General features: G+C 54.2%; 6 protein-coding genes across 20 annotated transcripts in view; 4 read left to right on the forward strand and 2 right to left on the reverse strand.

Annotated features, from left to right (window-relative positions):
- The first annotated feature begins 4,075 nt into the window (after positions 1 to 4,075).
- NAPA (NSF attachment protein alpha) lies at positions 4,076 to 29,654 on the forward strand. Its single transcript, XM_060083481.1, has 11 exons — positions 4,076 to 4,305; positions 15,028 to 15,107; positions 18,089 to 18,205; positions 23,239 to 23,285; positions 24,729 to 24,806; positions 25,001 to 25,056; positions 25,144 to 25,228; positions 26,085 to 26,189; positions 27,370 to 27,438; positions 27,878 to 27,928; positions 28,886 to 29,654. The coding sequence occupies exons 1-11, from the start codon at positions 4,187 to 4,189 to the stop codon at positions 28,985 to 28,987; spliced, it is 909 nt and encodes a 302-aa protein (XP_059939464.1). The 5' UTR covers positions 4,076 to 4,186; the 3' UTR covers positions 28,988 to 29,654.
- A 2,614-nt stretch (positions 29,655 to 32,268) lies between these two features.
- KPTN (kaptin, actin binding protein) lies at positions 32,269 to 39,316 on the forward strand. The gene is made up of 12 exons (XM_060083797.1): positions 32,269 to 32,553; positions 32,952 to 33,034; positions 33,138 to 33,222; positions 33,317 to 33,371; positions 34,583 to 34,658; positions 34,780 to 34,853; positions 35,067 to 35,176; positions 35,275 to 35,352; positions 36,146 to 36,221; positions 36,965 to 37,100; positions 37,187 to 37,369; positions 39,090 to 39,316. The coding sequence occupies exons 1-12, from the start codon at positions 32,331 to 32,333 to the stop codon at positions 39,216 to 39,218; spliced, it is 1,308 nt and encodes a 435-aa protein (XP_059939780.1). The 5' UTR covers positions 32,269 to 32,330; the 3' UTR covers positions 39,219 to 39,316.
- A 6,667-nt stretch (positions 39,317 to 45,983) lies between these two features.
- On the forward strand, positions 45,984 to 72,096 carry SLC8A2 (solute carrier family 8 member A2). Of its 2 annotated transcripts, XM_060083732.1 has the most exons (9): positions 45,984 to 46,661; positions 51,422 to 52,086; positions 57,922 to 58,344; positions 62,915 to 63,018; positions 63,167 to 63,184; positions 64,556 to 64,680; positions 64,984 to 65,083; positions 69,697 to 69,975; positions 71,720 to 72,096. In XM_060083732.1, the coding sequence occupies exons 1-9, from the start codon at positions 45,984 to 45,986 to the stop codon at positions 72,094 to 72,096; spliced, it is 2,769 nt and encodes a 922-aa protein (XP_059939715.1). The 2 variants fall into 2 exon arrangements, with proteins under 2 accessions (XP_059939715.1, XP_059939716.1); XM_060083733.1 differs by lacking the exon at positions 63,167 to 63,184.
- A 13,523-nt stretch (positions 72,097 to 85,619) lies between these two features.
- On the forward strand, positions 85,620 to 98,796 carry MEIS3 (Meis homeobox 3). 11 transcript variants are annotated; one of them, XM_060083675.1, is made up of 14 exons: positions 85,621 to 86,173; positions 87,592 to 87,654; positions 87,944 to 88,125; positions 88,348 to 88,507; positions 88,604 to 88,654; positions 90,119 to 90,169; positions 90,401 to 90,499; positions 93,528 to 93,639; positions 93,826 to 93,974; positions 94,915 to 94,991; positions 95,230 to 95,288; positions 95,395 to 95,478; positions 95,827 to 95,896; positions 98,331 to 98,796. In XM_060083675.1, exons 1-13 carry the CDS (start codon positions 86,162 to 86,164, stop codon positions 95,874 to 95,876), a joined length of 1,149 nt encoding a protein of 382 aa, XP_059939658.1. In that variant the 5' UTR covers positions 85,621 to 86,161; the 3' UTR covers positions 95,877 to 95,896; positions 98,331 to 98,796. The 11 variants fall into 11 exon arrangements, with proteins under 11 accessions (XP_059939651.1, XP_059939653.1, XP_059939658.1 ...); XM_060083672.1 differs by having other exon boundaries at positions 85,622 to 86,173; positions 90,350 to 90,499; XM_060083671.1 differs by having other exon boundaries at positions 85,623 to 86,173; positions 90,350 to 90,499; positions 95,392 to 95,478.
- A 5,440-nt stretch (positions 98,797 to 104,236) lies between these two features.
- DHX34 (DExH-box helicase 34) lies at positions 104,237 to 130,873 on the reverse strand. Of its 4 annotated transcripts, none has more exons than XM_060083574.1 (17): positions 130,824 to 130,873; positions 126,970 to 127,943; positions 124,248 to 124,559; positions 122,744 to 122,998; positions 119,960 to 120,062; positions 118,787 to 119,004; positions 116,114 to 116,288; positions 114,579 to 114,772; positions 113,764 to 113,865; positions 111,959 to 112,201; positions 111,525 to 111,698; positions 111,050 to 111,167; positions 109,722 to 109,846; positions 107,095 to 107,376; positions 105,890 to 106,066; positions 105,537 to 105,675; positions 104,237 to 104,808 (listed from the first exon to the last, which is right to left on the reverse strand). In XM_060083574.1, exons 2-17 carry the CDS (start codon positions 127,672 to 127,674, stop codon positions 104,675 to 104,677), a joined length of 3,456 nt encoding a protein of 1,151 aa, XP_059939557.1. In that variant the 5' UTR covers positions 127,675 to 127,943; positions 130,824 to 130,873; the 3' UTR covers positions 104,237 to 104,674. The 4 variants fall into 4 exon arrangements, with proteins under 4 accessions (XP_059939557.1, XP_059939558.1, XP_059939559.1 ...); XM_060083575.1 differs by lacking the exon at positions 130,824 to 130,873 and adding an exon at positions 130,669 to 130,775; XM_060083576.1 differs by lacking the exon at positions 130,824 to 130,873 and adding an exon at positions 129,561 to 129,583.
- Positions 130,874 to 132,431: 1,558 nt separating this feature from the next.
- Positions 132,432 to 138,267, reverse strand: part of C5AR2 (complement C5a receptor 2) — a 7,753-nt gene continuing 1,917 nt past the window's right edge. Inside the window, exon 2 of the mRNA XM_060083997.1 lies at positions 132,432 to 135,434. Coding sequence (XP_059939980.1) covers positions 134,406 to 135,434 — 1,029 coding nt within the window. The 3' untranslated portion in view covers positions 132,432 to 134,405. The remainder of the gene's footprint in view (positions 135,435 to 138,267) is intronic.

Consider the following 138,267-nt stretch of genomic DNA (forward strand, 5'->3'; position numbering starts at 1 on the left):
TAACTGAGATGAGGAAGAGGGACACATCAGAGGATTGATGGCTTAAAGGCGTGACTGTGTCTGTAACCGTGTGCTGCCTTCGGAGGGACTGGCTAGGGGAGCAGGGCAAACGGTGGTGTCAGGAGGCTTCACAGAAGGGCCAGGTTTCAGCTCAGGACATCTGACAAGACGGGGAGGGAGGAGGAGCAGGGGAGGAAGTTGAGTTGGAAGCGGTGCGGGCGCTGTGGTTGGGGAAAGGACTCTGGCATCAGATGAACCAGAATTTACAGCCTGGCTCTTTTTCCTTCTTTGCCACCTTGGGCAAGTCATTTTCCCTGTTTGAGTCTCAGTTTTCTCATTCTGTAACTGGGATGGAAAACGCCTTCCCCCATATATCTGGTTTGTTTGTTTTTAATGTCCTTTAACTTTTTTTTTTTTTTTTTTTTTTTTGCTGTGTCGGGTCTTCGTTTCTGTGCGATTGCTTTCTCTAGTTGCGGCGAGCGGGGGCCACTCTTCATCGCAGTGCGCGGGCCTCTCACCGTCACGGCCTCCCGTTCCGGAGCACAAGCTCCAGATGCGCAGGCTCAGTAGTTGTGGCTCACGGGCCTAGTTGCTCCGCGGCATGTGGGATCTTCCCAGACCAGGGTTCGAACCCGTGTCCCCTGCATTGACAGGCAGATTCTCAACCACTGTGCCACCAGGGAAGCCTTGATGAGAGAAATGTAAATCGGAGATTGGCAGGTGCCCCGTATGAGCTGAGCACTCATGCTGTTGCTGTCACCGTGTGGGTCCCACCCTCCATAACAAGTGAAGCCCGATGACACTGGAAATGAAAGTCTCTGGCTTCATGGTCGGGTGGTGTATTAGTTATCTTTTGCTGCGTAAGAAATTAAGCTGAAACTTAACGGCTCTAAACAAATGGAAACTTTTACAATAGTGCTGCTTAGAGGGGCAGGGAACCCAAAGTGTTTGTGGTTATCCAAACTCACCCCCATCTTATCTGCGGTCAGAATACAGTGGCAACCACAAGTGGGTGGTCCAGAAGAATTTCTGAATGTAAGAAGAGAGTTGGGCAAAGGTTTCTTGTGAATTACCTCCCCCCAGCCAAACTCCACCCCCAGAAAACCCCAAATTATCTGCATCGTAATCATCTAGGGGTCCTGTAAAAAATGCAAATTCCTGTACCCCACCACAGACTTTCCTAATCTGAATCATTGGAGGTAGGGCCCTGGAACTTAAATTTTTTAAAGCAACTTTCTTAGAAGACTAGTTTTTAGATATGCATAAAAATTGGGAAGATGGTATAGAGAATTTCCATATACCCCACACTCAGTTTCCCCTATTATTATCTTACATTAGTATGGTACATTTGTTACCATTAATGAACCAATATTGCTATATTATGATTAACTAAAGTCCATCCTTCATTCAGATTTCATTAGTTTTTACCTCATGTCCCTCTTCTGTGCCAGGGTCCTCCCAGGACACCACATTACATTTAGTTGTCACATCTCCTTAGGCTCCTCATGGCTGTGACAGTTTCCCAGACTTTCCTTGTTTTTGATGACAGTTATGAGAAGTCGTGGTCAGGTATTTTGGAGAATGTGCCTCAGCTGGGGTTTGTCTTATGTTTCTTATGATCAGAGGGGGAGGAAGACCACAGAAGTGAAGTGCCACTGTCGTCACATGGTATTAAGGGTGCACAGTATCAGTGTGACTTGTCACTGTTGACGTTAACCTCCACCACCTGGCTGACAATGTTTGTCATGTTTCTACGCTGTAAACTTAGTCCCCGCCCCCAATACTGTCATCTGTGGAAGGAAGTCACTGTGCACAGTTCATGCGTAAGGTGTGAAGAGTCATGCTTCAACTTCTTGAGGGCAGAAGAGCCACATAAATTATTTGGAATTGTGCGCGGCCATTTATTTATTTGTTCAGTCATTCATTTATATCAGCATGGGCTCACGGAGATTTTAATAGACTGGGTTATTATCCAGTGCTACTTTGTTGCTCAGATTGTTCCAGCTTTGACTATTGGGAGCTCTTTCAGTTGGCTCCTGTGTCTCTTTGACATACTCCATTTGTGTGTGTGTGTGTGTGTGTGTGTGTATGAGAGAGAGAGACAACGAGATGGAGGCTGAGAGACTTCTGTTCTGGAACTACAAGATACTCTAAGCACATCCTGTATAATTTCCTGCCCAGTCCTAGAACCAGCCATTTATGCAAGGAGCCCTGGTTACTTTTATTGGAGAACAGTGTTAAAAACTAAGATCTGGGCACTAGGTGTGTTTGAACCTGAATTTTTAACACAGTCTCACCAGTTATTTCTTAATGAAACCAGAGTTAGAGAACCTCTGCTCTCAGTTTTGACTCCCGTCGCTCAAGTATCAGCATACCTCAGAGGTACTGCAGGTCCGGTTCCAGACCACCACAATAAGGCCAATCATAGGAGTTTTGTTTGTTTCTTTCCCAGTGCCCATAAGTTATGTTTACACTATACTATAGTCTATTCAGTGTGGAGTATCATTATGTGTAAAAAAAAAAAAAAAAAAAAAAAAAAGTCGGGCTTTCCTGGTGGCTTAGTGGTTGAGAGTCCGCCTGCCGATTCAGGGGACACGGGTTCGTGCCCCAGTCCGGGAAGATCCCACATGCCGCGGAGCGGCTGGGGCCGTGAGCCATGGCCGCTGAGCCTGCGCGTCCGGAGCCTGTGCTCCGCAACAGGAGAGCCCACAACAGTGAGAGGCCCGCGTACCACACACACACCCACACAAAAGTACATATCTTAATTTAAGAATACTTTATTGCAGACTTCCCTGGTGGCGCAGTAATTAAGAATCCGCCTGCCAATGCAGGGGACACAGGCTCGAGCCCTGGTCCAGGAAGCTCCCACATGCCGCGGAGCAACTAAGCTCATGCGTCCCAACTACTGAGCCTGCGCTCTAGAGCCCGCAAGCCACAAATACTGAGCCCGCGTGCCACAACTACTGAAGCCCGCGAGCCTAGAGCCCATGCCCCGCAATAAGAGAAGCCACTGCGATTAGAAGCCCACGCACCACAACAAAGAGTAGCCCCCACTCGCCACAACTAGAGAAAGTTCGCGCTGCAATGAAGACCCAAAGCAGCCAAAAATAAATAAATAAATAAAAGAAAAAAGAGAAAAAAGTCTTCAAGTATATGGAAACTAAATAACACTCTTCTAAAATAACTCATGGGTCAAAGAAAAAAAATGAAATTATAAAAAAAACTGCTAAAAAATGCTAACCATCATCTGAGCCTTTAACCAGTCGTAACAGTAACATCAAAGATCACCGATCACAGGTCACCCTAACAAATATAGTAATAAAAAACTTTAAAGTATTGCAAGAATTACCAAAACCTGACAGTGAGACATCAAGTGAGCCGACGCTGTTTGGGAAATGGCGTAGCTTGGACAGAGTTACTCAACACAAGGTTGCCACAAACCTTCAGTTTGTAAAAGCCATAATTTCTGCGAAAAGCAAGAAAGCAAAGCACGATAAAATGATGTTCGCCTACTTCACTGGCCTTCCGAAACCAATTTCAGCATAGGTCGACAGAGGGCGCAGGAAAAGGGATACCATTTTCCGTCTTACCACTTACGCCTTTCGAAGTGAAGGAGAACGTCAGGAGGTAAAGAGCGAAGGCGGGGACTAAACTCGGCGCAGGGGAACTGTCAAACCCCAGGCGTGGATTGGCCGTGTCTTCCGGCATGGACCTGTCACGTGAGGATCAACGGTCAACTGACTACGGTCCAAATTCCGCCGGGAAGTGCAGACGGAGCCAAGGGCTGATGTTGATTGGTGGAGGAAGATCCAGCAAGCTAGCACCTCAAGGCGGGTCCTTGGCGGTGAGGACTTCGATTGGCTTATGCTGGGTCACGTGGTCTGTCCTGGTAGCACCAGGAAGAGAGTAGGGTGCCGTACGCGGATGCATACGCATGCGTTAAAGCATCGGGTCGCCAATTGGAGGCCGTGACTCACGGGGCGGCGTGCGGCCGTGGGCGAGGGCGTGGCCGACGGGGCGCGCGCCGCGCTACGACGCCTCTGGTTGGCCGGTGAGAATCACGTGGTTCTGGGCCGCAGGAGGCGCGCGCCGGTGCGACGTCAGCGGAGACCACTAAGCTCACCTGACCTGTGTACTGCGGCCCGGCCGCAGCTGAGTCCTCCGAGGGCCCGGGTCGGGCGGTTTGATGAGTACCTTTGCGGCCGCCATGGACAACTCCGGGAAGGAAGCGGAGGCGATGGCGCTGCTGGCCGAGGCGGAGCGCAAAGTGAAGAACTCACAGTCCTTCTTCTCGGGCTTATTTGGGTAAGAACCGCGCCGAGGGGTCCGGCCGGGACCTAGACTGAGAGGACAGAGGAGTCATAGACTGGGGTGGCGATAGAGACGAAGGGCTCGAGCCTAGAGGACGGGGGGGGGGGCGGGATTACGTGACATGGTCTAAGGCAGCAGAGGTGACACCGGCCGAGGGCCAGGGTGCCCGGGTTGTGGCATTGGCAGAATAGTTTGAGGAGAGTCTGTCCAAGATGGTAGAAGGGCCCTGGGCTGAGGACACCCAGGCCGAGGCGACACCATCTGGAGGCAGGAAGGGGACCCAGGCTGAAGGTGGGCCAAGGGGCTGGAGGAGAACCTGGGCCCGAGGGAGTATGGTCTCAGGCTTTGAAGGGGACCTGGCCTGCGGGGACTGAGGGAGCCTGGGAGGGCAACCAGGTCAAGAAGCCTTTTGGAGCTCTAGGAGAACCTATTTGAAGGATCCCAGACGGCCGTCTTGGGTCCCTGGGACTGAGGACCCCTGCCCGTGGGCTTCACCTTTCCAAGCCCTGGGGCGGTGGATTTGTGTGAACGCAGGCTCAGGACTCAGGGCTAAGGTGATCCTGGGAGTGATGAGCCCAAGTCTGAGATGTGTGAGGTGTCTGGGATGGATATGGCCTTGGTCACGGGTGAGTAGTGTAAGGGGACCTGACACCCTGAGTTCTGAGCAGAGGAATCCCTGGGGTGATGGAGTTACAGCTTCTGAAGAAGCCTGGACTGGGAGGCTGGAGACTAAGGTGGGATGAGGCTTGATTTGGGAACTGGAGGGATAAAAGGGAGAGATGAGTGAGATGAGAAAACCAAAAGGGGCCGAAGGCCTGCTGTGTGATCCTTGAGTAAGGATTGGGTGGGCATTGTGAGTAGGATGAGAGTGGCGTGCCCAGGATACCGCTGAAGGGGTCTGGGAGACAGAACCAACACCTGCAGTGTGGCAGACATTTCACATAAAGTTCATGTCGGCTCGTAAAAGTCGTTTGGCTGGCCATCCTTTGAGGAATTTTAGTGGCTTAGGAGTATCAAAAGCCCTGGTTTGAAGTGGTCTCTGCCATTTCATGACCTTGGGTAAGCTGTTTAATTTCCCTGTTACAGGGGGGGCTTAGTGAAGTCTGTCTCAGGTGTTTGTTACTAGTATTGAATAAGAATGCGAGTAAAGTGCTTAGAATTGAGCCTGGGATGTGGTTATCACTCTGAGAGTGCTAGCTACCATCATTGTGACTTCCAGGAAGGAAACAGGTGTGGAGCCTGTACGGGGCTGGTGGGGATCAAGGTAGGGGTCTGATGGGAGAAGTGGGGATGGGGGGTCAGAGCAGGGAGAAACAGTGTGATGAGAGAGGAGCTGAAAGAGGTTGGGAAGGGAACTCCGGGCCGTGGGGACTTAATAGGGTGAGGGGAGGGGGCTTGAGGCCCCGGGTGGAGGGAGAAGAAGGCCGCGGAGGACTGAGGAGGGTTGTGTTGCTCATCGGCCTGGGAGGAGAGCTGCAGCGGGCCGGGTGAGCTTGTAGTGAGCTAGGGGGAACCGTGAGGAGGGGGCCGCCTGGAGCCTGGCAGCAGAGACAGGCAGAGGTTGGGGAGGGCTGTGAGGCAGGGAGAGTCGTCCAGAAGGCTGGGGAAGGGGCTTGCGGGGAGGACCAGGGATTGGGAGAGATGGTGTTAGGAGGTTGGTAAGAAATGAAGTAGGGGAGGGTTCTTTCCAGGAAAGGAGATGGGAGCCGCTCGTTGTTATTTGAGGGTGGATTATGTTTAGTGAAAGAACTTGAGTAACCTGGCTGAGAATTGCCTGGTGTGGAGAAACATCCGGGGCTGATGGCCTGTATTGATTAGGTGAGAAATGTTTTATTTTGGAGGCTAAGAGTGGGGAGAGGGTATATGTGTGTCTGCTTCCTTCACAAGGGGAGAAATTCAAGTGCAGTGTTCTGGGGTGGGGCTAAGAGCTCAGTTTTCGGTAATGGTTTTCCTGGGTGGCTTTTGGTGTCTGGTCCCTTTGGACTGAGGGTTGGTGTACTGTTGGGCCGTGCTTGGAGGGAGCAGCTGAGTGAGACCCTGAAACACCTGCCACCTGGTTGGGAAGAAGATGAACACTTGCTGAAACACTAGTAAAGCAGAATTGTCAAATGTGACTAAGGGCTGGATTCTGTCGTTTGTGGGAGGTTCCTGACCTGACAGGAAGCTGCATGAGCTGAAGGGAGGTTCTGGTGAGGTGTGAGCTGGGCCCCAAGGAACCCTAGGTCATGCTAAGCGAGTGGGAGCTGGGGAAGGTGTTCTAGGCAGAGAGAATTGTGTGAACAGAGGTCTAGTGTGAGGGGAGGTTCTGCCCGAAATGATGGGGAACCAAGATCTAAAGGGAACAGGGATGACTCCCCAGAGGAGAGACCTCCATCTGGGAGGATGAACAGGAGTTCCAGGGGTACCCTCTGGCGGGGGAGCACTGCTTCAGGCAGAGGAGACAGTTTGAGCAAGGCCCAGATGAAGGTTTAATGCAGGGGGTTCCGTGTTAGCCCATAAAGGTAGAATGGGCAGAAGGGGGTGAGACTGAACAAGAACCAGGCCCATTCCTGGAGGGTCTTCTGACAAAGGGCTTGGATTTGAGGAGGTGTTGGAGAGTATTGAGGATTTTAACGGGGGCCTGTCTTAGTCTGTTTGGGCTGCTGTAACAAAATACCTTAGGCTCGGTGGCTGATAACCAACAGAAATTTATTTCTCACGGTTCTGGAGGCTGAGAAGTTCAAGATTATGGTGCTGACAGATTTGGTGTCTGATGAAGACCTGCTTCCTCATAGACAGCTATCGTTTCACTGTGTTCTCAAATTGTGGAAAGGGCGGTGGAAGGGGTGAACTAGTTCTCTGGGGTCTCTTTTATAAGGGCACTCATCCCAATCATGAGGGCTCCACCCTCATGACCTGATCACCTCACAAAGGCCCCATCTCCTCATACCATCACCTTGGAGGTTAAGGTTTCAACACATGAATTTTGGTGGGGGACCCAAATATTCAATCCATAGTAGGACTAGTGCTGGAGGGTTCCCATCTGCCTTGTAGAAAGGACTGCAGCAACTGGTGTTGGGGAGAGTGAAGACAGTGACAGTAATAATAGCTGATAACGTTTATTAAGTGCTCACTCTGAGTCTGAGTCCGGCCTGGGCCAGGCGCTTTACCTGAGTCCTCACATGTTGTCCTCACGACATCCCCGTGGAGGTGGACAAATGGGGGCTTAGAGATGTTGGTATATTTGCCCAGTCCTCTGGTGAGTGGGAGATCGCGTTCACACACAGGCCTGTCTGATCCCAAAGCCCTCTTGCTGCCACACGAAATTTCTTCTTGATGCTCGGGCCCATTTCTGGGCACTCCGTTTAGGGAAGATGTTGGCAAACTAACTAGGCGTCTTAGGGAGCTTCCTTCCTCTGGTTCCCCCATCTTCCCCACCCACGTGGCAGTTTTCTCCAAACATCTGAAAGAAAAAGCAGGTGCATTCATCCCAGACCCTTCAGCTCCAAGAGCGGTTGCCATGGTGCAAGGCTAGCACACAGGACAGGGATGCAGACGGAGACCGAGACCTGTCTGACCAGAGCCGGAGGGGCCAGCCCGAGAGGACTTGCCTCATGGGCGGGAACCATTCCTGACCCCTTCCCTCTGGAGCCAGGGTTGCTGGGGTTCAGCGTTTCACACCCCCCTGTGGCTTCCAAAGACTGGAGGGGGGAGTGTCGGGGCTCAGCTTGTCCCTCTTGCTCCTCCTTCCCCTTTCAGGAACCTCAGCGATGACGGCAGCCCAAACTGAGAGGTCTCTGCTCATGTCAGAAGGGCCAAGGCAGGTTGCTCCCGCCTGGGATCGGGGGCAGCCCCGTCACCTTGGCTGTTAAGGCCTTCTTTGCTCTTCGTTGTTTCTGGGCTGCCAGACACTAGGGGGCTTTGGTGCACCAGCAGCCTGGGAGGGAGGCTGTACCAGCCGGCTCGCAGATCCCAGCTGCTTCTGTACCTCCCTCCCCTCCTCAGCTCCCCAGCCGGGCTCAGGAGATGGGAGAGCAGCCCAGACTTCTGCTCTGGAAGCAGAAAGGTGGCGATTTCCCAAAGACGATGCAGTTGTGGAAAAGGAGAGGGGAGATGCAAGATGCGCCTTTTCTTCCTTCCTGCTGCCTGTCTCCCGAGGGATCCAGACTTCTTGCCGTACCCCTGCGGGATTGTGCAGATTCCAAACGGTAGTTCTGTTCCCAGTGCTTTTCCTCGTCCCTGACATCTCCCCCGTGACCCCTTCCCCCAAATCCAAAATAAAAACAACTTTCCACTCAGATACCAGTGTGTTTAGCAAGTTTTTTCTTCTGTGAACTGAAGATCATAGTAACACCTACTTCGTAGGATTGTCCTAAAGAGAGAATGAGGTGACGCACGTGAAGCGCTGCGAGCCCGGTGCCTGACCATGGTGAGGGCTTGTCAAGTGCTTACTTTTACCAACAGTATTAGTATTAGGTATTGTGATTGGAAGTTGAGCCCGAGGCGCTGGAGGACTAGAGGTAACGGGGTGCTTTCTGTGCACAAACAGCAGCCTGCAGATCACATGTTGACACGGTTCCTGCTTGAACCACTCTTGGGCACCAGCAACCCCTGGGAGCCCTGGAGGCTGGCTTTCCTGAGGCACAGATTGCGGCCAAGGTCCTCCGGGTAGGTGTCCCCCATCCAGGACCCCCCCGGGCCCTCGGCTGAGGAGTGCCGGCTTCCAGACCACCCTCCACCTGCAGAGCACGCAGGACCCCGGGGTGCCGGTGAGCTGGGCACCGAGATGACTCGCTGTCCCTTGCCAGCTGCCAAGATCCACAACTTCAAACTCAGCCTCTCTTGCCCGGGCTCAGAGTGGAGGCTTTCCTGAGGGGACACAAGGCTTCCAAGGAAGCCAGCCGTCATCTCACCGCAGTCTGAGGGTTCTGCCTCTCTCTTTTTTTTTTTTTTTTTTTTCGTTTTTGTTTTTGTTTTTTTTTTTTTGCGGTACGCGGGCCTCTCACTGCTGTGGCCTCTCCCGTTGCGGAGCACAGGCTCCGGACGCGCAGGCTCAGCGGCCATGGCTCACGGGCCCAGCCGCTCCACGGCATGTGGGATCTTCCCAGACCAGGGCACGAACCCACGTCCCCTGCATTGGCAGGCAGACTCCCAACTACTGCGCCACCAGGGAAGCCCCGATTCTGCCTCTCTTGATGGATGGGACCCTGCTGTCTGCTCACACAGAGGTTTCGACACTCCTGTTTGGAGTGGGGCTACTGAGAGGCAAGGGTCTTTTCGAAACATCTTTTAAGAATAGGAACCAGGCTTCCCTGGTGGCGCAGTGGTTGAAAGTCCGCCTGCTGATGCAGGGGACATGGGTTCGTGCCCCGGTCCGGGAGGATCCCACATGCCACGGAGCGGCAGGGCCCGTGAACCATGGCCACTGAGCCTGCACGTCCGGAGCCTGTGGTCCGCGGCGGGAGAGGCCACGACAGTGAGAGACCCACGTACCGCAAAAAAAAAAAGAATAGGAACCATTGGGCGCTCTGGCTGAGATGAAGGAATCCTGTTGGGTTGCAGAGGGCATCCGTATAAGAACCACAGGAAGGCCTGCTGGTCCATGTGGCAGGCGTGGCCTCTGCCTTTGAGCTCACGGGCAGGAGGGCGATGTCCCGGGAACCAGCCCCATCAGTGTGGTGTGTAGGGGGTGGGGTAGGTGGGAGGCCCCCGGCTCTGTGGAAGCCAGGGGAGGGGCGCCACTTAGCTAATCTGGAGGTAAGGCGATGAAGCCCACACTGAGATGCGAAAGGAGAACATTTCCAGCACCTGCACTCTCCGCCCGCCTGAAGCGAGTGATGCTCTCTTTGGCTGAGCACCTGCTGTGTGGCAGGCGCTCTCCTGGCTGCTGCCCGCAGGGGCAGGGGGTGTTCCTCGTGCCTCCAGCAGGCCTGCCGGCTGTGGCGTCTGATCCCCACTTACAGCTGAGGAAGCAGAGGCTGGGGCGCCACGAGCCAGCACTGGAATCCAGGCCTGGCTGACTGGGGTCCTCGATTTTTCCACCCACCCCGAGCGACTCTAGAATCCCATTGCCGGGTGGCCGGCAGCCCTTGGGGTGTATTTCTCCTCCTTCATATAATAGCAACTGTTCGAGCACCTGCTCCAGGCCTCATTGTGCTGTGTGCCAGGTACTGCACCTTCTCATCCTCACGAGGACGCCTCCCAGGTCAGGCTCATTGTCTCTGTGTTACAGATAAAGAAACCAAGGCTCAGGGATCACTAGCCCAAGGCCACACAGCTAGCAAAGTGCCCAAGGCTGACTTCAGCCCAGGTCTCTCGGCCCCCAAGTGCATTCTCTCTCTCCCCATTGGGCAGCATCTTCCTGGCAGCATCGGCTTGGGCCAGCCCCTTCACCACTGTGAGCCCCAGCTTCCTCCTCTGTACGCCAGGGTCATACCTAGAGGGTGACTGTGAGGTTCTCTGTGCTGCTTCAGGTGGCACCTGGCAGGCCGCTGTAATGAGTCGTGAGGATGCACAGCAAAGGAGAGGAGGTCGGGGCTGGACCAGCCCTTGGGTCCATTCTTCCCCACCCAGGGCGTGGACGGAGAATCAGGGCGGGGACCTTCAGGCTGAAGAGGGGGCTGAGGGCAGGTGTCTATGGCACCGCAGAAGGACAGGGGTTTAGGGAGTGTCGGGGACCTAACATGGGAGTTAATCCACCTGCCTTGCCTTCTGAGGCCCTCAGGAGACTGCAGGTTGGGTGGGGGGCTTGTTTCTGGGAGCCGGGAAGTGCCCAGGAGATGGAGAAAGGAAGGAGGGAGGCTGAGACTCTGCCCTGCAGAACCCCTGGCCCGGGTCCCACCGGGCTATCTGTGCATGCCTGGCACCGCACCCTTCCCTCCTCCATATGACAGCCGCTGGAGGATGGTGGCTGTGCCTGGGAGACCTGAGACTGCTTCCTCCGCCTTGCGGAGGGGAGAAAGCAAAGCTGAGTGGGGTAATTATAGACAGCCCTGCACCAGCCCAGCCCAAACCAGTTGCCTCTATTCCTGGTGTGGCTCGGAGCTGTGTGATGGGAAGGGCAGAGCAGAGGCAGCTTGGGGGGATCAGTGTGGGGAGGGACAGTCAGCTGTCACAGGGGCTGCCACCTGGGCTCTTCAGAAGATGCAGGGCCAGCTAGCCCCTCTGGCCCTTGTGCAGGGGTCCGAGGGAGGCCTGGTTTCTTTCCCTCAGTGAGTTTGTGGGGTTTGTTGGGGAGGCCACTCTTAGATAAGTGACATGAAGTGACCTGACCAAGGAGAGAAATCCTGTCGTAAACCATGCAGGTTTATCACACGGGGAGACAGCTTGGAAAAGCAGAGGAACTGGGCTCTTCTTCCTTCTGCCCATTCTTTCCTTGCAGAACGCTCCTTATTATAAGGCCTAAACCCTTCTCCTGGCTTCCAGCGTGGGGTCCCCCGTCCACCTCTCCAGCCTCAGTGCCTGCCACTCCCTGGACCATAGCCATCCTGGTCCCCTTCTCTTCCTTGAACTGGCCAAGTTTGTTTCTGTCTCAGGGCCTTTGCGCATGCTGTGACTGCTGCCTAGAATGTGCTTCCCGCTTCACATGGATGGCTCCTTAGTCATCTTTGGGGCCTAAGCTTAAATCTCACATAGTCACAGCAGCTTCCCCTGACCTGCCCATTCAGAGAAGCCCCTCGTCCCCCAGTCCCTCTGCAGTTGTCTTGCTGATGTCCTGTTTACTGAGGGTCAGGTCCTTCTCCTTTGTTTGCTGCTGTTATCTGCAGTGCCTGGCACATAACAAATGCTCAGATATTTGCTCCCCAGTTGAATAAATGGCTATGTGAATGGCTTCTGCTTCAGGATTTGCCAGGGACCTGAGCCATATTACTTTCCCCTTTGATGACTCCACTTTCATCTCTAAAGCAAGAGGCTGGAGCTCCAGAGATTCTCCTGTCATCGCCTGGTCATGGGAGTGGCCAGGACCCGAGCTTTGAGGGGAAGGAGAAGGCAGGCCTGGAGGCCTGAGCAGATGTTAATCCCTCTGGCTTTTCCACCCGCAGTTAGAATCAGTGAGCCAGCATGGGGTTGGCCCAGCTTAGTCTGGGATCATAGGATTTCAGCCCAGCAGCTGACAGGCCTTGTTTTCTGAGTCCACCCCGTCCCACTGAGCCGAGGCTGACTCTGCTCATTGTTACCACCCGGCTGTGGGCCTCTCCGTGGGGGGACGGGCCATTCCTGCTCCTCCGGGAACCTGAGCTTTTTCAGAGAATGTCTGGGTCTGGAGAGGATTTAGTTGTACCCACGAGGAAGGGAAGGAGGAGCCAGGGGATCCGTGGGGCGGGCATATCTGTGGTTCGGCCTGTGAATGCACCTGACTCCTTTCAGAGAACCTTCCAGAGAAGATCCCCCAGGGGGTTTTGTAGCCTGGCCCCCAGGGACCCTTCTGAAATCTCTTCTGCCCAAAGCTTATGAAAGTCCCTCACCTCTCCAGGGCCGGGAGTGGGTTCTGAGGAAGTCACTCCGAACAGGGGCCCCAGGCCCAAGGCGTCTTGTGCAGCTGTGGTGGGAAGATGGGGGAACCCAGCAGGGTGAGTGTGGGAAGTGTGCATCACCACATCCCTCAGGGCTGCTTCCTGGGGACAGCAGAGGGTGGGTGCAGAGTCAGCACAGCCCCAGAAGGCAGAGGGGAGACTTTTCATCTAAAGAAGCTTACCTGGTGCGATTTGGATTCAGGAAGCCGGGATTCCAGTCCCAGCCACCCTGCCAGCCCGCCCTGGGGGTATTGCCTTCCCAAGTTACCTGACATGGGACAAGTCACTGGTGGCTGCTTCCCAAGAGGTCAGTCTAGGTCAGCTTTTTCCCTCCCAGACTCGCTTGATCATCTGAATCATCTGAGGCCATTGTTACAAATCTTGATTGCAGGCCCCACCCAGACCTGCTGAGTGAGATCTCCAGGGAGGGTGGCTCCGGGGCTCTGGTTTGATTATTATAACAAACATCTGATGTGCACCCAAAGCATGGGCAAGCTGGCCCTACCTCACCAGCAGTGCAGAGGGCAGGGGTGCTCCCCATACTGTGTCCAGAATTACATCGGAGGCCCTCACCCTCTGTGACTGGTGTCGGCGAGGTTCCAGGGTCGCTTGACACAGGGCTGAGGGGTAGGACAGTGAAGATGATTTATTTGTGTGGCTTTATTTTTTGGGGGGGGATGGGGGGCCAGTGAGCACCCTCACAGCTTGCGGGATCTTAGTTCCCCAACCTGGGTTGAACCTGGGCCCTGGCAGTGAAAGCACCGAGTCCTAACCACTGGACTGCCAGGGAATTCCCATTATTTTGCCATTTTAAATAATCTTGTGCTGAACACCCTCGTAGCTTCTCTGCTTAGTTTCTTTCTTTGTTTTTTCTTTTTTTTTTTAGTTTATTTATATATTTTTATTTTTGGCTGCGTTGGGTCTTTGTTGCTGCGCGCGGGCTTCTCACTGCAGTGGCTTCTCTTCGTTGCGGAGCACGGGCTCTAGGTGTGCAGGCTCAGTAGTTGTGGCGCACGGGCTTAGTTGCTCCGCGGCATGTGGGATCTTCCCGGACCAGGGCTCGAACCTGTGTCCCCTGCATTGGCAGGCGGATTCTTAACTACTGTACCACCAGGGAAGTCCCTCTGCTTAGTTTCTTAGGATAAATTGCTAAGAATGTAATTCATTGCTGGATCACAAAACCCAATGTAAATGCTAATATTTAAAAAATATATATATATTTTCTTGAATAGGTAAAATATGCAGACGATTTTAAAATCCAGACAGTACTAACAAGGGATATGAGTCTGTCTCCCACACCTGGCACCCAGTTCTACAGACCCCACCTTAGAGAAAAATACACACACAAAAAATACTTTTTGTGTGTGTATTTTTCCAGAAATCTTCTATGTTTACATGTATGTTTCTGTTCTCACCCTCTTTTTCTGTTTTGTTTTAACACAAATGGGAACTTTCAGTGTACATATTTAAAAACAGTATTTCTTCATATGTCTGTATTATTATATGTCTGCCTAGTCGTGAATTGGCAGCAACACGCTTTTAGGGTTGAGACGTCTTCATAGGACAGCTGCAGTGTGCAAGGGACAGGGTTAGGGCACTGAGGAAAGGACAAGGTGTCCAAGGATGGACTCTTCCCCCAGAGTGCTTTGCAGTCTCGTGGGGAAAAGGGATTTGCAGAGAGCCTGGGATCCAGTGGTCAGCACCGAGCATCTGAGCAGGAAGTGGAGGAGACTGTCAGAGGCAGGGCCCCTGGGGGTGGTTGGGAAGGGCCCCCCCACCGCAATGAGGGTCCAGCCCAGACCTGCCCAGCAAGGGCCTAGCCAGCCTTTGCTTGGGGGCTGGGGGCCACCGACTCCATCTCCCTTGAGCCCAGGCAGAGGCCTGAGCTGTAGCTGGACTTGGGAAGCTGGCTTCACGGGGACATGCTGGGGCTGGGGCTGGGGCCACCATCCAGCGGCAATGTAAGGACACATCTCCACTGTCGCTGGGGCAGAAGGCTTGCTTTTCCCTTTTTGTTTTTGGGCCTCACTGTGCAGCATGTGGAATCTTAGTTCCCTGACCAGGGATCGAACCAGTGCCCCCTGTATTGGAAGCTCAGTCTTAATTAACCGCCAGACCCCCAGGGAAGTCCTGGCTTGCTTTCTCTTTGATACCAGATTAGATCTTTTTCTTACCTGTTTTTCCTTTCCTTTTTCCCACCTGTTTTTCCTTTCCTTTTTCCCAGAGGCTCATCCAAAATAGAGGAAGCATGTGAAATCTACGCCAGAGCAGCAAACATGTTCAAGATGGCCAAAAACTGGAGTGGTATGTGATCCCTGCTAGAGCGCCTCCATGGCTCTTTCTCCTCTTTCCCCTCAGCTTCCAGTCCCAGAGGCCTGGCTGAGGCCTCAGCCTTGCAGCTCCCCCACCAATGCCATCTCCAGCTTTACAAACCCACTGGCCTGCCATCTGGTCATTCCGAGCCCACTGGGTTATTTTACAACTTGGGTCACAGGGCCTTGGAATGAGAACTTAGAGGATAAGGATAAATAGATTATTGAATTCAGATAGACCCATGTAGATGATGAGCTCTCTGAGGGGTTTCTCCTTAAATTCAGAATTTCAGGTTTCCAACAAGGACCTACTATGTAGCACAGGGAACTATATTCAATATCTTGTAATAACCTATAATGGAAAAGCATCGGAAAAAAGAATATATATATGTAAAATTGAATCACTGTGCTGTATACCTGAAACTAACACAATATTGTAAATCACCTATACTATTACTAAAAAAAGAAAGACAGAATCTCAGGTTTCCCTGGAAGCAGTTCCCTAATACTTCCATCATAGTCTGAATTCTGGGCTTGGGATCATTCAGGTGGTTCCAATAATAACATTCATCACGGCTCCATTTATTGAGCACTCTCCTAAGCACCAAGCTTGCATTATTTAACTGAATCATCACAGCAACACCATGAGGGTCAGTACCATTAACATCCCCATTTCACAGATTTGGAAACTGAGGCTTGGCCCAGCCCTTTGCCCAACACGCCACGACTAGTGAGTGACTGAGGCAGAATTCAGAAACCAGAACTCTGACTCTGGAGCTGGAGGGCTTAACCTGCCCCATGTGGCTTCCTGACCTTTGGAGCCAGAGTGCCTTGGATCTGTGTCACAGCTCAGGCTGGCCATGTTACCCCAGGGAGGTTACCTGGCCTCTCCAAAACTGTTTCCTCCTTAGCACGGCAACAGGGAAAGGAACGGTCCTGACCCTGCGGGGCTGTCCTGTGGGTTCATGGAGATCAGTCGTCCCCACGCAGGGCAGTCAGCACAGCACAGTGGCAGCTGCGAGCTCCATTTCCCACTCCTATTAGCAGCACCCCTCCCTCTAGAGTGGGAGGGGAAGCCCTTAGAGGACTCCAGTCAACAGACTGGCAGACTGCAGGAGCACTTACAAGGTCCCCAGCCATCTGTGTGCTCTCACTCCAGTTGGGGCAAGACAGACACACACACAGACAGTATCATAGTATACTGGAAGAGCCTCTTCCCGGAAGAGGGCATCCCAGGTCACGTGCCTCCTGAGACGCTCACAGGCTGTGTTGGTGGGCGGAGTGGCCCTTCTGACTTGGCCAGGAGGGGTATGGTCAGACCCTGGCAAGGCTGGAGCTTGGGCGGCGTCCACCAAGGAGAGGTGGGTGGGCAGGGAGGGGCTCTTTTTTTAATCTTTTGGCCGCAGCACCGTGCGGTGTGCGGGATCTCAGTTCCCAGACCAGGGATTGAACCTGTGCCCCCTGCAGTGGAAGCGCAGAGTCTTAACCACTGGACTGCCAGGAAAGTCCGGGGAGGAGCTCCTGGAGGTCCAAGGGGCCGAAGATCTGTTTGGGAGCTACCTGCAGGCCTGGAAGAGAGGTTCAAAAAGCCAGTGCTCGAGCCCTTTGGGGGCTGACTTCATAACATGGCTTCAAACATCAGGAAGATTGGATCAAGAATATCAAGCAAAGACAGGGTTGAAAGTTCCAGGGAGGAACTTTCTGACTACAAAGGAAATGAAACCTGGGATGGGGCTGTGGAGGCACAGGGCAAAATGGACTATCGTTTTCTGAGAATATTTTTGGTGTCCTGAAAATTAGAAGAGCTTTTTCCTAAGCTTTCACAGCATGTATTGTGCCTAGAGCCAGATCCTATGTGTATTTTTATATGCTCCTAAGGTACCAATACCATTAGAGAAAGAATATTTATTTTTCAATCGCATAGATGGTGCTTCTCTCCTAAAATTTGTCACCTCCCTCCTTCCCCCAAATACTCAAACAAAAGTCTTAGTCCTTTTTTTTTTTTAACTTTTCTCCCAATGATACTACTTTTCTGGAAATTCTGCACTCAAGTTTGGAGCCCTTAAAAACAAGAAAGAAATCATACATGGTGAAAACCTGGGTGGCTTTGTCTAGCCTCCTGCTCTAAAGGTACAGGATGGGGGCCAGGCCCTCTTGTCCTCTTCCAGCTCAGGAATTCTGTGACTCGGACTCAGCTGGAGGAGGATGAAGGGCAGGGGGCTCAGGACTGAGCTGGCGTTGGCCACTGGAGCTCCCAGTTAGCACAGCCCCTACCCCTTGAGGAGGAGGGGTCCCGCTGTCTCCCACAGGTCAGATAGATTAGGAGCCAGAGACGTGGGAACAGGATGGCTTGGGGCACCTGGAAGGTGGCAGTTCGCAGCTGAGTACAGGACAGCCTGGGCTTCAGGTGTGGTCTCCGCCTCGCTGCACCCATGCGCATTGGTCCCCATGCTCTCAAGTTCGTAGCATCTCCATCCTGTTTCCCGTTCTGGACGTGAAGCCCTGGGGGAGTGGACCTCGTGAGGCCTCCTTGCCACTCAACCTGCCGCGACTCTGGACGAGGGACCCGCATGTGGATGGAGGCAGGGGAGCCGGGGAGTTAGATTGGAAGGGCTGGGGGCCGTGCGGGGAGACTTCAGGCTTGGAAGGGGAGAGGCAGTGGGGGATCTGGGGTAGCTGCATCCTGATCGCCACTCTCTTCCCCAGCACCCCTGAGCAGCCCCATCCCACGGTTCAGCCAGCACTCTGCTGGGGATGCTGTTTCCAGGCTCCCCTGGGCCAGGGATGCGGGCAGCAGCTCCGGGTCAGGAGGCCCGAGGTCTAGGCCTGCACCTCGGCTCACCCCGGCCAGGCTCTTCCTCTCTCGGGGACTCTGTCTGCCCCTGGAGAGCTCGACCACCTCCCCGGGCCCTGTCTGAGCGACCTAAAGTGTGGAGCCCCCCCTAAGACGGGGATCCCCCTTTTCTGTTCCAGCTGCCGGAAACGCCTTCTGCCAGGCAGCCCAGCTGCACCTGCAGCTCCAGAGCAAGCACGACGCGGCCACCTGCTTTGTGGACGCCGGCAACGCGTTCAAGAAAGCCGACCCCCAAGGTGAGGGCCTCTGTGGGCCACTGGAGCTGGCAGCCCAGAGCGCCAGCTGAGCCCCAACCCAGAGAAGGCCTCAGGTTTCCGGCCCAAGGTAGTAGGCAACAGGCTGGCCTGGAGGCGCTGGCGCTCTCACTTCAGCGTTGGCTCCCTTCTGGCGGCGTTTGCATCCCGCTCCGAGCCTCCGCCTCCCCTTCTGCTCTGTGCCTGCAGCTGATGGCTCCCCTCCCCTGCTGGAGCCTGCGAGCATTTGGGAGTGGGAGTTACATTTCAGACCCACCGCATGCCAAGGAGAGAGGAAAGTCTGTTCTGTTGTCAGAATTAACATGCGAGCGGGGGTGGGAGGGGGTTCAGAGACCAGCCAGGTAGGAGTTGCTGCCGAAAAAGGAGCGGAAATTATCCTAACCTGGCTTCCCTACCCCTTGCGGGTGGGGGATGGGGTCAGAGAGAACCGATCCCAGAGATGTAGCTACAGAGAACAAGTTCCTTAAAATGAGGGCGTGCTGGGGACAGAAGCCCAGTTTGGGACTAACTCACTGTGAGGAAACCGTTTTTGTCCCCTGGGCTCATCCTGAAGTAGAAGCGCAACCCAGTGGGTACCAGACTTCTGGATTTCGTGGAGCTGGAATTTTATTTTATTTTTTTGCGGTACGCGGGCCTCTCACTGCTGTGGCCTCTCCCGTTGCGGAGCACAGGCTCCGGACGCGCAGGCTCAGCGGCCATGGCTCACGGCCCCAGCCGCTCCGCGGCATGTGGGATCTTCCCAGACCGGGGCACGAACCCGTGTCCCCTGCATCGGCAGGCAGACTCTCAACCACTGCACCACCAGGGAAGCCCGGAATTTTATTTTTTAATCATGGTGCCAGACATCGGTTGCCAACTTTTAATTTTAAGAAGCTCATTTTTTTTAAATGACCATGTACTATCACTATTCACTCATAAGAGAATGGGAAATATATGAATATTAATTTTTTTTTAAAGAAAGGAGATGCATCACCTTGGAATAAAGGCCTATCCTTCCCGAGAGGGCAGTTGGCAGCAGTGCCCGGGGGTCTCTCCAAGGATCTGTGAGCACTGGTTCACACACCAGCGCTGGGGAATTGGTGGCAGATTCGTTATCGCCATCAGGACATCTAGTTCCCAGTGGAGGATTTGACGTCTGTGTGGACCAAGTAGCTGTTCTCTGTTCCCAGACTTGACAGGTGGCTCCTATGCAGCCGGGTGTCTCACACGTGTGAGCTCAGGCTCAGCAAGAACCAAGGGGAGGCCTTGTGACTGGGTGGGCCGTCGTCGCTCTGCACAAAGCCAAGTGCGCCTGGCTGGCAGCGCTGGGCCACGGCAGGCCATGTGGTGATGTGATGATGACCCGGGGTGACCTTGGGTTTGTTTTCAGCTTGAATCACCCAGGGAAGTCTGTGCGTCCCCCGCAGAGGGCCCCCACCCCCAGCCTGCCTCCTCTCTGGGGAACTGGTCGACCTGCAGATGCTGCCCTAGCATCTGTGATGTTCAGCTGCTGCTCCAGAGTGACTGGAAGGACAGATGTCTGGGGCGGGAGCTGAGGCCAGGCTTCATGGCACGTGCACAGCGCCACTTGCTCTTCAAACAAGCCCCCGCGCTTCCGGGGGACAGGCCCCACCTGGCACCGTGATGTCGCGTCCTTCCCCAGCTTTTGACCTGAGCCTTTTCAGCTAGCAGCGATGCTCTGCAGGGTGTGTGGGGGGTGCTAGGGCCCGGGTCAGGGGTGTGGCCCGGTGCCTGGCCTCCGGAAGCGTGGAGGGTGGCTGAGGCGTCGGTGGGAAGTCAGTAGTGGTTAGGTGTGGTGACGTGCCCATCTTGGGGCTCAGAGGCCAACTTGGTTTCTCTAGGGATCAGATCAGCGAGCCTGGCTCTCTGCCCTGGATGCTGAGGGTGGGAAGGGGTGGATCTGGTACTGGCGGCGGCTCTCAGGGAACAGGAGGCACTGTGGCTCAGGGGAGAGCCTAGTGTGGGCAGAGCCGGGAGCGGTGTCGGAGCGGCCGCGTCCCGGCACCACCGCATCTCGACTGCCCACCCCAGTCAAGGAGGATGGGGCTCACTGTGGTCTCTGAGGCCCGGGGGAGCCTGCTCCCCTGTGACCTCGGGGAGACACCTAATCTTTTGGGTCTCCATTTCCTGGTCTGGTAAAGCAGAGACCACACGTGAGATAAAGCACAGACGTGCCCAGCACGGCCCCTGGCGTGTGATAAACGTCCGGTGAGGGGCAGCCCTCGGCTCCCATCAGATGGGAGCCTGGCCTGGACACCCCCTGCCTCCCCCCCTGGCCGCTTGCCTTGTGAAGCAGAGCCGGAGGGCCCATGTGGATCACTGCCCGGCTTCCCCAAGCAGGTGGCCAGCTCCCTGGGGCCTCGCTGCTTGCCTCACCTGCCTCAGAGGCCTCGCCCTGTGTCAGCACTTCGTACAGGAGTCCTGGAAACGCCCCCCTCTCCACCACCGACAGGCAGCTGAGCCTGTGCCTGGGACTGCCAGGGCGGAAGGAAGCGATCGGGCGCCTGTCACCGCTCTCCCTCTGCGCGTCTTCCCTGAGTGTGGGCCGAGGGTGGCCTGCTGCCCTCCTTGGTGGCTGAGGGTAGAGGCGGGAGGCGATGACCGCAGCTGTCATTGGTTCCCGGCCACTGCCAGCCGCTATGGGTAGACTCAGGCCAGGGAGGCCTCTTACCCTGCTCGCCTGATAGCTGGGCCCAGGGGTGTGTGTGTGCACACCCATGCACCCAGGGCAGGGCAGTGCCCAGACCCCCGCTTGCCCTCCCCCGTGTGCTCCCCCAACCTCACTGCCAGCCTCACTGGGTACCTGCTGTGTACCAGACACGTGGTGTCTTCCTTCTACCCATTCCGCTTCTTCGTAGGGTTCTGCGATTTGCCCCCTTGTACTGAGGAGACCTGTCTCCCTAAGCCAGCGCCTTCCCCTCTCTGGGCCTCAGCCCTCCCCGCCCACCTTCTGGGGCTGGATCATTCCCAGAGCCCCTTTCTGGCTCCCGGTTTCTGCAGGTGGCTGGTCGGGGGCTGGTGTGCCAGGGTGCGCGGGCTGTTCGTTCCCGGGGTCTTGGTGACCGGAGATAAGCTGGTTGTAGCCAGTATGTCAGCAGGTAATCCTCTAGTGCTCTGGCTGGGGTGGCAGCTGGCAGCCTGCCGCTTTCAGGGACAGCTGTCCTGGAGCGAGGAGACTCAGCCTTGTGAATCCACGCTGCTGCCTGTGGGTAAGCCTTCTTCCCCTACTGCCACCGCAAGGGCCGTCTTGCTGACTACACTCCAGGCCAGTGCCAGCAGGCCCGGGGCGGCCGCTGCAGGGGAGCCCGTCCTGCCAGGGGAGCTTCCGGCCTCTCCTCCTCCAGGGCTGCTAACCTCACCCAGGCACCCTTTGCCACTCTGCCTGTAGCTGGCTGCTCGTGTGCCCCTTCGTTCCAGGAGAGGGAGTCTGTGAGTCGTTTGCAGGGGGGACCTGCTGGCCGCATCCCCACCCCCCACCCCCCACCCCCGGCTGGAGAATGGAGCAGGGTGGGGTGTACACAGCTCACGCACTGCAGCCGTAACCCCGGTTCCTTCTCCTTACCACTGGGTTGCCAGCTCATCAGTTACTTCCAGAAATGCTCCGTCACAAAACCTGTGTGTCTGTGTGGAAGTAACACTGCTTCAGGCCCTATTTGTTGGTGGTGTTCTCTCCCTTCTCTCCTTCTCTGCCCCGTTTTGCTTTCTTTCCCTCTTCTCTACTGCCTCAGGCTTCCCCCATCAGCCTCAGAACCTTGACCCAGTGGTGTACGCTCTCTGAATATTTTAGGGGTCCCGAGGGGCCTTTCAGAATTGGACCCGACCTACCAATCCTCCCTCCCCCAGAGTAGTGCTCACAGACACCCTCTTTTGGCCTGTAAATTTGGGGAGGGGGCTTGTGGACTCCCTGAAGGGCCAGCCACAGGTCTGGGCCTAAAAGCCTCTGTTCACATGTCTCCCTGCGTGATGAGACCATTAGCCCCTTGAGAGCAGACACCGAGCCTGCGGCTTCTTTGCAGCATCTCAGCCCAGTGGGCCCTGCTGACTTTGGAGACCCCGACGGCAGACCAGGGGGCTTACGAATGCCGGACTGCGGGGTGAATTTTCAGCCTTGCCCCAGCTCAGAGCCCACCTGCTGTGGTCTGTCCAGGCTCTCTGTCCGTCTCCCTCCATCTCCCCCAACACTCTTTCCTCCTGAGATGCATTAAAATGGTGTTTTAAAAAAAATCCACCCGAGAGCTCATCTCTATCTGCTAGAAAATGCCACCCACTCATGCTTCTCTCTCTCCTCCAAATAACTTATCAAAAAAAAAAAATGCCTTTCCCAAATTTCCAAATTTAAAAACTTGCAAAAGGTGGTTCAACAAAGGTACCCCAATTCTTCCTCCCAGGTGCCATCCCAGTGTGTGTGTTTTGTCGGTGAAACCTGTGGCTTGAGGAGCCAGCAGGCAGCAGTGCCAGGTGGAGGAGGGTTCAGAGGGCTCTGCTGCAGGCTGGGATATAGGCAGAATAGTGGAGACCCCAACCGCACGGGCCGCAGCATCACGGCACCCAGCCGCCTCCTGCCGCAGACGGAGGCCGGGGGATGCAGCTGGTTCAGGGTCCCACCATGAAAGGGTGGCAGAGCCCAGGTGGGACCTGGTCGTTCCTCTGATGTCAGCCTTTGCCGCCTCTGCCGGCAGCTCATCCTCAAGGGCAGGGCCTTGGCAGGTCTGGCCCAAAACACCCACGGGAGTCTGGCCACCAGCTGGCTATGCCCTGTCCCAGGGGTTGCTGGGAAGGTGGTGGCCCGAGGGAGGGGGCAGCTGTATCAGCAGGGCTTCCCCGAAAGCATGTGCCCGGCAAGTCACAGTCAGCAGAATAAATTAGCCTGACCAGGTTTCCTGCGGCTCGCGGATCCCCTCACCTTCCCTCCCTGCTCAGGAGAGTAGCCCTGCCCCTTCCTCCTCTCCTCGGCCTCTGCTGAAATGACTTCACCTTCTCATTTCTCCTCCCCGCCTTCCTTTTTCTCTCCCCAGAGGCCATTAACTGCTTGATGAGAGCAATTGAGATATACACAGACATGGTAAGGGTCACTGCGTGTCCTGTCCACCCCGTTCCAAGTCCTACCATATTGCCCCAGCCTCCCCTCTCCTCCTCCGTCCCTGAGAGCAGGCGGGAGACTGGCAGGGTGAGGGGTGTCACCGGAGCCGGGCTGGGCTGTCTGGGTCCTCATGCAGCTCCTCACCAGCCTGGCTCCTGGTGGCAGCTCCCAGCATGTCACAGGGGCTGACGGCCCCTCCCCAGGTCCTGCCTCTGGCCCCCCACAGGCTGTCATTGTCCTCACTCGTAGATGTCACTGCTGTTGGGGTCCTCGCGTATCCGGTGCATTTCCCCTTACCCAGACACCCCCCGCCAGCATCCCATTTGATTTGGGGAGGGTAGGCAGGGCCCAGAGTCAGCTCAGCCCTTGCCCTGCCCCAGGGAGCATCCCCGTCGACAGATGAGGTCCAGAGAGGCGGCTGCTGATCTGAGGCCAGGGAGCCAGGCCAGTGGACCAAAGCCAGGCCCTGGCTCCTGTCGACTCCACTTTTTGTCCCTTCGCACTCTACCTTTATCAGACCCCTCCCTCGGGCAGGAGCATGGGCCCTGCCTCCTGCCGGGTCCAGGGCCGAGCTGTAGTAGTGTCGTTACAGCAGTGGTAGCAGCTGCCATGTGTTGAAGCAGATGCTCTGAGCTGGGTGGTTTAGTCTCCCCTACAGCAGCCCTGTGAGGTGGGCACTGTCATCCCGTTTGACAGTCAGGAAAGAGGGTCCCAGACAAGAGACCTGACTCGCTCAGGGCCCCACACCTACCAACAGGAGTCGCTGAGACCCAAAACCAGTCCTGGCTGAGCCCAGAGCCTTGCCCCTTCCTGCTGCCCTCAGCAAGGAGGTAGCCATGGGCCAGGCATCTGGACCCCCAGCGGGTGGAGGCAGGTAGGAGGTGTTCAGCCCCTCTGGGAGCTGGAAGGCATCCTTGGGGAAAGCTCTGGGCGCCTGTAGGGGAAGCTGGAGGGCAGGGGTTGACGTGTGAGAAGGGCTGTGTGGCCACATGGGACAGGGAGGCCGGGAGGGAGGCTGTCTCTTAGGCAGCGGGGAGCCTGTGCCAGGTGACTCTGGGCTGGTCCTTCCGCCTCTCTGGACCATCTGTCACATGCCTCCTTGGGCCAGAGCTTCTGGCAAGTCCCTGTGCAAACGTTACCTCGGTGTTGCTCCATCTGCCTGGGCCCCCATGGAGACTGGATATGGAGGGACATGCCTGCCATCACCCAGTCAGGGCAGCACTCGGACCCAGGCCGCTCATGCTAGAGCCTCCCTTTTAAGCCCCGTGCCCCTCTGTCTCTTGGGACCTTCTGCGCACCTCCCCTCCCAGGGGCGGCTGAGGGCTGAGGATCCAGCTTCGGGGACCCGGAGGGGTGTAGTTGAGCTGGGACGGGGCACTCAGGACGCCCTTCGTCACTGAGGGCTCCTTCCCACGTCTCACCCAGGGCCGGTTCACCATCGCGGCCAAGCACCACATCTCCATCGCTGAGATCTACGAGACGGAGCTGGTGGACATCGAGAAGGTCAGTGGCAGGTGGGGCCCAGCCAGTGGCCGGGGAGGGCTGCCTCGGCCAGTCCTCTGAGACGAGGACAGGAGCACGGGGCACCGCCAGAGCCTGGGTAAAGGGCTCCGGTGAGTCCCGGGCCATATCGCGCCCGAAGGTGATGAAGGCTGCATTGGCCCCTCACCCTCCCGCCCCCGCCCGTGTCTCCCCAGGCCATCGCCCACTACGAGCAGTCTGCAGACTACTACAAAGGCGAGGAGTCCAACAGGTACCCCTCCTGCCCGCCCCGGCCCCTCGGTGAGGGCCCCGGGCCTGGCTCCCACCAACCTCCCTCCCCTCTCTCTGCCCCATTCAGCTCTGCCAACAAGTGTCTGCTGAAGGTGGCTGGTTACGCGGCGCAGCTGGAGCAGTATCAGAAGGCCATTGACATCTATGAACAGGTGGGGGCAGGCGGGGCTCCGAGCCCTGCTCTTTGGGGCGGGCACGGCGCCCCATCCCGCCTGCCAGTGCCCCTCGTCTGTCTCTCACCCTCTCCAGTGCCCCGCCCTCCGCCCCCATTCTCTGCACTTCCTCGGTCATCCCCACGCCCTCACCATGTACTCAGCCTGGATGAACACTCTCCACCCACGACCCCATGCGGTATCACCGCCCTCTTCCTAGAGAGGCCCTTCCCACACTCCTCACAGGGCACTTCCCAGGCGGCCCCAGAGTGAGGCCAACTCTGAAGAACCAGAGTCAGGGAGAGAGTGGAAAGAATTGCGAGGCCTGGGGTAGCCAGAGGCAGCTGAGGAGCCTGCTAGAAGGGGCCCGGGAGGGAGTGTCCCCTGGGTATGCAGGCTCCCCTCTGCTGGGCGGGGAGGGCTGGCGGGGGGGCCCGGCCTCCCTGGTGGGCTCAGCCTGCCCAGGAGAAAGGCAGGCAGCTGGCCTCGGAGGAGAGCGGGGCGGGCACCGCCTCTCATGTTCCCGCAGCCTGCCACCCCTCTGCCCACCGATGTGCCAGCCTCCTGTCGGGCCTGACAGCAGGGCCGCCTCTCCCTCCACCATCGCGGGTGCCTTGGGAAGCCCACGGACACCTGGCCTCAGCCCTGTGGCCACACCCCCATTCCCCATCATGCCCTGGTCCTCAGTCACTCACAGACCGGTTGCTGACTGCCCCAGGGCTGGTCTCTCTTCTCCCTGCCCTTGGGGTCCTGGGTTAACAGGGCCCCACTGGAGAACAAACCCACTTCCCAGCTGGCCCCCAAGTGCCTGGCAGTGGCCCTGGCCCTCTGGCTGCCCGCCTCCTCGTGCCTGCAGGTGGGGACCAATGCCATGGACAGCCCGCTGCTCAAGTACAGCGCCAAGGACTACTTCTTCAAGGCGGCTCTCTGCCACTTCTGCATCGACATGCTCAACGCCAAGGTGAGCCCAGGCCCAGGGGCCCACCCAGAGCTTACCCCACCCCCACAGGGTGACTGCCCTTGGAGCACAGTGTCTGTCACTAGGCCGAGTCACCTCTTAACCCCTTTGGAGGGTAAGCCCCTCACTCATGTCTGGCCCCTGGCATTCGGCCTTTGGGCAGGAAATGCTTGTTTCTATCCCTGATTTCACTCGCTCAGTCCCTGTAGCCTTTGAGTTTCCAACTCCCGACTTGCTCAGTTGCCAGGCTTTTTCTTTTGTGGGAGCACGTTTTGAGTCCTTCCCGCACCCCATGAGGTTGATACCATGGTCGCCCCATTTTACAGATGAAGACACTGAGGCTGAAACCAGAGTCCCTTGTTCAAAGCACGTGGCTAGTAAACTGCAGCCCCAGAATTCCGGATCTTTCTGACTCCCAGTGTCATGATTTGAACCAGAGCCTAAATGCCAGCCCTGCTCGTTCTCAGGGCATCTTAGCAAGAGAGGGGTCAGGGCTGGGTGAGGGTTTGGGGAATGGCCAGGGAGAGGAGCTGGGTTCTGCTGGCGTCTGGGATTTCTTGGGGTCTCCAGCTGCCCCATCCTCAGCCACATGGTGTGTCTGAGCCCCACCCTTTCTCCCTTTGCCAGCATCCAGCAGGGCAGGTGAGAGCTTGGGCTTTGGGGTCAGGCCAGTTCAGATCCCCAACACGTCCCCTGTGCCCTGAGCGGGTCACTACCACCTCTGGATCCGTTTCCTACTTTCAAAATAGGGTCACCATCGTTTGACCCTCCCCAGGTCCTCGTGAGGGTTAAACGTGAGAAGTGCCTGGTGTCAGGCCTGACACATAGGATGTGCTGCTGTGAGGCGGTACCAGGCAGTTGTTGCCATTGCCCCTACCCTGGGTGGACCGGGTGCAGGAGAGGCACTGAGCACCGGCCTGGGGAACCCTCCTCCCTCCCCCAGGCCCCCGCCGCCCCCCGTTCCCTGCAGCTGTCTCTGCAGCCAGGCTTGCACTGAGCTCAGCTCCGTGAAGCTGCCGCCAAGCACAGAGCCTGGTGTCACTGGAGGCTGTGGGGTGCACAGACAGCTGACTCGGGGCCAGAGCGGCCCCCGATCCCCTCGGCTGCCAGGCCAGCTGCTCCGAGGGCCCTTCTTTATTAACTTGTCCCCTTCGTCCTCCCCTACACCCTCGCCAACACTCAGCTCGCTGTCCAGAAGTACGAGGAACTATTCCCTGCGTTCTCCGACTCCCGGGAGTGCAAGCTGATGAAAGTGAGTGCCAGGGGCTCAGGCCACCCCTTTCCTGCATGTGCGCTTGGAGCAGGGCGTGTGGACAGGCGTCTGGAGGCTTGGCTCCGCTTAGCACGATCGTCGAGATTTGTACAGTACTTTTCAAGGGTCTTTTGTTTCCCCCTCATCTGCCATTTGGGTCACCAGTTTCTGGATGAGACAAGTACGATTCAGTCAACGATGGAGCTGGGGGCAGAGCTGGGAGGCTGTGGGATCTCATGCACACAGGCACGCGTGCACACGTGATGTTCTGTGTTAGTGACTTTCTGATGCGGACGGCAGGGTTGGAACATAGCCCCTTTCTTCCCGTCAGCGTGGGGGTCCCCCCGACTGTCACTCACCCGGATAGTGTGTGAATCTCATCCAGGTCAGGCCTCAGGCCAGCCTGGGCCCCTGAGCCCCGCCTGCTATTCTCTTGCAGAAATTGTTAGAAGCCCACGAGGAACAGAATGTGGACAGCTACACCGAGGCGGTGAGTGGCCGGCAGGGGTGGCTGCCCTTGTCAGATGTGGTCCCATGAATTTCACCCTTTTTTATCTCCAGCCCCGGCCCCAGGCCATGAACTCCTTTCTCCAGTCGCTCCAGAATCCTCACAAGTAGCCCCAAGAGGTGCGGGGAGTGTTCTCCCCGTTTTAGAGATGATGGCACTGAGGCCTCTCGGGGCCAGAGCTGGGGTTGGAGCCCATATCTGTCTGCTCCTGAAGGCCAAGGTCTTTGCACCACTCAGAGTCCCCCTGGGTGAGCAGTTAAGGCTGTCTCCCATCGGGCACTTTGGGTGGTCCTGGATGTGCAGGGAGGGAGGGAATGAGTCGCATCATTCCCCCTCCCCTCCCCGAAAGCAGGAGGGAGGAGGAGCAAAGGGTGCCGGAGAGGCAGCATTGGGAGGGTCCCCCTTTCCGGCAGCTTCTCCGATAGAACCGCCCCACGGAGATGTTTCTCCCTTTTTCCTTACCCTGTTCTGAGCTTTCTGGAACTCAGTTACATCCAGCTCAGGCCCACATTAGGTCCTCCGGACTGTATCTGTCAAGCACGTCTCTCCCTGGGTACCCATCACCAATCGTAGGCCTCTGAATGGTGACAGAGACCAAACTCGTCAGGTCCACCCCGCCGCTTCTTCATGTCTCCAGGCCTCAATTTACCATCCGTAAAACAAGAAAACTGGACTTTTTTTTTTTTTCAGCTATAAAATCTTTCTTCCCCCCAAGGGAAGCCTCACACCCAGGCCAGTAAAGACACAGAAGGGAGCCGCTCCGGCTTGGGTCGGGGCCCACGCCTCCCCTTGCTCCTCCTCGGGGACTGAGGCTGACAGGGACACACCTGGAGGATCTTGGGAACAGAGACCGTGGGCTGGGATTGGTGACAGGGCGGGAGCCGAGGCCAGGCGCAGGGTGGGCCGCCCCTCCTGACACCGGTTCCCCGGCGCACGCAGGTGAAGGAGTACGACGCCATCTCCCGGCTGGACCAGTGGCTCACCACCATGCTGCTGCGCATCAAGAAGACGATCCAGGGCGACGAGGAGGACCTGCGCTAGGCCCGCCTGGCGCCCGTCTCCCTGCCCCGTCCGCTCTCCCCGAGCCTGGCCCTCCAGTGAGGATCCAGAGGATCGCGAAGAGCCCAGAGAGGTGGGGCCCGAGACGTTGGCTGTGAGACCTTCCCTCCTCCCCGCCAAGGGGTCTCGCAAGCCACAGTGCAGGCTCCACACTGCTTCGGGGGCCCCTGAGGCCAGGCCCGCTGGCCAGACGGTCACCCTCTGTTCCCGCCGCATCCCTTGCCCCCTGCCCCTTTATTTAAGCCCCCGGAGGTACCCTTCTCCCCGCCGCCGATACGCAGAATCTTTGATGCAGACCTATTTGCTGTGGGTGCTGCCAGGGGTCAGGGTCAGCATCTGGCCCCCCATCTCCCAACCAGCTGAGTCGTGAGGTTGGTGTCTGTCTCTCCACCTTTGTCCCCCAGCCGAGCTCTGAGCCCACGTAGCCACCATGATTTGCTGTCACCGCTGGGGGTGGGCTCCTCCCCGACCCAGCACGGGAGCCTCCCAGCCTCCTGCAGCCCTCACCTCTCAAGGTAGTCCCAGGCCCTGGAGCTCCGAGGGTCATCCCCATGCCCACCCCTCCATCTCCACCCTGCGCTTCGCGGTGTTGTTGGTGGGAAGCTGCAGCTGCCTGAGGAAGGAAATAAAAGACAACACTTGTGCATGAGTCTCTTCCTCCTCACCTGTGCTCCCTCCTCACCCTTCAGGGCCTGTGTCCCGTCTCCCTGGCCCTCCTGCCTTGGGCTCTGGGAATGCTTTGTGGGAAAGAAGAGGGCAGGCTTAACCAGGAGGATGGGCTGGGTCAGGGCCTAGAGAAGGGGAGGCCCAGGGCTGGTGGGTTTGGGAGCCATGGGCTTGGGATCTTTGAGCTCCGGGCTTTCTGGTCCTTGGTTTCCTCAGCTGGGATGGTGGATGCCAGTGCCCCTCCCCCAGAGCTGGCGGGAGGATGGGTGCATCACTGGTGATAAGAAGGGGTGGAGGAGGCCCACCAAGTCTTCCAGCCTCACACCCCACGTCCATATTTCCCTGCAGGGAGGGCTGAAAGCCCCAGTGGCACTGTTCCATCTGTCGAAGGGTGGGGGAGGGGGCGGCTTCGGCGGGAGGAGTACAAGGAGGACCGAGTGGGTATGGTGAGTGGGAGAGGAAACAGCAGGAGCCCTTTGCCCGGGAAAGGAGGGCAAGAATCAGCCACCTCCTCCACACTCCAGCACGTGGGCCTGCCAGTCAGGTGGACAGTCTGATGGGCCTGTGCTTCCACCCGGCACTGGGCTGGGCCGGGCGCTCCCCACTTTGGAGTAGGGGAACAGCTGGAGGAGGGTCAGTGCCCAGTTGCAGACTCAGTGTCACAGTATGTGGCATGACGTCAGGAAGTGAACAGGGGCTGCAGAGGAGGTGCTGCCTGGGAAACCAGGGCAGGCTCCTCGGAGAGGTGCTCCAGCCTAGAGCCTGGAAGGAGTTCAGGAAAGGTTCAGGCTCAGTGTGTGTCAAGAGAGTGGCCTCTATATGACACCCTGTCCTGCCCCTCTGTCCCTTTCAGCTTTTCCCACAGCTCTAATCGATTGATAACGGCTGCCTAGAGCTCAGTTAAGACTCCTGAGATCTCAGGTTGATTACCAGTGTCTGCCATGGCACAGGCTGAAGAGTAAGTAGTGTGAGAATCTGTTTGTGCCACCCATGACCTAAATAGTGATTCTCAACCCTGGCTGTGCTTTAAAATCATATTAAAAGTGCTCAAGCTTGGGTTGCACTCTGATAAATCGTGATTTGATTGAGGTTCCCCACCCGTTTGGTTTTGGAGTTTTTTTCCATAGGTGATCCAAATGTGTAGTTAGGGTTGGAAACCACTGAACAGGACCGTTCTTTCCTTTCCGACCCCATTTGTTTATTCATTCACTCAAATATGAAGGGAATGTGGTTTCGCGGTTACCAAGGGAGGTAGAAGAAGCCGGAAGAAAACATTGGTCAGAAGCGGCAGAACCAGACCCCACCCCCATTTACTCAGCAAGTATCCACTCAGCACCTACTGTGTACCACGCCCTGGTTCAAACCCTGGGATTACAGCACTAAATAGCATAACCAGATCTGGAGTGGACACAAACTCCTTTCTTTTCACCACCCTCCAGATCCAGTCTGCCTTTGAGAACTCTCCACTCAGGTCTCTTATGCAACAGTGTCCCAGGTGCTTGGCAAAGGGCCCGGTACATAGTTTTGGGTTCTTAACATATTTACTAAATGCTCGTTCCATGTCAGGCCTTGTGGGCCAGGCGTCGGGGATTTGACTGTGACCAAGGGAGATCCAGTTACTGCCTTCACAGATCTTGCAGTGTGTGTGCGTGTTTCTGCATGGAAGGGGGTGACAGAAGATTACTCAAGGTGGCCAGGACAGCCAACTCATGTCTTCTGGAAATAACATACAGGTATACATAGAGTCCCCAAACCCTTGATGCCCTTCTGGAGACAAGTATATACAGGAATCCCAGAAGACCTCACCCTGTCTCCACCACTTCCTATCGTATCAGTCAAGGGACTTATTCTCCCCAAGCCTCAATTTCATTCTCCAGAAACGGATAATAAACCTCTTTCCAAAGTTGTTGCAACAGTTTATGGAGATAAATTCATACAGTGGTCAATAAATGCTGAATAAATGAACGCGGGGTAACAAGAGCAGCGTAGTTGTGAAGATTCAATGAGATAATCAGCCAACATGACTGATAAAGTAGGCTTTCAGTAAAGAAGGTGGTGGTGATTGGCCAGGACAGATAGCTAGAACTTTTTCCTTGGGGTAAGAAGAATGCATTTCACCATTTTAAAGGTGATGTGATTAAAACAAACTATGGAGCTATTGTGTTTGGGGTCCAATACTGACTGCTGCTTCTAGCTGTGTGATCTTAGACAAATTACTTTACCTGTCTGTGCCTCAGTTTCTTCATCGGTAAAACATATCATAGTACCTACCTCAAGCCTGCCTGTGAGTTTTAACTAAAAATTGATAGTTGTAAAGCGCTTAGAACAGTTCCTGGCACGTAAGGGCTATATTGAGCATTAAGGTTCTTATTCCGCCTTCCGCACCGCCCACAGCAGGGGCCACCACCTCCCGTCTTCAGGCCTTAATCTGCCGGCGGTAGTCACCTCGGCCCTGAAAAGGACCAGGCAGGAGCGCGCAGGCGCATTGAGGCAAAGTCTGGTGGGAAGCCCAAGCGGCCCGGCTGGCAGCCATCTTGGTAAAGGGCAGCGTCGACAGCTTCTCTACGTAATCAGTCTGCGCGACCGGTCGGTGCCCGCCGGTCCATGGCGTAGAGCGGGCAGCAGCGGGGGCTACGGGGACCAGTGTTTGAGGGGCGTGATGGGGGAGGCGGCCGTGGCCGCGGGGCCTTGCCCGCTGCGCGAGGACAGCTTCACACGCTTCTCGTCTCAGAGCAATGTGTACGGGCTGGCGGGCGGCGCGGGCGGGCGCGGGGAGCTGCTGGCCGCCACCCTTAAAGGCAAGGTGCTAGGCTTCCGCTACCAAGACCTCCGACAGAAAATCCGGCCCGTGGCCAAGGAGCTGCAGTTCAATTACATTCCCGGTGCGTGGCGCCATGGGGCTGGGGGCTTGGAACGTAGTGCTGAGAAGGCTTCTGAGGCTCTGTCTGAGCCAGGTCACCAGGATGGGAGAATGGGATCAGGGTGATGGTGATCGAAGGGGGTCAAGGCTGGTAATCTGGAGGCATTGGGGTCAGAGGACAGGGCTAATAGGGGCCTGAAGTAGTTAGGGTTCAGGATTCCTCAGACTCAGAAACCAGGATCCCTGCTACCATGGTGATGGTGATGGTGATGGTGATCAGGACTCACACCGTCCCAGAGGTCATGATAATTTGCGGTGGTCAGAGATGACTGAGTCCTAGAGGTCAGGGCTTACTGTTGATTGGGAATATTGGGATCACGGGTCTGCCTGAAACGTGAACTTTGAACTATCCTCTCCCAGTGGACGCAGAGATTGTCTCCATCGACACCTTCAACAAGTCACCCCCAAAGCAGGGCCTGGTGGTGGGGATCACATTCATCAAGGTACCCAGAGCCCTCCACCTACCCATTTTGTCCTCCATACTGAGTCTGACCCATATCCCTCTTGCTGCCCCTACTCTCCCCTGAGGCCAGTTTCCTCTCCCAGGATTCGGGGGACAAGGGCAGCCCCTTCCTTAACATCTACTGTGACTACGAGCCTGGCTCTGAGTACAACCTGGACTCCATTGCCCGTAAGTGTGGCCTGGAGGGAAGGAGGGATGGGGAAGGGGGTTGGGGGGGAGCTGTCAGGTCTCCTGTGCCCATCTGCCTGTGCTCCCCCTGCAGAGAGCTGCCTGAACCTGGAGCTCCAGTTCACTCCTTTCCAACTGTGCCACGCAGAGTAAGTAAGCCACAGGTGTGATATAATAGGGAGTGTGTGTGTGTGTGTGTGTGTGTGTGTGTTGGGAGGGCAGAGGCTGTAGCAAACTGGAGACCACAAACCTGCCTATAGACAATCAGACTAGTTTGTTTTTTAGAGCATCGTGCATTTAAGGTAGCCATGGACCAGACTTGGCTGATGGGCTACCATTTTGTTATCCCTGAACTAGATAATTTGAGAGTGAATTGAGCACCTGTGCTCCAGATGTGTAGAATTCTCAAATTCTAACGATCTAGATTTGGGCATTCCAAGACCCAGAAATGTCAATTTTTCTAGAGTTATAAGCTCTGGGATTCCAAGATTTGAAAGTTCTACAGTTTGATGATTCTGAGATTCTGTAATATTAAAGCCCTAACATTGTCATATTCCAAGGAGATAGAATACAGATCGTCTAGAATACTGATGTTCTAGAATCCCAAAGTATAAGAATCCCATTCTAGAGCTCTGAATTCCAGAACACCAGTGTTCTAGGAGAGGGGTTGGCAAACTTTTTCTTTTAAGGTGCAGCTTCGGGGTCAAATAATCTCTATCACAACTACTCAAGTTGGCCACTGTAGCAAGAAGGCAGCCATTGACACTGTGTAAATGAATGGGTGTGGCTGTGTTCCAATAAAACTTTATTCACAAAAACAGGCCGTGGGTTTTGGATATGCCCTGCAGGTCATAATTTGCCAACCTCTGGTCTAGCAGATGAGAGTTCTAGAAACTGAAGGTTCTAAAGCACTAATGTTCTGGGTTCTACGATCTGGGTATTCTACCAATTCTATAAATCTGAATATCCATGATGGCAATTTCCAGAAGTTCTAGGATTTCAAAGGAGACAGAAAACAGAAGTTCTAGAACACTGGGGTTCTAGGGTGAAGAGGTGCTAGTGTTCTGAGGTTCTGCAGCCCATTCTAGAGCTCCATGTTCATTCCTGAATCCGCATCCAGAATGAAGATTCTAGCAAGTGAGGGCTCTAGAAACAGAAGGTTCAAACGTGCTGAGTTTCTGTGATTCTGAGATTCTGTGAGGGCTAGTTTCTAGAATTCTACATCCTGAGATCCTAGCTCTGGATCCAGTGTCTAGAACCCAGAATGTTAGGGTTCTCGCAGGCAGGAGTTTCTGCAAGAGGACGGTTTTAAAACACACGGACTCTACCACACTGGCATTCTAGATTTTTCTGCTTTCAGGGTCCAGGTCGGGGATCAACTGGAGACCGTGTTTCTCCTGAGTGGGAATGACCCGGCCATTCATCTCTACAAGGAGGTGAGGCAAGGGGGGAGGCTTGGTGGGCAGAGCCCTGCTGGGGCCACCATGGGCTGGCACGGGGCGTAGTGTGTGAGGCTGGCCACTGACTCCAAGCTGGGGCGGGTCTTGGTTCCCCCAGAACGAGGGCCTGCATCAGTTTGAAGAACAGCCCGTGGAAAACCTCTTCCCAGAGCTCACGAACCTGACCAGTAGGTAGGAGAGGCCCTGACAGAGGCCAGTGGGAACCGGGGCAGGCAGCCTCAGAGAAATCAGGTGCTGGGAATTGACCCCTAAAGAAATCAGGCCCAGCGGAGGCCCAAGGCTCTACCGGAGGTGGGGTGCGGTGGATGCTTCTAGGGAGGTGGAGGTGGGGGCTGGGGCCTGGTGACGGCCCTCAGGCCCCTCTGTCCACCCGTCCACCCCCAGCGTCCTCTGGCTTGACGTGCACAACCTGCCTGGCACGTCCCGGCGACTCTCAGCTCTCGGCTGTCAGAGCGGTTATGTCCGTGTCGCCCACGTAGACCAGCAGAATCGAGGTGATGGCTGGGGCGGGGGCCCAGACATGGGGCGGGACGAGGCCGGCCTGGGGTGCGGGTGCTCGGGGCTGGGCCCTGAGTCCTCGCCCTCCACACAGAGGTTCTGCAGACTTGGACGATCCTGCAGGACGGCCCCATCTCCCGAGTGATCCTGTTCAGCCTCTCGGCCCCCGAGGGTGAGCTCCGGGCAGGGGGAGGCCGGGCTGCGGGCTCGGCTCCTCCAGCCGCATTTGTACCCCTCTCCCCACATGCCCAGCTCCCCACCGTCCCTCCCTCCCTCCCCGCTGTGTGCCCCACTCCAGCCCGGGAGCTACCATGTGCCCATTCCCTCCCCGCGATGCTCCTGAACTTCAGCTCCAGCTACTTGCCCCCGTGGTGGTCTGACTTGAGCTTTTACCCTGGAGTTGAACTTCTGCCTTTCCCTTGGTGGTCTGACCTTCACCGCTCACACTGTGACTTCCTCTGACCCCCCGTCTGTGGCCTCTTCACTCTGTCTCTTGCTGCCATCCAAGTCCAGCCTTTTCTCACGGACTCAGCGCTGTCCCCCCACTCGGGGTCTCCCCTTTCGCCCCACATGTTGATCTGTTCCTCTTACCACGGTCTGTCCTTCTCTGGCGTTTCTCGTGGCCTGACCTCTGCGGTCTGTCTGCTGCCCCTTCCGCTGTGGTTTATCCCCTGATGCTCTCACTGTGGTCTAACCACGGACTTCTCTGCTGTCACCTAACCTTTGTCTCTGCTACCCTGGTGGTCTAACCTTGGACTTTTTAAACTGTCATCCAACACCCCTCCCCGCTCCTGGCATCTGACCTCCGTCATTCGCTCGTGGTCTAACCTCTAACCCTCCGCCTGTAGCCCAATCTCAGGGGTCTAACGTGTGTTCCTCTCAGGAATGGACGGATGGGGGGCAGGGAGGAGGAGCCTGGAACCTGGCCCCTCACGCCTCCCCCGCCATTCACGTTCCTTCTCCAGAGACCGAGGACAGGCCACAGCGGGAGGAGTACAGCGTGCTGGTGGCCAGCATGTTGGAACCAGCGGTGGTGTATCGGTGAGGGCCACGGGGCACGTGGGTGTCGGCTGACCCCGTGCCTTTGCACGGTGATCTAACCTTGTCATTCTCCACAGAGAGTAAAGCTTTGGGTGCAGTGGTTCAGGGCTGGGCAGGTAAAGGTGTCCCAGGGAGAGGAGCATGAGTGTTTAAGTCTAGAACTTGTAGGGCATGTGCTGAGGCCTCGGGTGGGAACCGAGATGTCCAGTCCCCCTGGGGTAGGTGGACAGAGCATGTTGGCAAGTGTTTAACCACAGGCCCTGGTTTATAGGATCTGCCCGTTTCCGTGGCATCAGCACTCCCACCTCAGTGGATTTGGAGCCACCAATGTGATGCCAAGCCGCTCACAAAGTTTCTGAAAATTTCCCAGTCGGCTCCCGTGAGCCAGTGTGAGCCAGCTGTGCACAGCTGGTGGGCGGTGAAGGTGTCCGGGCTGGGGCTGAGCTCTCAGGCTTCAGGGGGCCTCGTGGGTGTCCAGACTAGAGACAAGGGGGTCACCAGAAGGAACGGTGTGGGTTTCCATTTGGGAGCGAGACGGTCCCACCTCCAGGGGACGGTGTGGGTGTCCAGATCAGAGACAGTTTGAGCTCCCCTTGGTGGATATGAGGATGTCTAACTTGGAAACGAGGGTGTCCAGGCTTTAGGAGGAACAGCACGTCCAGACCTGACCCGTGAGGGTCCGGTGCTAAGGGTGGCAGGCACCGCGGTCCACCTCAGTCTCCCCGCCGTGGTCTGACCCTCAGGGACCTGCTGAGCCGGGGCCTCGAGGACCAGCTTCTCCTGCCTGGCAGCGACCAGTTTGACAGCGTCCTCTGTGGCCTGGTCACCGACATCGATTTGGATGGGCGGCCGGAGGTCCTGGTGGCCACCTACGGACAGGTGGGACCGGAGGGATGGGGCTGCCGTGGCCTGTGTCCTCTGCCTCCTGCCTCTCCCCATGTGACCCCAGTCCCCTGCCCCTGCAGGAGCTGCTCTGTTACAAGTACTGCAGCCCAGAGCGCGGGCTCCCTGGGGCCCAGCGTGGCTTCCGCTTGCTGTGGCAGCGGAGCTTCTCTAGCCCCCTGCTGGCCATGGCGCACGTGGACCTGACCGGGGATGGGCTGCGCGAGCTTGCTGTGGTCTCCCTGAAGGGCGTGCACATCCTGCAGGTAGACAGGGGCCCCTGAGACGGGGCCTTAACACCCGCCTTATTGAGGGCACGTTCTCACGGGAGAGGGGCAGTCAGGCCTCGGCCCAATCCCTCTGGAAACTGGAGCCTGGGCCCCCCTTCGGGCAAGGGGATCATTGACTGCAGGCCCTCTCTTGGGGGAGGCAGGCGGTTCCTGTTGGTCAAGGAGAAGGGAGGTGCTGGGGGCACTCACAGCCAGGGGTGAAGGGGGCTCAGCCGCAACATCCGTCACCCCCAGCCCCCTGGCCTCCCTCAGCCTCCCAAACGTCTCTACTTTGTTCCGCCTGCTTTGACTGTGTCCCTTCCCTGTGGCCCAGCCTGGATCTGCCCCCGGGACCTGACCTGCACTCTTCCACTGCGCCCTAACCTTAGCCCTCCTACTGCATCCACCCTTTCTTCCACCTGTGGGACTGGCTTCATTCTGCCTGTGGTCTAACCTTCAGCCTCCTTCTCCAGCTTTCTGCCATAGTCTAACCTCAAACCCTTCTCCTTTGGTCTAACCACTGAACTTTCTACTGTGGTCACGCCCGTGACCTGTGGTCTCATGTCCAGCCTTCTCCTGTACTTTGACCTCTCACCCTCCGACAGCAGCTTAACCGCCCCTTACGGTTTAATATCCAACCATTCCAATGGCCCAGCGTCCAGCCTGGAACCTTCTGTTGTTGTTTAACCTCCAACTAATATGTCTGACCTCTGACCTTTTCACTACGGCCCAGCCCCAGCCCTTCAGCTATGATGTACCTCTGTTTCCTGATCTGGTGTTTGCCCACCCCTTCCCTCTGGTGTGACTCTAGGCCCCTTTCCCATGTGGTCTAACCTGGGTTCTTTCTACTGGAGTCTAACCTTACTGTCTCCGCTGCAGGCTTTGCTGGGGCCTTTTCCTTCAGTCTAGTCATCAGCAGAATGGTCCAGGTTAAACCTCATAGAGATAGAGGTTGGACCCCAGTGGAAAAGTCTGAGGTTGAACTACAGTACGTGGGACAAAAGTTAGACCCTCGAGTGAAACGGAATGAGGAGAGGTCTGAGGTTAGACCGCAGTGGACAGGGCTGTGGTCCATCTGTGGGAGAAGGGGCTTCCCTTCGGCTGTGGTTTCAGCCTCCCAACATCCCTCATTGTCATCTCTTTCAAGCCATTCCACTGTGATCTCCCTTCCGTCCCTTCTCTCAGGGGCTAACTTCAGACCCTCCAACCAGGGTCTGGCTCCATCCCTTGTGTGGTGACATATTCCTCTCTTTTCCACTTTGGTTTGCTCCTTCTCTGTCTTGTGGGCCTAACCTTTTCTGCCAGGACCTCACCTTTGTTCCCCCTGCTGTGGACTAACCTCAGCCTCTCTCGGGTAGTCAAGCCTCACCCCCGTATAACGCGAGCTCTCTTTTATGTTTTTCTGTTTGTTTGTTGGGGTATAGTTGTTTTACACTGTTGTGTTATCTCCGTTATGTTTTGATCCATCCCCGTCTCCTCCACCGAGTTCTAACCTCAGACCTACACATCTGGGGCTGGGCTTTGTCCCTTCCACCAGAAATTCACTGAAGGCCGTCCCCCTGGGTCTGACCTTTACCCCGTCACAGAGACCCATTCTAACCCTGCACGCAGACCTCCCACCGTGGCTGCGCTCTCAGCCTCTGGGGATTGGGGGGGGGGCGTGTAACCTGCACCTTCCAGCTGCCTCAGCTCCGCCCTCCTCTTTCGTTCCCCACAGCACAGCCTGATCCAGGCCTCGGAGCTGGTTCTGACCCGGCTTCGGCACCAAGTCGAGCAGAGAAGACGTCAGCCACAGAGGCTGGGGGACAGGGTGGGTGCCGGGCCTGCTGAGACCCCGGCCTCCTGAGCGCCCACCCGCTGCCCACCCCAGGCCTGCCACAGTTCCTTGGGGTGCCTGCCTCCAGCTCCTCATGGCGGGTGGGTGCATCCTGAAGGAGGCACTGGTCTCCCCAGACACCCCAGGGTGGTGGAGCAGTGGGTCCTGCTCTGGCTCCACCCCAGCGTGCCCTGTGACCCCCCCTCCCCTCTCTGTGCCTCAGTGTCCCCATTTGAAAATGGGATGATCCCACCCCACCCCGCCTCTATCCCCTTGAGACTCGGTCAGTGGTGATTATTTCTGTGTCCAGAGGAACCAAACTTGCACTTGTCTCCATTCTTTTGTTCGGCACACGTTTGATGAGGAACAACTGTTGCCAGGCTCTGTGTGGGGCGCCGGACTCACCCGGAAGCCGGACTCACCCGGAAGCATGGAGGGAGGGGACTTTAGGGACGGGGGATCCAAGGTCAGACTCAGCCGCAGACTGAAGTGGGATCATAGTGTAGATTTCAGAGGAAAGAAGGGAGGTTAGGCACTCCAGGAAGTTAAACCTCCACAGGAAAGACTGTAGAATAGAAGGGAAAGGTCTGCAGGGTTAGACCTCCGCAAGTGAACTGAGGTTAGACCCCAGTGGAAAGCTCTAGATCTGAGGTCAGGGCTCAGTGGGAAAACAAGGAAATTGAGCCTCAGAGGAGAGGATGTGGGTGGAAAGGACTGTCGTGGGGAAGCCATGGTCAAATTGTAGCAGGGGGTCTGAGGCCAGACCCCCTGTGAGTAATACTGAAGTTGGACCCTAGCAAAAATTACTATGGTTACACCTTGTGCCAAGAGCCAAGGTTAACACCCAGCAGAAGTGATCAATTTAGATCTCAACTGGGGGGTCCTGAGATGAGCCCCAGGCTACACTGTCCTGGAAAGGGCTAAGGGTGGGCCTAGTTGAAAAGCCCAGGGGATTGGGGGACCAGGAAGTGGGAGACAAGGCTAATTCCCTGCCCTGTGGCTGTAGCGATCGCTCCTCCTGTGGCCACTTCCGTGGCACCAGGAGAAGGAATTGAGGCCTACATCACAGGGACCAGTGGAGGGCGGGGACAACAGAAGAAATCTTGCCAGGAATAGAATCGGGTCGGGAGGGTGGGGGAGCAATTCCTGAGCGGGGTCCAGGCTGGTTGTGGGAGGGAGTTCCTTCCTTGCTGCTGCAGGGTTTGGGTGGGACCCCTGCTTCCTGGGGGGGAGGGGCAGGCACCATGGTCGTTCTAGCCATCTGTCTACCTCCTGCCATGGAAGCCCACCTGTCAGTCTGACCATCTGCACCAACAGTGAAGACCGAGCTACCAGTGCCCACAGTGGGTCTTCAGGAGCCTGGAGCCCACCAGTTCTTGGCCACCCGTGTCTTCACCTCACCTCCCAGAACCCAAGCGTGGGAAATCGCAGGGAGCCGGAGCTGGGTCGTCTCCCTCCTCTCCTGGCAGTGGGCATGGGCCATTGGCAACATCCAGGTCTCCTTCCTGCTGCCCGTCTGCAGAGGCTGAGTGCTCCATCGCCTCCTGTCCTGGGCAGGAGTGGGACCCTAGGGTGGGATTTGGGGCATTTAAGTAGTGATGTTCTGGGTCTGTGAAGTGTGTGCACGTGTGTGTGTGTTCACCATTTCAGGACTCGTGAGTTTGTGTTCCCGGTGCCTGCCCGGTCCTTCGCAGCTCGCTGCCTAACTTCTTGCCAGCCCCTCAGTCTGGGACAGTGTGTAGTGTAGCAGTTAAGGGTAGAACCTGAAGCCACACTTCACCACTCTGTGCCTCAGTTTCCCCATCTGTAAAATGGGGCCAGTAGCATTTACCTCACAGGGTTTTTAGGAGGGTCAGTTGTGCCAACATGTGTCAAGCACTTATTAAAAATGTTTATAACAATGCCTGACACGTGGTAAGGGCTGGAAGCCCCTTGTGAATGGCAGCTGTTGTTATTATTATTAATGGGTGCCTTTGTGGTTGTTTCTGGCTGGCTTTGTCAGCAGGCACAGCATGTGAATTTGGATCTGACTCTGGCTAAAAACATTCTTGCCCTCCCCCCAGTTCTGGGAGCCTGTGACTATTTGTAGCTGTTTTGCCTCGTTGGCCCTTGTATGGATCAGCGAGTGTGTGTGTGTGCGCGCGCGTGCGCGTGCGCGCCCTCCGCCGCTGTCCCTTACCTGTGGTGCTGAACCCAGAGGGTGGGTGGGAGGCTTGGGCTGCTTCGTCTCCCCCCACCCCACCCCCCGTCCCTCCTCTCTCCAGGCCCCGCCCCGGCTCCCCGCGCCGGCCTCCCCTCCTCCCTCTCTAGCCGACTCCCCCTCCCCCGAATCCCTCCCCCCTCCTCCTCTCCTCTCCTCCCTCTATCCCCTCTCCCTCCCCTCCTCCCTAGCTCTCCCTCTCAGTCCCCAGCTCATCCCTCCCTCTCTCTCCCTCTCTCCCTCTGTCGGGCGGAGTCGCCCACCACTGCCAATACAGTGCTGAGGGAACCTGTTCTAGGCTGTAGCTGCAGGTAAGAGACCCCCAGTTAGGAGGGGCTTGGGGGAAGGATGGTGTTACCCCAGGTGGGTGCAGGGGGGCATTTGAGGAGCCCGGAGCCGCTTCTCCCTGAGCTCCGTTATAGGGGATGGGGGGCTGCCTATCCCGGGCGCGGGTACCAGGGCCCTAACGTGCGGTAGGGGCGCCCCCAGCAGTCAACATCCTCAACCCCTCCTGCGCTTCAGGGAGCATGGCGGGCTGGGGAGGGGGTGCCTCCTGGGCACTGAGGGGCTGAGAACACCCCACCCTGTCTGGGGCAGCGCCCGCACTCCAGTTCTCCACCCCCGCTTTCCTGTGTCTGGGTCTCGTCTTTCTGTGTCTCCACATCTCTCAGGGGTCTCTGTCCTGCGGAGTCTGGACGCCTCTCCGAGTCCCTTTCCCTGTCTCCCTCAGTCTCACTCTTGTCTCTGTCTCTCTCTGTGCCTGGGTCTGTTGCGGCTTTCTGTCTCTAAGTCCTGGCTCCTCTCTGCTTTCCTCTTTCGCCGTCTCTCTGTGTGTCCCTCTGTCTCTGTCTCTACTGTCTCAGCTTTCCCGTGTCTCTGTCTCTGTCCATCTCCTCGTGTATCTTCCTCAATCTTCCCTGCTTCTCATCTCCATCTCCGTCTCTAGGACCTGGTCTCTGTTTCTCTCTCTCTTTCCTCTCCGCTTCCTCTCCCTGGTTAACTGCCTCCTACACACATTTGTCTCCGCCCCTGGCAAGGGGAGACCTGGGGGAAGAAGACCCGCCCCGCCCCCTGCTGCCGCCGCAGAGTGGGCTCCCCCAGGAGGCAGGGGGTCCCCCAGACTCCTCTTCCTTCCTCAGCCGAGCTCCCCGCATCCTCCCGGCTGGCGTCCGCCCGTCCCTCCCCTGAGGACAGAGCTCCTCTGCTCTCCCCTGCCTTATCTCTGGCGTCCTGAGGCCAGTCCTTCTTGCAGTCTAACCTGTACCCTTTGTAGAGGAGACTGAACCGGTCCTGTCTGCAATCTAACCTCCCATTCCTCTTCATATTGACTGGACCAGTCCCTGCTGCAGTCTAACTTCCATACCTCTTTTGCCGTTTGTCCATTTCTTGACTCATTCATTCTTTTGACAAGTACTGAGCACCTTTCCTGCTCCAGGCACAGCTCTAGGTACTGGGCCAGGCCAGTCCTTCCCGCAGTCTCGCCTCCATCGTCTCATGGTGTGCCAGCCCCAGACCTGTCTCCCAGTGGGGCTGGAGCTCAAAAGCTTCTCCACCGCCCCCTGGGGGCTCTGAGAGGGCCCTTCTGAGTCTAGAGTTCCCTGGCCGATACATCTTCTTCTTTTCTGTTGGGAAGGGGGCCCCAGAGAAGGCGGGAGAGATGAGAGGTGTGGGGCTGAGCATGTAGCCCACACTGTGATGGGGTGAGGTCCTCGAGCGCCCACGTGGGATTCCAGGTGGGTTAAAAGAAGCACCAGCTTAGGAGCCCCACACCTTGAGTTCCATCTTTTCTCTGCCCCTGACTTGAAGTTGCATGACTTGGCCAAGCTCTTTGCCCCTCCAGACCTCAGTTTACCCATCAGCGTACCATAGCCTGAACACTGAGACTGTGTGTGTCTGTGTGTGATCCCCAGGCTGGGACATTGTGTGCAGGCGGGAGAGCCTGGCTTACCCTGAAGCAGTAAGCGTGCATGTTTAGAAGGCCGTGTCCCCACCGACAGCAGGCAGCAGGCACCCCCTGCGCCCAGCCTGAGCGCAGTCAGGAACCATCACCCCCCTTACCGATATGAGAGACTTGAAGGAGGGGGTCCCACCTGGCCTGCCAGACTGACTGCCCCACCCCGCTCAAGCTTGCAGTCCCACCCTACAGTTGAGGTCTCCGAGGCCCCGAGAGGTGGGTGAGGCAGAACTGGGTCACTCACCACTGACCCAGCTGGCCACCGGCCCACGGGGGAGGGGAGAGATGGCCCCAGGAGATGGGGCCCGCCATCTGCCCTCCAGAGTCCCACCCTGGCCTCCACCTGATGCTTTTGCCCCTGGATTCTAAACCCAGATTAGGTTTCAGGGCTGCTCATGGAGCGAGAGAGGCAGAGGCAGGAGCCTCAAGAAGAGGGAACCCAGCTGTCCCAGTGACAGGGCTCAGACCTCTTGGTGGTTCATTTAACAGATATTTATCTAGTGCTTTCTCTCCCTGACTCCTTCTTCCCTAAGGCCCCAGGGAGAGGAAACCAGGTTTTGCAGGAAAAGGCATTGAACCAGGCTTGAGGACTGAGGCGGGAGGGACAGGTGGTTGGACTTGAGGGAGGACTTCCCAGGCCATGGCCCTTCCCTGAGAGAGGGAGTGAGATGCTATAGATGAATTCTTGACTCCCAGGTGGACCTGGTTTCTCCTGAAAGTTGGGGTGAGGGGAGGGAGGGAGAAGAGAGCGTGAGTCTTTGCCTTGGATCCTGGTGGGTTTGTAATTATGCCTAAGTCGTTGCTAATTAGGGGGCTGCTAGTTAGATGTATCATTAGGGGCCTTGCCGAGGGGGCTAATTGTGCGGTGGCCCTTTAAGAATCACCCCCGCCCCCTGCCCCCCTACACACACACACACACTCTTCAGGGAAGTTCTGCCAACATTTTGCCTCCATACCCCAAAGGAGCCAGCTCCCAATCCGTGAAGACATGGGTGTATGTTGGGGGCAGGCTGTGGGTTAGACCGTGAGAAGAACTTTTCAGACAGAAATGGACGTTACCGGGAGAACTGAGGCTGGTGGCCAGGAGAGGGGTCGGGGAGGGTGGAGGCGCTGAGGACTCCTGCCTTCCTCTCTCAGTCCCATTTTATAGGCTACGGGGTTACCATGACAACACAAGGGTGGGGCAGAGGAGCTGCAAGTCAGGACCACTCTTGGAGAGAAAAACTGGGAGCTGCAGAATGGGTGCTGGGGAACGTTGGGCAAGTTATTTAGCCTCTCTGAGCCTTAGTCTTCTCATCTGTGAAATGGCTGGGGACTCCCCAAAGTGGGATGGTGTCATTTCAAACAGAGTGGCCACGGAAGGTGACATCTGAGTGGAGAGCTGAAGGAGAAGAGGGAGCGGATATGTGGGGAAGAGTGTCCCAGGAAAGGGGAACAGCAGGTGCAAAGGCCCTGAAGCAAGAACTTGCCCGAGGAACAGCAAGGAGGTGGTATAGCTGGGGCCAAGTGAGGGAGGGGGAGAGAGAGAGAGATGAGGCCAGAGAGGGAATGAGGGGGCCAGATTGTGCGAGACCTTATGAAGCAGGGAGAGGACTTTGATGTTCTGAGTGAGACCAGAGCCATGGAAGGTTCTGATCAGAGGGGAGGATGTGAACTGATTGGCATTTTTAAAGGAGACCTAGATACAGAAATAGCCACTCGAATGCAGGACCAGAGGCAGGAAGAGAAGTATTCACCCCACACCCACAGTGTGGGGTCCAAAAGCCCAGCCTAGGACCTCATGTCTCAGCTTCTAAGGAATCCTGCACCTGCCAGAGACCCGGGGATGCTGGAGAGAGACACCTGCCAGCATTGCGGGGAAGGATGTGAGTGAGAGACCCTCCAGCAGCCCCTCCCCAGCCCTACCTGAGACAAACAGACAAACACCCCAGCACCTGCCACAGCCCAAATCCCAAGCAGGAGCCCTCCGACGCCAAGTTGGAAACCATAGGAATCACAAAATGAGTTGAGGGCCCCCCAGCCCCTTGCCTCTCCCACTAACTTATTCAGTCTGTGTTCTTTTGCACCTGACTTCACTCTTCCATGGCATGTCTGTGAGATTCAACTGCACTGTTGGGTGTATCAGTTGCCCGCTCCCTTTTCAGTGCTGTATAATATTCCACTGCATGACTATTCCGCCATGTACTTCTCCATGTTCTTGCTGATAGGCATCTGGGTTGTTTCAAGAGGGGAGCCATTATAAATGAAGCTGCTGTGAACATTTGTGTATGTGTCTTTTGACGAACACTTGACTTATTTTTCTTGGGTACATACCTGGGAGTGGAATTGCTGAGTCCTAGGATGCTTGATGTTCAGCTATAGTTTCCTGCAGTGGTTTGACTCCCATCAGCAGTGTATGACGTCTTTATCTTTCTGTGTCTTTCTCTCTTGGTCTCTGCCTGGCGCTCTCTATGTCTCTTTGTGACCCTGTCTCTTTGAATCACTGTCTCTCTTTGGCTCCCCCAGTCTCTCTCCTCCCTCTGTTAGTCCTCAGCTTCTCCCCCATTCTCCGACCCCAATGAACCTTGACTCCTGAGCAACAGGGAGGGGTTTGCTCCCCTCACCCAGACTTCCTCCTCCCCCACAGGACCTGACCCCCTCCATGGCTCCCCTGGCCTTGGTGGGGTTTGCACTCCTCCTGGGGACTCCCCCATGCTCAGGGGCAGCCACCCCGACCCCCTCCCTGCCACCTCCCCCAGCCAACGACAGCGATGCCAGCAGCATGGAGGGCTGCCAGGGCTCCAACCGCTGCCAGCCAGGGGTCCTGCTGCCCGTTTGGGAGCCTGATGACCCGTCGCTGGGGGACAAAGCAGCGCGGGCCGTGGTCTACTTTGTGGCCATGGTCTACATGTTCCTGGGTGTATCCATCATTGCCGACCGCTTCATGGCATCCATCGAGGTCATCACGTCCAAGGAGAAAGAGATCACTATCACTAAGTCCAATGGCGAGACCAGCGTGGGCACCGTCCGCATCTGGAACGAGACCGTGTCCAACCTCACACTCATGGCCCTGGGCTCCTCGGCCCCTGAGATCCTGCTGTCTGTTATTGAGGTCTGCGGCCACAACTTCCAGGCGGGCGAGCTGGGCCCGGGCACCATCGTGGGCAGCGCTGCCTTCAACATGTTTGTGGTCATTGCCGTGTGCATCTACGTCATCCCAGCCGGTGAGAGCCGCAAGATCAAGCACCTGAGAGTCTTCTTTGTCACCGCTTCTTGGAGTATCTTCGCCTACGTCTGGCTCTATCTCATCCTTGCCGTCTTTTCCCCGGGTGTGGTCCAGGTGAGCAAGGACCCACAGACATCTCCTTGGTGCATGTATGTCAGCAAAATCCAGAGGGGTGGCTCCCCAGGCTTGGAGAGTCAATGCCTGTATTTGCAGAAATGCATGCTCACATCTGAGAGGGCCGCCAGGTATGGTTGTGCAGGTCACGCACTGCACAAAGGCATTGGGCCAGAGAGGGCAAGTTGGGACTGGAGTCCAGTGGGTGCCCCCAAGCCAGGTCTGGATGGCACTGCAGGTCCTGGAAAGGGCTCACCTGCGCAGTAAGGGGTGCCATTTTGCAATATGCCCATCCAGAACTCTCACAAGGGGGCCATATGTGCTAACAGAGCCCTAGTGATCTGTGTAATGCATACGACAGTCTAGCCAGGTATTTGCCAGGTATGGTCACACATGTTTTCCTATACTCCCTGCCTTTTGCATAATTTATTTCCACTCTGGCAGTAAGACATTCCCCATTTGCATAATTCGCCTTGCACTTGCATAATCCAGCCTTGTGTCTTCTGACAGTGCTAACTTGGGTAACTTGGTATAACTTGGTGCAATTTGCGTAGTTTACCCATGGACTTTGCATAGATCCATGCCCACATCTGCGTAATCTAGCTCTGTATTTGCCAGATATGCAGTCGTGGTTTGCATAATTCATTCATTATTAATAATTGATTTCTGATGTTAGGATAATTTATGCCACTTCACTGTAATTCATACTCACATCCAATCCAACCTAGGTATAAACCCAGCCCACTGCAAAGACCACTTTGCATAATTTAGTCCAATAGTGAGACAAAATTTAGACCCACAGCTGCATAATTTACACCCACATTCACATAATCATTTGCCTCTCATTTATCCAGTGTCTTAACGGGCATACTGCTTAGTCTTTCTTTAAAGCATTTGCCCAATTTATTTCCCACAGCCCCCACGACCACCACCTACATTTGCATAATGTATTCATGGGCCTGGCTTAATTCACACACGTGCATAATTTATTTGAGCCTAACCAGGATTCCTTCACACATGCGTATAATATACTCATCCATATCTGTCATGTTTTGCCAGTTATAGTTTCTTTCCAGGAAGGATCTAAAGTTAGAGCTATAAAAATTCTTTGCAGATGATATCAAGGCAGATCCGAGGGATTAGAAGTCACAGTGAGGAAAAGGGGAGATGGTAGCACCAGAAAACAGGGATGAGACAGTTATGTGATTGACTCACTACGGTAATGCTGAGTTTCCTGGCTGCCATGGCAAAAAGTACAGAACGATGCTTCACACGTTCTCAGGCACTATTAAAAAAGGATGCTAGGGCTTCCCTGGTGGCGCAGTGGTTGAGAGTCCGCCTGCTGAAGCAGGGGACGCGGGTTCGTGCCCCGGTCCGGGAAGATCCCACGTGCCGCGGAGCGACGTGGCCCGTGAGCCATGGCCGCTGAGCCTGCGTGTCCGGAGCCTGCGCGTCCGGAGCCTGTGCTCCGCAACGGGAGAGGTCACAGCAGTGAGAGGCCCGCGTACCACAAAAAAAAAAAAAAAAAAGGTTGCTATTCTGACTTAGGTTTTCAAAGTGGTCCCTGACAAGGATTTACACCGAAACTGTGAAAGGAATTTTAGACACCATGGGTGGGAGGTGAGATAGGGATGGGATAGGGAGAGGGAGAGATTTCCCCTGAGAAGGAGCTGGCTCAGACATAGGGAAGACAGTGTAAAATGCCACAGCTCTGGGTAGAGAAGTGGCTATGGAGGATCCCTTCAGGAGTAAATGGAGACCAGACTTTTGGGATGTTTTCATGAAATGGCCAGACTTATGGGATGTTTTCATGACATAATCGAAAGAACGAGCATGAGCTAAAGATGATGCCAGTCCCTCCTAGAGGCGATGAACTGGAGTAGTGAGAGACGGGTCTGGCTCTGGGTTTTCTCCGGAAATGCTCTGTGACGTCAGGCAAAGCCTGTACCCTCTGGACCTCCGTTTACACATCTGGACCATAGAAGGGGTTGAAGTAGACCATTGGTTCCTGACCCTTCATATCCAATCCTCCCTTTTTATAACAAATTTTTTATATCCCCTTTATTCTGCTGGTGTGAAATTCTTAGCTAACAGGAGAGAGGTTTTCTAGCCTCAGAGTTTGGTGCCTGGACTCTGGAACCCGAGGCCTGGGTTCAAATCCCATCTCTGTTGTTTCCTAGCTGTATGACCTTGGGCAGGTTCCTTACCTGCTCTGTGCCTCAGTTTCCCCACCTGTAATCAGGGGGTCATCCTAGTACCAGCTTCAGAGGGCTGCATGAGGATCAGTTGAATTGCTACATGTGGAAGGGCTTAGAGCAGCGAGCCTGGGACAGGGTAAATGTGAGCTCGTCTTCCCGTTAACAAACTTCCCTACACTGGTTGGCTTCCCAGAAGTCAGTATAATGCCCAGACCGTGATATAAAGGAAAGTAATATCTAATAGAACAATCTGCATTTCTACATGTAAACGCTTGGGCATGACTACCTTCAAAGGCATGACGAAGAGCCAGATGGTGGCATCTACTTACATATAATGAACAAGTTGGGGTTTAAGAGAAAAAAAAAATCAGAAACCATTCCCAGGCACAGAGACCAGCAGAGGAGCGGGTAGCCATGAGATTGAAATCAGGCATATTCAGCGTACATTAAACCACACAGGAAAATACTTCATAGAGACATAAAACAGAATGGAGTGTAGACTCCAATGATCATAAGCAGGGTTTTCGCCGACGTGAACGTTCAGTGGGAGGTTCTGAAGTCAGGCAGGATGTGGGACAATTCTGCATTGTGTGGGACTGTCCCATGAGTCGCTGGATGTCACCAGGCTGGGACCATATCCCCCTCCCCAATTATGGTGGCAACCCATAAATATCCCTAGATCTGTGACAACCCTTCTTGGGGGCGTTCTATCCACTGAGACCTGAAGGTGTGTCTCGCTCCCCTCCCAGGGTGGGCAAGCCCGTGAGCCCATTTGCAGGGGATGCCCTAGAAAGCAGATGTGAATCTATCAGAATCACCTTTTGTTTACCTGCAGGGAAGAAAGCCGATCTCAGGCGTTTGAGATCTCTCTTCTGATTAAGAGAGAATCGCCCACAGCATATACAGTGGCCAGTTCAATGAGCACAAGGCAAGAGTTCATTTTACAGCTTGCGTGGAAAATTCAGTTTCTTTTCACAAACCTGCTTGGTGGCTTTGTGTGGTACTATTTCCAAGTCCTGCTTTTCCTCTGAACCATCAGTAAACACAGCGACAAGGGCCTGTGGCAGTCGGAGCTTAAAGATCGTTCCCCTACCAGGCTCATTTTAAATATACCTCTGGGGCCATCTGATTTGTAAATACTCTTTAACCTTTTCTTCCTTATCTTTAATGAGAAAGGTAACATATGAGTCTTTACATGAATATTTCAAGGCGAACTGTCAGGTGTTGGTGGATGTTTCCTGCACATGCCTGGGCCTGTGCCAGACCACAGGCAGACTGAGTCCCAGACCTCAATGAGCCCAAGATAATAGCGCTAGTAATAATAATAATGGTAATGGTCATTTCATGTTCTGTGTATTTGCCATGTGTCAATTACCAACAAGGCTAAGTGCTAGGGGTACATAAGCTCATTCAATCTTGGGGATGTCCCCATTTTACAGACAAGAGGCTGGGCCAGGCATTCCTCTTCTAGAACCAGGATCTAAACTCAGCATTGCCTTGTCTCTCTGGGGCGGTAGCATGTAAATATGGGAACTCGCTTTATGAGGCTGTCAGACAACGAGCCAAACGTGGGCTTCTTTTAGAGTCAGAGTCCTGTCCCTAAGGGCCAAACAAGTCCTAAGGAAGGAGAATCTGGCAAGGGCTGTATGCACTGGTGGGGGGGTGGGGGGGAGGGAATACGACAGTTTGGGGAGGTGAACAGAGGGCAGACCCTGGGTGATGGGTAGGCTTTGGAGAAGTGGAGGCATCCCGGGTGAGGAGGGGCAGAGGGGAAATGGAGCAGGGAGAGAAAAGATAGAGGGAGAGAGAGGCAAGAAGAGACGCCAGCTCTGCCCCTGGACAGGGGCTGGGACCACACGGTGGGGACGTGTCTCTGGTTTGGTGATGGCTTGGTATGTCTGGGGATAGGATGTCTGGGTTCCCGGCACTGGGGTAGCTAAGTGTGGCTCTCAGTGTGACAAAAGGTGGATGGATGGATGGATGGATGGATGGATGAGACCAGGAGAGAGACAGGAAAGGCGGGGGAAGGGGGGGGACATAAAGAGAGAAGAAGGGTGGGGTGGGAAACTGTGAAGAATTTCATGAGAGAGAGAGGTAGGTATCTACAAAAGATATGAAAGAGAGACAAGGATTCAGCGGCAACAAGACAGGAAGACACAGAGGGAGAAAGATAAAAAACCAACTGACATAGAGGATGAGACAGAGGCAGAAAGAGAAAGAGACAACGACCTAGAGAAACAGAGAGAGCGAGATATGGGGAGAGGCAGGGAAGAGCAGAGACAAGAGCCAGAGAGAGAGACAGAGACAGAGATGGGGGGAGATAAGGGAAAAGGGGAGAGACAGAGACACGAAGAGAAAGGGGGAGAGTCAGAGATGAAGAGAGACAGGAGAGAAGCAGAGACAGAAAGCCGGATGGGGACAGATGCAGGAGAGAGGGACGCGGGGAGCGCCGGGTGGTGGCCGGGACGGGGCTCTGGGAAGAGAGGCGCCGGGAGGCGGCGGACCGGCTGCGAGCGCGCCCCCTCCCGGCGCGGCGGTCCTGACCCGCGGGGCCGCCCGCAGGTGTGGGAGGCGCTGCTGACCCTCGTCTTCTTCCCGGTGTGCGTGGTGTTCGCCTGGATGGCTGACAAGCGGCTGCTCTTCTACAAGTACGTGTACAAGCGCTACCGCACCGACCCGCGCAGCGGCATCATCATCGGCGCCGAGGGCGACCCCCCCAAGAGCATCGAGCTGGACGGCACGTTCTTGGGCGCCGAGGCACCGGGCGAAGTGGGCGGCCTGGGCCCGGGGCCCGCCGAGGCCCGCGAGCTGGACGCCAGCCGCCGCGAGGTCATCCAGATCCTCAAGGACCTCAAGCAGAAGCACCCGGACAAGGACCTGGAGCAGCTGGTGGGCATCGCCAACTACTACGCGCTGCTGCACCAGCAGAAGAGCCGCGCCTTCTACCGCATCCAGGCCACGCGGCTAATGACGGGAGCGGGCAACGTGCTGCGGCGACACGCGGTGGACGCTTCGCGCAGGGCCAGCCCGGCCGAGGGCCCCGGCGAGGACGAGGACGACGGCGCCAGCCGCATCTTCTTTGAGCCCAGCCTCTACCACTGCCTGGAGAACTGTGGCTCCGTGCTGCTGTCCGTCACCTGCCAAGGCGGCGAGGGCAACAGCACCTTCTACGTGGACTACCGCACGGAGGACGGCTCCGCCAAGGCCGGCTCCGACTATGAGTACAGGTGGGTCCCGGGCAGCGCTCCCCGGCCCGCCTGGGGTGGGTGGGCAGGGAGGGCTGGCTGTTCGAAGGTCATAGGTTCCGCCATCCAGTGGCCTCCAGGCTCCCCAGTCTCCTGGCTACCTCTGGCGCCCATCCTTACTTTGCTATGGGCAGACCTGCAGTATTCATTCATTCATTCATTCATTCACTCTTGAGAGTTTACTTTGTACCAGGCACTGTTCTAGGCATTTGGCAAACGCTGCTGGACAAGGCAGACAGAGGTGGCTGTCCATCCACCACAGGCTGTTCCTCCCATGTCCATGCTCTACCTGTGCATTCTTGTGCTTGACACTCCACTGTGTTATTATAGCTCCATTATATGTATCATACCCGGTAGAACAAGTATCCTCCCACACACCAATTAAAGTAAAAATGTTTATTGAGCACCTACTATATGCCAGGTGTATACCCCGGTGAACAAGACAGCTAAGGTTCCTACCCTCAAGTTGCAATAAGGTTATAAACTATGAAACATATAAAAACGTCAGGTGACGGGGGAAAATGAAGTGGGATAAGAGGACAGACAGTGTCCAAATTGTCTTTGGGTCTTTGGTTTCACCATAAAGCTACGCACTCTTTGCACCCTCCTGTGTCTCACTGCCCCAGTCCCTCTCCTCACCCCTCTTTGAGCAGAACTGTGATCTTGTTCAGCAACTCCTACTGCACGCCTACTAGGTGCCAGATGCTTTTTTAAAAATTTTTATTGAAATGTAGTTGATTTGCAATGTTGTGTTCATTTCTGCTGTACAGCAAAGTGACTCAGTTATATATATATATATATACATTCTTTTTCATATTCTTTTCCATTATGGCTTATCACAGGATATTGAATATAGTTCCCCGTGCTATACAGTAAGACCTTGTTGTTTATCCATCTGACAGATGCTTTTTTAAGGGGCTCGACAGAGAACAGTAAAGAAGATAGGTAACTTCTGTGCTCTCATGGGACCACGAAATTCTTTATGTATTTGTAGTTCTGTACTACACAGTAGTTCTGTAATACCACACTCTTTCAAGAATTATAGGTTTACAGTATGTTTCGTTATGTTAACTGATGTGCAAGTCTCCCATGGTTTTCTATAATAATAGCATTTATTGTGTGTCTTCTATGTGCCAGAAACGAATCTGGGCAATGGAGACCAGCAGTAAACGAAAGACGTAAAAGTCCCTGCCCCAATGCAGCTGACATTCTCATGGGAAAGACAGGCCATTAGAAAGTATACATTCCATACATTAAAGTATCAGGGAGTGGTAAGAACAGTGAAGAAAAATAAAGCAGAATACGGGGGAGAGTGTTGATGGCTGAGCTTTTCATGGGTTCCACCTGCAAGTTGAAGCTGAACTGTTCACAGATCTCTGGTTCTGCCCTCAGGCAGCAGCCAGCCCCTCATCCGCGAACTCTTCTCTTTCTGGGATGGAGGTCCCTGTTTCACAGATCTTTACTTCCACCACTGTGCCTCAGCAAAGACCTTTGGTAGCCCAGGCTCCCCTCTGCCCCATCATATCTACATATCTTTCCACTGCTTTGGGCATTTGTAGGTCTTTCCCTCCACCTCAGTCAGTCCAGGATCCTTTAGTCTGCCCATACTCATCCACCTCTCCTACCCTGCCCCCCCCCCCGCAGCCTTCCCTGAGTGGAGCACAACTGTTCACAGATCTTTGTTCCATCATCCTGTAGCATGGGATCCCTTTGGCCACCCATGACCTCCTCCCTCCATCCTCTCTGCCCATCCTACATCTCCAGCCTCCTTCGACTGAAGAAAAGGTATCCACTACTCGGGGGCTTGCTGTGACTCAGTCTATCCACCATTCCCCTCCTACCCACACCTCTGGGTCTGCATTGCCCCCATCAAAGCCCCAAGCCTTTGCAGAAGGAAGTGAGTACACGTGTCACATGCTGGGATCAGAGGCTGCCTTCTCACCTGCCAGTGACGTCATGAAGGAGATGTTTGAAGTGAAGGAGTAAATGCTGTTCAGTGGTCGAACCAAAGAGCCAGGAAGAGTTGACACCTTCCTACCCATCCCTGTTCTCCCAATGCAGTTGATATTCACAGGCCTGGCATCGCTTATCAAGGCAGCTTAGGTCCAGGACTGGGAGGGAGGACACCTGGGCTCCAGTCCAAGCTTAGCCCTGCCCCCTGTTCCTTGTGTAAGTTCCTGCCTCAGTCTGGGCAGACAGGGCTGTCATGTACAGTTGTTGAGGTTGTGCAGTGCACAAGAGCAGCACATCTAAGAAAGCGTTATTCATATAGTGGACATTGTAGATTTCTGTGTCTATTATGACAATTTCCAGATCCACGGAAATAGTGGCTTGAAGAAGGGGAGCCGTTTTCTAATTTGCCCACAGGTATCACTAGACGATGGTGGTCCTGTGGGGTCTTAGTTTCTTCAAATTAATGATCCCTGAGGCCCCCAAACCGCACAGCTCTTCCAAGACTCTGAGATTTAAGCCCCTATAATCCTAACATGCTAAGGGTCTAAAATTCTAAGATTCCAGGTTTCCCACATTTTGATATTCTAATCTGTACCTCAGTCTCTGATCTGATGGTTCTAAGATTTTCATTTTCGCAGATTTTGTGCACCCAGTATTGGAATATGAGTCTTGTGAACCTAGCCTTCTATGATTCTGATATCTGGTTTCTAAAATCCCCATGTTCTTTTTCTCCCCAACTATCTTTCTTCTTCATTTATTTATTTATTTATTGGCTGCATTGGGTCTTCGTTGCTGTGTGCAGGCTTTCTCTAGTTGCAGCGAGCGGGGCTACCCTTCGTTGCAGTGTGCAGGCTTCTCATTGCGGTGGCTTCTCTTGTTGTGGAGCACGGGCTTAGTTGCTTCGCGGCATGTGGGATCTTCCCGGACTAGGGCTCGAACCCGTGTCCCCTGCATTGGCAGGCGGATTCTCCCCAACTTTTTATTTTGAAAAATTTCACACCTACAGAAGGGCTGCAAATATAGTCTGGCAAGCCCTCATGTAACCTCCACCCAGATTCATCAATTGTTCCTATTTTGTCCTGTGTGCATTCACTCTCTCTCTTTAATATATAATAATATGTTTTTTGAGATGCTACTCTATTTTTCAATTTTTATTTTATATTGGAGTATAGTTGATTGACAATGTTGTGTTAGTTTTGGGTGTACAGCAAAGTGATTCAGTTATACATATACATATATCCATTCTTTTTCAGATTCTTTTCCTATATAGGTGATGACAGAATATTGAGTTCCCTGTGCTCTACAGTAGGTCCTTGTTGATTGTCTATTTTATATATAGTTGTGTATATTAATCCCAAACTCCTAATTTATCCTTCCCCCCACCTTTCCCCTTTGGTAACCATAAGTTTGTTTTAGAAAAATATATAATAATATTAATAACTGTGGCACTTTATTAGAGTGGGTTGCAGGCAGCATGGCCATTTACCCATAAACATAAGTGTGCATCTGCTAAGAATAATGATATTCTCGTCCATCATCACAATACGATGGTCACGCTTAGGACATTTGATAGTGAATCAATATTATGATCCAATCTACAGTCTATGTTTGCATTTCCCTGGTTGTCCCTATCTCACCTTTCATGGCTGTGTCTTCACTCCCTCTCTTCCCATCCAATCTGGAACCACATGGTGCATTTGGTCATCATGTCTCTTTCACCTTCTTCAGTCTGGATCGATCCCTCAGCCTTTCCATGACTTTCCATGACTTTCACGACCCCGACACTTTTGAAGGCGTTAGACCACTTACTAGAACAAGACTCAATTTGGGTTCATCTAATATTTCCTCATGATTAGATTCAGATGATGCACTCTGGCAGGAAGGACTCCATGGAGGTGATGCTGTGCCCTCCTCGGTGCATGGTGCCCTCCTCGGTGCATGGTGCCCTCCTCGGTGCATGGTGCCGGGAGGCACATGATGCCCACGTGTCCCGTTACTGGTGATGTCCAGGTTAACCGTTTCGTAAAGATGGTGCTAAAAACCCAACATTCTACTATCCCTTAAGTTTCCGCTTCTAACATGCCATTACTTTAGGATTCACTAGTTAGCTAGTGCAGGTATCACAGGTAGACAGGGTTATTACCTCCATTTTACAGATGAGGAAACCGAGGCTCAGAGGGCTGCAGAATCCTAACTGCCTGGAGATCACACAGCTGGCACAGGTCGGCCCACCCAGCTGGGTGCCTTAGCCACCATGGATAGCGCCCCTAGGCTGACGGCTGCCCCAACGTTGAGGCCTTGTTCCCTCCATCCAGGTCTTGTCATCCAGTTCTACCTCTGCCAGAATCTTGGGGTCCCTCTGCCCCTCCCACAGAGGGATGGGGGGATATTATAGATTTTTGACATCTGTTAACATCCCAGAGTCATTTTGATGTCTGCAGTCCTGCCAGGAGGAGCCCCCTCATTCCCTGTTCCCTCAGAGTTTCACCCTGACTCAGGCCCTGCCTCGTTCCCTCCCCCACCCCATAGTAGAACATCTTGCACGTGCTTTAGAGAGTTACACAACTGACGCTCTTTTAAACCTAAGCCAGTTCACCTCCCTCCTCTGCTCGGAGGCCTCCCATGGTTCCCATCTCACTTGGAGTAAAGGCCGAAGTCCTCACCGTGGCCCACCAAGGCCCCATGACATCTGCCCCTGTTCCCCCTGCTCCCTCAGATGCAGCCACACTGGCCTCCCTGGTGTTCCTCAAACACTCCAGGCTCACTCCTGCCTCAGGACATTTGCACTGGCTGTTCCCTTTACAGGAATACTCTTCCCCAGATATCCTCCACGTAGCTCCCTCCCTCAGCCCTCTGCTCAGATGTCATCTCCTCAGAAAAGCTTTCCCTGACCACTCTAACACAGCCCCTTCTCCTACTCTCTACCCTCTTTCCTCTATTTTCTCCAGAGCATCATCACCACCTGACATTATATGTTTTATTATTCGTCTCCTGCACTGGAACAGAAGCTCCACCAGGGCAAGGATTTTTCTCTGATCTGGTTTGCTGCTGTTTCCCCAACACTAAGAACAGTGCCTGGCACACAGCAGATGCACAATACATGTTTGTTGGATGAATTAACTGTAATAAAATCCCTAGATGTGTAGTTGTCACTGTGATATGGCTCTGCCATGGGGCTGTTCCCGTGTTCCCAGCATTGCCCAGCAGTGTATACACTCTGGGAGTGTATGTTGAATGACTGATGATGCCAAGTTGAGGAGTGTGGACTTTCTCTTGGGTATACCTGGGAGCACAGAATGGTTTTTATGAGAAGCATGGCAAGGTCAATTCTGGGCCCTATGTCCCTGCTACTGAAAGTGTGGTCCATGTGCCAGAACCATTCACATCCCTTGGGCGCTAACTAAAACCGCAGAGTCTTGAAACCCAGGCGCTACTGAACCAGAATCTGCATTTTAACAAGATGCCCCAGGGAATTCGTGTGCACCTGGAAGTTGGAGAAGCGTGGCTGTGGACCACTCCACGCTCCCTCTCCACCCTGGGACTTTGCATGTGCTGTGCCCTCTGCCTGGAGCTCTCCTGCCCACTAAATCTTCTCCCATGAAGCCTGCCCTGATCTGACCTTCATCATCAGATGATGATGTCGGGAGAGGCCAACTCTGTCTTGTTCTCCCTCTGCATCTCCTGCCCCGGAGCCCACCCTCATTCACCCTCAGTATTACTTGTTTACTGCCTGTCCACCTTTATATCTGTAAGTTCTTCCGTGGTGCGGCCCCCTCCTCTAGGAGGCCCCCCCCGACTCCTCCCACCTCCCCCACAGCCTTTGAGCGACCTTCTCCCCTTTCTTTCCTCTCTCCTCCACCGCAGCGAGGGCACGCTGGTGTTCAAGCCGGGCGAGACACAGAAGGAGCTGCGTATCGGCATCATCGACGACGACATCTTCGAGGAGGACGAGCACTTCTTCGTGCGGCTGCTGAACCTACGCGTGGGCGACGCGCAGGGCATGTTCGAGCCCGACGGCGGCGGGCGGCCCAAGGGGCGGCTGGTGGCGCCGCTGCTGGCCACCGTCACCATCCTGGACGACGACCACGCGGGCATCTTCTCCTTCCAGGACCGCCTGCTGCACGTGAGCGAGTGCATGGGCACCGTGGACGTGCGCGTCGTGCGCAGCTCGGGCGCGCGCGGCACCGTGCGCCTCCCCTACCGCACAGTGGACGGGACGGCGCGCGGCGGCGGCGTGCACTACGAGGACGCGTGCGGAGAGCTCGAGTTCGGCGACGACGAGACCATGTGAGCGCGCCAGTCGGGCAGCCCGCGGGCCGGGGCAGACCGAGCGCGGCCCGCGAGAGGGGCGGGACCAGGACGGGACTGTGCCCGGGCGGGGCGGAGCCTGGATAGGAGAGGTCGAGAAGTGGGTGGACCTCGGAGAGGCGTGGTCTTGGAAAGGGGTGGGGCCTTGATGGAGCCTTGCTCTTGAAACGGAGAGGTCAGGGGAAGTGGGACAGGGCCCAGGGAAGAGGTGAGACAGGGGAGAGGAGGGAGGAGACTGGAGTGACGGGGCGTGGCCAAGATGTTGGGACGGGATGTGGGCGGGGCTTGGGAGAACTGGGCTGGTTTGGGGAGAGGAGAGTGGGACCCCAGGAAGAAAGGCCAAGTGAGGAGAGAGGAGAGGAAATGGGATGGGGCCTGGGGAGAGGAATGTGGAAGGCTTAATTTGTAGAAGGGAGGAGTGTGGCCTGAGGTTCCTTTCGAGGTGGGACGGTGTCTGTGGAAATGGAGGGCGAGTGGGGTCTGGGTAGGGACTCAGGGAAAAGGACAAGGACAGCGGAAGAGGGCGGGGTCTAAGGAGATGGGGCGGAGACTGAGGAGGTGGATGGGGGAAGGGGTGAAGCTATTGGGTAGGCGGAAGAACCTGGGGGAATAGCAGGAGACCTAAGAGGAACGTGGGAGAGGCTTTGGGAAGAGGCCGAGTAGGAATCTGGGGGCCTAGGAAGAGACACGGGAAACTGGAGGGCTGGGATTTGGGAGGGTGGTGTGGAATCTCGGGAGGTGAGCTGGATACACAGGAATACGTATGTGGACACACAGACACAACCAACACGCACACCGGCACATACGGACACACACAAGTCAAAGACACAGTGTCAGGGCTGTTCTCACGCCCAGACACCCGGCCACCCCTTACACAGATGCCCGAGTCCCCCCCATGTGTGCTTGCAGCCTCACATCCCCCTCCCCCTCCCCCCCCCACCGGCCGCCTGCCTGGGAGGCAGAAGGTGCCTCCCCTCCTTTGCCCGCTCCCTTCCGCCCCCGCACGCCAGTCTGTCTCTCTCCTGCGGCCGCCCACGCGCCTCCCACCTAGCAGAGCCCTCACCGCGCTCCCCTTCCCTCTCCGCCTCCCAGCTTCTGTGGCTTGGCCTCCCGCTCAGCTTCTCACTGTTCTATCTCTCCATCTCTCCGTTTGCGTCTCTGCGTCTCTCGCTCCTGGCACCTCCCCTCCGGGTTTCTGTTAATCTCTAGATCTCTGTCCCCAGTATCCAGCTAGCTCTCTGACTCGGGTTGTATTTCAGTCACGAACTCTCCATACCTTTCCATCTCTCTCTCTGTCTGACTTGGGTTGAGAACTTAGGTTGGGGGCTGAGGGCACCATTCCAGGCCCCATGTCTCCCACCCAAGAGGCCGAGGGGATGGAGGGTGTTATCTTTCTACTTGTTCCAGTCCTTCTTGTAGTCTGTCGCTTCCAACCAACTTCCCGCCTGCCACCACAAACCCACAGGCCCTCTCCTCCCCCGCATGGCTTCCCCAGGCTGGGACACCCTCTGTCCCCCACCCCCGCCCAAGCTTCCAGCTGTGGCTTCGGGAGACGGAGAACAGGAGGCTAATTAGCGTTTAGGGAAACACATCCTTCCTCTGACAGGCAGGCGCTAATTAGAGATGCTTCGAAGAAGCTGGGCTGGAGGGTTGGCCCCAGGCAGGATCAACACAGAGATGGAAGAGAGACACCCAGAGATGGGGTGGCGGGGAGATATGCAAGAGAGAGAGACAGACAGAGAGGCACCCAGAGACAAAAGAGACCTAGCGAAAGAGAGCCAGAGCCAGAGTAAGGGAGAGTCAGAGAGAGAAACAGAGAAGAGAGAGAGAGCACGAGAGACAGAAAGACACACACTTAGAGATACCAAGGAAGCCAGAAACTGAGTGACAGAGGCCCATCAAGAGAGGGAAAACGGGATTGGGAGACAGAGAGGGAGGAAGACTAAAAGGAAGAGACATGCAGGGGAGATAAAGAGAGACATTCTTCTCACTGAGAGGAACTCAGTGGGACTCGGGGAAGGAAAGGTCCTCCTGATGCTGCAGAGAGAAAAGAGTTTGGGTCAGCAAGAGAGGATGGGAGACAGGATAAGAAAGAGACTGGGTCTGCAATTAGAATGGAGTTCCCAGGAAACGAGGAGGGCAGGCGTGAGGATGACAAAATGTCAGGCTGGGGAGGAAGGCTGTTTCCTTTTTAAAAAATAATTAGTTTTTATTTGAACTATAGTTGATTTATGATATTGTGTTAGTTTCAGGGGTACAGCTAAGTGATTCAGGTACATGTATATGTATATATACGTATATATATTCTTTCTCAGATTCTTTTCCATTATAGATTATTACAGGATATTGAATATAGTTCCTTTGTGCTATACAGTAAATCCTTGTTGTTTATCTATGTTATATATAATGGTGTGTATCCGTTAATCCCATACTCCTAAGGCTACTTCCTTTGATCTCAGGAAGTCCTGCCCTTGTCTAGCTCGAGTCCCTCTTGCTGTCCCTTGCTACTTGGGTTTCTCCTCCTTTTGGGTCCCGTGAGGGCACACTTGTCTGGGCGCCAGTTGGCGTGTGTGTCACTGCGTGTCAGTCACTGCGTGTCAGTGGATCACGGCGTGTCTGCGAGAGAGTGAGCGTCGGAGGTGTGTGTGTATCACCCTGTCAGTGTGTCAACGTGTCAATAGCTGTCTGTGTGTGTCAGGAGACCCCCTCCTTGCTCTGGTGTTTCAGCACCGCGGACAGCTCCCAGCCCACTCCTGAGGTGGGGGGCACCCAGTTTTTCCACCCACAGAAAATTTTAAATATCTTGAGACTGGGAGTGGGTGAAGGTGGAAGTAGGCGTATGTCTCCACGTGACCGTCTTGTGTGCGTCTGTCTTTGCATGGGTGTCACTGTGTCCTGTGCGTTCGTGTGTTGAGATAGGTCTGTTGCAATCAACAGACCCCTTTGCTTAGATTGTGTTGACTTTGGCTATTCCATTCTGTTCCATTCAGTCTCTCCAACACTGACAGACGGAGATGGGGAGAGGAGGACCCAGAAAGGAATGCAGAGAGCTGGGGAGAGACTGAGACAGAGAAGGTCAGAGAGATGGAGAGAGAGAGACACAGAGAGGCTGATAGATGGGCAGAGAGACAAAGGAAGATTGAGAGACTGTGATGCAGAGAGACGTTGAAGGGAATAAGCAGACACCAAGGGGCATAAAGGGTGAGGTGTAAGGAAGGAGAATCTACATGGAACCACAGCAGGGGTCTTACAGGTTGGTGATGTCGCCCAGGCTGTGGAGGGGGTGTCGTGCTAGTTGGCATCTGGTCCGTGTGATTTTGCCACTGCATAGGGAATGGCTGCGGGGTATGATGGTGTGTGGGTGTGGGCGGTGTGATTGGCTCTGCTTCCTCTGCTGGGTGACTGTGTGGGCTGGGTGTTTGTGCTTCTGGGTTCTGGGGCCAGGCCTTGTGGTTCCTACAGCTGAAAGAGCTGCTAGTGGCAGAGCTGTGGGCTTTGGGGGGTTTTGTGGGTCTTCGTAATAGAGGGGGGCCGTTGTATGCCTGAAGGGGATGGATAACTTTTGGCTGTTTCTCCCCGCCCACCGTCCTGGTTACCATGGCAGCGGGGATGCAGAGAAAATCAATCAGCCCTCTGTTACACCGAATGTGGTCAGGACAGGGAACAGGAAGCCAAGGGTCTCCCGGACTGAAAATTTTGAGTGAACAGCTGTTTTGGGGGGGCACACTATATGCCAGGCACTGTTCTAGGCGTTGGGGATACAGCAAAGAACATAAATGAACAAAGATCACTGCCCTGGTGGAAATTACATTTTAATGTGACGAGGCAAATGGCAAACAATAAACAAAATAAACACATTAGACGGTGTGTTAGAAGATGATCTGGAACAAGGAAGCCATAGAGCAGGGGAAGGGGGCCAAGCGTGCTGGGGTAGGGGTAGGGATGGATTTCAATATTAAAGAATGCGGTAGGAGTGGGTCTCATTGAGAAAGAAGGTAAAGTCTGAACAGAGAACTGGAGGAGCTGAGGGAGTGAGCATGGGGAAACCGTGTTCTAGGTGGAGTGAACAGCCTGTGCAAAGGCCCTGAGGCACAAGCAGGCCTGGTAGGTTCAAGGAAGAGTGAGGAGGCCAGTGTTGCTGGAGGGAGTGAGCGAGGGTGAGAGGGCTGGGAGGCCAGAAAGGGAACAAGGGCCAGATGGCAGGGGTCCTTGTGGGCCATTCTTGGGTCTTTGGCTCTTATTCTGGGTGAGATGGGAGCCAGGTGAATGTTCTGAGCAGAGGAAGCACCCAATCTAACCTAGGTTTCATCGGGATGCCCCCTCAGCTTGATACTTAATACAAACTCAGCTTCGTCCGATGCTTCTGAGCTTGTTTCTGTCAAATGGGGATAAAAAGAGAGCCTCCCCCTCAGGGGTTGTTGTGGACGTTGAATGAGATTCCAGAGCCTGAGATGGAGCGAGTGCTCAAGAAACTGGGTGGCTAATGGGCGGGTTATTGGCGATTCAGGGGGAGGGAGTCTTACACTGCGTGCTCTCCCTCTCTGCTCAGGAAAACTCTTCAGGTGAAGATAGTTGATGATGAGGAATATGAGAAAAAGGATAATTTCTTCATCGAGCTGGGCCAGCCACAGTGGCTTAAGCGAGGGATTTCAGGTACGGGGTGATGGGTGGGCTGCGGGAGAGGTAAGGGGTCCAGGGTGGGGGGACCCTTGGAGGCTCAGTTGTGGGCAATCCTTCAAGCTCGTGGATCTGAGCTTCCCAGGGAAGATCTCACCTTCTCCCTGTCTTTGTCTCTCCCCAGCTCTGCTACTCAATCAAGGTGAGTGGAGTTACTTCCAGACTTTGGCGGGGGGCACTGGAGGGAGGGTCTTGGGGGTGGGTCAGTGCCTCAAGTTCCCCTCAAGGTCAGGTTTGAGGCAGGTTGCAGGTGAGATAAATTTGATGGAGCCAGTGTGAATTGGGGGTGACAGACGTTTAAAGGCCAAGATCATGTTTTGGTTGTAGTTAAGGTGTGGGGGGGGAGTAAGTATAAAATCCAATTTGGGTTTGTGGTGGGGTCAGAGGGAACCAGGTTTGAGGTTGGTTAGGACTGGGTTGAGGTTGGGATTTGGAATCAGGATTAGGAACTGGGTCAAAGCTAGAATTAAGATGGAGATTGGCTTCTGGGTTTGTGGTGGAATCCGATTAGAACTGGGGTCAGATTTAGGTCAAAGCTAAAGTCGGAATTTGAGGTGAGTTTGAGGAATTTGAGGGTAGAGTTGGGGCCAAGGTCAGAGATTGGGTGAGAGTCGGGACTAGGGTCAGGGGCTTGGAGATAGTGACAGAGTAGTTTTGGAGCTGAGATCAGAATTGGGGTTTGGGGTTAAGATTAAGGATAGACTGAAGATTATATTAGTCAAGGTAAGTAATACAAGCAACTATAACAAATAGGCCCCTAAATCCCAGTAGCTTAACACAATAAAAGTCATTTCTCACTCAGGCATAGTTTTCTGAGACTGTCCCTGGTTGACGGGTGGCTTTCTTATGAGAGTTAGGATTGGGTTGGTGCTGGACTTGGAGCAAAGGATCAACATACTTCAGGGAGGTCAGTGAGCCCAGAGCCAACTGTAGATGGTCTGGGTCCAAGATTTGTACCAAAACCGGGAATCCCCCTCTCTCCTCACCACCTCAGACACACTCTAGGATGTTTTCAGAGCTTGGATATAAAGACCAGGCCTCTTCCACAGGGTGGTGATGGTAATGACGATAGTGGTGATAATAATAAAGTAGCAGTTTTGGTTATTGTGTGCCAGGCCCTCTTCTAAGCACTTCACATGAATTAACTCTTTTAACTAGGAGTTAATAGGAAACCACCCTATGAGGTAGGTACTGTTATTGTGCCCGTTTTACAGATATGACCTCTGAGGCACAGAGAGACTAAGGTATTGTCCAAGGTCACACAGCCCCCACCACATGAACCTCAGAGCCCACCAACTGAACTTCGTGGACCAGCCCTTGGGAGCTGGCTCTCAGGTTGGGGAGGGTGGTGGTCAGATGGAAGGCAGGGGCAGGGTGGGGAAGCATCACCAAGGAGGCGTCCCAGAGAAGAGCAGACAGGGTTTTCTTTATCAATGGAAACAGGTAGTAAAGGCATCGCAGGCCCAGGTCGGTAGGTCTCCTTGGAGTCTAACTCCCATCCCTCATGCTGCAGGGGATGGGGACAGGAAACTGACGGCTGAGGAGGAAGAGGCTCGGAGGATAGCAGAAATGGGCAAGCCGGTTCTTGGGGAAAACTGTCGACTGGAGGTCATCATTGAGGAGTCGTATGATTTTAAGGTGATTTTCTGGGGCCTCACCTTCCTGGAGTCTTGCCTGGGTCATTTCCTTGGGGAGAGTCCAGGGGGGGATCAACCACGAGGGTCGCAAGGGAAGGGCAACCAAGGTCCGAGGCCACCGTCTGTGTCCCTCCGTTAGCACCATGGACAGCACACGCTTCCCTTGTCCCTTCTTGCTAGAACTGGGATGTGGGAGGTTGAGGACCCCTGGGCATGGGGTGTGAGCCCGCATCCCCAGTACCCTTCGTGGGGCTGCCCTGGGGTGATCATGGGCCATGGTCTCTCCCCACCCTCTCATCCCCAGAACACAGTGGATAAACTCATCAAGAAAACGAACTTGGCTTTGGTGATTGGGACCCATTCGTGGAGAGAGCAGTTTTTAGAGGCAATTACGGTGAGCGCAGGTAAGTGGGAAGGGAGGAGAGAGGAAGAAAGAAGGGAGGGGTGGAGAGACAAAGAGACAGAAGAAGAGAAATGAAAGGGAGGGGGAAAGAGGGACATGGAGAAAAGGACGGAGAGCAACAGAGAAGAGAAAGAAGACAGGAAAGACACAGGGATACTCAAAGAAAAAGACTAAGAAACAGATACAGAAAGACAAAGGAAAAGATAGGGAAAGTATACAAATAGGAGAGATAGACACGCAGAGAGGCACACAGAATCCCGGAGAAGGACAGAAATGCGGAGAAAGCACGAAAGGTGTAGAAAATGAAGACGCAGTGGGCCAGAGAGAGGGAGAGGCAGGTAGACACACAGACACAGAAAGTTGGTGGAGACGGGCAGAGGTGGAGAGCTGTGAGGTGGTGGGATCCCAGCCCGGGCTTTCTCCTGGCCTCAGGTAATCGGAGGGTGGAAACAGGTTAAAAGGCATGGCCCCTCCACACAGCCTGAGTTCCTCTGTTGCTATGGAGACAGTCTCCAGGGCACCCAGCTCTCCCACTTGAGCGGGTTCTCACCCACTTGGGCCTCAGACAGGCTCACACTGCCCCCCTGTGGCCAGATATATGATGACATGGATTCACAGACACAATCTTGGAGATCAACACTGGCCATCTGTGATAGGAATTGGGGAAACTGAGGCCAAGAGACATAAGAGGGACTGGCCTGAAGTCCCTCAGGGAATCCAGAAAGGACCAGGGTGGAACTCAGGACTTCTGTCCCTTGAATAACATCAGGTTTCCTTCAGGGAGGCCAAGCTGGTGGGAACTGAAAACACACGAGGAATTGTGGGTGGAAAGAAACTGGTCGGTGGGATCAAAAGAAACCAGGCATCAGGGATGGAAAAGTACCCGGTAGCAGGCCTAGAGACACCAGATTGTAGGCCTAATAGAAATGGAGTGGCATCTCCCCCTGAAGCCACATTCTTTCAACATCTACTTCTGAAGGATCCTCTGGACCTGGTCCTATACAGGGCCATTGCTGGGGACAAAGACATGATCATGACAGCTCAGGACCTGTCCTGACAGAGCTCACTGTCCAGTGGGGGAAACAACCTGTCACAAGAGAGTGACAACCCAGATAGGGCAGGACTGGAACGGGGTCCCCAGGGAGCTATGGGAGACCACATCGGGTGTCTGACCCAACTTGAAGGTCAGGGAGGGCTTCCTGGAGGAGGGGCCTTCTGATCTGAGTCTTCAAATAGGAATAAGAGTTAGCCAGGAGGAGGGAGCCAGGCAGAGGGAAAACCAGAGTCTGGAAATGTGCAAGATTATGGCACATTTAGGGAGGGTGATTGGTTTCAGGCATGAAGAAAAGGCATGGGATGAGGCATGAGAGATGAGCAGGGTTCAGACCCCAAAGGCCTTAGAGGCCACAGGAGAGGGCTTGGGTGTCATTTTAGGTGCAGTGGGGGAGCCATGGAGCTTTTTTCTTTTCTTTTCTTTGTTTTCCTCATGGAGTGTGTTTTGAATGAGGGGAATTCCTGGAAGTGGAGAGAGCCTGTGGGAGGAAGAGGGAGAGGGTGGGATGGGGCGTGAGTTGAGGCTGTCAGAACTGGCAGGAGATGCGTCCTGCAGGGTCTGAGAGGATGTGGTGAGGAATTTGAGCTTCAAGAACAGTGGGGAGCCAGAGAGGTCCCTCTAGGGGCTTAGTGAATGTAAGAGGGTTGCGTGAAACTGAAACTGTGGGTGTGAGATGGTGGTCGTGGAGGCCAGGGGTCTATAGAAAGCAAGTGATTAGATCAGAGGAAGTAGTAGAGGAGGAATAAAACCGTTATGGTAATAATAACAGTAATAATCATCACGATGATGACAACGATGAAGACAGATTGAGTGCCAGGCAGCTTTGAAGTCCACTTCCTGTACGAACTCGTTTAATGAATGTATCCCGAGTACCTGGGTTGGGGCTTGATCATTTTGTACTTTGTTCCTTTTGGTTCTTCAAGTGAGCACAGAGCTTTTTGAGGTGCTGAACAAGGGTGGTTCTCGCTTCCTTAGGGAATGAATCATGTCCCATCTTGCACTAAGAGGTGATTTTGTATTTCCTTTACCTCCCGATGGAAAGTTCTTTGCAGGCTGGACTTGGTTTCAGGCATCTTTGAATCCCCCCGCCAGGCACCGGAGGGGGCCTTCCACAATGGCTGCAGCAATGACAGTCACAGTGGAGATGTGCCAGGCCCCACAGAGAGCACATTACATGGCCTGACTTGTGCAGTCACCACAGCCCTCTCCTGAGGCAGGCCTGATTATTATTCCCATTTCTCAAATAGACATTCAGAGGCTCAGACAGGTTAGGACACTGATTCAAGGTCACACAGGGTTTGACACCAAAGAGTCGGCTCCAGAACCACAGGCATACCCGTGAGGCTCCCTCTAGATGGGAGAGGCTGGAGAAGTCAGCAGAGGCCAGAGCCTGTGGGTACTGGAATGCCAGGCTCAGGAGTGTGGGCCTGGATCTGAGGGCAATGGGGGAGCCAAGGCAGGATTTGGAGCAGGGCAGGAAGAAGCCCCAAGAGACGGAGTAATAGCAGCCCCCTCCCTCCCAAGAGTGTGTCCTCCCTGCTCTGACCTCCCCCATGTCTCAGTATGGTCAATTAGGGATGCGTTCAGTGGCAAACAACAGAAAACTTGACCATAAGTGGCTTAAGCACACTAGACTTTATTTTTTCTCACGGAACAAAAAAAATCTGTAGGAGGCAATCAAGAGTTAGCAGCAGGGGCTTCCCTGGTGGCACAGTGGTTAGGAGTCCACCTGCCGATGCAGGGGACACGGGTTCGTGCCCCAGTCCGGGAAGATCCCACATGCCGCGGAGCGGCTGGGCCCGTGAGCCATGGCCGCTGTGCCTGCGTGTCCGGAGCCTGTGCTCCGCAACGGGAGAGGCCGCAACAGTGAGAGGCCCGCGTACTGCAAAAAAAAAAAAAAAAAAAAAAAAAAAAGAGTTAGCAGCAGCTCAGTAATGTCATTAAAGGCCCAGGCCCCTTCTTTATTTCTCTTTTCCATTCCCAGCTGTTGTCCTCATGGTTGCAGGACGGCTGCTGTACCTCCAGGTGTCAAGTCCACATTCCAGGCAGGAAGAAAGGAAACAGGGAAGCAGGAAGGGGCAGAGTGCCTGTTGCGTTTGAGTTCCCAGTTCTAGTTTCCAAGTGCATTTTACTTGGGGTCGCAGCAAAAACATTTTCTTTGTGATGCAACATGCAGAACCGAGAAGCCTCACAAACCACGTAGTTAAGCATTTACAAATTCAACCATTTATTTCTTTAACAAGCCAAGTGGCTAAGTGAGCTAGAAAAGTGGGAAAGGGATATATCACCTGAATCCCCAAATCCATCAGTCTCTCTCTGCCTCCACTGCCACCAGCTGTCCTATGGTCCCTGACATTCCAACAAACCGTTGGGTGGGACTGTGGAAAGTGGCTTCATGATTTGGTGGCTGGTCTGGCTTTTATTTCCTGACTTGCTGTGAGCAACTGGTCAGGGGTTACAATGTTTCTTATCAGCATCCTTCCAGATGTAATTCGTGGCACACTCAAGTGTGTTCATTGCTTCTCATTCATTGCTTTCTGCTCATGTTTCAGGTGAGGTAGGAAGACATTTCTTTTTTTTTTTTTTTTTTTGCTGTACGCGGGCCTCTCACTGCTGTGGCCTCTCCCGTTGCGGAGCACAGGCTCCGGACACACAGGGTCCGCGGCCATGGCTCGCGGGCCCAGCCGCTCCGCGGCATGTGGGATCCTCCGGGACAGGGGCACGAACCCGTGTCCCCTGCATCGGCAGGCGGACTCCCAACCACTGCGCCACCAGGGAAGCCCCAAGGAAGACATTTCACTTGCACTTTCCCATGACACAAGTCACTGCAGGTCAAAAGTGGGTCAAATTCGGTCACAGTAGGTGACACAAACAGCTCTTTACAAATCTCAGAAAACACATCTATAACAACAGTCCCCCTATCAGGAAAGCTAGAGCTTTCCAGAAACCCTCTGTTCATGTCTCATGGCCAGACTGGATCACACGACCACTGCTGCAAGGTATTCTGGGAAACCCAAGTATTTAGCTGAGGAACTGACTGCTGTTGGCTGCATGGAATTCTGGGAAAGTGAATATTTTTATCTGAGGACAGTGCTGTTGCTAGCCTCAAAGGATTCTGGGAAAGTGACTAATGTTAGCTGGGCACATGGTTCTCTCTAAGCTCAGGGGATTCTGGGAAAGTGAGCACCTTTAGCTGAGCATGTAGCTACTGTCAGCTGCAATGAATCAGAGGAAGTGAATATTTCTAGCTGCAGACCTGGCTGTCAGTAGTTGTAAAGGCTTCTGGGAAAGGCATATCTTTAGCTAGGGACATGGCCACCCCTAGCAGAAGGGATCCTGGGAAACTGCATATTTTTATCTGGGCACATGGCCTCCTCTAGCTTCAAATGATTCTGAGAAAATGAGTATTTTTACCTGGGCCCATACATTCTCTTAGCTGCAAGGGATTCTGGGAAAGCAATTCGTTGGGGACTGGCTGCCTAGAAGTTGAACAAAAGGGAGGCTCTGTAGGCGAGGAAGGAGGCATGGGTGTGTGCCCCAGCTGGGTCGTGTGCCCACAGGGGACGAGGAGGAGGAGGAGGACGGGTCCCGGGAGGAACGACTGCCGTCATGCTTTGACTACGTCATGCACTTCCTGACGGTGTTCTGGAAGGTTCTGTTCGCCTGCGTGCCCCCCACCGAGTACTGCCACGGCTGGGCCTGCTTCGGTGTCTGCATCCTGGTCATTGGGCTGCTCACCGCCCTCATTGGGGACCTCGCCTCCCACTTCGGCTGCACCGTTGGCCTCAAGGACTCTGTCAACGCTGTCGTCTTCGTGGCCCTGGGCACCTCCATCCCCGGTAACCCCTCAGGAGACCACTTGTTGGGGGAGTGTCTCAGAGAAGCCAGGCAGGTGGACCCTAAGAGAAAGGCCCTGCAGAAATAAGGTGGTGGAATCATACAGAACCCATATGGTGGGTCCCTTGGAAATAGGCAGGTGGGTATAATAGAAACTAGGCGGAGGGAACCCACGGATTCAATATGTGAATTGAATCCTCCCCAAAAGCAAGCAGGTGGAATGTCCCATAGAACTAAGATGGTGGGAAATGGTAGAGACCAGAAGATGGATTCCAGGGAAAGAAAGTGGCAGGACATTGAAGAGACAGGTCTTGGAAGGAGGGTCCCATAGAAATAAGGTGGGAACTTCATAGAAACCATGCAGTGAGTTCCACAGAAACACGATGTTCGTTTTCCCTTTCCTCCCCCTGCCAAGCAACCAGATGAAAGATTCCATAGACCTTTGTTGCTGGGCATGATAGGAACCAGGCCAATGAATCTCCGAGCTTTAACTAAGATGAGAGTCAGAGTAGAAACCACATGTTGGAGGAGGTGCCATAGAAAGAAGAATAGTGAGGCCTCAGAGACTACAGTGTACGTGATCCCCTCTTTCCCCAAAATCTGAGGGAGCGTCCCTTAGAAACCAGGTGGAGGAGACTGAAATTCCTGTAGGAGGGAGGAGACCACACGTGGAGGCAGACGCCTTGCTTTTCCACATCAATGTGTTCACCAGCCAGGTGGCGGCGCTGTAGGCCCAGACAGCAGGTGATGGGTCCTGTAGAAAGCAACCATTGGTGAATGGGTCTGTGAAGCCTGCCCTCCACACCAGAGACTTGCAGTCTTGGCAAGATGTTCAGGAATGGGTGGAGGCCAGAGAAGCGAAGCCGTATGCTTGACAGAAGCCAAGTGGGGAATTGATGGGCAAGGGGTGCCCCGTGGCTGGGGCCTAACATTTATTTTGTCCAGCCAGGTGGCAATGGGATAATTGGGCCTGTAGAAACACAGACAGTGGGTTCATGGGAAACAGCTAGTGATTCCCAGCAAAAGCAGGCAGCAAGCCCCATAGAATAGAGTGGATTCCACAAAAATCAGGTAGTGTGTGTGTCCCACAGAAAGCAGATTGAGTCCCACAGAAAGCGGGCAACAAGTCTTGTAGAGAGCAAGCAGCAGACCCCATAGAACATAGGCAACGGTGCGGAATAATAGAAACTAGGCAGGGGGGCCCACAGACAGAACATGTCAACTGAATCCTCCCCCAAAGCAACAAATGGCATGTCCCGTAGAACTAAGGCGGTGGGAAACGGTAGAAACCAGACCATGGATTCCATAGAAGGAAGGTGGCAGGGCATTGAAGAGACAGGTGATGGGAGAGGGGTCTCATAGAAATAAGGTGAGGACTTGATAGAAACCATGTAGTGGGTCCCATAGAAGGCAGGCAGCAGGTCCCATTGAGGGAGGCGCTGAGTTCCAGAGAGTAGGTAGTGGATCCCACTGGATGCAGACACGTTCCATAGAAAGCAGGCAGCGGGGCCTGTAGCCAGCAGGCACAGAGATGGCGATCGACTTTGCCCCCTGGGTGGGGTCAAGGGCACAGAACTCCAGGAGTGGGAGGCGAGGCCCGCGCGACACTGGGGCGCGGAGTCTGGATCCTTGGGCCAGCGGGGTGCTGGGGGGTCTCTGGGGAGCAAGTGACTGACAAAGCCAGGCGGATGCTCGTGGGGGGGGGCCGCGGGGCCCCCCTGACCCGCGGTGTCTCTGCCCCTGCAGACACGTTCGCCAGCAAGGTGGCGGCGCTGCAGGACCAGTGCGCCGACGCCTCCATCGGCAACGTGACGGGCTCCAACGCCGTGAACGTGTTCCTGGGCCTGGGCGTGGCCTGGTCTGTGGCCGCCGTGTACTGGGCGGTGCAGGGCCGCCCCTTCGAGGTGCGCACCGGCACGCTGGCTTTCTCCGTCACGCTCTTCACCGTCTTCGCCTTCGTGGGGATCGCCGTGCTGCTGTACCGGCGCCGGCCGCACATCGGCGGCGAGCTGGGCGGCCCGCGCGGCCCCAAGCTCGCCACCACCGCGCTCTTCCTGGGCCTCTGGTTCCTCTACATCCTGTTCGCCAGCCTGGAGGCTTACTGCCACATCCGGGGCTTCTAGGGTCCTCCCCAGGGACTCGGCCTGCCCCCCGAGACCACCGCCTCCGTGCTGGACTGGCTCTCCTCTGTCCTCCAGAGATTCAGCCTCCTCTCCTGGGACTCGGCCTCCCTCCCTCCTGGGAAGCCATCTCCCCCTCTCCTCGGTCCCCACTTACAGCCTCCTCCCTTCCCCTCGGGAGCCTCCCCAGGGCCTCCTGCGAAGAACAGCCCCCTCAGTTACCTGCAACTCCAGCCCGTCCGTCCCTGTGCGGTACTGACTTTGTTACTGGAGCAATTTCCACCTCTAGGCCCCTCCCCAGAGAACCCTCCCTCATCCTTAATCCTCTACAGAGTCTCCCATGTGTCTCCCTAGACACCCAGCCTTGCTCCATGCCATAAGTCCCCCTTCCTCTAGAGGACCGCCTCACCACTTCCACGGACCTGTGCCCCAGGGCCTCAGAACTCAGCCCTGCCCGGGGGGCCCTTGAAGGAGGCTGATCCATCCCAGGAGGTCACAGATCTCAGCCCTTTCCCCCAACCCTCAGGGAGCTCTGTGGACTTCGGGGGATGGGGGAGGAACAGATGGGTATGTGCACAGGGGGGGCACACCTTCCCTGATTTCTCCACTCAGGCCCTTGGGAGGACACTAATTCTCAAGGCTTGGAGAAGGGAGGGGGAAATTTGGGGTTCCAGAGCTGGAGGAGGCACATTTTGGACCTGTAACTTCTCACCTTCCAGCGCCCTCACTTGCCTCCACTACCTCTGAGAGCCCAGCCACGCCTTGGAGGTGGTGGTGGGGGGGCTATGTGTGTACATAGTGTGTTTGGGGGAGGGGGGACGTGGGAGGGTGCATGACTTGGGGAAAGGGTGACAGACTTTTCTACTGAGAGGGCAGCAGACTCCCCCAGCCGTGAGAACTGGCTTTGGGGAGGAGGCCAGGAGTCCAAGGGAGTGCAGCCAATCTCCCCTGACTATCTAGAAGGCTCATTTTGCCCTCAGTGCCAGCCAATCCGGGCAGGACCCTCGAAGAGGAGACCGAGGGTCCCAGAGGACCAATGCTACAAGCCAGCAAATGCTGCCACATCTCTGCCTGATGGGGAGCAGGGGCGGGTGGGAGGGTGGGACTGGGGCCAGGGGGTCTGGGTGGGCATTTTTAACTTTGGAGGCCACCTGTCTGTTGGTCGGCCATGTGCATTTTCTTACTGTTGATGTTTCCTGCCCAAAGGACACACCTGGGGTGCGAGGAGTGCTGCCCACTTCTTGGGACCCTGAGGATGACCCCGCAACCCCCGTAGCACTCTTCTTCCCACAGGTTTTTAGAGTCCTGTCGTCCTGCTGTGCATCAGCCCCAGCGTCCCAAACCTGTTGCCCACCTGCCTTCTCTACTCCTAGCTCATCAGCACCAGTTGCTGTCTCTTTTCTTTGTGATTTCTGTAAAAGTTGCCATAAAACTTTGAAATTCTGCCTGGAAATACAGCCTCCCCGTGGGAAGTTGGGATTCACGAGGGGAGGGCTAATGAAGTCTTTGATGGAGATTTGGGCAACTGTGAAATACACCAAATAATCTGGGTTTTTCCATGCTCCCCTCATCCTCTGCCAGGACACACCGGCATGCACCAGCCACTCTGAAGATCAGCCCTAAGCTCCCCCTAGCCACACCCCCCACTCATTACCCAGGAGCTGCACTAGCCACGCCCTCATCCATCACCCAGTAGCTTCCCTAGCCACACCCCCATTCCCTCAGCCACAAACTATTCCGCTTCATATGGTATCCTGGGAACGCAGAAGAGGAGGACCCTGAGTCGCCTGAGCAGGAGAGCCGGGCTTGATGCGGGTTTCCTAAAGAAAGCAGGTAACTGTCTCAGAGGAGGGGTGTGTGTGTGTGTGTCCGGGTAAAGGGCACAGCCTATGTAAAGGTGTGCAGCCTTGTGAGTTAATGACTTTTTCATAGTCTTGCAAGTGGTTGAATCCTGCAAGCAAGAATCGAGTGTGGGCACGTGGGGAGTGTGGAGTGAATCTGGGAGGGGGTGGACACTGTGGACAGTTTCCAGCCCAGAGAGTGAGGTCTCCCCGGGGCTTGGGGGGCCAAGTGGGGGGCAAGTAGACAGAACAGGTTTGAAGGATATGCTGGATTCAGGTGAGTACATGCCGAACGTGAGATGCCTGTGGGACATCCAGAGGAGATGTCAGGGTGGGGAGACAGCCAGGGGACACCTGGAGCTCAGTAGAGGAGGCTGCACTTGAGAGAGATTTGGGATTTGTTGGCAATGAGGTGTCACCGAGCTGCAGGAGGGGTTGGGCTGCCGGGGGCGTGGGTAGTGTGAGAAGAAAGCAGTGCCTTGAGCAGCCCCAATATCTAAGGGGCACGTGGAAGGTGGGAGACCTGCGGATGGAGAAGAAGCCAGAGAAGTAGGTGGGAAGCCAGGAGACTGGGGCACCTGAAGCCGAGAGAAGTTTCCAGAATGAAGGTGTGGTCAACAGGACCCAAGGCCATGGAGAGGTGGAGGCAGATGAGAACTTAGAGGCTACCCTTGGGTTTAGGTTTTGATGTGAGCAGTTAGGGGGAGGGTGTGGGAGCAGAAGTCAGGCTGATACAGAGTGAGGAGGGGGTGGAAGTTGGGGAAACTGAGTCAGAGCATATAGACCTCGCTTTGGAGAATCTTGAGAGAAAGGGAGAAAGCTACGGGACCTGAGAGGGCTTTTCCTGCAAGGTGGGGAGACGTGTGAAGCAGGAGGGCACTGAATGCAAGGGGGCTGAAGCTCTTGAGAACAGTGTCAACGGCAGCGGGCAGTTAGGGAGCACCCACGATGCCGGTACTGTGCTGGGCTTCCCAGGGCACAGCCTCGTCCAGTGCCCTGCCAGTCCCCGGAGTACCCCCCTTCTACCAGTGAGGAAACTGAGGCTCAGAGAGGCGAAGCAACTTGCCCCGAGTGTCACAGCGAGGAAGGACAGAGATGGAAGAGGATGACATCCAGGGTGCAGAACGGGACCAGGACACCTCTTTTACCAGACGTGAGCAGGGAAAGGTGCGAGTCTGGGGACAGGGAGAGGAGTGAGGTCTCAGCTTCCAAGAGGGCCGTCTCCAGAGCTTGGGATGTGGACGAGACAAGGAACATTACAAATGCCCCTTCATCCCACCCCAAATGCCATGATCCTCACCGGGATGCAAGGCGATCCAAGGGGCAGCTTGGGAGTGATTTGAATTATTTGTCATGGGATGCAACATAACATAATGATTTACTTTCTGGGTGCTTCAGTTCCCTCATCTGGAAAACGGGGATAATAATAATTATAGGAACTAATAGTACCTGTTTCACAGGATTGTTGTATTAAATAGATACATATATATTTTCAGAATAACACCTGGCACATAGTAAGAGCTTAACAGATGGGAATAGTTCTATTTTCCAAGTATTTCCCCCTTACTTGCTCACTTACACACACACACACACGCCCCTCCATTGCCATCCTGGAACAGACAGCCTCAGAAGGACAGAGCAATGCAGATTCCCCATGAACTGCTTTGCCATCTGAGTCCCAGTTGCTAAGTCACCAAACCCAGGGGACAAGAATTAGACAAGGGGGAGTACTCCTTCCTCTCTCTCCAGACCCTGGGTTTCTTTAATTCACTTTTCCATTGGGTGCCCGCCTTGTGTATGGCGCTGTGCTGGGTACACTGCAGTGACCACAGTGTCTCTGGGCCCTGTTCTCCCGAGGCTTACACAGTAGTGGCAGGACATACGCCAAACAGGGTGCCAGAGGTGGTGGTCACAGTGGGACTTGTGAGGGCCAGAACTCTGTAGCAAGGCACAGCAGGACACTGATGGCGCTGAACCGGGTGACTTAGGCAATTGTAAAAGGGGATATTAACGAGGCTCTGCAGAGTGCAGGGAAACAGACAAGGGATGGTGGGGCACCCTGCGGCTAGCAGAGGTGGGAGCTATTACTACCCCTAGCCTGCTGGGCAATAGAAGGGGGTGATTTCCAGAACCTGAAGAGGGTGGGTGTATGTAAGACCTCGTAAGAGCTTCCTAATCAGATTTTTATTAATAGCAGTTAGATATGGGTTTAGATGTGAATAACAAGGATCCAAAATAATAGTGGTTTAAATAAGAGTTTCTTTCTTATGTAACAGTTCACGTCTGGTATGGCACCCCTATTTCAGGGGAGCAATACAGAACCTGCTTCTACCTTGTTGCTCTGACATAGCTAGAATATGACCCGCATCTGTTTAGTCCAGGATGGTGCACCTCCATGTCATCATCCTCCAACCAGAAGGATGGAGAGGGAAGGAGAGGTCCCGGATCCACCGTCCTCTGTAAGGCTTTGACCCAGGAGTTCCACTTAACGATTCCTGCTACATCTCAGTGTCTGGACCTGAATCATCTGGCCACACTGAGCTGCAAGAAGAGCTGGGGGAAATGTACTTTTAATTCTGAGTCATTATGCTAAAATCATAGAGAATTTTTAAGGAAAAGTGGGTAATTGGAGGTTATCAGGCAATGAACAGTCTCTTCTGCAAAAAGGTTTGAGGCAATTCACAGAGCTGATGCTCCAAAAACCAATCAGATTGTGGGTACTGGATGAAATCACCACTGAAATTAACGCCAAGGGGCCCTAGATCCTCTGCATCTTCTGTTCTGAGATCCAGGTCCTCATCTGTATCCAGTCCTGATCCTCTAACCTTCCCCAAATTCTGAAATGCACATTTCCTCTGCTTCATCTTTCTAACAGTTTCCCAAGTTCTTAATCTATTTCCTCCAACTAAATCTTCAGCTTAAAACCTTCCCCTACTCCCCCAATTTCCTCACTTGCCTTTCTGTGACACTCCATGCATCCTGTTCTGGGTATCTGTTGCTACATAACAACCATCCAAAACTTGGTGGCTTAAAATGACAAGTCTCATGGTTATGTGGTTGGCTCCAGTTGACTTAGGCTCTACGGGTTGACTTGGGGTCTCTCACGATTGCAATCAGCTGTCAGATGAGCCTACAGTTATCTGAAGGCAACTCACTAACTCGTAAGATAACTCACTCACATGGCTGACAGTTGATGCTGGCTGTCAGCTGAAAGCTTAGCTGGGGCTGACAGGAGCACGTGTCTTTCTTTCTTTTTTCTTTTTTCTTTTTTTTTTAGCCCCTGTCTTTCTTGACAATTTGTTTCTCTCTTTTTTTGTATCTTGTCTGTGCACCGCTGTCTCTCCCCTGACCCGTCTCTTTCCAGAGGTCTCTGTCTCTTTTTGACCCTTTCCCCTCTCTCTGTTTCTCTGCTTTGCTTCCTCGACCTGTGTCTTCCACCCTCCACACCTTATCTCTCTGTTTCCAAATGTCAGTGGCCCCTGCCTGCTGCCCCTGTGTCTTGTGTCTGTGTGTTTATCAGTTATCTATTTCTGAGTAACAAACCACCCTGAAACTTGGTGGCTTAAAACAATGATTTTAACGATTCTGTGTGTTGGTGGTGGTGTTGGCTGACATCATCGTGTGGCTGCAGTCATCTTGGAGCTTGGCTGGGGCTCAGATGTGCCAGGTGCCCTCGTTCATGGCTGGCAGCGGGCGCTGTCTGTGGGCTGGGCCACCTCACTTCTCCCTGGAGCCCCCCTTCCTCCCCTAGTTGTCTAGACCAACTTCTTTGCAGCATGGTGGCTGGGTTCCAAGAGAGCCACCGTGGAAGCTGTAAGGCCACGTCTGCCATATTCTGTGGGTCAAAGCAAGTCACAAGATTCAAGGGGCAGGGTAATAGACACCACCTCTTGGTGGATGGAGAGGGCACCCTAGAAGGAGGGGAGGAATTGTCGGTGGCCATTCATGGTAGGCTGAATAATAGCCCCCAAAAGTAACCCACATCCTAATTCCCAGAAACTGTGAATGTGTTCCCTTATATGACAAAACAGGATTTTGCAGGTGTGATTACATTAATGATCTTGAGATGGGGAGATGATCCTGGATCATCCTGGATCACAGGGATCCTTAGAAGAGGGAGGCAAAGAGGAGATTATACTACACACAGAGGAGGAGGCCATGTGAAGACGGGGCAGAGATTTGAGGATGCTGGCCTTGAAGATTGGAGCAATGTGGCTACAAGCCAGGGAATGCCACAGCCCCCAGAAGCTGGAAGAGGCGAGGAACTGATTCTCCCCTAGAGCCTCTGGAGGGATTGCAGCCCTGCTGACACCTTGATTTTAGCCAGTTGGGACTGATTTTGGACTTGCAGCTTCCAGAACTGTGAGAGAATAAATTTGTGTTGTTTTAAGTCACTGGGACTGCACTAATTTGTTACAATAGCAGCAGGAAATTAACACACCATCTCTAGAGCTAATTCACCACCACCTCTTGTCTCTGGGTTTCTATGGATCTCTACATCTTGAACTCTTTTTTTTAATTGTGGTAAAATACACATAAAATGTACCATTTTAACTATGTTCAAGGGCACAATTCAGTAGCATTTAGTACCACCACGATGTGGTGCAACCATCATCACTATCTAGTTCCAGATCTTTTTCACCTCCCCCAAAGGAAACCCCATACCCATTAGGAGTTACGCCCCATTCGCCCCCCACCCCACCCCCAGGCAGCCACTAATCTACTTCCTGTCTCTATGGTTTTGCCTATTCTGGACATTTCACATAAATGGCATTCTACAATGTGTGGTATTTTTTGACTGGCTTCTTTCACTCAGCATGAGTAATGTTTTCAAGGTCCATCCATGCGGTAGCATGGAGCAGAACTTCATTCCTTTTTATGGAGGAATAATATTCCACTGGAGGAAAATACCACATTTTGCTTATCCATTCATCTGTTGAAGGATGCTACATCTTTTTTTCTTTCTTTCTTTCTTTTTTTTGCTGCGTTGGGTCTTCGTTGCTGCACGCGGGCTTTCTCTATTTGTGGCGACTGGGGGCTACTCTTCATTGCGGTGCGCGGGCTTCTCATTGTGGTGGCTTTTCTTGTTGCGGAGCATGGGCTCTAGGCCCGCGGGCTTCAGTAGTTGTGGCTCGTGGGCTCTAGAGCTCAAACTCAGTAGTTGTGGCACACAGGCTTTAGTTGCTCCGCGGCATGTGGGATCTTCCCAGACCAGGGCTCGAACCCGTGTCCCCTGCATTGGCAGATGGATTCTTAACCACTGCACCACCAGGGAAGCCCCGAAGGGTGCTACATCTTGAACCCTTATGTTCTTTTTATTTCTTTGTCATGCCTCACATGCTCATAGCAATTTAGATTTTGGAAGTATATTAGTAAGGGTTCCCCAGAGAAATGAAACCAATAGCATGTATAGATAGATAGGTAGACAGACAGATAGTAAAGGATTTATTTTAAAGAACTGGCTATGTGATTGTGGGGTCTGGCAAGTCCAAACCTGGGAACCCAGGGAAGCACTGAGGCTGCAGCTCAAATCTGAAGGCAGTCTGGAAGCAGAATTCCCTCTTTCTCAAAGAACCTCAGTCTTTTCCTTTTAAGACCTTCAACTGATTGGGTGAGGCCCACCCTCGTTGTGGAGGATAACCTGCTTTACTCAAAGTCAACTGATTTCAGTGTGAATCTCATCTGCAAAATACCTTCACAGCAACATCTAGGCTGGTGTTTGACCAAACAACTGGGTACCATAGCCTAGCCAAGTGGACATATACAATTAACCATCACGGGGGCGGGGGGCGTCTCTTCTCGCCTTGTCCCCCTTTCTGCCCGTCCACCATGTCCCTGGCTGGCTGCTGTCTCAGGCTGGGCTCCAGAGAAGTCAGCCCAAGGCAAGTGGCTTGTTTGGGAGACGATTCCGGGAAACACTGGCGGGGAGACGGGGAAGGAAACCATTAAGGGGTGTGTTGACAAACAGGTCACCCCCTGTGGACAATGAGATCCAGCTGGGGACTCTGTAGAACCCTCTTTGGGGGCCCAACCCGGGGTGAAGAAATTGGGGCGTTTATTTACTAGCCCCCGGCTGCTGAGGAGGACGGCCGCTTCATTCAGTGGGGGGCGTCCCAGGTGGCGGCGTGCGGACTGCTATTGGGTCAGAGGGGTGTGAATGGGGCATCCCTGTTCCCGTGGGAAAATCTGTGGGCACCAAGGAACGAGGGGAGGCACAACTGCGCCCAGGTCTCCCCCTCCGCTTGCCCCACGCCCCCCAGCCCCCTTCTCCATGCCTCGCACCTGGGAGCACAGAGCTTCTGGTCCCTCCAGGGAACAGGGAGGACTTTGCTCCTGGCACCTCGTCTGCATCCTGTTGTCTCCCTGAGGACAGAAGTCAGACTCTAGGGAGGACTTCCAGGCACTCAAGGCTGGCGGTGGGGGGAGAAGGGACGGGCCTCCCAGGGCACCCGTCCTCCTCCCCCTGCCTTCTCCCTGCAATTTTCTCCCCCTGCGGGGAGAGGGAAGGAAACGTCTAGGATGATGGATTGAAAAGGGGCAGCTGGGGTCAGGAGAGGAGGGAGCGGGGGAGGGGTGGTCCAGAACATAACATCGGGTGGGGGGAGGGCAACAGAGACAGGAGAGAAATAGGTCCCCAGAGATGGAGAGAGATGGGGAGGGGGAGCGGGGGAGAGACAGAGAAAGGAGAGGAGAGATTGAGAGAGAGAGAGAGAGAGATGGAGACAGAGAGAAAAAGATGGAGGGAGAGACACATGAGACAGACGGATGGATGGACTGACACACACACACCCAAGACAGGGAGGGACACAGTGAAAGAGGAATGGGGGTGGGGGTGAGGGGATGGGCAAGAAGAGGAGTGAAGAGGGGAGACAGGGAGGCAGATGCGGAGAAAAAGGAGAGAGAGGCCGGAGAGACGGGAAGTGGGTGGGGAGCGGCGGCCCTGTGCCCCTCCCCCGCCCGCGCCAGGCCCGGTCCTCCCGGTGGCCTCTGGCCAGCCATGGCTAATGGTATGATTGCTTGGTGGGGCGGCAGGCAGCGGGTGACAAATGAGCCTCCGGAGTCACCAGCTCTGGTGATGGATGGGCCTGGGCGGCAGGCGGAGGGCCGGCCTGGGGGCGGAGGAGAGGGGGCCCACCAGCATAAATGTTTCCTTCTCCTGGAGCCAAGCCAGGCACAGGGGGAGGAACTGGGGATTCGGTGCGATGCATCTATGAAAGGCCTGGGCAGCCAGGTGGAGGAAGGTAGAAACCCGGGGACAGGGATAGGGGTGCAGAGAGGTGGAGAGACAAAGGCCCAGAGACACAGGTCCCCAGAGACGGACTGGAGGTGGGGGAGGGAGGGAGGCCTGAGAGAAAGAGAAGGGGAGAGACTGGGAGTGAGAGTGAGAGAGAGAGAGATGGAGACAGAGACACAGAGAGATCACCCAGGGAAAGAGAGACACAGAGAGAGAGAGACAAAAAAATAGAGGGAGAGACACATGAGGCAAACAGCTGGAAAGACAGACACCCAAGACCGAAACAGAGACACAGAGGCCCCCTCGTATAGGATCCACTTTTCCCCACCCCCGAGATACCCTTGGAGATGGAGAGAGACGGAGTCGGGGAAGAGGGAGAGGCGAACACAGCTGATGAGAAAGAGGGGAAACTGAGGTGGAGAGCTCGCAGGAAGATGGGGGGCCCTGAGCTGGTCCTCGCTCACTCCCTCGGCTCCCACAGCCTCGGAGCGCAGACCCTGGGGACCACTGGGGTTCCCTGGGGGTCGCCACTGCCTGGTGGGCACAGTCCCAGTGGCCCGCGCTCCAGTGGGGGGACCAAAGAGAGCAAGAGGGTCCCGCACAGCTACTGAGAGGTTGGTGGCCACGCTGGGGGAAACTGGTGTTGGGGAGACCTGTGAGGTTCCCCAGATCTATTCATGCAGGTCTCAATGGGGTGGGCTAGGCTTGGGGCCTTCCCATCTAAAAAATGGGGGCAGGGTGGGGCTAGGGGGTGAGACCCCATCCTGGGGCTGGTGTTCATGTGCGGGTCTGTGCCCCCGCTGAGATGCACACACACACACAGACACACACAGACGCACAGACACACATGCACAGACACTCACACACACGCAGACACACACACACCAAGAGACGCATCCAGATACACGCACCCAGTGCACTTGGGATGCTTCCAGATCCCTGCACATAGGGGCCCAAACATCACCTCACAGATGCAACCAACGCGGGACCAGCAATTACAGGGCACCTGCCAACCAAAGGGCTGGGCCTGGACCCATGTGCACCCTCTCCTGCCTGAGACGAAGGGTACAAATGTCTAACCAAGGACCAGTTAAGGGAGACATTTCTGCAGAGGAGGCCTGAGGTCGGAGAGAGACGGGCCAGGGTGTGTCTGCGTGTGTGTCAGACGGAACGGGGGCAGCAGAAGTGAGAAAGCCGGCTTCCTGCCTCCTCCCTCCAGTGTCTTGCCTTCCCCAGCAGGTTCTCTCCCAGACACTCCTACTTTCCCCTTGCTCTTCTCTTTAATTAAAAAGATTTATGCCCAAGAGTCCAAGCCCCTCTTCCTCGTTTGGGGGCTGAGCGATGCAAGGAGTAACTCTGGTCTCTGCCTCCTGTCTTCTCTGTCTCTGTCTCTCCCTCCCTCTCCCCCTCCCTCTCCCCCTCCCTCTCCCCCCAACCCTCTCCTCTGTCCGGCTCGCTCTGGGCCTCAGTCTGACCCCCTTTCCTTCTTTCCCTCTTCGCGCCACTCTGTTTCTGCCTTTCCCCAGCCGCCCTGCCCCCATTGGCTTCACCAAGGCCGCCACCCAGTTAAGACACAGCTGGTTCCTCCCCTCCATCCACTTACCGCCCCCCACCATCAGATCAGGCCACCCTCCTTGTTTTCAGAATCAGCTTCGGCCAGGGGACCTCAACACCCCCCCCACAAAGACCCAAAGAGAGGCTGGGGGCCCAGACCCCTGGCTCCTGCACCCTAAGCCTCGGCTGGGAGCAGTAGGGGGAGGGGAGGGGGTGCACCCAGAAAAGCTTTGCATCTTTAATTAAAAAGTGATTTAAATAAATTTTCTGCTCCAAAACCCCAAAACCCCTATCTGGGAGGCGGGATGTGTGTGGCAGTGATTAAAGGCTCTCCCCTGCCCCTCCGCCTGCCTTAAAGGGCCAGCGTCACCCAAGGGACAGTGCGTGGGAAAGTTTCAGGGGGAGCACCCATTGGCTTGAAGACCCCGGACTCAGACAAGGTGCCCAGAGTCCTGGCATCTACCAGTTTAACCATTTCACCATCACTCCTCACTCCTCAAGCCCAAGGCTCATCCAGCTGATGGGGAGATTGAGGCTTAGAGAAGGAAGAATTGGTGTGAGGTGGGTCTGGACCCCAGATTCCTGGAGGAGACCCAGGCATAGCCAGGGAGGAAGGTTGGTGGTGTGCCGAGGGGGGGTCAGAGGACAAGAGTCAGGGACACAGAGAAAGACAGGGATGGAGATCCTGGATGAGACACAGAGTGAGGGCCGGCGAGAAAGAGATCCAGGGAGAGACAGAGATGGAGGGGTGGGCTGGAGGTGAAGCTGCATCCTGGGTGGACGAGGAACGGCCTTCCCCAGGCCTGAGGGGGACCAGGGCCATCATCCTCTTCCTCAGCCAGAGCCCTCCAACTTCCCTCTCCCTCTGGGAAGTGCTGTTGCAGTCCTAACCTCAGTCCTTCATGCTGTAGCTCTAGCTCTCTCACCCACTTCCCTGGCCTGGGTGGTTTGGTTTAATTTCCACAAGCTGGGAGGAGGTAAGAGTAGCAGGGTGTGGCAGAGGTGGAGCTGTTTATGAGGGTCATAAAAATATCCTTGGACAGCCCAGCAGGGGTGGGTGTACGGCTGGCAGCCTGCCCTCTCAAGCCCCTTCTCTCTCTCTCTCTCTCTGTCTCCCCCTCCCATCTCTGCCCTCCTTTCTCTGGGTCTTTGTCCCCTCCTCCAATTTCTGTCCCTTTCTCTCTGGATCTCTGTCTCATTTCTCTCTGGAGCTCTTCCTCTGGGGTGATGGTTTGTAACTTTTGGGGGGTCAGGTATCCTTTTTGATCATAGGATGAAAACTATGGGTCATCTCCCTAAAAAAACACACAAGCACCAAGACCATAATTTGCCAGACAACCTGAGGGAGTTCACAGGCCTCTTGATACCCACTTATACATCCCCTCGGGAATCTGCGGCCACCAGAGGCTAAAGACACTACTGTAGAAAAGCCAGTGAGAGAATGAATCCCAGGGGTCTCAACCTCCCTCCCCCCAGCACCATGCCCTCTCCTGCCCTTGCTGGCCTCCAAAACATTCCTGCCCCAGGGCCTTTGCACCTGCCATTCCTCTGCCTGGAATGATCTTCCCCAGACATCAGTGTGGCTCCCTCCCTCCCCTCCTTCAGGTCTCTGCTCAGATGTCACCTCCTCTGAGAACTTGCCCTGTCCAGCTTTTGTCATCCCCCTGTCCTTATTCTGTTTCATCTCAGAGCACTTATCACCTCCAGGCATGATTTTATACTTACACATTTATTTACCGGACTAATCTCTCTCCCCCACACCATCCCCAGTAGCATGTGAGCACTGGGAGACCAGGAACGGTAGTCTTTTGTTCCCTGCTACATCTCCAGAACGTCACCCAACACACAGTAGGCACTCAATAAACTTTTGTTGCAGAAATCTTTATTTCATGAGAACACCAGTTTCAAAGGCTGCCTGGGTCCCAGGCTCCTCCAGGAATCAGATCAAAGCTGTGAACCTGCTCTCCAGCAGATGTGTAACCAGGCACATCGTTTACCCTCAATTTTGGAGATTTCATCACAAACTCCCTGAGAGCTGTTGAGGGGGTTTCAGGCTAAGAAACTTCCAAAAGGCAAAGGTGAAAAACTGGCAGAGGGGCAGAGTGATATTTCCAGGCACGTGCACGCATGCGCGCGCACACACACCACTTACACACCCACTATATTCAGAAACAGAAACAACACCCACACCAGGCCTGATCCAACAACCAGACACACAGACAGACACAGCTGGGGACACACACACACACAGAGATGGCTTCAGGCAAGCGCACAAGTGTCCTTGTCTCCCGGGGTGGGAAGTTGTGGGGGGGGGGGTGGCGCTGGAGAAGGAAGAGAAAGTACAGCATAGGGTTTGGTTACTTCCAGCCTCTGGTTCTCTGCTGAGCCGTGTCTCCCAGTCAGAGAGAGAGAACAGGGAAAAGGGGGAGGGGGAGAGGCACTGATCAGAGGGCCTGAGTGGGAGCGTGGGCGGCCAGGAGAGGGGCAGAGATGGGAGAGAGACACAGACACAGACACAGAGAGAAAAAGAGAGAAAGAAATGGAGAGAGAGAGACTCGAAGACCTAGAGAAAAGAGGGAAGCAGGGAGATGGAGAGAGAGAGAGACGGGGACCTGGGGCGGCCGGGAGGGGGACCGGCGGAGAAGACCCGAGCGCGGTGGGAGGAGAGCGCGCGACGTGGAGAGAGGAAGGCAGGAGGGGTGGGGACCGAGGCAGACCAGACGCTGTGAGACTCCGATACAAAACACCGCCCCCGGAGCGGCCGCAGCCCCCTGGAGCGGGGAGGGCGAGGGGAGGGGAGGGGGCTCCGGACGCTCCCGCCCCGCCCCGCCCCGCCCCGCCCCGCCTCGCCAGCGGCCGAGCCGCCGGCGGACAGTGGGTTAAGCATCTCCGCTGTGGAACTTCCGGATGTGACCACAGAGAGAGGGAGAGACCGGGAGAGGGGGAGAGGGGGAGAGAGGGAGAGACGGAGCCGCCAGCATCCCTCCGGCCCGCCAACGCCGGGACCCCGCACCGCGCTGGGAGCCGCCGCCCGCCGCCCGACCCCCGGGCCGGGCCCCCTCGCGCCCCCCTCTCCCCCGCCTCTCGGTCTGTGGATCTCGGGCTGGTTCCATCCTCCCAGGACCCGGGGGAGGGACTGGGGGCCCCGGGGAGGGGGCCTCGGGCGGCCCTCCCCCGCCTTCTCGCCGCTGCCCTCGCTGGCAGGAGCCCTTAGCTGTGACCCCCGCGGGGGCAGGAGGCTGGGGGTCCATGCGCGGAGCCTCCGTACGGCCCGGCGCCTGCCGCTGACGGCGGTGGGGGTGGGGGGGCCGGGCACCCAGCCTCCTGCCCCACCCCCTGGCGTCGGCCCCGCGGGCCATCTGGGGCCGCTGCCCCTGGCTGCGCCCTCCCCGCCGGCCAGGCCCTGGAGGGACCCGGGAGCTGCCGCCGGCATCAGCCCATGGCCCGGAGGGTAGGTCTGAGGGCGGACGATCCTGTGCCCCGGCCGGTGGTCGCATCCCCCATCCTTCCATCTCCTCCCTGGGGAGCTCTGGCCCCCATCAGCCCATCCCGCTCTCTCCACCATCTCTTTCTCTGCCTCCGCTCTCCCTGCCCCTGAATCTCCCCTCTTCCTAACCCCGGCTCTCCCCTCTCTCTGCCCCTCAGTCTCCCCTCTCTGCCCCTGGTCTCCCCTCCATCTCAGGCCCTTTATCCTACCCCCTCCCGCTTCTTTTTCGTCCCTCCCCCATCCTTCTCCCTGGTCTACTTTTGTTCCAAGTCCTCCAGAGGCTTAGGCGTGGGGACAGTGCTGGGAGAGGTGGGTCTCACTAGGCAGGGCCAAGGGATTCTCTTCCGCTGTCTTGGGGTTGGAAAGACAGGCGAGGAGGTGAGCAGGCACCTTTGGGGGTGGAGGGGGGCGGGAATACCGCAGGATTCGAGGACACCCTGAGATGTGCGATGAACAGTGGGGGGCAGTTGGATTCAACTTCAGTGCTCAGGAGAAGTTAGGAGGAAAGGCAAGACACACACACACACTCAGAGCCCTCCGTGCGCACCCCCGCGACGGCGGGAACACTGGTGCCTCCCCCTCTCCAGTCCCTGTGCCTCTTTGAACCTCAGTTTCTTCATCTCCGAGGAAAGGATTGGACGTGGGTGACTTAAAGGTCCCCTGGCTTCACCGGTGCGTGTGCTTCTGTGATGACAGGACACAGAAATCTCACGCGTGATTTCTCTTTGGGGCTGTTGGCACAAGTGCGTTTGTGTGGTTGAGCCGGGTTATACTTTGGTTCAACAAGTGTTTATTGAATGTGTGCCAGGCACTGTGCTAAATGTCTCATGCACTGATTCATTCATTCATTCCTGCGCCTGGCTTTTGGCTGTGTGTGTGTGTACGTGTGTGCGTGTGTGGTGGGTCCACATGGGGAGTGGAGTGTGACAAGTTAACATGCACTCAGACGTGCATATTCATCTGTGAAATGAAATTGAAGCGGGGGAGACTGTATGCGTACATTTGTGTACAAACAATGCACTGCTTTGATGGGCAGTGCCTGTGAGCGAGAATCAATTTCTCTCCCCTCCTCTCTCTCCCCTTCTCTGTCTCTCTCTCTCTCTCTCTGCCCCCTGTCTCCCTATGCCTGTTTCTCCTGTATCTTCTCTCTGTGTGTCTCTCTCCCTCTCTGCTCTTCCCTCTGACTCTACATCTCTCTTTATCTCTTGTCTCTTTCTCCACCTTTTTTGTCTCTCTCACCGTTTCTCTCCCTCCCTCTCTCTCTCTCCCTCTAATCTCTCCTTCCCTCTATCTTTCTCTTGCATCTCCTTCCCAGTCTCTCTCTTCTCTCACATCTCTCTCCCTCTCTCTGAATCTCTCTCCCCCCAACTCTCTGTGAGAAGCTGGCAGTTACCAGCCAGCCACTCCCTGACCCCCCAACCCTGACCCTCAGATCCAAGACCTGGGTCAGTCTCTCTCCCCTGGACCCTCCTGCCCACACACTGGGAATCTCTGATGGGACATTTTTCACAGTCCACGGGTCCAAGGGAAGGCTTGAGGACAGGGCCTTCAGTCCCACCCAGACAGCTCCACGGGACATATGGGGCCTAAGGGAGCAAGGCTGGGACACTTGGGGACCGTAGGGCAGGTGACTGGGGCAAGGAGGGGGCATTTCCTGGGTGCGAGGGTAGGGAGGTTTCTTGTTGGTGCTGACACCTCCCTGGGGCTCTTCCCCTCTCACCTCCCCCCATCCAGTACGATGAGCTGCCCCACTACCCCGGCATCGTGGACAGCACTGCAGCCCTGGCTGGCTTCTCGGAGGCAGTGTCCGCGGCACCGAGAGGCCCCGGGCCCTACGGCCCCCACCGGCCTCCCCAGCCCCCACCCCTGGGCTTGGATAGTGATGGCCTGAGGAGGGAGAAGGATGAGATCTACGGGTGAGTGGGGACAAGGCTGACGGCTCCACGGGGTCTCAGGATGTGCCCCCCGCCCTGTTTCTTTGTCTCTCTTTATATGTTTCTCTTCTCTGACTCGGTGTCACTCTGTCTCTGTCTCTCCACCTTTTCCCTCTGGGTCTCCTCTCCACCTTCCGGTTGCACCATACTTCCCAGCCCCCCTGCCCTCCCCTCATGAACTCTCACCTCTCCTGCTTTCCCCAGACACCCGCTTTTCCCGCTGCTGGCCCTGGTCTTTGAGAAATGTGAATTGGCCACGTGTTCTCCCCGTGATGGGGCTGGGACTGGGCTGGGCACACCCCCAGGCAGTGACGTATGCTCCTCGGATTCCTTCAATGAGGACATTGCAGCCTTTGCCAAGCAGGTGGGCACCCACCAGCCACTGTGCGCCAGGAGAACCAGTGAAGTGGGGTGGGCAGGAGACAGGATATGCCCTTCCTGGCCTCTCTCTTTCTCCCAGGTCCGCTCCGAGAGGCCTCTCTTCTCCTCCAACCCGGAGCTGGACAATCTGGTGAGACCTGGGCCCTCCCCAACTCCTCCTCCTCCAAGGGGGTCTTCTGTTCCACCCTCCATAGCCCTGGGATTGCTTGTGGGAGCAAAGAGGAGACCGCCTGGCCCACGTCCTCAAATAGTGATAATTGTTGTCCATTTGCAATGCAGTGTAGCCTAGAGTTTGAGAACAGGGACTCGATGGCCTGAGTTCGAATCCCAGCTCTACACTTACTAGTTCTAAGAACGAGGGCAAGTAGTTCCATCTCCCTGGGCCCCGTTTTCCTCATCTGTAAAGTGTAGCTAGTAATAATTTCTATCTTGTAGGGCTGTTGTGAGTGTATAATGAGTTAAAGAGAGTCAAGCATGTAGCACAATGCCTGGCACTGAATGGGGACTCGTTAAGTGTTCGCTGTTCTATCACTCAGAACAGGGCTCACACCAAAATGAATAAAAGCAGTTAGCTGTAAAGGAGAGAGGAGAGGAGAGAGAAGAGAGAGAAAGGGAAGAGAAGGAGGAGAGGGAGAGAGAAGGAGAAATACCCCGGCTTGTCCCTTCCTTTTGCTTTCCAGCTCCCAACAGAGCTTCCTATTGGCTGAACCCTTTGGCAAAGGGCTCTGGGAAATGTAGTTTTCAGGTGAAGGGTGGGAAATGGATCCAAGGGCAAGCAGGCAAAGGATGTGGTGTTATTATTAGAGCATACCTTAGCTCACTCCTCTTGTGATGGGTCCTCTTTTGTCTCTTGCACCTCTTGCTTCTCTTTCTTTGTCTCTGATCTCAATCTCACACTCCCTTGTTCCTTAATTCTGGGTCTCCATCTCTGTTCTCTATTTCTCTCTGCCCCTGTCATTTTGTCTTTCTCTCTCTTTGCACTCTTTTTCTGTTTGTCATCCAATGCACTTTTTCTGTTTCTCTCTCTTCTTCTTCCTCCTTCTTCCTCCCCTTCTTCTTCTTCTCCTTCTTCCTCTTCCTCTCCTTCTTCTCCTTCATCCTCTTCCCCTTCCCCTTCCCCTTCTTCCCCTTCCCCTTCTCCTTCTTCCCCTTTCCCTTCTTCTTCCCCTTCCCCTTCTCCTTCTTCCACTTCCCCTTCCCCCTTCCCCTTCCTCCTCTTCCTCTTCCCCTTCCCCTTCTTCCCCTTCCCCTTCTTCCTCTTCCCCTTCTTCCCCTTCCCCTTCTTCCTCTTCCCCTTCCCCTTCTTCCCCTTCCCCTTCTTCCCCTTCCCCTTCTTCCGCTTCCCCTTCCCCTTCTTCCCCTTCCCCTTCTTCCTCTTCCCCTTCCCCTTCTTCCTCTTCTCCCTCATCCTCTTCCTCTTCCCCTTCCTCCTCTTCCCCTTCCTCTTCCCCTTCTTCTTCTCCTTCTTCTCCTTCTCCTTCTTCTTCCTCTTCCTCTTCTCCTCCTCCTCCTTCTTCTCTTTTTTCACCTTCTCCTCTTCCTTCTTCTCTGTCTTGCTCCCTCTCTCCCTCCCCTCTTGTGTCTCTGTTTTCAGATGATACAGGCCATTCAAGTGCTCCGTTTCCACCTGCTGGAGCTGGAGAAGGTAAGTGCTTCTCACTTCCCCTCACGCCCTCACTTGCCCCCCATCCCTTCCCTTCTTGCCCCCTCCACCCCTCCTTCAGGCTCTCTCCCCACCAGAGTTGGAGCAGAAGGCCACCCCCATCCCTATACACCCCAGCCCTGGCCCCCGGGTGGCCCCCCCAGTACCCCGGTGCCCCCTCAGGTCCACGACCTGTGCGACAACTTCTGTCACCGCTACATCACCTGCCTCAAGGGAAAGATGCCCATAGACCTGGTCATCGAGGATCGGGACGGCGGCTACAGGGAGGATCTCGACGACTACCCGGCCTCCTGCCCAAGCCTCCCAGATCAGGTGGGCCCCAGGATGGGGCAACAGGCATTGCCCTGAAACCAAAGGCATGCCCAGAGAGCTGGGTTCCAGCATCAGGGCACACACAACACACCACACAGCCTCAGACAGCCACAGTCAGACATGGTCTGACCACAGGACATGCACCAGCTATGCAACAGCTACACAGACTGCAATACAGATGGATGACAGCACACATATACACCCTGACAGCTGCAGATACCACCCGTAGACTTGGCTACACCCACATAGGTTCACAAACAGCCACAAAACCCGTTACATTCACAGTCAGGTGATAGCATATGCCACATACTTAAACACTCACAGCCCAGCGGCATAATAGCATCATAGATCACACAGCCTGATTGAGACGCTGCTGTTCTAGAGTGTGTGTGTGTGTGTGTGCGGTACACACACCTCAACAACATGACAGCCACCCAGCTGGAGATGGAGCCAAATGGCCCCAGATCCTATGACATAAGCTCAGCTACAGTCACACTTAGACCCAGAGCAACCACAGTGCCTGCACACACACACACACACACACACACACCCTAACCTCTTTTTCTTTTTTATAAATTGATTTCTTTATTTTGGGCTGCATTGGGTCTTTGTTGCTGCATGCAGGCTTTCTCTAGTTGCGGCAAGCGGGGGCTACTCTTCCTTGCAGTGCACGGGCTTCTCACTGCAGTGGCTTCTCTTGTTGCGGAGCACGGGCTCTAGGCGCGCGGGCTTCAGTAGTTGTGGCGCACAGGCTTAGTTGCTCCACGGCATGTGGCATCTTCCCAGACCAGGGCTTGAACCCATGTCCCCTGCATTGGCAGGCAGATTCTTAACCACTGCGCCACCAGGGAAGTCCTACCCTAACCTCTTAACAATTGGACTACTGTAGGTGTGAGCACACACCTTGCCACTCAATGGCCACGTGGCCCCAGATTTATCCAGTCTCAGATACAATCAGACTATAGTTTCATAGACTTAGGCACCCAGGCAACAATCACACAATAGCTGTGCAGATCCCAGTGAGGCCCATACCCACAAGGCGGTCACACTATCAACACAGCGATTATACAACATGACACCCACACCCAAATACAGGCACATGGCCGTACCACAACTATGCAGACTCGAGCATGTGCACACAGCAGTCACAGATGAGCCTCAAGGACCCTCTGCCCCACAACCCGTATTATGCACCTGCTCAGTAGCACACCATGTGCGTGTGCTGATCAGTTACAACCCCCTTGGAGGCATAGCCATATTCTATATCTTCACACAGCTGCCAGCACACTCCTATGGCCATCATCCCCTGCCAAAGAATCACGGAGCTGCCTGCCCACTCACGCAGGACTCAGGATAACCACGCACTGTCTCCCAGATAGGACACCAACCCCTAGAACTACAGCCACAAGCTTAGAAAAATAAATGTAGCCTTGCATTTGTCAGATGTAGCCACCTGGCCGGTTGAGAGAGTGACACAACCATGCTCAAATGTGGCTGCGTGTCTTAGCTCTGCCCACGTGACACCTCTTCTCCAGGGACAACCTTGCCTTGTCGGGCGCGGACGTAGGCACATTCACACTTACATGCTGCATGACAGTCTCAGGACCGCTTCAGGTACACTGACATGGACGCTCATCCGATCAGATCCAGTGCCAGAAGGGCAGGGTGACAACTCGAACAGTGCTCAAAAGCCTTCAGACCTAATGATTCTGTCGCTTGCACACAACCCATCCCCAATGCCCTCAAACTCTAAACTCCACACAGATATTCTGAGCCCGGAGAAAACTTCTCTAAGGTGCCGTGTCTCAGGCTGAGCCCTGGAAGGACACAAATGATGCATCCACACTGGGTCATTTGCAGGGGTGGGGGACTAATTACAAAACAGAGGGCAGGGTCTAGGACATTCAACAGGGTCAGGGGTGTACCCCAGGGCTCAGCAACAGCAGGTGGCTGTTGCCATCCCCACTTCCACCCCACCTGCCTCCCAACAACTGAAGAACCTTAAACCAGGGCTTCCCTGGTGGCGCAGTGGTTGAGAGTCCACCTGCCGAGGCAAGGGACACAGGTTCGTGCCCCAGTCCGGGACGATACCACATGCCTTGGAGCGGCTGGGCCTGTGAGCCATGGCCGCTGAGCCTGCGCGTCCGGAGTCTGTGCTCTGCAACGGGAGGGGCCAAGGAGGTGAGAGGCCCGCGTACCGCAAAAAAACCCAAAACAACAACAACAACAAAAAAAAACATGTAAAAGAACCTTAAACCAATGACAAAGAAATGATGTATCTATACAGGTGGGTAGGCCTCCTGGGACACAGAGCTGGGGCAGGGGGTGAATTCAACACATTGTCAAGTTCCTCAAAGTGTGTAGGAGTTTGGATAAAGAAAATACAACCCCCGACTCCCTGATCTGCAATTTGGAGACCGCCATATCTCTGAAAACTAAAAGTTGGTGTTTTTTTCCCCATAAGTTTAGCACAAACTCATTTGGCAGCAAAATCTGACCTGAACTAATGAGAGGCTATTTATAGCCTTTATTTATTCCACTTAGTTAAATATTCATCCATTTTGCTGCAGAAATGTTAATGAGTTTGATGACGAGGTTATGCTCCAGACACTGTGGAGGTGTCAGGAAATACATGGCGTGTGCACTGATTTACATCTTTTGCCTAAAGATGTGAAAAGTTTTGAATTTTGCAAGAGCGCTGGCTTCCAGGGATTTCTGATAAGGTGCCAGAGATCTGTACAAGCTCATCTTTCTTGAGTGATTGCTGTGTGCCTTTACGTAAATTAACTCATTGAATTCTTACCACACTCTGTGAGGTGGGTGGGGATGGTTATTGTCCTCCATTTTTGCAGTTGAGGAAACTGAGGCACAGAGAGGTGAAGTGACTTGCCCAAGGTCACACACAGCCAGGAAAGAGGCAGACACAGTCTTCACACTCAGGGCTCCTAGCTCCAGAGCCTGTGGTCTTAGCCACTGTAGTATATTATACCCCAAGCCTTGGCACTGACTTCCAACTCCTACTTTCCAGAATACTACATGGATTAGAGACCATGAAGACAGTGGGTCTGTACATTTGGGCACCCCAGGTCCATCCAGCGGGGGCCTGGCCTCCCAGAGTGGTGACAACTCCAGTGACCAAGGTGAGAAGCTTGAGAGGTGGAGGGGAAAGGTGGGAGTCAGTCTGAGGATTGAAGTTAGACAACAGGTAGGACTTCCAGAGGGACAAGGATGACTGGGGTGTGGAGTGGTGCCTTGGGGGAGCGTTCTGGGTCCCTCTGGTCCCCCACCTTTCCCATCCACAGCACAGCATGCCTCTCCCTACTCAGGAGATGGACTAGACACAAATGTGGCCTCTCCCAGTTCTGGGGGAGAGGACGAGGAGCTGGACCAGGAGCGGCGGCAGAACAAGAAGAGAGGGATCTTCCCCAAGGTGGCCACGAACATCATGAGAGCCTGGTTGTTCCAGCACCTCTCGGTGAGAGCCCTGGGGCCCTGGGGCGGGGTGGGCAGAGAGAGAGGTGGAGAAGGATGGCCACACAGAAACTGAGGCTGGAGAGAGACCCAGAGACGGGAGACTGCGGCAGCAGGAAAATACCGAGGGAGAATCTCAGGCAGGTGGGGATCGACAGGAGCAGACAGCCATGAGCACCACCTGGGCGCCAGGTGCCACGAAGGGCTCGTGAGTCATTCCGTCCTCTCCCCCACCCCCGACCCTCCCATCCAGTCACCCACCCATCCGTCAGCCACCATCCAGCCAAACATACCCCGTGAGGACAGGGATGTTGTGAGCTCCATTTCGCAGATGAGGAGACTGAGGCCCAGAGGTCTCACAGCCAGAAGTGGATTCAAATGCAGGCAGTTTGGCCTTAATCACCAAACCATCCTGCCTCAAGGAGACAGGAGGACAGACAGGGAGAGGCCGAAACAAAGATAGAGATGGGGAGTCATGGAGAGCCTTGAGTCAGAGCAACAGAGACACAGGGGGAGACTGAGTCACATTGGGGGAGAGACAGACAGACAGACACAGAGAAAGATAGAGATTGGGACGGGGAGAGACATGCCCAAGGACCTAGCGGACTCAGAGCGGGCTGGTGCTCGGCTTTGCCTCCTTTCCCCAGGGCGGTGGAGTTCCCCCAGTTCCGCCCTCCCCCGGCTCCACCTCCCTGTTGAGAGCTGGCCAATTAGCCTCTAATTGCTGGAAGAGGTGGGGGGACACCCACCGGTGTAAGTGCCGGAAGCGTGGCTCTGCTTCCCTCCACTGGGCCCTGGGGAGCACGGAGAAGCTCAGACACGCCGCTGCCTCTCCCGGCCTTGCCTCAGCCTGGGCTCACCAACTCCCTGGGACCTGGGCAGGCCAGGCCTTGGGGATCAGAGGGCAGCCAGGCAAGCAGGGTGACTCTTGCTGGTGGCCACAGCACCCGTACCCCTCAGAGGAGCAGAAGAAACAGCTGTCCCAGGACACGGGGCTCACCATCCTACAAGTCAACAACTGGTGAGTGACACAGGAGGCCTGGGCGGTCCGTGGGCCAGCCCAGGGTGGGAGGCCGGGTGCTGTCCGCGGTGCTGAAGGAGGCCCCAAAGCCCCTCGGAGCCTCTCTTCCTCCTGCCTCTGCTTTGCTGCCCCTGCACCCGTCCTCTCTCGCCTGCCGTCTCTGTCCCTGTGTATTCATTTCTACCTCTCTTCCTCCTGCCTCTCTGCACCCTCCTCCATCTCCATGACCCCCTCCCAGGTTCATTAATGCCCGGAGACGCATCGTGCAACCAATGATCGATCAATCCAACCGCACAGGTACAGGGAGAAGGTGGGAAGAGAGGGCCTAGCATTCCTGGGGGAGTATCACAGCCTGAACCAGGCATCCTGGGGCTCAGCCTGCACCCGTTAACTCCCCTAGCAGGGCAGGGTGCAGCCTTCAGCCCAGAGGGCCAGCCCATGGGGGGCTACACGGAGACTCAGCCACAAGGGACTGTCAGGCCCCCAGGTAAGCCCCGCCCCCTAGCTAAGACACACCCCCAGCACTCCAGGCCCCTCCTCCAATGTGCCCCACCTTCTGGGATTAAGTTCTTGAAAAACACCTTGCTTCATTTGTTTAAGAGGGGAGTCGAAGATGCAAATGCAGATTTCCTGGTCCCCACCTTTCCTCCCGGAGTTTGCTTCTTCCAGGCTTCAACCACCCATTGGAAAGCTCCACTTTTCCTTAAAGGACCAGCACCCTCTTAAAGGATGGCTCAGTTTGTCCTGATAGAGGAGTCCCCTGGGGAAGGAAGGGGGAGTGGGGCATATGGGGGTGTCTGGTGAAGACCACTAACACTCCTCTTTTGTCTTCCAGGATCAGTGGGGATGAGTTTGAACTTAGAAGGAGAGTGGCATTATTTATAGATGCTGGAGTCAGGAGAAATGTGAGTGTCCGAGGTCTAGGAGCACCAGGGTGGAGACTGTGCTATTCTCAACCCCTCGTAAGACCTCCAGACTCCAGCAGTGAGCCCACCCAGGGCAGGGTCAGCCTGCGTCCCTGAACTGAGGGTTCTCCAGTTCATCCATCCATCCATGAATTCACCCATACATATATTTATCCATCCATCAGTCATCCACCAACCCACCATCCATCCAAACATACATTCACCCACTCATTCATTCATCTATCCACCCACCTATCCACTCATCCATCCACCTCCAAACTGATCCACCCACCCACACATCCACCCTCTTATTCATGCGTTCATCCACCTACCTACCTACCTGCCTACCCATGGGTCCATCCATGTATGTATCCACCACCCTTCATCCATCAGAAGATACATCTACCCACTCATTCACGCACCTCCACATTGATCCACCCACCCACATGTCCACCCACTTGTCAACTTACCCATGCATTCACCCACCTACCTACCCACCCACTCATCCACCCATCCACATACTACATACATTTCCAAACATATATTGACATGCCTCAGGTAGGGTCCAGCTCTTGAGAAGATTCTGGGCTCATGAGGAAGTGGACATCAGAAACCAATGACAATCTAGTCCAACAGTTCAAACAATAAAACACAGCTATCGTCAGCTATCTCTGAGATATCAGGGAAGACTTTGTAGAAGAAGTGGCTTCTGAGTAGGGCATTGAAGGATGAAGGTAGGACACTGAATGATGACCACTGGGCAGAAGGTTGGGGGCAAGGTAACAGGGTGCATTCTTCTACTCTCCAGGTCTTAAGTCTAGAGTATCTTCTCAGTCTTTACAATAACCCCAAAAGAGAGAAGCTATTATTATTTTCATTTTACAGATAAGAAAACTGAGGCTCGGAGAGAAGAGTTCACTTGTGCAGGTTCACTCAGCTTAGAAAAGCAGAGGGAACAGCATGTGCAAACGCCCAGGGTTGAGAGGCTGCCTGGAGTTTCTAAAGCACAGATCAGATCTTGACTCTCCTTGGATTAAAACCCTTCTGTGGCTCCCTAGTGCCCATTGGTTGAGGTCCAAACTCCTTGGACCAGTTACTCCCTGAGCAACTGTGTGCCCAGCCCTGTGCTGGGTGGTGATGGGGACACAGCAGTGACCATGACAGCCCAGCCCTGTGCCCATGAGGCTCACAATCCAGTGGGGGAGACAGATCTGTCCCCAGACAGTAATGACCTACAGTGGACAGGGCTGGGAGGAGGGAACCCAGGAACTGGAAGAACCCAGAGGGGCCATCAGGCCCAGGCTGGGGGTTTCAGGGAGGACTTCCTGGAGGAGGGCACTTTGGAGCTGAGACCAGGAGAATAAGAGGAGTGAGACAGGAGAGGAAGGAACAGTAAGTATATGCAAAGGTCCCTCACTACATACACACACATACATACAAAGGGACTGGGCTGGGCTGAGGCTGGTGAGTCAAATGGGTGAGTAATGAAATCAGGGCCCACAGAAAGGCTGGGATATGAGAGTGGAGACCTGCGAGGGCTTAGGCTTGGAGAGCACTGGAGGCCGGACCCTGGGAGGAGAGGTTTGTTCAGTGCCCAGCAGGTCCATGGGGGGTCTCAGCTCTGCCCTGACCAACTGCAGACAGGTGAGCCCCGGTACAGAGTCAGGGGACCTCTGGGACCAGGTGTGATGGAGGGAGCTTCTTGTCCTGCTCCCCAAGCAAGCTGCCTTTTCTCCCTCCACTTCTCTCTCCACTCTTCTCTGTCTCTCCCAACCCCTGCCTTTTCCTCTTTGTCTCTCCCTTTATTTCTGTCTCTCTCATTCTTTCTCTTTCCACATCTCCATCTCTGATTATCTCGATGTCTCTTCTCTATACTGCTCTGTCTGTCCCTCTCGCCTTATCTTTTTTTTTTTTTTAATTTATTTATTTGGCTGCGTTGGGTCTTTGTTGCTGCACGCAGACTTTCTCTAGTTGCAGCAAGCGGGGGCTACTCTTCATTGTGGTGCATGGACTTCTCATTGTGGTGGCTTCTCGTTGCGGAGCACAGGCTCTAGGTGCGCAGGCTTCAGTAGTTGTGGCATGAGGGCTCAGTAGTTGTGGCTCACGGGCTTAGTTGCTCCGCGGTATGTGGGATCTTCCCGGACCAGGGCTCGAACCCATATCTCCTGCATTGGCAGGCGGATTCTTAACCACTGTGCCACCAGGGAAGTCCTCCTTTTCTTTATCTTTTTCTTTGTCTTGACTGTCTCCTTGTCTTTTTTTCATTTGTGTCTGTCTCTTTCCCTCCATTTCTGTTCTGATTCTCTGCCTCTGTCTCTGTCTCTCTCTCTGTGTCCCTCTCACTGTGGGGCTGGTGGGGACAGCGCAGAAGGCCTGATGTAGGTCCAGACGCCCTCCCCATCTCCTGACTTCGCCTCTCCTCTCCTCTCCACAGACCCCAACCTCTGGACTGTGACTGCCAGGCTCATACCTGCTTCTGGTCAACGCCTGGCCCTCTGGCTTCAGGACCCCACCTCCTATGGCCCCCCTAACTCAATGCCTACCTCCCTGGGGCCCTGCCGGGACATGAGGGGCCTGAGCGCCCACTCGAGGGTCTCTCAAGGACAAAGACAAGGCCTCCAGGCCCTGTGCCCCACTTCTGCCCTCAACTCTGCCTGGAACCCGAGCTGAGATCCTGGGCCTGGGTGTTCAGAAGATGGCGGCTGGGTAACCCCCCACCCCTAGGACAGAGAAGGGATTGGGGGTGGGCTGGGGCCATCAGGGAAGGAGGGTCACCCAGATCTGACATTTAGAGAGGTTTCCTTCATCCTCCCAGCCCACCCTCTTTCCCCCTCCCCCACTCCCCTCTTGTGTTGTCTTCTACCTTTTTTTTTAAGCATAAAGTCTTAAAAACAAAAGGCTACCAATCTGAGTTCGTGGGTCTCTTCCATGATTCAAATTCTCATCAGTTTGAAGCTCATGAATCAGTAATTATAATAATAATTGATGCTCTTTATCCTGCTCTCTCCTCAGGCCCTCTGTATGTATCAGTTAGCTATTGCTGTGTAACAAACCATACCACAGCGTCATGGTTCAAAAGGCCAATGAATTTTTAGCACATTAATCTACAGGTTGATGTAGTAGGCTGAGCTGGGCAGTTCTTGTGGCTTCAAAAGGGCTCTCTTGCATATCTGTGGCCAGCCACAGGTCAGCAAGGGGGCTCTGCTGGCAGGCAGTGGGGACAACAGGAGTGACTGGGCTGCATGGTAACATACCCCAGCAGACTGACCTTGTTTGTGGAAAATGACTAGCTCAGTCCCCCTTCGGGGTGTCTGTCCTGGCTGTTCCCTTTGCCTGGGACACCTTCCTGGCTCAGAGGTCACCTCTGCAAAGACACAGGAACAGCCAAACCAAAGCACCCTGCTCTGTCCACCACTCTCTCTCACCTCATTCCCTGTCCCCCATCACCCCCTCCCTGGAATTCCTTCATCACTTATTTGCCTATTCATTATTGGCTGGAACCTCAGCACTACCAGAAGGCAGGAGTTTGTCTCTCTCTGTCACCGTAGTGACCTGGGGCCTCAGACAGCAAGCACCCTATACCCAGCAGGTGCCTGGGAAACAGGTGGAGAATGGAGGAAGAAATTCCATAGTTCTGAGACTCAGCCGCCTTCACCTCGTCGTTCATTCCTCCTGGCCACGGGTATGCCCTGGACACGCACCCTCTGCTCGTCCCTGCACTTGAGTGAACAAACCCAAGACCCTGCCCTGGGGGAGCTGACGTCCTAGTGGGGAAGACTCACGATGGACCAAATAAATGAGCACATCATTTAGTCTGTTAGAAGCTGACAGTGTCATAAAAAGCAGAGCAGGGTAGGGATGGGAGTACAGGTGCCTCTTTTACACATTTATTTACCCTTTCTCTAGTTTGTGCTGTGCCAGGCTCTGTTCCAGGACCTTTATACCTATCAATCTGGTAAACACTTACCACTAAGCCCCAGGAGGAGGTATGATCACTGGCCACATTTCCCAGATTAGGAAACTGAGGCCCAGAGAGGTGAAATCGTTTGCCCGGGGTCACAGAGCTGGAGAGTGGGTGTTCCCATTAGAACCCAGGCAGGCTGTGAGCTAACCACTTGCCTCACAACCTCTCTTTTTTTTTTTTTTGGCGGTACGCAGGCCTCTCACTGTTGTGGCCTCTCCCGTTGCGGAGCACAGGCTCCAGACGCGCAGGCCCAGCGGCCATGGCTCATGGGCTTAGTTGCTCCGCAGCATGTGGGATCTTCCTGGCCCGGGGCACGACCCTGTGTCCCCTGCATCGGCAGGCGGACTCTCAACCACTGCGCCACCAGGGAAACCCACAACCTCTCATTTTTAAAAATAGAATTCTAAGAGTCTGTGATTTCTGAAGGGCCTATATCACCGATTGTTTTCTGAGTTAACATATTGTTTTGGTGACTATGATTACAGTTTGTCTCTCCCCAAACTCCCAGGGACTGAAGTGGGATGGATGAGGGATATACAGCAAGAAGGACTTCCAACACCTCTTCTCCCCACTTTTAAAGGTGGGTGGGGGAGGGTTATGGGGGAGGGGGCAGGGCTGGGCCAAGGCCTGAGGTCTACATCAAGGGGAGGGCTTTGTATTCCTGCAACCTGGCCTGGCTGGCAAAGGGACACTGGCAAGTGGGGGAGGGGAAGCTCTCCTCTCCCCCTCCCCCACCTGGTTGAAAATACCTCTCATTTAATCCTCTGTAATTAAATCAATTGGCTGTGCCATGGGGGAGGAGGGAAACTGGGCGGGAGGTTAATTGTAACTAAAAATACCTCCCCCACTTCCTGGGGTGAGGAACCAGCTGGACCTGGAGTTCTGAGGCTGCCTGTGCAGTGCGTGGGTGTTGCTGAGTGGAAGGGGTTAGAGAGGTGGGGACTCTGATGGGTCTGCAGGGTGGCCCGTGTGGGGCTGGATGGCAGGGCCGGGTGGTCACCGGGGTTGGTGCATGTGCGTGTGTGTGACAATTGCATGACTGCTGAGGCCATGGACTTAGGATGCTGGGGTCGACGTGCCATTGTGGGGAGGGGCGTCGGTGTAGCGGCCACCTCCAGGAGTGTGTCCGCCGCCGAGCCTACTACTGAATGGGACGTGTGTCTCTGAGGAAGGGCTGTGGCTGTCACGCTGTGCCTCATAGGTTGTATGTCTCCGTGTGAGAGCGTGTCCATGACTACAAGACAGTGGGTCTTTATAACTGGGGACCACCTTGCGTGTGTCCAAAGCCTGGTTGTGTCTCCACGGCAGCTCTTCTCTGCAGACCAGACCTCACGGTGGCCGCCCCTGAACTGGGAAACAAGTGCAGTGGGGATCATCCGATCCGGGGGCGACAGGGGCTAAGACGCGGCACTGAGCCGCCAAAGGCCAGGTGGGCGCGGCCACCACCACGCGGTGGGCGTGGCCACCACAAAGGACAGCCCCGCAAACAACAATCAGAAGAGACCATGGCGCTGGGAGTTGATCGTGGCGCTCCTAGGAGGGAAATAGATGTCCTCTCCACTAAGTTCTGGCTTGGTCTGTATACACGGAAGAGTTCTGGGTCTAGTGAACCAAAGTCTAACCTGAATCCTAAAACCGGAGAGCCACGGGCCCTCCATCAATCACCAGACTTGAGCCAGGTTACAGACCCAAGGCCCCTTGAATGAGGGGAGGCCGGGTCCCCTCGAGGAAGGACCCCAGTACACTGCCCCAAATTCATACTGTTACTCTTTCTACGGGTCTTCCCCAAAGGGACCTACAGCCTTTGACCAGGGTCACTGTGCACTGGGAAAAAGGAAATAATCAGACCTTTTGGGGAGCGCCAGACACCAGCTCTGAACTCATGCTGATTCCCAAAGACCCCAGACTTCAACGTGGCCAACCAGTCAGACGGGGTGCTCATGGAGATCAGGTGACTAATGTTTTTTTTCCACTCAGGTCCGTCTCACCGTGGGCCCAGGGCATCCCCGAATCCATCCTGTGATAACTTCCCCAATTCTGGAATGCCCAATTGAGATAAACATACCCGACAGCTGACAGAATCCCTGACAGAATCATTAGAGAAATGCAAATCAAAACTACAATGAGATATCATCTCACACCAGTCAGAATGGCCATCATCAAGAAATCTAGAAACAATAAATGCTGGAGAGGGTGTGGAGAAAAGGGAACACTCTTGCACTGCTGGTGGGAATGTGAATTGGTACAGCCACTATGGAGAACGGTATGGAGGTTCCTTAAAAAACTAAAAATAGAACTACCATATGATCCAGCAATCCCACTACTAGGCATATACCCTGAGAAAACCATAATTCAAAAAGAGACATGTACCAAAATGTTCATTGCAGCTCTATTCACAATAGCCCGGAGCTGGAAACAACCTAAGTGTCCATCATCGGATGAATGGATAAAGAAGATGTGGCACATATATACAATGGAATATTACTCAGCCATAAAAAGAAATGAAACTGAGCTATTTGTAATGAGGTGGATAGACCTAGAGTCTGTCATACAGAGTGAAGTAAGTCAGAAAGAGAAAGACAAATACCGTATGCTAACACATATATATGGAATATAAGAAAAAAAAATGTCATGAAGAACCTAGGGGTAAAACGGGAATAAAGACACAGACCTACTTGAGAATGGACTTGAGGATATGGGGAGGGGGAAGGGTAAGCTGTGACAAAGCGAAAGAGAGGCATGGACATATATACACTACCAAACGTAGGGTAGATAGATAGTGGGAAGCAGCCGCAGAGCACAGGGAGATCAGCTCGGTGCTTTGTGACTGCCTGGAGGGGAGGGATGGGGAGGGTGGGAGGGAGGGAGATGCATGAGGGAGGGGATGTGGGAACAGATGTATATGTATGACTGATTCACTTTGTTATAAAGCAGAAACTAATAAAAAAAAAAGGAAAAAAAAATAAAATAAAATAAAGGATAAAAAAAAAAAAAAAAAAAAAAAAGAATCCCTGACAGACACCACCTTGGTGTCTGGCTGGGATGGTGGGCGAGACCACTGGGCCACCTGGTACGGTCTGGGGGTGTGTCCGGGTGGGATCGTGTGGCAAAGTGAGTCTTTATAACTGGGGTCCTCCTTATATGTGTCCATGGCAGTGTCTTCTGTGTGTGGCTTTGCAGCCTCTTGTGTTACGTGTCCACAACAGTGTGGGGTCATCCCGCGCAGATGCATCAGAACGTGGGGCCGGGCAATGAGTCAGGGCTCCCTCCAGAGGGCGCTGGGGAGCCAGGGAAGTTGTTGGATAGCAGTTTTATTGAGATATAATTCAAATACCATAAAATTCACCAATTTAAAGTGTGTAGTTCAATGACTTTCTTATCTTCACAGAGTTGTGCATCCATCACCACAGTCGGTTCTAGAACATTTCCATCACACCCAAAATAAACCCTCTACCTCTTACCAGTCACTCCCGATTCCCCTCCCCAACCCCAAACCCCAGGCAACCACCAATCCACTTTCTGGCTCTGTAGATTTGCCTATTCTGGACGTTTCTTTTTTTTTTTTCGGCGGTACGCGGGCCTCTCACCACCGTGCCGTCTCCCATTGCAGAGCACGGGCTCTGGATGCGCAGGCTCAGCGGCCATGGCTCACGGGCCCAGCCGCTCAGCGGCATGTGGGATCTTCCCAGACCGGGGCACGAACCCGTGTCCCCTGCATCGGCAGGCGGACTCTCAACCACTGCGCCACCAGGGAAGCCCCTGGACGTTTCTTATACACGGAATTATACGAGGTCTTTTGTGTCTGCCTTCTTTCACTCAGCATGATATTTTCAAGGTTCATCCGTGTCATGGCAGTGCTTCATTTCTTTTTAGGGCTGATAATATTCCATTATCTTGGAAGAACTTTGAGCAGAGAAAGGACAGAGTCGGTTTGTGCTTTGCCCCTTGGGCTGCCACATGGAGGGTGGAATAAAGGGGGGGTGTTATGAGTGGAATTCTGTCCCCCAAAGAGATATACTGAAGTCCAAACTCCAGGACCTGTGAATGTGACCTCATTTGGAAGTAGGGTCTTAGCAGATGGTCAAGTTCAGATGAGGTCATCGGGTGGGCCCTAATCCAATGACTGTTCTTTATAAAAAGGGAACATTTGGACATGCCCAGACATGCCAGAAGGAAAAGACAGCCATGTGAAGACGGAGGACTGCAGTGATGTATCTACAAGCCAAGAAATGCCAAAGATCGCCAGCAAAGCACCAAAAGCTGGGAGAGACAAGGAAGGCTTCCCTTGTGGGCTTCAGGGGTGACAGGCCAAGGCAGGGACGTGGGGAAAGAATATTAGGAAACAGGGCCAGACTTTTTATTTTGTAAAATAGATTTATTTATTTTTGGCTGTGTTGGGTCTTCGTTGCTGTGCACAGGCTTTCTCTAGTTGCCACGAGCGGGGGCTACTCTTTGTTGTGGTGTGCGGGCTTCTCATTGCAGTGGTTTCTCTTGTTGCAGAGCACAGGCTCTAGGCACGCGGGCTTCAGTAGTTGTGGCTCGCAGGCTCAGCAGTTGTGGTGCACGGGCTTAGCTGCTCTGTGGCATGTGGGATCTTCCTGGACCAGGAGTTGAACCCATGTCCCCTGCATTGGCAGGCGGATTCTTAACCACTGTGCCACCAGGGAAGTTCCTTCGGTGAGACTTTATTCACATATTTATGCTCCCTCCCCGCGGGGCTGGGCCCAGACCACAGCTCCGCGCCTAGGCCGGGGGCTTGGGCGGGAGCCCTGGGCCTGGCCCTGGTCCTGGTCCTGGTCCAGGACTGGCTGGGCTCACACATGCTGCTTCCTGTGCCGCAGCACCTCCGTGGGTGTGAACAGAAAGTCCTTCTGGCAGGCCTCGCAGTGGTAGGGCCTCTGCAGGGCGGATGCCTTCTGGAGGGGTTCGGGGGCAGCTTCCTCAGCCCCTAAGGGAGAGGAGATGGGAGGCTGTGAGGGGGACGCTCCATTGCATGCTCTCACCCCCACCCAAATCCCAGAAACCTGGCAGTGTTAGGCTCTCTCCTGGCCTCCGGGGACTCCAGCTCTGTGTCCTCCAGGAAGCCCTCCTTGATCAATATACACACACAGGCGAGTCTTTACTCTGTGTCCCAGGGGGTGAGAGGGACACAGAGAAAGACACAAGCGGAGACACAGAGACTGAAAGAGACAAACAGAGCCCTGGGGTGGGACCACGTGGCCCTACAGCCATCTCCCCAGCAAGCGCCAGCGTGTGGTGCGTGGGGCACCGCAGAAGACTCTGTGCCCGGCTCTGCCCACTGCAGCGTCCCCTGGCTGACAACAGGATGGACTTGGCCAAGGCAGAGACAGCTGCGGGACAGAGGAAAGAACAAGAGACACGGCAAGAGAGACAGAGAAACAGACAGGAACCCAGAGGCCGCCCGGACAGCCAGAGACACAGAGACCAAAGAGAGACAGACACCACGACCTGAGAATGAGGCGGCTGCAGCGCCTCCTGGTCCCCGGCTCTGGGTCCTTGTGACGGAGTCCGCACGTGGCCCCAGCCAGAGCAGATGGCTGAGGTCGTCCGTCGCCAGAGTGTCGAGCAAGTGCCCAGACGCACAGTCAACAACCACGGGCTGGACGGACAGCTGGGCAAACACAGGCGCCCCGGCCGCCACCGCCCCAGCCTCACCTGGGGGGCCGTCCTGTGGGGCCTCGGGGCAGGTGCTCTCGTGGGCGATGCGCTCCAAGGGCGTGAAGGGCATGTGCAGGTCGCAGTGGGGGCAGGTCCAAAAGGTGCGGAGACAGTCGCTGTACAGGTCCGCGTCGCTCTGTGACAGGCAGGCTCTGTCAGGCCCGGCTCCCCACCGCCCCCCGCCGCCAGCCTGGGACCTTCCCAGAACCCCTCGGGGCTGGCAGGCCCCTTTCTGAAACTGCGTCCCTGGACTAAGCTGGAGTGCGGTTGGGGGCAGAGCCGGGGGGAATCACTGACATCGCATTTTCAGGGGCAGGAGGATGAGGGACCAAGGTGGGATCAGTGCTCACCGAGAGGCAGCTGTAGGTGAGGAAGTCAGTGACTGCGTAGCCCCCTTTGGTGGGATGGGGGGACGGGGTAGAGCAGTCAAAGAGGCCAGGGAGGCTGGGGGCAGCAGTGATGGTCTGGGGTCCCACATAGAGGTTCTGGATTTCCAGCGCTGTGAGCCGCCGGAGGCTGTAGGAAACCTGAACAAAGAGAGACGGAAAATAGGGGAGAGAGACTCAGGCAGACATGATCGGAGCACCTGGATCCAGCCGTGCCGAAAGTCCACCCCTGGGCTTTTCATTTATGGGGGCCAATTGCTTAATGCCAATCACAACACGGTTTCAGATACTCATGACCACAGGCTTGTCTAGAACATTCCCTGATGCCCCATCCCCCATCTCACCTGCCTTCTGCAGACCCCTTCTCTCCTTATGACTGCTGGGAACACATCCAGACCTTAAGTCTGACCTTCAAGTCTGGCCACCTTGCCCCTTCTCCTCCAGCACATCAGCCTGTTCCCCTTTCCCTGGTCCGCTGGGTCGCACCCCATCCACGTGTAATAGCAATAGAATCAGGAGCGATTCTCAACCCCCCACCACTTAAAGGGGTGGGGGAATCAGGGGCTTCCCTGGTGGCGCAGTGGTTGAGAGTCCGCCTGCCGATGCAGGGGACACGGGTTCGTGCCCCGGTCCGGGAGGATCCCACACGCCGTGGAGCGGCTGGGCCCGTGAGCCATGGCCGCTGAGCCTGCGCGTCCGGAGCCTGTGCTCCGCAACGGGAGAGGCCACGGCAGTGAGAGGCCCGCGTACCGCAACAACAACAACAACAACAACAACAAAAAAAGAGGTGGGGGATCAGTTTCAAAACTGCTCCGTCCGAATTCTTCCCGTCTGTCCTCCACAAATAGACAGATACCGTACAGCTTCCCTCTCACACCCTGCACGCCCTTAACTGCTAACGAGGGGTAACCTGCACCACACGTGCAGCATGTATTCATAAACATCTGTTGAATGAAGGCCGCAAGGGTTAATGGCATGGCTCCTGAGGTCAAACCCTGGCTCCCCCCTTACCAGCTGTGTGACATTGGTCTTGTCATCAACCTCTCTGGTTTGAAAACCTCCAAATGTGTGCATATTGATGAGCTGGAAGCCGGGCCTTCCAGAGCTTTCATCCCTATGGCTGATGGCCCCTCTGGCCAAGGGGGTGCAGGTGCCCAGGAGGCGGGTACCTTGGACGCCGTGAACTGCAGCAGCTCCCTGCTCAGGGCTGCCACCTCCTTGCGGTTGGCTGGGGCCTCCTCCTCCTCGTCTTTGTCCTCCAGCCGCCACCGGGCCTGGTGGGCCAGCTGCTGGTCCAGGGTGCTTTCCCAGTGGGCCCGGAGCCGCAGGGAAGCTGCCAGGAGCCGGACAGCACTCTCACTGTCCGCAAGCTGGAGCTCCAGCCAGCCATCGGCCACCAGACGGCAACAGTCACCATTGGTGTCCAGGGACCGGCTGAACAGCAGGAGGGACTGGAAGAGAAGGGACAGGGGACAGGCAGTGGCGGGAGGGGCAGGACGCGATCGTAGAGAGGCCCCCGCCTGGCTGGGCTCCTGCCCACCCCCAACTCACCCACCCACCCATCCAGACGTCCACCTGTCTCTCCAAAGCATCCACCCACCCACGCAGCCATCCACCCAGCCCTGCAACAAATACTGACCACACGCCTACTCTGTGCCAGACACTCTTCTGGTGCCAGAGACACAATGTGAACAAGATGGACTCAGTCCTCGCCCCACGGAGCTGAAATTCTACTCGGAGAAAGAGACTAATGAAGACTAAAGAGTAAAATACAGAGCAGGTTCCAAGAAGTCAGGGGAGTCACCACCTGCGCTGGAGGCCAGCGGCCATCTCTATCTTCTTAGGGTTGGGGCTACACGTGTGTGTCTGTCAAAACTCGTCAAACGGCGTGCTTAGTATGTGTATGTGTCACTCTCTCTAACTTTTATCCTCAAAATATATAAACAAATATTGAATGCTAGTTAACGGGAAGCATGCTGAAGTGCTTACAGGTGAAGGGTACTGATGCCAGAAACTTACTTTAAAATGCATCAAGAAATTCAAAAGAAAGCCCACCTATTAAAATAGACTGATGAGTGGAGAGGTGATAAAGCCAAGACCGAATGTCAGCTGTAGGACTGGGGAGTGGGAATACTGAGTGCTCACTCTACACTTCTTTCAGCTTTTCTCTTTGAAAACTGTCAAGATAACGCGTTGGGGAAAATTCTATGGGATGGGGCGGGGGTGAGTGGATAGGGCAGGACTCGCCACGGGTCGAGGGGCTGTGGGGCTGGTGATAGAATATGAGAGCGCAGTGTGCTATTCTGTCTACTTTTGTGCATGTTTAAAATTCTCCATCATCAGAAACTACGGGGCAGGGGCAGCGCGGGGGGGACTGAATATCAGGCAGCATCTCAGCCAGCAAAGCCGTGTTTCTGTCCAAGGTCCTGCTGACCACCAGTACTCCGGCCCTCGCCCCACTTCATTCCTCCGTCCGGCACTGGTACAGCATCTGCTGTGGTCTCTTACATTTGTGCTTCTCCTTACCATCTGCCTCCCCCACTTATACATGAGCCCCACGAACACAGGGAATCTCGTCCATTCTGATCACGACTGCATCCCCAGCGCCCGGAAGAGAACTTAGCGGCTGGTGCCAGGTGGCCACTCAGTACGTTTGAACGAAGACATAATGGAGCAGATCAGAGTTCGCTTTCTTGGTGCCAGTGGAAATCAGCGTCCACAACATCTCCCAGGGCTCTAGGAAGGGTTTCTCTCTTCCCTCTATGTTCCCTGGGATGGAAGCGAGGGGGTCGGGGTAACGGGGACACCCACCTGATGGGGGGAGGCCTTAGGTGTGGCCTGTGACCCTGAGCTCAGGCTCAGCCACTTGCTCACTGTGTGGCTTAGTCAAGGGACACGCCCTCCTCCTCACTGCCCCCTGCACCCAGCCCCATCTTCTCCCCTATAAAGTGAGAATTGTGGCCAGGCCTGGAACCACGGGGTGGCCACAGTGGGCACACAGGTGTGGCAGCTACTGCTGTCAGGAACCCCCCTTCCTGCCTGCAGACACACATACGCACGTACATCTGCAATCTAAGCACATCCTCAGCCTCCAGCACCATCCGCTCCTGCCCTACGACCACAGGCGCCTCCTTGCTGGGCTCCTGGCCTCTGCCCCGTGTCACACCCTGTCCCAGCTCTGCTCAGAACCCTCTGGTGGTGGGGGGCGGGGCATCCAGTCTCACCTGCCTCCCTGACCTCTCTTCCAGCCACGCTCCCCCTCACTGACTCTGCTCCAGCTGTTCCCTGTCCGCACCAGGCACGGGGTGCCTCAGGGCCTTTGAACTTGCTCTTCGCTCTGCCCAGGACACTCTTCCCGCAGAGATCCCTAAGGCTCCCTCCCTCAGGTCTTTACTTGACTGCACCTTCTCAATGAGGCCCACCCGGATCGCCTAATTCCATACTAGAACCTGTCCCTTCCCCTGCCCCCTCAACCCACCCCTCCCCAATCCCCTTACCAGTTCTTTTTATTTTCCCCGAACGCTTATCGCTCTCTACCCTAATCAGTTAGTGCTGCACTGCGTTTAGTGCTACTGCCCGCCCTCCCCGTGAGATGGGAGCTCCTGGAGAGCAGGAACCGGGTCTGGCCTTGTGCACCTTCCACAGGTCCTGGCACCCGGCAGGCACTCAGCGAGCCATGAATGACAGCAGGCAGCCTGGCGGAAGGCGGCTCCCCCAGGCCCACCTGGGGCCCCTGCCCCGGGACACAGCCATGGCAGCGGGACTGGGAGGCAGGGAGGCTGGGGCGGGGACCCACCTGCAGAGCGGGGATGCGGACGCAGTTCATCAGGTACACTTTGTTGGTCTCCAGCAGGGACACGAAGCTGAGGAGCTGGTGCGTGCTGCTCCTCTTGTCCTTGTCGCTCCTCTTGTCCTTGTCATCTGGAAGGGTCAAGGGGACAGCTCAGCTCCCCCCCACACCCCACACCCATCATCCCCCAGTGGCTGCCTGTCCCACCCGGGCCATGCACACGTCCACACAAAGAATACGCTCACGTGTGTAACGATAAAATGCCTGTGGCTTATTCTTAAATATTCTGCCAGGCTGGATGTGATTTTGGCTATTCAGTGATACTAAGAACTACTGTTAATTTTGTTAAGGGCAATGACAGCATCGTGGTGATGCAGAAAAACAGTCCTTATGCATATGATTTTTATTATTATTGCTAACCGGTAAGATGTCTGGGACCTGCCTTAACAAGCTCCAGCAAAAAGGAAAAAACAAAAATCAAGGGGACAGACGAAACAAGGATGGAAAAATGCTGACAGCTACAGCTAGGCCAGACCACGGAGGGCTCCTCACACACTCTCTATTTGTGAGATGCCTGGACTTACAAAATGTTTCCAAAAAGGAGTAAAGCAATGTAATAGGAAGAGGGTAAATTCACTTGGAATTTACAGCACTTAAAGATTAGAGAGAAAATTTCAAATTCTATCTTTGGTATTTAAAATCATAAACCTTACCTTTGGGGGTTACTGTTTACCATTTTAGTGCAGTGTGTTACTTTCTTTACAAACAGAAGGATGAGCTGTGTTTCAGCTCAGGCAGAGCACACAACTAGTCCTTCACGTTGCAGACGTGAAGCCCGCTCCTGAGGGCAGGGCCTGCACCTGGGGAAGGGCACCCTGGTGGGACTGGCCTGGCCTGAGTGCAACCTCAGCTGAGGCGACTTTTGTGGCCTGGATCCCACTAGAAGGTAGACGGAATCCAACTGCCTGAACGCTGGGGCTGGGGGAGCCCCCCAGGCAGGACTAAGCCCTGAAGTTCACGGGGCTCCCGGGACAGGTCTCCCAGCAGGCGCTGCTCTAATTGCTAAAACCTTAGGCCTTGGGACGGGCTCGGGGCTCGGGGCAGCCAGCACCTAGTGGGAGGACGAGGCGCAGCAAGGGGTGGACTCGCCAAGGCCACCCAGCCAGGTCTGGCTCTTGGGACCTGCAGGCCCCACGTCAGCAGCCCCAGCGAAGCTGTATGTGGGGAGGAGCGAGGGGGTAACCCCGACGGCGAGGGGCACCCTGAGGTCACGGTCCCGCCCCTCACATCCCCGATGGAGGGCTTCCCCCAACCCCGGCCTGGGCTCACGCTACCTCGGCTCCCGTCGCCGCCCCTGGCCTCCTGGTCCTGTGTGTGCAGCACCTCAGGGTTGCTGGCGAAGATGCAGGTGGGGTGCAGCACGGCGCCCTGCTTGGTCTCGGTGTGGAAGATCTGGAGAAGCCGAAGGCGGGTGCCCGTGACAGAGGGCTCGAACCTGCTCTTCCCGCTGCCAGGTTCCCTCCTCCTCATCTCAACTCAGAAGGCTCCTCCTCCAGGAAGCCCTCCCTGACCTCCTCCAAGGCTAATTAGGTCCCCCTCAGCCCCTCGGTCCCCATCCCGACCCCAACCACTCTGGTCATCTGTCTGGGAACGAGTCTATCCCCCGCCCCCGCCACTAGACTGCAGCCCCACAAGGGCATGGCCAGGGCTGTTTCAGTCACTGCTGTATCCCCAGCACAGAGCAGGTGCTGGGAAGGGGTGACAGACGACAAAACACACACACGGACGGGGAGAGGGAAGGAGACCCACCTGGTCCGAGTCCTTGCGGCCGCTGTTGAACGGGTCCGGGATGGCAAGCTGGGGGTAGAGGCCCCGGCCCAGCACCAGCTTGAGCAGGGCCATCTGGTCCCGAGTCAAGGCCTGGGCCGAGCTGGCGGCCGCCTGCAGCTGTTCCAGGTTGTGCCGGAGCTTAAACTTCACATCCTGGTGGCAACACGGAGGAAGGTGGGTTCCTGAGGGCCCTCCCCACTACCCCAGGGGCTTGTACTGGAATCTGTGGATCCAAGGGTTTCTATAGACTCCTGTCCATGGAAACCTGCCTCCTGAATGAGGGCAGGGTTGTGTCCTCTCAGACCCCAGAGCAGGGCCATGTCCCATAAGAGCCCCAGGGCAGCCCACATCCCCACTCTGATCAACTCCATCCCCACCCACCCCAGGCACCAGTCAGCCCCACGGCGCCTCACCTGGATGTCCACGTTGTCGCCAGCCCCCTGGGAGGCTGTGCCGCCCCGGTCCTCATCGCTGGAGCAGCCGTCCTGGTCCTCCTGGAGCCGCAGCACCTTGCGCCTGTGTCCCTGGCCCTCCTCATGCTGGCGCTTCAGCTGGTAGAGCGCCTGGCGCTCCCGGCGCTGCCGTAGCCGACTGTAGCTGTCCCCCGGCTTCGAGGCCTGGGCCCTGGCCAGCAGCCCGTGGTCTTCCAACAGCTCCTGGGGGCGGGTGGGGCCCGAGTGAGGGACACGGGGCAGGCCAAGCATGCTCTGGATGCAGACGCACGTTCCGGTCTGGGGCCTGCTGCTGGCTGGCACGAGACCTCACCCTTAGAGCCACACTTTTCCTCAAATGAAAAACAGGGACCTTCCTGGGGCCTCCCTGCTAGGGCTGTTAGGGCTGAAAGGGGCTGTATGAGAACAACTCTTTGCACGGTGCCGGGCACATGACTGCTCCGGGAAAGAGCCGTCTCTGTCATCGGCCAACGGAACCCCTGGGCCAGCCGCCAGGAGGGAGGAGAGGAGGCCGGGCGATCACCACCCAGGGTCCTCCCCGGGGCCTCCTCTGCACAGTCGTCACCAGGCTCCGGGTATGCTCAGAAATGCCAAGACCTGGGCCCCATCCCAGAATGACTGAATCAGAATCTCGGGGGGGGGGTGGGTGTGGAATCTGGATATCACGGACCCTCCCCGTGATTCCAATGCACATTAGAGACCTACTGCCCACGCCTTTGGAAGCAGTCTCCCAGAGACCTACTGCACTGGACCTTCTGTTTCTCATAGAGCCCCGACCAACGAGGAGAGACAGGATATCATACGTGACTCAGAGTGAGAGAGAGAAAAGGACCCAGACTTTTCATTAGTTTCTCAGCATCTGGGGCTCAACAAAGGTTGAACTGCCACTCTTTAGAAAGTCAGAGATGTTGAGAGATGCCGAGAACAGCTGGGATGTTGGTGGTCCCCGACGTGGAGACCCCTGTGATTGCGTGGGAGGCCTTGGCGCTGACCGTCCACTCTGGGCTGCAATCTGCCCTCCTGCAGCCGAGAGGAACGGTTACACCAGGGGCTCTTTTATGTTCGTTCCGCGGCACGCTACACGACCGCAGAGAAGTACTCGGCACTGGATCTTTTTGTGCTCGGATGCAAAGATGCCCGCGGAGTATTAACAGCACAAGCAAGCTGTAGAACCACGTCCTCATAAAGACGATGAAAACTGCAAACACTTGTACGGGAACACCTGTGTGTCAGGCCCTTCTAAATGCTCTACGTGTATTAACTCATTTAATCTTCGTGGGAACGCTGGGAGACAGGGGCTATTTTTAGCCTCCCCGTTTTCAGAGCGAGAAGCTGAGGCCCCGAGAGGCCCAGTAACCCGCCCGGGGTTGCACTGCTAGCAAGCAGCAGAGCCCAGATTCACTGCTGGGACGTCCGGCTCCACATCTGGTGCCCCGTGCGGCCTGCTGGCACTCGGCCAGCTCGGTTCCCCCACTCCAGAGAAGGCGGCTTTTCGTGAGGATGCGGCTTGTGACCCCGTTCACCCCTCCAGGAAACCCTCCTGGATCTCTACTCCTTTGCCCGGGCCGCACTCCACACCTGGTGATGTGACGGGAGGGGAGGCGGGTGTAGGGTGGGACTCTGATGACTGTCAGAGGATGGGAAGCCGTGCCGCAGAAGGCGTTCATGCACACCCCACTCCAGCGCCCCCACCCCCGCTCGCCAGGTCTGTTCCTGGCCCTGTCTGCCTGGGCAGGCCGGCCCTCACCCCTCTTCCCGGGCCTCACCTTGAACTGGCGCCGCAGGTTGGCCATCTCATACAGCCGATGCTCCTCTATGCCCCGGTGGCGGCACCACCTACGAGAGTTTCTGCTCCGTTCAGATTTCACCTGGGTGGAGGTCCGGCCACCAGAGGGTCAGGGCCTGGCCAGCTGGGAGGAGGGATGGGGGTGCCGACCCACTGCCCAGACGAACCCAGTGTGAGCCCAAACACCAGCCTCTGGGCAGATGGCACGCAGACCTGCCGGCCCTCCCTCAGCGCCACCTGCTCTCCTTCTCCTTCCAGGTCCCAGCCCCACTGCCCCCTCCTACAGGAAGCCCTCCCAGACACCACGTGGGGTCAGACACCCTCCCTGGGCTCTCCCAGCCCCTTTGGACTCCCCGTCACAGCCCATTCTGGGTGGTCACTGTCCAGGGACAGTCTCTCTCCTGCACTGAGCTGGGAGCCCCAGGAGGGCCAGGCCAGGTAGTTTTAGTCACCACTGGGTCCCCAGCACTGCCCAGAACAGGACCCGGCCCGGTCAGGGAACGTGTGCTCGAGATATAGCCCCCACCCTAAGGCATCTAAACTTTCTCCAGATGGCACTGGCTTTCGTCAGTGCTTTAAAAACCTCAGGCTCCCCCTCAGGCGGGGGCCTCTGCACGTGCTGGTCCCATGAATGGAGTCGGGGTCCTCCGCAGACAGGCCCGGCCTGCGGAGGGCTCGGTGGTCGTCCCTGGGGTGGGGGTGGGGCGCACACGGAGGAGCCGCAGCCTCAGGGAGGCCCTGGCCCCGTGCAGAACGACAGCCAGCCAGACGGGGGCACCCTGCTGCCAACCTCACCTGCACCCAGGTGTTGAAGACGTTGAAGAGCGTGAAGGGGTCGCCCTGGTCACTCTCCAGGGGTCGCCGCGCCGCCGCACACTCGGGGTTGTTCTGGGCGCCGCGGGTGAAGGGCGACTGGACGCTGAGGGCGGCGGCGATGGTGAGCACAGGCTCCGCCAGGTGGAACATGGAGCCCAGGATCAGCATCTTCCCTGGGGGCAGACACCGCGCTGAGCCTCCTAGGCACCTGACAGCGTCCCCAGCCCTCTGGGACCCCTGACCCACCCTCCACCTCACCCATAGAGGGCCTCGGGAGCCAGAGGGACAGAATCAAACCCAGAATCGGATCCCAATGTGATGGAAGACTGTTTCCACCTGCCCCAAGGTCAGTGGCCTGCATGTCACACATCTGACTCACCCTCACTGTTCCCCTTGCCTACCTTTCCAGAAAGTTCCTGTTACACATGTAGCCTCATAAGATAAAGTAGGGCAGTAAAACAAGGCTGTCCCAGAACCCCTGAGCTCTGTCACCTCAGGCAAGTCTCTCCTCCTCTCTGTGCCTGTTTCCCCATCTGTGAAATGGGTTAACTGCAGCATCTACCTGCTGTGAGGATGAACTGTGTTTCACCTGTGAAGCACTGGGAGCTCCACCTGGCACAGAGCAAGAATGGTAACTGAGCCACCGGGGCCCAGAACTGCCCGGCACTGCATCATCCGTGTCTCCTGCTCCGCAGGGCCTGGGGACCCACGGTGCCAGCCTGGCTGGGGCGTGCCTCCCTGGCGAGCGAGTGACAGCCTTTCTCTGAGCCTCGTTCTCCTCAACTGTACAACAGGAGCGCCCAGAGGCCCTCCCCTCACCAGGTGAAGATGAAATAAGGGCCACAAAGTCTTCCACTGACACAAAGCAAATGCTCACAGACTGTTCTCTTTCTTCTCAGATCTGATTCTCCTTGCACTAGCCCTGTTTCCTTCTAAAATAAACAAAAATAACCATTTCCATAGCTGTGGGTGGCCCTCAGGGTTGGTGGTATCCAGGCTGCTGCCCGTACTGACGCTCCAGCGTGTCGCAATGATGGGGACTTTAATGATACTGACACAGGCAGAAAGATCCCCTGAGAATTATGCCTGGGAAGTGGTGCCCCAGGTGGTAGAACTCAGCTAGGAATATTCTCTGGGCCGTGGATTGTTGGTAGACACAGAATGTCTCAAGTCAGGAGAATTGGGCAAGATAAATATGCCTCGGTCAGCAAGTTCCTCGGGAGGGGCAGGGATGACTCAGGATGAGCAAGAGGAAGAGGCAGGCGGTTTTGACATCCAACCACAAGAGAGGGGGCACCACGGTGGAGCTGGGGACAGACTGTGCAGAGGAGGGAAGTATCTGTTTTGTTTACTGCTATATCCCTGGCGCTAGAACAGGACCTGACACAGAGGACCTGAGAATGAATGGACAGGGCCCAGAGAAGGACCAGACTTGCCCCCGGGTCACTCAGAGCAAGCCGTGTCCCACACCCATTCCCAGGACCCTGTGTGATCACCCAAAGGGGGGTCCTCACCAATCACGACGTCCACAGGCAGCTGGGCCAGCAGGGACCCGATGGGGGTGAGGGCCTCTGAGCTGTCCAGGGCCCCCTGGTCCCGGAGGTAGAGGATGGCCGTTTCCAAGCTGGTTGGTGGGGGGGGCTCGATGAAGGGGAAGGTTCGGGGGTCCCCCACACTCATGCCCTTCATCTGGAATGAGAACCAAACCCTGTCAGGAATGGGGAACACATGAGCCACTGTGGAACACCGGGGGGCTCAGGGATCACAAACTTGTGATACTTTAAAAGGCCCAATGTCAAGGCCCATTGTACAGAAGCAGGGAAGGAGGGCCATTATCTGTCTGTCTGCCGAGCAGCTCTTCTCCACACCCTGGCCATGGAGCGAGCAGACAATCTAAGCTGGACCAACTGAGGTTTCTCAGCCCCTGGTCAGAGCGACTGACTAAGGAATGAGCACATGACCTGAGCTGGGCCATTCAGAATCCTTCCCTGGGACTTTGCAGACTGGAGCTGAGAGACAGAAGCTCCAGCAGCCTCTCTGGCTGTGACGGGCCAGGATGGAAGCCCAGAGCTGTTGTGGTTAGTTTCTCCACTGCCTGGAAATTAGCCCATTCACAGCAGATGGAGAAATCCTTAATTTTTCCTAAGCTAGACCTCCCTGCAACATGGACACACAAATCCATAAAATCCCCTTTTCTGCTAACAACCGTTTGAGGTGGGTTTCTCTCACTTTTGACCAAAGCATCCTGACTGATTCAAAGGCCCAGAAGGGTAGCAGGTCATGGGGAGAAAGCAGTGAAACATGTACCATCACCAGGCCTGGCATGGCACAGGGAAACAGCACGTCTCTGCTGAGTGGATGAAGGAAAGGCTGGCATGGTGGCTCACATGGCCATGAGAGAGTGAGAAGAAGGCTCAGAGATTAGGGGTTCAGCCGAAGCCTCTGGGTAAGGTGACCTGCTCTCCTGGGCCTGATCTGGAGGGCACCAGACGTTCTGGCATCCACCCAGCAACCAGTGGTACCACCTTCCTCCCTGCTCACTAAGCTGTGGTGTTGTCTGGGAGATGACTAATACTCATTAAAAGACCTTTAAATTAGAAGCTCTGGGTGAGGGGTAGGGCACGGATGTTTTTTGTTTTTTTAAGCGCTCTCGTGATTCCAAACTGTAGCTGAGACTGAGAATCACTGCTCTGATCCAGTCGGGCAATGCCACCCGCCCCACCTCGGAAAATTACAGGTCACAGAGTGGACACGTGACCTAGTTCTGCTGACAAGACAGGGTGGGAGAGCAGCCAGGGGGCTTCTGGAAAAGGTTCCCACGGCCTTAAAAATGAGACCAACAAATTGGGAATCCCCTGGCGGTCCAGTGGTTGGGACTGCGCGCTTTCACTGCTGTGGGCCTGGCTTCAATCCCTGCTTGGGGAAATAAGATCCTGGAAGCTGCTCGGCACGGCCAAAAAAAAAAAAAAAAAAAATGAGACCCACAAAGAGGGGCAGTTCATTGCCTCTGCAGCCAGATAATAAAGGAGGAGGAGGTGCTGCCCGTGGCTACCAGAGCCAGGTGGCAGTCATGAGGCACACTCTGGAGCTTGACAGCCTCAGATGGAATCCGGGCTCTGCCACTTGCCAGCCATACCACATGGATCAAGCTACTTAACCTCTCTGCATCCTGTTGCTCATCCATAAATTGGAATAAGTTTACCTACTACAGAGATTGTGTGAGGAGCAAAAGTTATATACATAACTCAGGCACCCAGAACAGAGGTACCCGAGTATTGGATGTTTTTTTGTTTTGTTTTGTTTTAGTCATATTCCATAATAAAATTTATCAGCACACCTGTTGTAAGAGTTGAAGAATTCATACATTTTCCAGCTCTACAGAGTCACACATGATCATACATTCAACATATTCCAAGATAATGCTTAATAATATGTAGGAAGATAACATTCCTTACAAACTTCAATATATTATGAATAAAATATTCACATTATTTTATATGAACACAGAAGTCTTGAGAACTCTGTTGTGATTTTCTCTTAAGAGCAAAGGTAAAAGTTGCAGAACCTCTAATTTAAAAAGAGGACTATTTCAATTAGTCCATATTCAAGGAAATATATTTATAAAATGCCTACATGCTTCTTACACTAGTTATGTCTGCTTTAATTTCTCTAGTTGCAGCGAGCAGGGGCTACTCTTCATTGTGGTGCGAGGGCTTCTCACTGCAGTGGCTTCTCTTGTTGCAGAGCACAGGCTCTAGGCACACAGGCTTCAGTAGCTGTGGCATACGGGCTCAGTAGTTGTGGCTCACGGGCTTAGTTGCTCCCCGGTACATGGGATCTTCCCGGACCAGAGCTCGAACCCGTGTCTCCTGCATTGGCAGGCAGATTCTTAACTACTGCGCCACCAGGGAAGCCCAAAACCCTGGTTTTAAAAGCCACTTCTTGATGGGTTTTCTGTTACAGCTGAAAGCATTGTGACTGAGTCACAAGGTTCTTCCCATGACCCTGTGGATTTGGGGGAACAGTTCTCCCCTCAATACGGGATCTGACATTTGGAAGGAATGAGTTCCACTCCGAGGCCTGGCCAGCCCTGCCCTTCCTGACCCTGAAACCATGTCTAAATGCCTCCTGGGTTCCTCTCCGGCACCAGCACTCAGGATCCAGTCCCCTACCAGCCCCTGCCTCACCTGCAGCACCAGCGCATCCAGGGCGACCCTCCGAATCTCCGGGACAGGGTAGGGGGCGAAGGCATCGTAGTCCGATTCGGCATAGAGGCGGAAGCAGACACCAGGGCCCGTGCGGCCCGCCCGGCCCTTACGCTGCTCAGCACTGGCCTGACTGATCCAGAACTCCTGCAGCCGCTGCAGTTTGGCCTGTGGGTCATAGCTCATCTCCTTCACCTTCCCTGGGTGGGCAGGAGGGTAGCAGGGAGGGAAGGGAATGTGTGTGCAGGAGCCACGTGGGCCCTCCATGCGCCTGGCCCTCTACCCAGCCGTTCACTCACTGACACCCTCACTTACTCCTTTGTCCCAGTAACACTAACTGAGAGCTTACTCTTGGCCCCACCCTACCATTTTGTTCATGTATTCTTTAGTTTCCTCATTCACTTAACTTTTCATTTATTTTCTCAAGCCTTTTCTTACTCAGAGGTTCAGTCATCCAACATAAAATTATGGAATCTTTTATCATCAGTGGCATCAGATTCAATACAATAAGATAACCGCTGACATTTATTGAGCATTCACCCTGTGCCAGGTTCCAGCCTCAGCCCCCAAATGTATTAACTTCTTTAATCCTCAACACCTGAGGGAGGTGCTGTTATTACTGCCATTTTACAAATGAGCAAACTGTCACGCTGAGAGTCACACAGCCGGCAGTGTACCTGCAGGCTGGCCCCAGTGTCTCCTCGCCACTGGGCTATGCTGACTTTCCAGAGAACAGTCTAGTTGGGAAGACAGACAATAAATAGATCAAGATATATAAAATATAATGCCCATACTACAAAGAAAAATAAAGCCTCATAAGGGAAGTGACAGTGAAAGGAGATCACTTAGATAAAGTGAACAAGTGGGCTTCTCTAATGGGGAGACATCTGCGCAGGTCCTGAAATAAGGTGAGGGAGTGAGCCGTGTAAAAATCTGGGGAGAGACAGCTCTCAGCAGAGACGACGGTAAGTGCAAAGGCCCTGGGGCAGGAGCAAGCTAGGAAGGCCTGAGCAAGATTAAGATGCTGCCACTGCTCCACAGCCCTAAACACTACCTCCTCCCCGCTGTGGTCCAGAGTTCCCTCACTACATGTGCACAGCTCCAAACCCCACACTTCTCACCAGGTCCTTGAGGTAGCTGGGGGGCAGCGCTTACCAGAATCTACAACAAAGCGGATCCCATCAATGGTGACTGAGGTTTCAGCGATGTTGGTGGAGAGGATGCACTTCCGGACTCCAGGTGGGGCCACGTCGAACACCTGGGGTATAGTGAAGAGGCGGCATCAGTGCCTTGTCTTTCTCTCACCCCAGGCCCTTTGCACAACTAACTCGGCACTCACTAACCCATGTGTCCAGTGGCCTCCTGGATGCCTCCTGGATGTCCCACAGGTACCTCACAGCCATATGTCTAAAACAGCCTCAGCACCTTCTACTGAACCCTTCCCTACTCGGGCCCCCATCTTAGGGATGGCTCATCATCTACTGCATCACCTGGGCCAGAAACCTGGGCTGCCCTGGATGTTCCCTCCCTTCTCACCCACCCAGCCACACCAGATCTTGAACATCTCATGAATTCACTCCTTCCTCCCCAAACCCACAGCCCCTGCCCTGCTCCACGCCCCTCCTTTCCCACCCCAATCCCACTCCAGCTTCCTCCCTGGTCTCTAGTCTCATCCCCTCCCATCCAGCCTTCACATGCAGCAGAGGGATCTGCTAAAGCACAAACTGGCACTGCCCGCCACCTTGCTCAGAACCTTCCCATGACCCCCCCAGTGCCCTCAGGACAAAGCCCACCACCACACTGGGTCTTCAAGGTCCTTGGTGGTCTAACCCTGCCCATCTCTCCAGTCCCATCTCTCCTGACTTCCCCTTCACAATCTGGACCCAGCCACTTTGAGTGCAGTTTCCCAGCTGTCCCATCTTTCTCTCACCCCAGGCCCTTTGCACAAGCCCTTCTCATGGACCCAAGAGACAGCCAAGCACAGTGGTTAAGAGTGGCTGTCAGCAACTGCAGCCTGCAGGCCAAATCCACCCTGCCACCTATTTTTGTAAATCAAGTTTTAATGGAACACAGCCTCACCAGGTCAGTCTACGGCTACTTTCTACCTGTAATAGTACAGTAGTTACGACAGAGACCATAGAGCCCATAAAAACTAAAAATTTGCCCTCTTCACAGAAAGTCTGCCAACCTCTGGTTAAGAGTATGGGCTCTGGTACCAAATTACCAAGTTCTACAGCCTGGCTCTGTCAATTATGTGACTTTGCGTAAGTGCCCACGCCTCAGTTTCTGTATCTATTGAATGGGGACAACAGGACCTGGCAGACAGGGCAGCTGTGAAGATTAGAGACAAGCAGTACACAGAGCTCAGGACTCTGCCCAGCACAAAACAAGTGCACCACACACCTTAGCTGAGACACGCTTCTCCTTACCCCCTTCCTAGAATGGGGCTTTCTTAGGTCTCCACATGCAGAGTCCCTTCCTCCAGGAAGCCTTTCCTGAATCCACCAAGACTCTGCTCTCAGAGTATCCAGAGTTCTCCTCCACCACTTGTGGGACTGTCAATTACTTGTCTATCCCCCCTCAGCAGACCAGCAGCTTGAGGGGAAGAACCATATCTCAGCTCCCACTGTGTCCCAAAGAGGCCCCTTGGAGCAAGGGGAGCACTAAGGAGGTGCTCAAAGCTTGTTTCTTTAATCACTAAACAACCAAGTCTGACCTGAAAGGATTCTTCCGGAGGTGACTATGGTAGTCAGCCTCCAGGACAGCCTGGGGAAGTCTCAACTCCCGGGATTCACACGCTCACCCAGTACCTTCCCCCTGAACAGGGCAGACCGGGTTAAAAACTAAGGGATAGGGCTTCCCTGGTGGCGCAGTGGTTAAGAAACCACCTGCCAATGCAGGGGACACGGGTTCAAGCCCTGGTCCGGGAAGATCCCACATGCCGCGGAGCAACTAAGCCCATGCGCCACAACTACTGAGCCTGTGCTCTAGAGCCCGCGAGCCACAACTACTGAAGCCCGTGCTCCACAACAAGAGAAGCCACCACAATGAGAAGTCCACACACTGCAACGAACAGTAATCGCCACTCGCCACAGCTAGAGAAAGCCCGTGCGCAGCAATGAAGACCTAATGCAGCCAAAAATAAATAAGTAGAATAAATAAATTTAAAATTAAATAAATAAAATAAAACTATCTGGAAATTAAAAACAGAACAAAAAACAAAAAAACTAAGGGATACTGTAGGAATGATGGTTTGTGATTTCCAAAGCTAGGTCATAAAAGATGTTGTGGCTTCTACTTTGGTCTTGGGACGAGCCAGCCACCATATTGTGAGGACACTCAAACAGGCCCCTAGAGAGGCCCCCAGACAACAGTCAGCTCCATCTGAGAAGATAGTCCTCCAGCCCCAGGCAAGCCTTCAGATGAGAGCATCCCCGGCTGACACCTGACAGCAACCTCATGAGAGACCCTGAGCCAGAACCATCCAGCTAAGTTCCTCCCAGATTTCTGATCTACAGAGACTATGTGAGATAATGCACGTAACAGTAAACGTGCTGCTAGGTTTGGGGGTCATTTGTTATACGGCACTCAATAACTAAGACAGTGACCCAAAGGCCTCTCTCCCGGCACCCTTCCATTCCAACCAGGCGGCCTCTTCACCTTTCCCCACACCCCACTCACAGGTTCCCACCTCCAGGCCTTTGCTCAAGCTGGTTCCCCCCACCTGGACCGCCTTCCTCCCTCTTCTCCTACTCAAAAGCCTCCTTGTCCTCCAAAGCTCACCTCCAATGCCTCCCACCTCATCAGGAACTCAAAGATGGGAGCAGTCCCTCTGCAGCCCACAGCCCTGGCTTGTGGGGTCACATCTGTCCTGCATTAGCCGCCCTCAACCCCTCCCAGACCCCTCTCTGCCCCACGTGGCCTGGTTGCATGCGCCACCTTGTCCTGGTCGGCCACAGAGAGGGCACTGTGCAGCGGCAGCACCGCCCAGCGCTGGGTGTGGCTGGCGTAGGTCTGGGCGGCCTCGAGCACGGCGCTGATCTCCGCCATGCCACTGAGGAAGACCAAGAGGTCACCCCGCTCCTCGGGTGGGTACTTATTGTCAATGGCCTCCAGCACCCTGAGGAAGGGCCGCGGGTCCAGCTTCTCCGACTTGGATGTTGTTGGCTCGGCCTCCTGCGGCTGGTACACGACCTGTGAGGAGATAGCCCCAGGCAGGAGCATACCTTGTCACTCCAGCTCCCAAGCAACGGGGCGAGGAGGTCACAGGCTGACAGAGAAGACACGGATCAGTCAGGCAGCCGACAGCACACTCAAAGGCGATAATTTGAGAAGGATGCAATAAAAGGTCAAAGGATCAAGGTAATTGGAAGGTTTCTAGGGTGCTGGTAATGTTCATGTTTTTTAATCTGGGTGCTGGCTCTATACAGGTATTTAATTTGTGAAAATTAATTGAGCTGTACACTTGTGCTATGGGTACTCTTTTGTATCTGGAGTATAACTCCAACAAGAACAAAATTTTAAGGGGTGGAGTTGGGATTAAAACCCTAGAAATCACTTCTCTGAAAGCATCCTCACTGTTTCTAATGGCTACTTAGAAGACTGACTGATGGGCATTTAGACCCAGAAACCACAAGGGACAGTGCATCTCCTGCGGCTAGGGACCTCAGAGTGCTTATCAATTCTTGGGCCCCAAAACAAGAGGAAGTAGTAGTTATCAAAACCATAAGGAGAGAGCTGTGTGGAGAGACATCTCGAAAAGGAGCTGTGATTTCGGGTGAGGGTCACAGTTCACTGGAGACCTCAGGGGAGGGGGCTGACTCTCCTTTTCCCACTGGCCAACCAGAAGGCAGAGGGGAAAGGGGTCCGTTTGTGCTTCCCAGGGAAAACAGGAAGGTGGGGAAGGGACAAGGAGATCTGGAAGGGCAAACAGAAGCTATCGAGCACAGGGCCATGTCTGTCTGTGAGTGGGATTCAAGTCCCGGCTCTGCCACGTCTGAGATACCGCTAAACACCCTGTAATGCACAGGGCAGCCAAGAATTATCTAGACCCGAATGTCAAAAGCGCTGAGTCTGAGAAACCCTGCCCTATGAGACGGTAGAGCAATAGAAGAGAGGAGCCTGGGTCCCTGAATGACCACGTAGAACAGAGCTGCCCATCAGCCTGGACCGGCCACACTTGGCTGGCTTGGGTTATATAAGAAAAATTTATTTCTATGTTATTTGAGCCTTTAAATTTTGGGGTCTCCTCTAACAAGCACTTACACGCTATCCAGCACACTGTAAATGCTCCAAAAACAGCAACTTTAAAAAAGAGAGCGAGAGAGAGAGAACGTCATTAATCAAAGAGATGGGAAACAGAGAAGAAGAGAAGAGAAGGGACATGTCCAGGGTGGCCAGAGACCAGGTGGGAAGTCTGGGGAGGGGCAAGGGGGGCACTGACCGTGATGGGGAAGAGCCTCCCGGGCACCTGTACCACGGGGGCACCGCTGAAATAGCTGGAAAAGAGCGAGATGTTGATGGTGGCTGACATGAGGATGACCTTGAGGTCAGGTCGCTGGGGCAGCAGGCGCCGAAGGATACCCAGGAGGAAGTCGTTGTGGAGGTGCCGCTCGTGGACCTCATCCACGATCAGGACCTGGTACTGCGGCAGGCCGGGCTCCCGCTGGATTTGCCTCAGGAGCAGCCCCACTGTCAGGAACACAATCTTGGTGGCCGCCGAGCGTGTGCTCTCAAAACGGATCTGGTACCCGACCTGGGGGTGGGGGGCAGTGGGACCGTGTGGTCAGGAGAGGACCTGGGCCTGGGCCACAGTCCCTCGCCCTCCCCAAATTGAAAATCTGAGCAAATGTCCCACATCAGACTCTGGAGTCCAACAGGCTTGGGGTCAAATGCCACCTCTGCCACTTAGTGCTGTTGACTTGGGCAATTCCATCCCACAGATGCATATTTTTTCCTCCTAGATGCTGTGAGAATTACATGTGCTAATGCACATAAAGTACTTGGCTCAGAGCCTGATGTATGATACTAATTAATTATAATAATAATGCTTAACCTTTCTTTGAGTCCTTTCTATGTACCAGGAACTACTTTAAATCTTTATGTATATCAACTCACTTCATCCTCACAACTACCACACGATATAAGCACTAGTATTACCCTCACCTCAGAAATGGAGAAACTGACACCAGTCAACCAAAGTAAAACCGCTAAAAAGTGTTATTGAGAGGAAATGTATCTTAACCCCTACCTCACGTCATACACACATAGATTTCAGATGAATTACAGTCCTAAATGTAAAGGTTTTTAGAAAAAAACAGAATATCTTCATGACCTTAAAGTATGCAAAAATTCCTCACACAAAACCCAAAGAGTGGCAACCATAAAAAGAAAATGACAGACTGTGTTATATTTAAATGAAAAGACACCATCATCAAAAGACACCATTCAGAAAATGAAAGGAAACTCACAGAAGATTTACAATACATAAATCCTACAAAGGCGTCATATCCAGATTCTATAAAGACATATAAATCAAGAACAAAAGCACAGAAAACACAAAAGCGAAATGGGAAAAAGACCTGAACAGACACTTCACAAAAGAGGATCTCCAAATGGCTAATACATACATGAAAAGGCACTCAACATCCTTAGTCATCAAGGAAACACAAATTAAAACTCACAGTGCAGGGACTTCCCTGGTGGTCCAGGGGTAAAGAATCCGCCTTCCAATGCAGGGGACATGGGTTCGATCCCTGGTCGGGTAACTAAGATCCCACATGCCGCGGGGCAACTAAGCCCTCTCGACACAACTAGAGAGAGAAAAACCTGCATGCCACAACTAGAGAGAAGCCCGCACGCCACAAGGAAAGATCCTGCATGCCTCAACAAAGATCCTGCATGCCACAACTACTACCCAACGCAGCCAAAACAAAGCAAAACTCACAATGCAAATTAAAATGTGATATCACTACAGACCCACTGGAAAATCTAAAATGAAAATGATTAACCATGACAAGTATTGGTATGACCCAGTGATCCTACTCTTAGAAATGTACCCAACAGAAATATGTACCAAAACACACCAAAAGGCATGTTATAGAATGTTCATAGTGGTACCATCCACAAGAGCCTAAAACTAGAACTCTCCCCAATGCCCATCAACAGTAAAAGAAACCAATATCTGTGGTGCCTTCACAATGGAATACCATACAACAGTGTGAATGAATGGTGTACATCTACACGATAATACTACAGGTGAGTCTCACGAAACTAATACTGAGCAACAGAGGCCATAATTGGCAATAGTGAGCAAGAGAACATACTTTTTGATTCCATTTATAAAAGGTAAGAAAAAGAGGGACTTCCCTGGTGGTCCAGTGGGTAAGACTCTGCGCTCCCAATGCAGGGGGCCCCGGTTCAATCCCTGGTCGGGGAACTAGATCCCGCATGCATGCTGCGACTAAGAAGTCCGCATGCTGCAACTAAAAGATCCCGCGTGCTGCAACTAAGACCCGGCACAGCCAAAACAAACAAACAAATAAATAAATCAATCTTCAAAAAGGTAAGAAAAAGAGGAGAAAATAATCTGTGATATTCTATCACTAATGCAGGTCTGATAATCTAGCAGTAAAATGATGATCTATCCCCAAGAATAGTGATGACTCGAGGCCTCAAGGCAGTAACTGGGAGGCGAAACGAGGAGGTTTCTGGGGTGCTGGTAAGTTTGACTCTTTTACCTGAGTGCTAGTCACACAAATGCAGTCAACTTATGAAAATTCACAGAGTTATATACGTATGATACGTGCATCCTTCTGTGTTGAGAGTAGGACAACTTCAATAACAAACATTTGTCAGTGGCCGAGCCAGGATTAGAGCCCTAGAACTCATCAGGAGGAAGCATCCTCATTCTTCTTTTGTGACTGCCTAGAAAAAGACTGATAAACACTGAGGCATTTCTGATTTTTGACTGTTAAAGTGCTATACTGGGTAATGTTAGTGCCTTTGTCATTTGGACCATCTCCAGGCCAATCGATAGAAAAATTTCTAGAAGAATCATCGCTGGGTCAAAGGGTAAGTGTGTTCGTAACGATACTGCCATAGGGCAACCAACTTATTCCGCGAGGTCACTGGGAAAAACTGGAAACCTGCTCTGTCCCACTCACCTGGGAGCCATACTGACTGAGGCTCTCAAAGCCAACCCGCTTCGCCAGTGAGATGCAGGCGATTCGCCGGGGCTGGGTGCATGCCACGTGACTGAAGCCAGCGGCCAGCAGGTACTGGGGCACCTGAGTGGACTTGCCGCAGCCCGTGTCACCTGCCACCACCACCACCTGGTGCTCCTTCAGCGTCTGCAGGATGCGATCCCCATACTGGGCGATGGGCAGTGCCATGCGCTCACGCTGCAGTTTGGCCAGCCGCCCGAACGCCTGCTTCTGGCCAAAGTCCAGGTAGTGCAACAGGGCTTGGCGGAACTCAGACACTCTCTCCGGGTCCAGACGCCGGCCTAGCCCCCGAGAGCGCCGAGTGTCGGGGCCAAGGACGGAGAGGTTGATGCGGTAGCGTGGGTCATAAGCGCGAGGTAGGTCGGCCAGTGCCGGGATGCTGTGCTTGGGATGCCTAGAGTCTTTCTCCTCCTTCCCGGTGGTCTTGAGATGCTGGAATCTCTGCAAGCGTTCAAAGAACGTCCAGAACTTCTGGCACTCCTCAGAACCCTGCCGGATACAACCCTCATCACCGAAGAAGGCGTCCTCGAAGAGGCGACGTGTCTCTGGACAATTCCAGTCCCAGTTCTCCAGGTCCTCTTCCTGACTGGGAGCCGAGAGTCGGTCTCGCGGACCCCTGCCCTCTCTTGTTCTGGGAGGGGGCATGCCGTGGCTAATCCCAGTGTGTTCTGATCACCCAGACCAGATATTCTCAGGCATTCCCCACCTCCTGCAGTGAGAGGCCAGTGCCTGCAATAAGGAAGCACTTTCTCTTCAAAGAGCTAATTTCCTCCTCAGGGGTGGGACAGGATCACGGCAGGTGCTGGCAGAGTAAATGGCCTGTGGCCTGGGTCAAGCTGGTGACACACGGGACACCTCATGACTCCTGTGGTGATGTCTGGGACGGACACAAGTTCATCCTGGGATTTCGGGCCCTGGATGTTTGCGGGAGAGAACAGAAGACATTCATTCACTTCTAGAAACATTTACTGAGAGCCTGCTGTTTTGCAAGCACTGGACTGGGGGGAGGGACAGCAATGAGTAGGACCACACAGGTGGTCATTTCGCCAGACTCTGACAATCCTGAGACGGAGGCTGTGATAAAGGAAGCCCAGGGGGTTGCGGGAGCCTTCCTTGACTGTGCTTGGGAGTCAGGGAAGGATCCTCAGAGGAGGGAACGTTTGACAGGAAGGAATGTAGGTCACGTGGCCAGTCAACAGCAGAACGTGGTCCTGAGAGGTGATCACATGACAGAGTTGTGGTCCACTGAGTTTCAGGACTCCTGGGAACCCTTTGAAATCCAGTGCACAGTTTTGCAAGTGTTGCATTATGTATGTTTTGTTTGTGCCTGCCCAGCACTTTTTTTTTTTTTTTCAGAAAAATGTATGCACTTTCCTTTGGAGAGCAGCCCTTCTTGGAATCCACATGGTTCCCACTGCCTTTAAGTGAAGAGAATTCCTACTGGTTGGGCAAGTGACAAAGGCCTGGCCAATCACAGTACCCTACTCCCCCTTTAACCAGTGACTGGTCTGAAGAGTGGACACGTTGGCCCGAGGAGGGCCAATCAGGGCCTTTCCCTGGAATTTACACTATGTTATTAGGAGAGGAAAGCTTATCTACTGTGGCTAAGCAAGGACAATATAAACAGGGAGTTGTCTGTAGTAGCTCTTACATAGTCTTTCCTAGAAATCTATCCTACAGAAAAGCCTGCACGTGGGCCCAGGGAGGCACCCACATGGTCACCGAGCCACGACACGGAGAGAAGTGCAAGAGGGACGGGGAGAAGCTTGGCAACATGATTTAGTGCCCGAGGCTTAGTTCCCTCCAACCCCCCACTTCATGGCTACACAAGAAAATGTCTTTTTCTTAAGGTTTGGTTTCTGACTCTTAGCTGCATAAGTCCTAACTAACAAAGCACATCCCCGCGTATGTGCAATTTTCCGGAGGGAAGCCCGTCACTCAGATTCTTAAGAGTTTATGATCTTAAAAGGGCCCTGAGACTTCCGTGGTAAAGACTTCATGGTCAAACAGATCTGGGTTTGAATTGCAGCTTTATCCTTTATCAGATGTGTGACCGCTGGCAAATTAAACCCTTTGAGGTTTTCTTCATCTACAAAATGGGGACAATACCCATCTCAAAACACTGCAGTGTTTATCACCTAGCCTGGCACAGAGAAGCTAAACAGGTAACTGGTATACAAGTCCAGTGCTTTCTCTCCACCATGACTAAGAGCAAAAACAGTGAGGGGAACCACAGGCATATAACCTGGAAAAAAATTACACTCAGGGCTTCCCAGGTGGCGCAGTGGTTGAGAGTCCGCCTGCGAATGCAGGGGACGCGGGTTCGTGCCCCAGTCCGGGAAGATCCCACATGCTACGGAGCGGCTGGGCCCGTGAGCCATGGCCGCTGAGCCTGCGCGTCCGGAGCCTGTGCTCTGCAACGGGAGAGGCCACAACAGTGAGAGGCCCGCGTACCGCAAAAAAAAAAAAAAAAAAAATTACACTCAAATGGCCACAATTCACCTTGGTTCATGAGCAATGCTTTCACCTACTCTGTCTTCAGTCTCTGAGGGCCGTCACAGAAGAGTTCAGAGGTTCCACCTCTGTAGCCTCAGAGGGACCCAGACCAACCCTGGGAGTTATTAGAGCCAGGTGAGGGTTTCAACTGAAGAACCTGTGAACTGGCAGAGCTGTTTCCCACAGAAGCAGTATCCACGTGTGGGGATGTGTGCTAACTGCTAACTGCCTATCCTTGCGTGTGGGCCGGAATGAGAGCATCCTCATGACTCTCAAGGAATCCACTCTCTTAAGACTACCTTTTAGACTTCCTGGATCTCCTAGTTTCTCTGTAACTGTGTCTCGGACCATCTCTTGGTCTCTTGGCCTGTATTTCCTAGGCTTAAGGCTTTTAGAGGTTTTCTCTGCTTCCCTATTTCTCTCCTGTCTGGCTCTCCATCTTCAGGTCTGTTGTCTTTTTTGGTCTATCTTGCTCACCACCCTCATCTCTCTTCCCTTTCCTTTGCCTGGTCCCATCTCTTTTCATTTATCTAATGCTCTCCCATTCGGATTCTGTTCTTTAGTCTGATTTTCTCTCCAACTGTCTTTCTCCATTCGACGCCACTCCACTTCAGTTTTCCATCTGACTGTCTCATTTTCTGTTTGAATTTTTTTTTCTGACTCTCCGTTTTCGTCTCTCTCCATCACTCTCTTCCTCCATCGTGACTCTCTCATCTCTCCATTTCTGCCTAAAATTTTGTCACTCAGTTGTCTGAAGCTTTAACAACAATAGCTAACATATACTTAGGGCTGATGCATGTATCAGGTACTATTCTAAATCACTCATATATATTTATATGCATACATATACATCATACACACATACACACACTTTTCTCGCAACCTTAGTTTCCAGTCTCATCTTTCTACGTTTCCCCCCATTTCCCAAGTTCCCGGTGCGATCACATTTCTCTCGTACTCCCTCTAAGCCTCTCGCGGTAGGACCCATCAGCCTCTTGCCCTCGATCTCTCCAGTTTTCAGCTTCCCTCCTCTCTCAACCTCCCTGTCTCTCGGTCCCTCAGTTTCTCGAAGCTTCTTTCCGTGCCTCCATTTCTTTCAGCCTCTCTGACCCTCAGGTTCCCTCAGCAACGCTCAGGCTCCACCTCGGTCTGTGTCTCCCGGCTGCTCAGCCTCCTCCAACACACTGCCTCATCTCGGGATTTCCCTCCCCGCCTCAGCTCGCTCCCAAGATGTTCCCGGACCCGATCGGACTCCGGTCGCCGCCGCCACCACGCTGCGCAGCCGCCCCGCCCCTCACCTCGTTAATCGCCGCGAACGCCTCAACTTCCGGTCCGCACTGTCCCTCACGCGCCGGAAACCGTTCCTGCGCCTGCGCACGCCATCCTCACAGCCCCGCCCCGCCCCACTGCAGACACGAACCAGTGAGCAGCTGCGAGCACCCAAGACTCACTCTGCGCCTGCGTACAGCACGCTCAGGACCCGCTCGCTTCGGGCGGAGCCTCGGGTGACGCTTCGCCCTGTAGGGGGTAGGTGGAGGCGTCGTGACGGTGGAGACTTGCTCTACGTTGCGCTAGAACAGCTAGTACTTGCATCTGGGGATCGCCCGGACGCTGGGGTTTTAGCCGAACTAGACTAGGAGTCCAGACACTATTAAAACAGTCCCGTTATTTATTTATTATGATTCATAATTATTAATACATAATTCTATCAATGTATAATTCACCCTATCAACTCACTAATGAATAATACAACTCAACTTCCCAGCTTTCTGTCTTGGAGGTCCTATGTTTTCCAGCGACAACCACAGGGATTAGATAGTCGTTAAATGTTTGCTGAATGAATGACTAAATGAACAAGAAAAGTCAGTCCTCTTTAGTCCTAGATGGGCCAGTCATTGCAGCCCTGAGCCTCAGTTTCCCTCTTTATAACACGAGGCTAATACCTACTTTTCACGGTTGTTGGGAAAAATAAATGCAAAAGTATACATAAGGTACATAAACTTTTTTCACTACATATAGGGGCTTCATAAATGTTAGATCTTTCATTTTTATTTTTATATCCTTCCTGTCATTCTCCTCTTACCTTTGGATAAGTTTGCAGTTAAGGAGGGACAGCCTTCATTTCTGGAATCGGTTCTAGGCACTGAGAATACAGAAATGAACAAAACAAAGGAGCTCATATTTGGTGGGGGAGACAGACACATAGATTAAAATAAATAGACTGTCAAGCAAAACTGCATCCTCTATGGAGAAAAACAAAGCAGGGAAGGGGCAAGGAGTGATGCTCTTTGGCCCAGTGACAGTCAGAGAAGACAACTCCCAGAAAGTAGCATTTGAGCAGAGAGCTGAAAATAGTGGGGCTGCAAGCCATGGGGATCCCTGGGCGGGGACGTTCTAGGTAGAGGAAGCCCCAGAGGCAAAGACTGAGATGACCACAAACTTGGAGGGTTCAAGGGCCAGCAAGCAGGTTTGTGTGACTGGATGAAGGATAGGGGAATAGTAGGGAGAGAGGAAGAGGATAGATCGTACACACCAAAGTGAGGACTTTGGCTTCCAATCTGAGTGAGATGGACTCCATGGGCAGAGTTCCATGTGACTTAGATTTTAACAGAATCCTTTGGCTCCCATGTGGGGAACAGACTATAGGGGATCAAGATGAGAAAAGGGGACCAGAGAGGAAGCAATAGGTGGCTGGACCAGTACGATGGCAGAGAAGATGGATATTTTAAGATAGAATCTGCAGGATTGGCTGCCAGATTGGCCATGGAATGTGAGAGAGAGACGGCAAGGATGACCCCAAATTTCTTGGCCTGAGCTCCGGGAAATGCGGAGTTGCCATCAACTGAGATGGGGAAGATGCAGGAGGATGGCCGAGAGAGAAAATCCAGAGTTCCATTTTGAGCAAATTGAGTTATTTATTGTACATTGAGTTGGGATGTCAAGTGGGAAGTTACATGTAACTATCAAACCCTTGGGAAACAGTTTGAACATAGGCCAATTCTTGCCTCATTATCAAAAGAAGAAGAGGAAGAAATTGACTAACGTCTGCTTAAAATGTACAAAAGACAACTACAATTTTTTTTTTTAAAAAGGAAAATGGGAGGAAGTAAACAACAAATATGAAATCAGGAAGAAAATCACAAACTACCATCACTAAGATTGAGTAGCAAACTTGAAACTAGTTATTGGAAAAACTATTAAGACCTGGTTCTTTGGAAACCTAAGGAACTCGATATATCTATGCTAACAATAAACAAAAACAAAGGAACAAACTTGAGAACAAAAGGGGGAAGTTACAACAAACAAAAAGCAGGATTTTTCTTTTTTTAAATAAATTTATCTATTTATTTTTGGCTGTGTTGGGTCTTCATTGCTGCGTGCGGTCTTTTCTCTAGTTGGGGCGAGTGGGGGCTACTCTTCACTGTGGTGCGCAGGCTTCTCATTGCGGTGGCTTCTCTTGTTGCAGAGCATGGGCCCTAGGCCCACGGGCTTCAGTTGCTGTGGCACGCGGGCTCAGTAGTTGTGGCTTGTGGGCTCTAGAGCACAGGCTCAGTAGTTGTGGTGCACAGGCTTAGTTGCTCCGTGGCATGTGAGATCTTCCCAGACCAGGGCTCGAACCCATGTCTCCTGCACTGGCAGGTGGATTCTTAACCACTGTGCCACCAGGGAAGCCCACAGGATTATTTTGAATGATTAAGGGACTTCCATGGAAAATTCCACAGAAATACATCTGAAAGCTTTCATGAAATTGATTCTTCTTAACAAAAAATAAGGCTGATGCAATAAGAAAGGAAAATAAATTTCAAAAAACAGAAAAGACTCTTTGTAAATGTATCAAAGAAGAACTCTCCTAAATGGCACCTGGACCTAATGGATTAACAGCAGGATTTCTCCCAACTTTTCGTGAAGTTATATAAATTGTCACAGGACATAATTCATTCTACAAGGCAGTCTTGGTCTTAATAATTCATGCGTGAGAGTCCTGAATAAAATATCAAAAAATAAAATATGTCTTGTTGAGGATCTACTAAGTGTCCCTGTATCAGATAAAGAAAAAAAAGATAGCAAGAAAGAGATCCTCCCCACAAAAAAATAAAAATTAAAAAATTAAAGTGGGCAGAAAAAGAAAGAAAGAAAGAAAGAAAGAGATCCCCACCAGTGGGAAGCTCACAATCTAGTTCGAAAAAAACAAGGTGTAGACAGATATAGTTTGTCTCTTTTTAAGGCTTGGGATGGGTGGAGGAGAGACAGAAATTAAATTGGCTCAGATGTTGTCCTTAGGAAATTTACAGTTTAGCTGGGAATTTTTGTTCCAGAAACTTGGAGAACAGAAGACTACTTCCCCCCTGGGAGGGGAATGAATCAGGGAGAGCTTCCTGGAGGAAGTATTATTTGAAGGCATTGAAGGAAAATTTTGGTGATCAAGAGCATGGGCACTGGAGTCAAGTAAACATGGGGTCAAATCTCAACTCTATGACTTCCTTGCTGTGTGATCTTGGGCAAACGACCTCTGCTCCCTGGGCCTCAGCTTATGAAAAGAAACATCTCCCCCTGCCTGCCTGGGTTGTTGTAAATATTACCTTAAAGGAGAAACTATGTGTAAAGTGCTATCCTGGAGTAATGGCTCTACATGAAGGTGTCACTGCTATGTGACTTTAAAGATCTGAGCAGGTGAGATTCTAGAGCAGCCCTGTCCCATAGAACTTCTTGCAATGATGGAAATGTCCTATATCTGCACTGCACATGGCAGGGGGCATAATGAATGTTTGTTGAATGAATCAAGGAATAAATGACAATATCATTAAGCCCCTGGATCCAGCTATGCCTGAAGCCAGTCTTGTAAAGTGGGATAGGAGGATACAAACCAATTTCCCTCTAGCTTACACTTCCACCTCTGAGACCAGGTCTTGGCCAGTGGATTTCTTGCTGACCACACTTTCATCGTTGCTCTGTGACTCCTTCAGGGCCCAGCGACACGAAGCTGGCAGAGACTTTCGGAGTTGAGACCGCCCGAAATACAGGAAAAGCATGGGATTGACACAGCTGTGAGCAAGGGCCAGGCCCACGACCAAGGGTTCAGCCTGCAGGGCCCGGGCCAAGAGCACGGAGTGTGGGGGAGCCAAGGTGAGTACCAGCCCCAGCGTGTGGTAGGGGGACCAGCAGAAAAAAAACCCTACCACAACGGCCACGCCCAGTGGCCAGCGGCGTCGGGTAGCACAGCACAGGAGGGCACCATGGCAGCTGGCCACGACCACCAGCGGCCCCAAGAAGCCGAAAATAAACCGGGTGGCGGTCACTGAGTTCTCGGCCACAGTTGAGCCACCATAGTCTACCACGCACTCCAGCCGGTGTGGGAAATGCTCCTGACGCAGCCGGCGGTAGATGGCTGAGGGCACAGTGAGCAGCAAGGCCAGCGTCCAGGATGCCCCACAGGCTACCTGCACCCTGCATGCCCTCCCTGCTGCACCCCACCAGGTGGGCCCGAAGGCCAGCAGGCAGAGGTCAGCGCTTAGAGTGGCCAGGAGGAGGACGCTGGCGTACATGGACAGCAGGATGACGGCGGGCAGGGCCCGGCAGCCCACGGCCCCATACAGCCAGCGGCCACCATGGGCGACGGACACCGCTAGGATGGGGAGAGACAAACAGCAGAGTAGGTCCGCCATGGCCAGGTGGAGGAACCAGGTGGCACCGACCCTCCGGCGGGCCTCTTTCCAGGTCACCCAGGCCACCATGGCATTGCCTGGCAACCCCACCAGGAAGATGGCGGCATACAACAGGAGTGGGGCCACGTTGAGGGGGTCAATGGAGACGCAGGTGCCATCAACACAGTCCACAGGGAGATCTGGAATCTCGCTGTAATCCCCATACTCATAGCCGAGAGAAGAGTTCTCCATCCAAACCCCAGACACCTGGACGGGCGAGAAATGGCATGAAACCTCAGAGATAAAAACCCTCAGGCCCTGGGAATCCTAGATGCTCGGAACCTAGCATCTCGATCCTGGATCCTAGATCCTTGGAATTCCAAGATGCTAATGGGCTGGGACTTGGGCTGGGGTCCCAGCCCATTAGCATCTTGGAAACCAGAATAGAATAACGTTAGAACTCCAGTGCATTAGAATCTTGGAATTCTAAAATATTCCAGTGTTAGAACCCCAGCTTCTTAGCATCCTGGAATTCTAGAATATTACAGTGTTAGAACCCCAGCTTATTAGCATCTTGGAATTCTAAAATATTACAATGTTCCATATCTACCGTCCAGTACAGTAACTGCCAGCCACATGTGGCTACCGAGTATTTGAAATGGCAGCCAGCGTGACTGAGAAATTAAATTTTCAATCTTATTTAATTTTCATTGATTTAAATAGCTACACGTGGCTAGTGGCTACCTTATTGGACAGTGAAGTTCTAGAGCATCAAAATGTTAGAACACTAGCCCGTTAGTAACCTGGAATTCTAGAATCTAAACTGTTGGAATCTGAATATCCATCAAGATGGGAAAAGGTTAATATGTCTTCACAGCAAAAGTGTTTGTCTTGGTTCTTCTTCATCTGGATTTTCGAATCTTGGCGTAACAAAAATGTACCTCTGAAGCAATTTTGTCATCTTTGTTTTTTTTAATGTAAACTAGATCATAGTAAAACATGCAGATGGCAAAGTGTTCACATCATGCAGGTACACCCACTGAGCTTCACCCCAACACATCTGTGTCACTGGCACCCAGAGGGGGGAACAGAACATTTCTAGAATCCTGCTAGAGCAATTTTTAAAAGTAATGACTGTGTTAGGAAAACAAGAGGAATAAAATTTTGAATTCTCTATAATTCATTCATTCATTTATTCATTCATCCAGGCATCCTTCCAGCACAGTTGCTGTTCCAGGCACTAGAAGCACAGCGGGGGCCAAGACAGACAAAAACCTCTCTCCCTTTGGAGCTGACATCCTGGTGGGAGGAGTCAGACAGTCCAGGAATAAATAAGCAAAATACACAGTATTTTAGAAGGTGATCAGTGCTACGGCAAAAAGAAAAAAAAAAGTCACATAGGGAATTTTTAATTCCCTATGTTGGAATTTTAAATGAGGGGTCAGGGAGGGCCTCTCTGAGAAGGTGATATTTGAGCAAAGCCATAAAAGAGGTGAGAGAGGGAGCTGTGTGGGGATCTGGGGGAAGAGAGTTCCAGGCAGAAGGAACAGCCAGTGCAAAAGCCCTGAGGTGGACACATGATGGTCGTGTTGAAGGAAGACCAAGGGCACCAGTGTGGAGTAGATGGGAGGTAAAAACAGAGAGATATCAGCGGCCACATAGGTATTGTAAGTTCTTTATCTTTTATTCTGCATGAGATGGGAGCCATGGGAGGGTGCTGAGCAGAGAAGTGACATTGTCTATCATAGGAATGATAATCATAACTATTACTACTGCTATTATTATTATTATTATTATTACTATTACTATAAGCCACCATCTATTGAGACTTTGTGTTATGTGCCAGGCTTTGCTCCAAGCCCTTTAAATGTTATATCATTTAGTCCTTATTACAAGCCTCTAATTTTCATACCATTGTTATACCCATTCTGCAGATGAGAAAACTGAGGCCCACAGAAATTAAGGAACTGACCAAGGATGACTCAGCCAAGCAAGTAACAGACCTGAGTTTCAAGCTGTGTTAGTCCCACTCTGGAACTCTGGGCCCTAGAACATCATCATCCAAAAATCTGAGGTTTGGGAGAGTCCGAAGGCAGGACAGCCAGTGACCATAAGCAGAATTGGACTCTGTGACTCTGGGTGAGCAGTTTCGGTTGGCTTTCTCTCTCTAGGTTTCCTCGTCTGAGAAGTGAGTCACGGAGGTGAGCCTACCTCACCAGTTTGGGGAGGCCTTGAAGAGTTAATATGTATAAAGCACATAGCACAGAGTCAGGACTTGGTAGATGGTAGACCAGTCCCCATGATGTCCCCATGATGTCATAGTAACCTGACCCTGCAGCTCTCTGCTGATTCTTTGGGGCTGACTGGTGCTGCCCAGAGCACCAGCTGGAGTTGATACAACAGGAAGGGCAGAGAGGAAGTTGGGGCACTCCTCCCTGCCAAGCAGATGCTAAGGGGCCAAGTCGTTGTGTGTGTGTGTGTGTGTGTGTGTGTGTGTGTTTGGAATTTGGCACTCTGCTTTCATATTATTTTCATCACTAAAGTGAGATGTGTGCAGGTTTTAAAAATTCAAACCCCCATCAACTGTGTGGCCTTGGACAAGCCACTGAACCTCTCTGTGCCTCAGCTTCCTCATCTGCAAAATGAGAATAATACACTCACCTTGGAGGGTGTTACGAGAATTCAAGTTAATAGGCTGAGTGAAGTGAAGAGCTGAGCACGGCGCCCAGTCCATTGTGAGCATTACACGTGTGTTAGCCACCGGTACAGAGACACACACACCCTCTCCCTCCACCCTGAGACCCCGCCCTTTCCAGCTCTATCCGGTACAAATCTGAGTTTTTTGTGTGTAAGCACCTCAGTCGGTCTATGGTATTTCCCTCTTAATACACTAAACAGAAATGGGAAAGTTCAACACCCCCTGTGCTGTCTCTTAATCTTTTCAATTTAATGTCTTAGATCTGTTTCCGCATCCGGACACACCGACTCCTTTCTTCACAATAACTTCAAAATCAATCCACGGGCTGGGCGTTTTGTGCTTATTAACTAGCCTCAGACTAAAGGACATTTAAGGACCATCATGGGTAGCATTATTATCTTC

The sequence above is a fragment of the Mesoplodon densirostris genome, chromosome 19, assembly GCF_025265405.1.
Source record: "Mesoplodon densirostris isolate mMesDen1 chromosome 19, mMesDen1 primary haplotype, whole genome shotgun sequence".
Taxonomy (NCBI): domain Eukaryota; kingdom Metazoa; phylum Chordata; class Mammalia; order Artiodactyla; family Ziphiidae; genus Mesoplodon; species Mesoplodon densirostris.

Bases quoted from the DNA above. Each gene is read 5' to 3' on its own strand.
- DHX34 (XM_060083574.1), bottom strand. From the start codon at position 127,674: ATGCCCCCTCCCAGAACAAGAGAGGGCAGGGGTCCGCGAGACCGACTC. The intron at 122,999-124,247 runs GTCAGTGCCCCC...ATCTCCTCACAG, and splicing joins GGAGGCTCTTCCCCATCACG to GTCGTGTACCAGCCGCAGGA. The intron at 111,699-111,958 runs GTGAGGCGCCGT...TGTTGCCACCAG, and splicing joins GCGACAACGTGGACATCCAG to GATGTGAAGTTTAAGCTCCG.
- KPTN (XM_060083797.1), top strand. From the start codon at position 32,331: ATGGGGGAGGCGGCCGTGGCCGCGGGGCCTTGCCCGCTGCGCGAGGAC. The intron at 35,353-36,145 runs GTGAGCTCCGGG...TTCCTTCTCCAG, and splicing joins CAGCCTCTCGGCCCCCGAGG to AGACCGAGGACAGGCCACAG. The intron at 36,222-36,964 runs GTGAGGGCCACG...TCTGACCCTCAG, and splicing joins GAACCAGCGGTGGTGTATCG to GGACCTGCTGAGCCGGGGCC.
- SLC8A2 (XM_060083732.1), top strand. From the start codon at position 45,984: ATGGCTCCCCTGGCCTTGGTGGGGTTTGCACTCCTCCTGGGGACTCCC. The intron at 64,681-64,983 runs GTGATTTTCTGG...TCTCATCCCCAG, and splicing joins AGGAGTCGTATGATTTTAAG to AACACAGTGGATAAACTCAT. The intron at 65,084-69,696 runs GTAAGTGGGAAG...GTGTGCCCACAG, and splicing joins GGCAATTACGGTGAGCGCAG to GGGACGAGGAGGAGGAGGAG.
- NAPA (XM_060083481.1), top strand. From the start codon at position 4,187: ATGAGTACCTTTGCGGCCGCCATGGACAACTCCGGGAAGGAAGCGGAG. The intron at 24,807-25,000 runs GTCAGTGGCAGG...GTGTCTCCCCAG, and splicing joins AGCTGGTGGACATCGAGAAG to GCCATCGCCCACTACGAGCA. The intron at 26,190-27,369 runs GTGAGCCCAGGC...GCCAACACTCAG, and splicing joins TCGACATGCTCAACGCCAAG to CTCGCTGTCCAGAAGTACGA.
- MEIS3 (XM_060083667.1), top strand. The intron at 90,500-93,527 runs GTGGGCCCCAGG...CCTACTTTCCAG, and splicing joins GCCCAAGCCTCCCAGATCAG to AATACTACATGGATTAGAGA. The intron at 94,992-95,229 runs GTGAGTGACACA...ACCCCCTCCCAG, and splicing joins ATCCTACAAGTCAACAACTG to GTTCATTAATGCCCGGAGAC.